Below are 144,179 nucleotides of genomic sequence, written 5' to 3'. Positions count from 1 at the left end.
CTACTGGCCCTTTTAACAGCATCTATGGACATATTGGGACTTTTGGGACTACTGTCCCTTTAAGATTGTGAAGCATATTCAAGTGTACTGCCTGTAATATTATATATGTATTTATAGATGTGTTAAGTTTATCCTGGGTGATTTGTATGCAGCATTCTGATTGTTCGGTAGAATCACTCCATTCAGTATATTGAGTGAAACTACCGAACAACCAGACCACCCAGGAATGAGTGTGCCTCCAATTACAGTTTGCAACAATGTTGCAAACAGGTAATTGGCAATCAGTGCAGTGTGGTCTTTGTCCTCTGGGTGGCCGCCATTCGGGAAACAAACACGTGGCGGCGGCCATCTTAAACTACCGAACAGCGGTGTTTTGCCGTCGAGTGTCTGGAACTAAAATCGGACACTTGACTAGGCAAACACCGCTGAGACCTCCATACTTCCAGAAATTCGTATGGAAACTACCGAATGACCCGCCGTTCGGTAGAAAGAGCCCCATAAACAAGGGAATTCATTCAAACCCTCTCCAGGCTCTATAACACAGGCAATTCGCCTGTTTTCATTCCCTTGTTTGTGACCGACCGCAGGGCCAAAATGCATGGAACTGTTTTCGGATACTTTACCCATGCGGTCGGTCAAATCTTTGGAACCCCATATCTCACGAACCATTCATCCGAATTACTTGAATTTTGAATATGTTGTCCCCCTGAATAAGGGCTATCCAGCGATGCTGGATTTAAAGGTGTACCCCCGGGTTTTGGGGTACATCCAGAACTTGGCTGAAAAAGTGTACCGGATAATTGAGTTTAATGTTATCTGAGGGGAGGGGATGTGTGGGCTGAACCATGTATGTGATTGGTTATTTTATGCCTCCCCCTGGGTGTGGCCTGTATGTGGATTAGTGTAATAAAAGCCAGGCTGGATGAGCCAGTCCAGAGTTCCTGTTTTAACCTCAAAGTGATGTGTCGTCTCATTATTGGGGGAAGGATTTATTGTATGCTGTTCCAGTTGACTGCTAGGGGTACAAGCCTATTCGTATGGTTCCTATTCAATGGTCTACAGCATTCATACGCTTGGGAGAATTTAAAGGTTTCTTGGATTCGGTGATTATGGGGTCTGCCGGAGTGCTTGGAGTCCTCAGGAAGCGCTAGGAGCATCCATTAACGGAGGTACCCAGTCGGGGTGCCAGGTGATCCGTTACATTGGTGGCAGCGGTGGGATGGCGTCCTAGTGCGAGGTAAAGCAGCTCGGAGACACAGTGCGTTTGGATTTACAATTGAGGGCAACGCTAGCAGTCGTGCAGCGCCCCTGGGAGCAGACAAGTATGGAAGGTTCTGGCTCTGGAGATGATTGGCTGGCCGAGGTGAGGCAGCGAGTGGCTGAGTATGGGGATGATATACCCATGGAGACACGCCGGGTGATCTGGAACCAGGTCATGGCCGAGCGAAACACAAGGCTGGACCGAGAATTCCGGTTGGCAAAAGAGAGGAAGTATGCTCAGCAGCAGGAGCGTTACAGCAGCCGGGTAGAGGCTGCATCCGAGGAGGTTAGCCGTCTTTCCCTGAGGCGGCGGGAGGAACCCGAAGTGGGGGTCCTCATAGACTGGTCCTGTGAGGAACCACAACAGGCAGGTAGAGATGGGACCAAGGTCACTCCACCGGGATGCTGGGCAGCCGGCCCAGATCCCCAGCAGCAACCAGAGTTGCCAGGTGGGGAAGCAGGTGGCCCTTACTCACAAATGTTGAGGGGCCTCACGGATTGGTCCTGGGAAGACCCACCAATGGCAGGTGGAGATGGGACTGCGGTCTCTCTACCGGCCCTACAGGGATGCTGGGCAGTCGGCCCAGATCCCCAGCGGCAGTGTGCGTTACAGGGAGCTGAAGGTGCCGTTCTGGCTCCCCAGCGGCAGTCTACGGTGCAGGGAGAGGAGCCTGTTATCCCCTCTCCCCAGCGGTTGAAGGTGTGTAAGGGAGAGGAGTTTGTTATTCCCTCTCCCCAGCGGCAGCACAGCTCACCAAGGGGAGACAGTAAGCCCCTCACCAGCGCAGATGGGACCGTGGTCTCTGCGCCCTGCCTACAGGGAGTACAGAGGGTCAGCCCTGCTCCCCAGCGGCTGAAAGTGTGTAAGGGAGAGGAGTTTGTTACCCCCTCTCCCCAGCAGCAGCTTAGCACACCAAGGGGAGACAGTAAGCCCCACACCAGCGCAGATGGGACCGTGGTCTCTGCGCCCAAGCTACAGGGAGCTGAAGGGGCCGTCCTCCCTCCCCAGCGGCAGTGTGATTTGTTGGGAATTGGGAGCCCAGTCTCCATTCCCCAGCGGCAGGCTGAGTTACAGGGGGCAGAGGTAGTTGGTCCTACCCCCCAGCAGCAGAGTGATATGCCGGGAAGGCAGTGTGAAGTGCAGGGAGAGGAGAGCAGCGTCCTCCCTCCCCAGCGGAAGGCTGAGTTACAGGGGGCAGAGGTAGTTGGTCCTACCCCCCAGCAGCAGCGTGATTTTTTGGGAATAGAGAGCCCAGTCTCTATTCCCCAGCAGCAGGACACTGAATTGGGAGGAGAGACAGTCGGTCTCCCTCCACAAAGACTGAAAGTAGGCATGGGAGAGGAGATTGTTACCTCCTCTCCCCAGCGGCAGATCATCAATGGGCAGAGTGTTCTAATGGGAGAGGAGATTGTTACCACCTCTCCCCAGCGGCAGATCATCAATGGGCAGAGTGTTCTAATGGGAGAGGAGCTGGTTACCACCTCTCCCCAGCGGCAGCTTAATGTACCAGGGGGAGACTGTAAGCCCCACACCTGTGCAGATGGGACCGTGGTCTCTGCACTTCCAGCACAGGGGGTAGGGACGGTCGGTCCTGCCCCCCCACAACAGGGCTGTTTAGCCAAAGGGGAGACAGTCGGTCTCCAGCAACCAGGCTCCAACCAGACTACTCCTGTAGTAGTGCTGGCACCAGGGCAGAGTACCGCTGGTCTCTGCCCACTCAGCAACCCACCAAAACAGCCTACCAGTCCCCCACACAGCCGGGGTGAGGCACCTGGACCTGGACAAGTTTTTCCATTACTCAGGTGTAGTAACCATTTATTGTGGGTGGGCTGTACTGCTGTTTCTGTTTTGTGGGTGGGCTGCTGGACTAACAAGGGCACTGACCGGCAAGAGGTCAGGTACCCTGTTAGTCTGTTTGGAAAAGGGGAGAAATGTGGCGAAACCAACCTCGCCACTGGGCCCTGGAGAAGCCTGTTTGCTAGCCTCCTACCTACTGACTATGGCCCCTGGGTTATTTGGGGCATATTGTACTGTATATTGCTGCTACTGGCCCTTTTAACAGCATCTATGGACATATTGGGACTTTTGGGACTACTGTCCCTTTAAGATTGTGAAGCATATTCAAGTGTACTGCCTGTAATATTATATATGTATTTATAGATGTGTTAAGTTTATCCTGGGTGACTGATTTGTATGCAGCATTCTGATTGTTCGGTAGAATCACTCCATTCAGTATATTGAGTGAAACTACCGAACAACCAGACCACCCAGGAATGAGTGTGCCTCCAATTACAGTTTGCAACAATGTTGCAAACAGGTAATTGGCAATCAGTGCAGTGTGGTCTTTGTCCTCTGGGTGGCCGCCATTCGGGAAACAAACACGTGGCGGCGGCCATCTTAAACTACCGAACAGCGGTGTTTTGCCGTCGAGTGTCTGGAACTAAAATCGGACACTTGACTAGGCAAACACCGCTGAGACCTCCATACTTCCAGAAATTCGTATGGAAACTACCGAATGACCCGCCGTTCGGTAGAAAGAGCCCCATAAACAAGGGAATTCATTCAAACCCTCTCCAGGCTCTATAACACAGGCAATTCGCCTGTTTTCATTCCCTTGTTTGTGACCGACCGCAGGGCCAAAATGCATGGAACTGTTTTCGGATACTTTACCCATGCGGTCGGTCAAATCTTTGGAACCCCATATCTCACGAACCATTCATCCGAATTACTTGAATTTTGAATATGTTGTCCCCCTGAATAAGGGCTATCCAGCGATGCTGGATTTAAAGGTGTACCCCCGGGTTTTGGGGTACATCCAGAACTTGGCTGAAAAAGTGTACCGGATAATTGAGTTTAATGTTATCTGAGGGGAGGGGATGTGTGGGCTGAACCATGTATGTGATTGGTTATTTTATGCCTCCCCCTGGGTGTGGCCTGTATGTGGATTAGTGTAATAAAAGCCAGGCTGGATGAGCCAGTCCAGAGTTCCTGTTTTAACCTCAAAGTGATGTGTCGTCTCATTATTGGGGGAAGGATTTATTGTATGCTGTTCCAGTTGACTGCTAGGGGTACAAGCCTATTCGTATGGTTCCTATTCAATGGTCTACAGCATTCATACGCTTGGGAGAATTTAAAGGTTTCTTGGATTCGGTGATTATGGTGTCTGGTGGAGTGCTTGGAGTCCTCTGGAAGCGCTAGGAGCATCTTTTAACGGAGGTACCAAGTCGGGGTGCCAGGTGATCCGTTACACACACTAACACTCACAGTAACACTAACACACACAGTAACACTAACACACACACTAACACTCACTGTAACACTAACACTCACAGTAACACACACTAACACTCACAGTAACACTAACACACACACTAACACTCACAGTAACACTCACAGTAACACTAACACACACACACTAACACTCACAGTAACACACACTAACACTCACAGTAACACTAAGGCACACACTAACACTCACAGTAACACTAACACACACACTAACACTCACAGTAACACACACTAACACACACACTAACACTCACAGTAACACTAACACACACACTAACACTCACAGTAACACACACTAACACTCACAGTAACACTAACACACACACTAACACTCACAGTAACACTAACACACACACTAACACTCACAGTAACACTAACATACACACTAACACACACACTAACATACACACTAACACACACACTAACACTCACAGTAACACTAACACACACACTAACACTCACAGTAACAGTAACACACTGACACTCACAGTAGCACTAACACACCCGCTAACACTCACAGTAACACACACACTAACACACACAGTAACACTAACACACACTAACACTCACAGTAACACTAACACACACAGTAACACTAACACACACACTAACACTCACAGTAACACTAACACTCACAGTAACACACACTAACACTCACAGTAACACTAACACAGGGAGGAGCCTTAATTCTTTGGAAAGCCTTAATTTTGTCATAAGTCATTTATCACATGAAGAAACTTTGTTGATTGATTTCAGGAGGCACATTCTTTAGGCTAATTCTGTAAATCATGCAAGAATTAAAGGGGAAGAAGTGCAATGAATGAATTAGTATGAAACCATGTTGAAATTGAATGAGGTGGGGTGGGGGGCAATACTAGGGGTATTCATTTATTTGCTTTTTCATTCCTATATCCTCTTACATTTATACACACACCTATATGTCACACAAGTTCCTAACATATATGTTTGTTATGTATGTGATATATCTGTAATGTTTATTAATGTATTTCTGTGTGATGTGTGTCATTGATGTGATGAAGTATGTGTGATCAGTTTATGTTTAGTGTGTGATGAAGGGGAAATAATATATATATAAATATATATATATATATATATATATATGTATCTATCCCTACTACTGTTTGTCTCCAAGATCCTTGAGAGAGTTGTGTACATGAGATTGACAGATTTCTTTTAATCCAACTCTCTGCTTGACCCACTTCAGTCTGGATTCCACACTCTGTCAAAACTCTGCCAAATTATCCAATGCTTTAATAGCTGCAAAATCGCGTCACTATTCTATTTTAACTCTCCTTGACCGGTCTGCTGCTTTTGACACTGTTGATCATCAACAGCTTCTTCTTATTATCTGTAATCTCAGTCTACGGGATACTGCTCTCTCCTGGTGCTCCTCCTACCTCTCCCAGCGCTTTTTCAGTTATTTTTTTTCTGGCTCTGCCTCTTCTTTCTAGCCCTTCTCTTTTGGTGTTCCCTAAGGTTTGGTCCTTGGCCCCCTACTATTCTCACTCTATACTTGGTAAAACCATCCGCTTGTTTGACTTCCATTATATTTTTTATGCGGATGACGTGCAAATCTGTCCTCTCTCAATCTGTCTAACTAGATGGCTGCCCACTTCTTTAAATGTAACCTGTCCAAAACAGAACTTCCAGTCTTTCCTCCCTCAAGTGTTGCAACAAATGTGCCTGTTTGCCTCCAAGTCAAAGGCATTACCATCAGCTCTACTCGCAGGATTGCTGTCTAGGTGTTCTCTTGGACGCAAACCTCTTCACTCATCCAGTCTAGTCTATTGCCAAATCCTGCCACTTTCATCTAAAAAACATAGCGAGCATCCACCCCTTATTAACGCTGGACACGGCTAAGGTCCTGGTCCATGCCGCTATCCTGTCTCACTTTGGCTACTGCAATCCATTTCTCTGTGGTCTTACATGTTCCCAACTTGCCTCGATACAGTCAATAATGAATGTGGCGGTGAGGCTCATCTTTCTGTCCCCCCACACCTCCCAAGCTCCCCCCCTCTGTCAGTTCTTACATTGGCTTCCCATGAAATATGCAGGAGATTTGTAAATTCTGGTACTTGCTTACAAATCTCGACATCATGCTGCTCCTACCTATCCTCCATAACACACAAGTGGCCTCCGCTAATTGCTGCTTCCTAGCTGCTGCCGAGTACCACAAGCACCGCACCAGACACCATCAGCACCGTAGTCTCCACTTCTAGCGTGACAGCTTGGCTGGGGTCTCGCCATCCTCCACTCCAGCTTCCAGTGAGCAGACCTCTCCTACTCCAGAGAGTATAGCAAGTATATACAAGAGCAAGTGATTATAATGCAGAGGAGTATAGTGATATAGCAATCCCCAGGGTAGATACAGCCGTTTCCCCCACCCTATGTTGAGGGTAAGCAGGAACTCATTTAATGGGAGCCACAACTGGCCTTATATGCAAGTCCCCATGCAAGGGGCACTCCCCTTTGACCTGAGAGTAAACCACAGTATAAACAATTACACAACCACATTGGCACTTAGATCCAGGACACTCCCATACATAATTAGATAATCCCTCCTCTGTACCTGGAAGATAATTGAGTCATGGACTCCCCTGATAGCCATGATCTGGGTGACCAACATATCCAAAAATCACCCAGATCAGTTCAGGGGTTCGGGAATTTCCTGTAAGTCTCATTTTTGACCGACCGCACGCATGGTCCCATGCCCAAATCAGTTTCAGAGAATCAGGGCTTGCAGTCAGTCTAGTTAGGTAGTTTGGAAAATGAACAAACTACCGAACATAGTCAATGTTCTTACCATGGAGCTTGTTCCCCTCATCCAGATGAACGATTTCACCGAACAGAGCCCTTCTAAACGCTGCCTGCGTTTATGCAAACAAGATGGCCGCCACCTCGTGGTTGTCCATAGGAATTGCGGCCACACAGACGAACAATTAGAACACTGTGGTGAGAACCGTTCCAAGTTGGTAATAGGTGTTAACAAGCTCCCAGGTGGCCCCTGGTTCGTGCGGTTGTTCGGTAGTCAAACGGGATAATGTTACAAATACTTGTCTGTTAGTCCACCCATTGTACAGCACTGCAGAATGTGTTGGCGCTTTTTATATATATATATATATATATATATATATATATATATATATATACATATATATACAGTGGCGGCTCTAGACTTGGTGAGGCCTTAGGCGAAACTCATCCATGAGGCCCCCACTAACACCATTATTGGAAAAAAATTGCAGTTAACTTGTGTGTGTATAAGAAGCTGTAGATATTTTGAAGGGAGAGCATGCAGCACTGGATATAGAGAACTAGTCTTTGTATACATCGTTGCATTGTCTACCAGTGTGTGTCTGGCAGTGAGTATCTTTGTACATGTATGTATGTTTCTCTGAGCATGTGTATGTTTGTGTACTGCCTGTGGCCTTTGGCATTAAGTTCATGGCGAAGCTGTGTTTTATGACAGTAAAGGAGTAACTGTGGCAGGGTGAGTGTAAAAGAGCAGGAGGGTGCCAGAGTGCGGAGAGTGGTGCCTGTTTGTTTAGAGGGAGAGATAGAGTGTATGGAGGTAGGTAACAGTGTGTGTGGAGAGAGGTGACAGAGTGTGTGGGGAAAATGACATAGTGTAGGGAGGTGGCATAGTGTGAGGGGGGGACAGAGTAAGAAGGGGGTGACATTAGTGTGAGAGGGTTACATTCGTGTAAGGGGTGTGACAGAGTAAGAGGGAAGAGACAGAGAGGGGTGACAGAGTGAGAGGGGGTGACAGAGTGAGAGGGGGTGACAGCGTGAGAGGGAGAGTGACAGCATGAGAGGGAGGGTGACAGAGAGAGGGGGGATGACAGAGTAAGAGGGGGCGACAGAGTAAGAGGGGGCAACAGGGTGAGAAGGGGGAGACCTAATGTGTGAGGGGGGAGACCTAGAGGGAGGGGAAAACCTTGTGTGAGGAGGGAGGGTGACATAGTGTGAGAGGGGGGGTGACAGGGTGGGAGGGGGTGACAGTGTGAGGTGGGGTGACAGTGTGAGGTGGGGTGACAGTATGAGGTGGGGTGACAGTGTGAGGTGGGGTGACAAGGTAAGTTGACAGAGTAGTGTGGGGGGTCACAGAGTAAGAGGTGGGGTAACAGGGTGAGAGGAGGTGACAGGTGAGGTGGCAGGGTGAGAGGGGGTGACAGGTGAGGTGGCAGGGTGAGAGGTGGGGTGACAGGGTCAGATGTGGTGTGAGAGGGGAGGCAGGGTGAGGGGGGTGACAGGTGGGGTGGCAGGGTGAGAGGGGGTGACAGTATTAGGGGGTGACAGGTGGGGTGGCAGGGTGACAGGTTGGGTGGCAAGGTGACAGGGTGAGAGGGGGGTGACAGGTGGGGTGGCAGGGTGAGATGGGGTGACGGGGTGATAGGTGGGGTAGCAGTGTGAGAGAGGGGTGACAGGTTGAAGTGGCAGGGTGAGGGGGGTGACAGGGTGAAGTGGCAGGGTGAGGGGGTGACAGGTGGGGTGGCAGGGTGAGATGGTGGTGACAAGTAGTACAATTGGCACAGGGTGAGGGGTGGTGACAGGTGGGGTGGCAGGGTGAGAGGGGGCGACAGGTGGGGTGGCAGAGTGAAAGGGGGTGACAGGTGGGGTGGCAGATTGAGAGGGGTTGACAGGGTGAGATAGGGTGAGGAGGGGGTGACAGGGTGAAGTGGCAGGAAGAGGGGGAGTAACCGGGTGAAGGGGGGTGACAGGGTGTGATAGGGGGAGGAGGGGGTGGCAGGGTGAGGGGGGTGAGGGGGGTGACAGGGTGAAGTGGCAGGGTGAGGGGGGTGACAGGGTAAGATAGGGTGAGGGGTGACAGGGTGAAGTGGCATGGTGGGGGGGGTGACAGGGTGAAGTGGCAGTGTGAGGGGGAGTGACAGGGTGAAGTGGCAGGGTGAGGGGGGGTGACAGGGTGAAGGGGGTGACAGGGTGAGGTAGGGTGAGGAGGGGGTGACAGGGTGAAGGGGGTGACAGGGTGAGGTAGGGTGATGAGGGGGTGACAGGGTGAAGTGGCAGGGTGAGGGGGGGTGACAGGGTGAAGTGGCAGGGTGAGGGGGTGACAGGGTGAAGGGGGTGAGATAGGGTGAGGAGGGGGTGACAGGGTGAAGTGGCATGGTGAGGGGGGGTGACAGGGTGAAGTGGCAGGGTGAGGGGGGTGACAGGGTGAAGTGGCAGGGTGAGGGGGGTGACAGGGTGAAGGGGGGTGACAGGGTGAAGGGGGTGACAGGGTGAGATAGGGTGAGGGGGTGACAGGGTGAGATATGGTGAGGGGGTGACAGGGTGAGATAGGGTGAAGGGGGTGACTGGGTGAGGTAGGGTGAAGGGGGTGAGATAGGGTGAAGGGGGTGACTGGGTGAGATAGGGTGAGGGGGTGACAGGGTGAGATAGGGTGAGGGGGTGACAGGGTGAGATAGGGTGAGGGGGTGACAGGGTGAAGTGGCAGAGGGTGAGGGGGTGACAGGGTGAGATAGGGTGAAGTGACAGGGGGTGACAGGGTGAAGTGGCAGGGGGTGACAGGGTGAGATAGGGTGAGGGGGTGACAGGGTGAGATAGGGTGAGGGGGTGACAGGGTGAGATAGGGTGAGGGGGTGACAGGGTGAAGTGGCAGGGGGTGACAGGGTGAGATAGGGTGAAGGGGGTGACTGGGTGAGATAGGGTGAGGGGGTGACAGGGTGAGATAGGGTGAGGGGGTGACAGGGGGAGATAGGATGAAGTGACAGGGGGTAACAGGGTGAAGTGACAGGGGGTGACAGCGTGAGGGGGTGACAGGGTGAAGTGGCAGGGGGTGACAGGGTGAGATAGGGTGAAGGGGGTGACTGGGTGAAGTGGCAGGGGGTTACAGGGTGAGGGGGTGACAGGGTGAGATAGGGTGAAGTGATAGGGTGAAGTGACAGGGGGTGACAGGGTGAAGTGGCAGGGGGTGACAGGTGGGGTGGCAGGGTGAGGGGGGTCAAAATGTACCTTTATCCCTGGTGGTCCAGTGGGGTCAATCTGTCCCTGGTGGTCCAGTGTCCTGGATGGCTCCCTGGTGGTCCAGTGGGCTTTCCGGTCTGCAGCTCCGCCGGATGCAGAGCTGCAGACCACATGGGCAAAGTCTCGCGATATCCATTCAGAGCGTTGCCGTGGTAACCCGCGGCAACGCTCTGATTGGCTGGAGATCGCGAGACCTCAGTCTGCAGCTCACACCCGGCGGAGCTGCAGACTGAGGCTGGCTCTCTCCCCGGGCGGACTGACAGGAGGGGCCTCGCACCCGGCGGCACAAAGGGCAAGCCGCCGGGCCCCCTCCTGTGTCGGGTCCTCGGTCATAGACCGAGAACCCGACATGTCAGTCTGCCCTCAGGCGATTTAGGCGGCCGCGAGGCCCCTGACTGCGCGAGGCCTTAGGCGGCCGCCTAAATCGCCTAATTAGAGAGCCGCCTCTGTATATATATATATATGTCAATGTGTATGTTTGTAAAATATATGGGGTCACGTGAAGTATGTTTGCTCTGAAGATTTGGCCTACAGTCAGGTAGAACTGAGAGTTGACACGATAACTGTTTTATCTCATTGAATTGATTATAGTGCCTGCAGTCCTCTCTGGTGCTGTTCCTCCATTCAGTGTCAAGCCACTTTAGAGTAGTTTAACACTGATGATTGTCCATGGTAAGCTACAGAGATTACACACTTCCTTCTGGCCATACCAATTCATTCTAGCAATGAGCACTGTGATAGACTGAATGCAGTCAGCTGACATTCTCTGTCAACCACAACCAAATCACTCTTACAAACCAAACATTCACTACATTTCCTTTATAGTGGCCATCTTGAAAGTGAAAACACTGAAGCAAAATAACAAGTTTTTTTACAATCATATTTGTATTGGACAATGAAAAATGCAGAGAACGGAAATAAATAATAAAAAAAAATATATATATACACATTGATTACTCGGAGTCCCAGTTGACCTTTGTAACAGTTGAGAGTGTTCAATTTTTAACAGAGAGTTTGTAGTTTAGAATAAATGTTCAGACTTTTAACTCATCCTTTGCAGTGCTTTAAAGAGTTGCAGCCATCATTGTTGCTGGCCTCTTCAACACTCAATGAGTTATTAAGGCACTCTGCACTGTGACAGATAGATGCAGTTCCCTGATGTGCTTCACCTGGAGCAGATACCTTTCTGATTCTTTACACAGTTATTTCCATTGCAAAGGCTAAATTAAAAAAAATTACACATTTTTGGTACACATTTTCCATGAAACAATTCCCATTTTTTTATGATCAGCCATTGAATATAAGTAATCATGTAGATCACTCACAGAAACATAAATGCAAGATATTTAAATTGTCATAATTGTTATTAGTTGATTCTCAGAATGCAAATACTCAAAGTAGTTTCATAACATATTGTTTATTCCAGAGTTCTAAACACTAGAGTTAACACAGACAAGACGCTAGCAGAACTATTCACCAGAGTATGAATCCAAAATGAATTTCAAATTTAAGGACAAAGTAGATGAACTGGAAGCACAGATAATTTAGATATTTTTTTGCAATTCGGCTATTGTGCCCTTAAAATTTAAATTAACTCAGTTTACTATAGTGTGTTTGTAATGTGTCTGTCTTCATTGTCTGCTGTAGAGAAGAGCTGAAGATCATATAAATTATACTATAGCTGGCTAAATTAGTGTTAATATGACCTTATAGGATGCATTTGTATTAATGACATAGTTACTCACTAAAGAGAGAATTGTTCTTAATTCAACGTGAATTCCATTTATTTTTATTATTGCATTGCTGTAAGACATTCTATAGATTTGAGAGATTCCCGCACCAGTTTACCAGAATGCCATTCTTCTGTCATGTTCTGCGTCAAGCATTTACATTATTTGTCTTATTCCATAATCAAATATTAATCCTCTTAATGCTAAACTTTGAATACAGATTAGAAAATGGAATGGACAGCCAAATGTGAGAGAATAATCTATAAACAGCTTTCAACCTTGAAAAATGTACACTAAAAAATGAAATGTGTTGTGATATCATTAAAGTAACTTGTCAGGGGTGATGTCAGCATTCGCCAATTGGGGGTTTCTATACTAGCTGTATGCGTAAGCCAGAGGTCGGAATTTGTACAAAAAGTACACATTTACTTCCTGATTTGGTTAGCTCAGTAGAGCTAAACTCAAGAGGCAGAACATTTCCCAGACCACGTGCCCTGCAATTCTTCTCATTGAGCTGCATTGGGAAGTCTGTGATTGGACAGCCACAGAAAGTCTGGGCTGGGTTAGAGGGGGACAGCTTGCAAAGGCTTCAGATCTGGTGCTGCTTTTGCAAGCTATTATTAGATATAACACCAATGAAAAATGCAAAAATAAATGCATGCATGTTTTCATTGGGAATATATATACACTACACACACACTTTTTATGGGTGTTTTTTTTTTACAGTGGAGTGTCCCTTTAAGAAATCTGTGTTTAGTAACAAGTTCAAACATTTGGTATTAAGGGTAGTTTTTTTCTATATATGTTCATGTAAGAGAAATGTGGCTTTAAAAAAAATCAGGCACTATGGTACTGGAGGAGCCCTGCACTTCATATAACTTAAATAAGAGGATGCAATATCTGATATCGCCATGGTTACACAAATTTAAGGAGTAGTGGGATCAGCATCTAGACTTGGGAAGATCTGTGACATCTGCACGTGGCCTACAGATAGCTATAAATGGTGCTTGAAGACTAAAGTTTGAACGCTCTAAATGAAATCAAACACATTCCACACATGACATACAGATAGCACAGTTTTATAAATACGGTAAGACTATTGACTGCCAACATGATATATTCAACCACATGCTTCACCACACAGAAATGTCAAAGTGTGCATTTGGACCTTTTATTATAATTCACTCGCAGGGTTATTCACTAAAGGGTAATCTCAAAGTGAATTTAAAATTTATGGTGAAACTACGAACTGGAAAAATTCTTAAAGTCAACTATGCTTCTCGTTTGGCTACTCTGGACTAAATATGTGAAATTCACGTTTAATTCACACTGTAGTAAAAAACCTTATCAATCTGCTTTGAAGAAGCAGTGAGTTATTTTTTCGTAAATAAAAAAAAATGAAAAGTCATGATGTGAAAAAAAAGATCTAGTTTAAAATCGTTATAGTAAATATAGTACTAATATAGGCCTCAATTTAATAAGCTTTCCAACTGATTCAATACTGTTAGAAAATCTTTTTAAATGATTTATCTACAAAATTTCCATATACTTATAGAATCATAGACTCATAGAATCTGGTAGGTTTTTTGATCAGTAATGAATAATTTGGAAAGCTTATTAAATTGAGGCCTTGGTATGGGATTAGATCTTTTCCATTGCCTTTTTCAATAGTGTTTATATATTAAATTACAACTGACCTCATTCAGCAATCAGTGAATTTAAAACCACTTTGCAGAATTCAGTCTGAAATAGTCAAGCTTTTACTACAGTGGAGTTAGACTTAGTTTCGCCACGTCAGCTATTTTGGGCTAAAATAGTACAATTTGGTTTTCCTTTCACTATAATTCACTAACACTGTGTTTTCTATGCAACCCAATATCATTTATTTTACATGGTAGGCATATTAATCTTTTGAGTCCACCCATTTGCACCTAGAGCTACTGTTCAAGTATTTGAATTTAAAATATTTTTGTATTTGGTTATTACAGTGCTATGCGTACGCAGAACTACATCTGGTGCAGCTGGTGAGGCTGCACCAGGGGCCCATCGGATAGCCCATAAATGTAGGACTAACCAGATAGGCAGGCAGTCTTTGGCAGCGTGACCGATCCCCTTTAATATCTGTAGATGATGCTGGGAGGAAGTAATTACCTGTCATTTTCTCCTAGCTTGCATACCATGCAGGCTGCAAGGATGGAAGGCGCAAAGAGGGGAGGAGGGAGCACTGCAGACATAGAGTCTGGACAACCTCAGACTCCCATCAGCATCAGCCATCCCAGGGAAGCCATCTCCTGCACCCAAAAGGTATGGAAGTGAGGGGGTGGTTAACAATATGTAAAGTGTGACGTGTGTGTATCTGTGTGTGTGTATTTGTAGGTTGAGTATATCTGTGTTTGCCAGTGTGTTCGTATGTGTCTGTGTATGTAAATGTTTGTATCTGTGTGTGCTTGTGTCTCTGTATGTTTATATGTGTATCTATGTGCGTCAGTGTGTGGGTATATGTTTGTATTTGTGTGTGTATCTGTGTTACTGTGTGTGGCTGCATACCTGTATATGTGCATATAGCCAAGCATTCAAACATCAACACTTACACACTACATACAAATACATCCTTACAATCAAATGCCAATACTACATGCAAACACATCCCTACTATCACACGCCAACATTACATGCAATTAAACACCAACACTACTTTCAAACACACCTCTGTATTAAAACACCAACATTATACACAAACACACCACTGCATTGTAAACACCAAAACTACACACCAATACATGCTGCATTTAAATGCCAACAAAACATACAAACACACCCCTGCAATCAGACTCCTGACACACAAGTGTGCCACTGCTTTCAAGTGGCAACAGTAAATTGCAAAGACACAAATTCAAATGCCAACACTACACACAAATAGACCCATATGTTCACACACACATATTCTATAAACACAAAAACTGCTCAAAAATAAAATCCTGCAAGGATGGGCAAATGGTAGATTCCCAACCTCGTGGTAGCGTGGCCCAAAAAAAACCTTTTCTATATTAGTTCTTCCACTAGTGCAATATGTTTGTGCCGCAAATGTATAAATATTAATGGCAAGACTTTAAGTGTATATGTGATACATGGGATAGTGTAAATTATAAGGTATTGGAAGTTGAATACAATTTTTTTTTTTCGAAAATAGTATATTCTTCAAGTCACTAATGTTTTTAATCCAGCTATTTAAGCTCCCTTTCAGGGTTATTTACTGAAGTAGGAATTGTCAGGAATTCCAAGTGAGTTTTACATTTCAGTAACGATTCATACTTTAGTGAATGATACTTTGAGTCTTCAAGCCTGAACAAATTACAGTGTAATTTCAAACACTTGAAATGTCATGATATGCTGGGTATATTGGCATTCAGTGAGTTGTAGTGAGTTCAAATTTATCTGGCAAAATATAGACAAAAAAAACACCCACATCCAATTGGCCAGAAATTGAGTTTCTCTTAAAGGGCCACTAAAGTCAACCAGACCACTTTATCTCGATGAAGTGGACTGAGTGCAGTGTCCCTGTCCTTTTAACCCAACAATGTAAAACACTGTAGTTCTATAGGCACTGCAATTTTTACATTACAGGGTTAGGTCTACCTCTAGACTCGCTTCTGCTGCAGCAACGATGTAAAGCATGGTTCGTCAACCTGGTCCCTACCGCCCACTAGTGGGCGTTTCAGGATTCCAGGTGGGCGGTAGGGATTTCCAGGTTGATCGGGCGGGTGCGAGCCGGCGGTACCCGTGCGACTGGGTACCGCCGTGACCATTTGCGGCTCCGGCCCGCCCGGTAAACCGCCGGGGCCGCCTTCCAAAGTGTCCATCGGGTGGCCCATGCTGTCAGGGCCACCCGATGGATGCGGATTGTAAGGGGGCCCGGTCAGCGCTGGGCGCTTTAACAGCGCGACCGGGCCCCCTGTGATGACATCAGAGCTGGGAGGAAGTGATTCCCCGGTCACTCCTCCCAACTAAAACTGAGAGCCGCGCGGGAGGATCACCAGGGAGTCAGAGTGGGAACTCTGACTCCCATCCACCTGAGCCACCACTGGACCCCAGGGAAAGTCACCCTCCTGCACCTTAAAGGTAGGAAACAGGAGGGTGACTTAAATATAATGTGTGTGTGTGTCTTTGTAGATATGTCTTGTGTGTGTCTGTCTGTATGTGTCTTTGTATGTATGTCTTGTGTGTGTATGTGTCTGTCTGTGTATATGTGTGTGTGTGTGTCTGTATGTGTCTTTGTATGTATGTCTTGTGTGTGTGTATGTGTATGTGTCTGTGTATATATGTGTGTGTGTGTGTCTCTGTATGTATGTGTGTCTTGTCTTTGTATGTATGTCTTGTGTGTGTGTCTGTCTGTGTATATATGTGTGTGTGTGTCTGTATGTGTCTTTGTATGTATGTCTTGTGTGTGTGTGTATGTGTCTGTCTGTGTATATATTTGTGTGTGTGTCTGTATGTATGTGTGTCTTGTCTTTGTATGTATGTGTCATTGTATGTGTGTCTTGTGTCTGCATGTGTGTGTGTCTATGTATGTCTGCATGTGTGTGTGCATGTCTGTGTGTCTGTTTGTATGTATGTGTCTTGTGTGTATGTGTGCCTGTCTGTGTCTTTGTGTGTGTATGTTTGTGTGTCTGTATGTATGTCTTGTGTGTGTCGTATGTGTGTCTGTATGTGTCTTGTGTGTGTGTATGTGTCTTGTGTGTGTGTATGTGTCTTGTGTGTGTGTGTATGTGTGTCTTGTCTTTGTATGTATGTGTCATTGTTTGTGTGTCTGCATGTGTGTGTGTCTATGTATGTCTTATGTGTGTGTGCATGTCTGTTTGTATGTGTGCCTGTTAGTTTGTATGTATATGCTGCGAGACTAAATATTTGATATCTGGTTCGATTTTCGTAAGGAACAAACGAAGGTCTCTTTCAGTGATATTCAGACGACTTCTCTGTTTGCGCATAATATGATTTCTCATTTGTGCGTCAGCTCATCTCCTCTCCCTCCTCAATTCCCCTCCCACCTTTTTTTCCCTTTTTTTCTATTTTTTAACCATCCTTATAGCAATGCCCAGTAGGAAGGCTGAGCTAGGTAGCCCACTTACTATAGTCCACTATAACATACAGACACACACATACAGACACACACACACAGGACACACACACACAGGACACACACACACAAGACACACACACAAGACACACACAAGACACACACACACAAGACACACACACACAGGACACACACACACAGGACACACACACACAGGACACACACACACAGGACACACACACACAGGACACACACACACAGGACACACACACAAAGACATAGACAGGCACACATACGTGTGTGTGTGTATGTGTGCCTGTCTGTGTCTTTGTATGTGTGCCTGTCTGTGTCTTTGTGTGTGTGTCCTGTGTGTGTGTCTGTATGTTATAGTGGACTATAGTAAGTGGGCTACCTAGCTCAGCCTTCCTACTGGGCATTGCTATAAGGACGGTTAAAAAATAGAAAAAAAGGGGAATAAAAGGTGGGGAGGGGAATTGAGGAGGGAGAGGAGATGAGCTGACGCACAAATGAGAAATCATATTATGCGCAAACAGAGAAGTCGTCTGAATATCACTGAAAGAGACCTTTGTTTGTTCCTTACGAAAATCGAACCAGATATCAAATATTTAGTCTCGCAGCATCAACCTCAAGGATCTCATTAATCACTAGTAAAGGTAATTTCAATTTACTTTATTGTTTTCTCATTAAACGTTATAAAGTTAAAAACCTTATAAACCTGCATTAAGTAGAAATAAAAAGATAAATGTACGTACATTTATTTTTTTTAAAAAACACCCCCCTTTCTTAAAAATATTCTGCATTTGCGCGAAAACTGGTGGGCGGTAAGGACATTTTTTCAACCAAAAAGATGCATTAGTGGGCGGTAGGTAGAAAAAGGTTGACTACCACTGATGTAAAGCTTGCTCACGTAACGTTGAAGGGCACAGCTTATAGTATAAAGTTAGGTTCAATGCTTTCGTATGAGAAGCATTAAATATGCATGGGATTCACAACACATCTGCATCAGGTCCCCAGTGCTTCTCTATGAGGAACCCGAGTTTGACCAGAAAAGGAGGAAGTGACTCCTTCTTGATGATGTGAGTGGCAAAGAGGCCAGTTTGAAAATGTAAGTAAAAACCCAAAACAACAGGTTGGGGGCCCTAAATATAAACAGAGACGGGGCATTATGGTGTTAGGCATACAGGTTTGTATCCCTAAAGCTATAGTGTTTCTTTAATTTTTTACCATTGCAGACAGAATTTTGCAAGCTTGTTTGTATCTCCTAGCAACTTGCCGTTAAGTAAATAAACCTTTATACGTGAGTATGTGTGCAGTATGTCACAGAATGCTGTCTCTGCTTACACAGTTACTTTTTTAACAAGAGTAACTGTATATCCCAGCATAATAATATTTCACTCCATCCTCAAACACATAAAAGCTCTACAACCATTATTTACAAAAGGTATCATATTCACAGCATTCTTTCATCATGTTACAAAGACAGTCAGACAACTGATAAATATATAAATTAATAAACATACAGTTACATATATCGGATCCATTCTTAGCATCAAAAAAAAGTGTACAAGTCAGTAAAACGATTCATAGCGAGTAATTGTATGGGTCTGTACAGCTTTTTCATGTTTATTTACTAAATTCAATTTTCAGCTTGCATCTAAAGACATTTCTAACATGATTTAGATACTTTTTAGGTATAATTACAGCTCTTAGCAGCTTAAGTGCCTTATTAAAGCCCTCTCTCCAGGGCAGCAATTCCATCTACAGTACTGTTAACCTCCCCTTAAACCCCTTTAAACTTATTTAATTGATAAACACGCAATTTTAACCCTTATGTCTTGACCCAAAGTAGAAAAAAAAGACAGAGGCCAAACGATGATTTTGAAAAATTAACTCAAATTTCTTTTGATCTCCATATTCAAGTAATGAAAGCATGCAATCACACACACAATTACAAGTAAATAATATTATAACGAGAAATTGTTTGATGTTTCGTACAGTGAAACATTTTCAGCACCATGAACAGTTCCATCATTTGCAAGTTAGCCTGTATGGGAATTATGTGTATTTAGGCAAATTAAAGATCTACATTACATCCCCTAAATGTTTATATACGGATAGCAGAGCGTAAAAAAAAATTGAGACAATAAATGGAAAATAAGTAAAGGGAAAACCACAGGTAAATTGTCAAAACGTTGTTAAACAGTTTGTCTATTTACTATCGGAAGGTTCCGGGGCCCTCTTGACACCATAACTATTACAGGGGGCGGTTATGTTGCCTGGGACATTCCTTTACTCCAAACATCATAACACCCTATGGATCATTCTTGGTACAGTACAGGGGTGCCAAAAAGTTAGATAACCAGATGTTGTACAGCTAGAACTCCCATGATGCTTTGCATGCCTTTGGAATGCCTTTAGAATGACAAAGCATCATGGAAGCTGTAGTTTTAAAACATCTGTGGATATTCCTGGTATAGTACAATGAAGCAGAGCACTCCCATCATGTAATTTTCTGATGTTTTTATTCTTTATTTTTAAGTACATTTCTCCATGCAAAATCCCCTTCCTTCCTACATCATATTAGAAATCCATAGCTTCTTATTCATCCATAGAAGTAGATTAACATGCCCTACTTGTGTGCAGGTCAATAATTAATCAGCGCAGTGTAGAAAATAGTAGCAAGCACTAGCCCAGGGGGGAGGAAGGGGAGACAATCAAATTCTGAAAACTGAAAAAATATGTCTGAGAGTGTGCTGGACTATGTTTTATTTTGAAGAATTAATCTGTGAATTAATCGGTATGCAATCAAAGGGGAATAAAATTAACTCAAATTTATCTTGAGTTGTCTCTAAACTCCAAGTTATTTTTGTTAAACACCTGTACTGCTAGCATAGGCTTTTACGGCAAACACTAATTATTTTAAATATCTGCTTTATCAAGCAAAAAAAAGAAGTGAGTTAAATGCTTATAAATTAAAGCCGAAACAAACTGATCATTCTCTTAAGTTTTGGTTTCCAAATCTTTGCTTGTTTTAAGCTTTATGAGATAAAATATTTTTTTCTTTGAAAGGGTTATGGGAATTCACTTTCTATACATGTATTGCTTTGCTAAAAGTCTAATATCATCGAATTCATGAATGTATGCAGTCAATGGGAGAGACAGAGAGCGAAATTGGGGCTATTGACTAATGTGAGAATTGTTAGGAATTCAAAGTGAACTTCTGAAATTGAAATAGCTGAAGTGAAAAAACATAGCTCATTTAGATTATATTTCCAGTTGGCGAGTTTGGCTTTAAATTTGAAATTAACTTTGTATTCCCAACAATTCTCACATTAGAAGTAAAGTGTTGATGACTGCATTCACAAATCGATATAATAGGATTCTTCCTAAGGTGTTTCGCAGGCTGGGGTAGCTAAATTCCCATCCACATTGTAGAAACACAAAGATGTCCGGGCACTCAAAATGTTTCTAAAAACAGACTTTTATTTAGAATAGAGAGGCAACGATACAACTAAAGCAGAACTGTGTAATTCTCACTATAGTGAATAACCGTGAATGTGTGTGGCTTAGAAAACACTAGATTGGAACATTGACCGTACACTGAATGGTAACATTAAATAGGCTTTTTTAGCCTATTTTTTCCATTCAGATTTTAATTTGCTAAAATTCTGATTTTAATCAAATACTCCAATGCACACACACAGACTTAACTCAAACTCCTACTACTCTTGGGCAGCAATTTATTACTGGAATAAAGAAAAATATGTAAAGTATTGCATTTGACCTTCGAAAAATGTAAATAGTATATTTGTAAAACATTTGTGACCATTATATTTCTACAGTATGTTTTACATTGTTTATTATGTCCTTATTGCATGGTGTAGACTTTAATGACTTTCAGGTGGTTGTAGGTTAAGGACAATAAATGTATAATTAACTAAACTGGGGACTGCAGCAATATAACAAGTTAACTACATATTTTAGGCCAATATATTGCTGAATTGGCCAAATTCTCCAATTCAGCTTGACTACTTCTTCAGCTGACTTTCTTGAGTTATTTGGAATAAACTCCCAGTTTAGTAAACAGACCATATCCCTTTTATAGCTTTCTGTTATAAGTTAACTGTGCGTGTCAGACAGAATTAACAAATACATAGGATTTGGTGAAGAATGGGGAAAAAAGGCTGAGTCTGGATTGCATATTACAAGGCTACAATAAATAGAATTACATTTTCTAGAATCCACTTAAAGAAATTCAAGTTCAAATTTTAGGTCAAAATAGTCTAACTTGAAGAATGCTGTTTGACCAAAAGTGTTTAAATTGGCATTGAATTCCCAGTTTAGTAAATAACTTTGTATGATTTTTTTCCCATGATTGATTGATTGCTGTGAAATCTGGATTTTAAAAGCTAGCTTTAAAGGGTTACTCAAATAATAGTTTTTACTACTTATTGTTTTTACAGTTAATACTAAAACACTTATTCAATAGCTTTATTTTGTCCCCTATCCCTTTTAAAATAGTATAAAAAAAAATAAAATAAATAAATAATAAAAAACTTACATCGAATCCTTCGCTGTGCCAAGTACTCCTTGATTGCTTCCACGGCTCTTGTTTTACAATGCTGTGTTATCTTCATCCTTGATGAGGTCCAATCAAATGCTTCTCATAAAGAAGCATTGATGGACTTTTGGTGCATGTGCCACAAACGCACCAATCAGCTTTTTCATAGAGAAAAAGCATTTAAAAGTTCAGTCCACAGTGCAAACGGACGCCAGATATTATTTTTTGCACATAACTCACATTATACAGCCTGGTACAGAGTATTGGGTTTCCTAAGTCATGTGTGCCAGGGTTGCAACTAGCCCACGGCAAAATACAATGTGAAGATATCTCTGTCCAAAAAAAGCAGAAAGTGGTTATGAAGGCTGGAGTTTATAATTTATAATGTAAGTAGTATATGTGTAATAAACAAAAATGTGTCAATTACTGTATTTGCACCTGTTTATTCCTTAATTTGCACCATAATATTCCAGTCTCTTCCATCACTTAATTTTCCTGTTCTCGGTTGTTTTTTTTAGGTTACTTAAAAAAAAAAAAAAAAAAAAATGTTAAGGTTCACAAATGTGTTCCTCCAAATACATAAAAAAAAAGGAGGTGCTAGGTAGACAACTTTCTCGCCTTCTGTGATCTTATTTAAGCAAATGCATCCTTTTTCCTAGAATGTTACTCTAAAAATTGACTTGACTAAAAAGGTGGAGTAACATTTTTATATTTGAGAAAATGGTGCATGCTCGCAAAACTGGCGCGAATTTGAATATGACGATTTTTAGATGTAACCCCAATAGTATTGCTATATATAGGGTTAAGAGATCCACCATGTTATTATTGACATATTTATGAAGAAATCATGAAAAGGGTTTCTCTGCAGTAAGTATGATACATATCCTGCAGGATTCCTTATTGCCTAATTAATTAATCTTATACACCTTCCTCTGAATTCTACATGCTACAGGGTAGCCCTTTTCATGTGCTGCCCATCAATATGTATAAGTGACATCAGTTCATTAAAACATGGTGGATCTAAAAACCATAGCTCTCTCTCTCTCTCTCTCTCTATATATATATATATAATCATGTGAATAACTTGGTGTTTATTTTCTCTAGTACTTAGAACTCATATGTGCATTTGAAGATTGTGTTTTTAACACTAGGGCGCTACCCTTTCCATTGAGCAGTAGAGATTTACAGTTGAAATGCATTGTAATTCTCTTGATGTTGTGGACATCTATAATCAAACGTCAGACCATTACAAGTAAATCATTTTGATTGTTACTTTTTTTTATAAAAATGCTTTTTGGCTCAAGCTTTGTATGCCTGTGGTTTACCCAGAATAGTTAAACAATTTGTGCTGGTCTACAAAGAAAATATTACATTTAGTAACAGTAAAGCTTTTTCAGATTGTATTTTATAAAAGGCTTGTGAAGCACTGATGCTAAAAACCTGAAACAACTCAATTCACAGTTTGCCAGCTGGCTCCATCGATAAAATTGTAAAACCTTGTATTTTTAATGGGAACTGTGGTGCCAGATACTCTAGAATGAATGTAAAAATACAAAACAAAATCCATTGAAATAACACTTTATACTCCCTCCTCTGAACTCTTGAAGCTCTCAATAAAAAATTATATGGAGCCTGGAAATAAAAAAGTTATCTGTATCTTAGGATGAGGTTTCAAGAATATTAATTTGGGAGTCTATTCACTAACAAGTGAATTTTGATGAGATGCCAAACATAGGCTAGAAATTCCTGACATAAAAAAAAAATTACAAATGGAGGCAAAATGTGTTTTTTCAAATAATTTTTTTTTCTGTAGATTTTGCAAGCCGTTTGCCCCCTCTCACAGTTCACTGTTGAGTGCTCTGAGAGGTGTAACAGTTTAAATGTATGTCATTGACTTTTGAAAACTGCTCTTACGCAATTAATTAATCTGGATTCTCAGCCAGTGTTCCCTCGAATAATCATGGTTGTATGTGACCTGTCACTGAGCCAGTTAACATTGTAATTTGAAATGAGTACATATTGCACACCGCTGGCTGGTTCACAGGTGTTTTTGACAAATGTTCTTTTTCTCTGAAAAGTGTTTGTTATTTGGTTTATCTAACAGAAATTTAAAACCAAGACAAGATATACATCGAGACCTGATCCAGCACATACAAAATGGAACCTCAAGCACTTGGTTTCTCAAGATAATACAGCCGAATTAACATTATTTATTCATTAACATGTTAGGAATTCAAATTGATTTCAAATGTCCAAGTCAAAATAGTCAAACTGGAAAAATTCTCCAAATCAGCTAGGATTTCAGCTTAGCTGTTTTAGCTGAACCTTTGAAATTAATTTAAAAGTCACATGTAAGTAAATAATTCAAAAATTGCTTTTATTCATCCACTATCAAGGGTTTGATAAAGACCTAAAGTGGTCAGCACCTTTAACGTTTTTTATTTTATTTTTCTGAATGGTTTTAAGTATGGATAGTTGCTTTGTGGTTTCAATTCATGATCATTTAAGAAACTGTTTTTTTTTTTGTTTATTGGAAAACATCTACAGGGATGTGCTTGTAGACTCAGCCCCCCTGTAGTCCCTGCTCCCCCCTCTCCCCCCCATTATGGTTTGGAGGTAACACAACGTACTCCCTCCACAAATAAAGAAAATATAACGTAAAAAAAATAATATATGTGTAATATGCATAAAATGCACCTTTGCAGTCTGGATATGTACCCCTTGCAGACAGACACTTGCTGTCTACTTAACATTTTTTCAAATCCAGCCCTGTTCATAAGACATTTCATTTGACAGTAGCAAAGCAGGGACATAAATCATAGCCTTATAGAAACATCTCTCTCCCAATGATTTCAGATAATCAAGGTGAGCTGTTAATTAATTAAACTGACCATTTCATGTCATTCTTCTCATAATTAAATATGAATGATCCTTTTTTTTTTTGCGTTACCTGTAACCCACACTGAAAAATGTCAGACAGTTATAGGGATTGATTTGTAAACTGCAGAAGGTTTATTTAATCTAAATTTTAGTATTCGTGCCAAGTTCATTTTTTGTTTTGTACAGGCACTAGTGGCGTTAAGTGTGTTTTTTTTTTTTTATCCATATCATATTTTCTTTACCAAGTCATACTGTCTCTTTAATTAAACATTTGTAGTGGTTATGGTGCCAGCTGCCAGGAGTATCTTGACACCCCCCCCTATTCTTACCTGGTGTTTGCTGGTTGCCTCTACCCACCTTCATTACCATCAGCTAAGGCTCTCACTTTTCAGAGCATAGCTCAGGAGAGAAAACATAAGTTCTCACTTAGATCTCGACTGATTGTAATGGAGGTGGGAAGCAGTGCCAGGTCCCAAGTAAGAACTTTTAAACTGACTCCCTACCATATCCACTACCGCATGCTGTAGTTGTTATGGTGCTTGGAGTGTTTCTTTAATAACAAAAGGTCTACAAAGTTTTGAAAAAAAGCTAGATATCGACCCTTTGAACTAGTACTTTTGGTCTTTGAACTAGTAATGGCAAGGAAGACGTATACATAAACTTTGATGTAAACAGTGTTACTGAATAAAGTCTGAATTGCCAGGAACACAGAGTAATATATAAAATGGTTGTCATGAATTCACACTTGAATCTGTAAACCTGTAGAACTCAACAGGTCAACTGTTACTTCTTATCGGTAATTCAAAGTTAATTTAGGTGAGTTTAAATAAAGGGCCAATAGAGCCAAACTGGAAGCATAGCTGACTTTGAGTCCATTATTCCAGTTGAGCTTTTTTTGCCTTAAATTTGAAATTCACTTTGAATTCTCGACAATTCTGAATAACCCTGCCATTGTTATACTGGGAAATTAGTCAACAACATACCAAGTAGGGTCTAATAGTACCATTAATCACAGATAAGTCAAGTACAAGTGCTGTGCCAGATATTATCTACAGTGGATCTATCCATACCCTGGATATCATTATTTAGAAACTTTGTTCAGAAGCAGCAGTTATTCTGTACTTAAAGGACTACTCGTAACGCCGAGAACAATAATTAAAGGGACACTATAGTCACCTGAACAACTTTAGCTTAATGAAGCAGTTTTGGTGTATAGAACATGCCCCTGCAGCCTCACTGCTCAATCCTCTGCAATTTAGGAGTTAAATCCCTTTGTTTATTTAAGCAAATGCATCCTTTTTCCTAGAATGTTACTCTAAAAATTGACTTGACTAAAAAGGTGGAGTAACATTTTTATATTTGAGAAAATGGTGCATGCTCGCAAAACTGGCGCGAATTTGAATATGACAATTTTTAGATGTAACCCCAATAGTATTGCTATTTATAGGGTTAAGAGATCCACCATGTTATTATTGACATATTTATGAAGAAATCATGAAAAGGGTTTCTCTGCAGTAAGTATGATACATATCCTGCAGGATTCCTTATTGCCTAATTAATTAATCTAGACCCTAGTCACACCTCCCTGCATGTGACTTGCACAGCCTTCCATAAACACTTCCTGTAAAGAGAGCCCTAGTTAGGCTTTCTTTATTGCAAGTTCTGTTTAATTAAGATTTTCTTATCCCCTGCTATGTTAATAGCTTGCTAGACCCTGCAAGAGCCTCCTGTATGTGATTAAAGTTCAATTTAGAGATTGATATACAATTATTTAAGGTAAATTACATCTGTTTGAAAGTGAAACCAGTTTTTTTTTTCATGCAGGCTCTGTCAATCACAGCCAGGGGAGGTGTGGCTAGGGCTGCATAAACAGAAACAAAGTGATTTAACCCCTTAACGCCGTTACGGCGTTCTATGCCGTCGCGGCTTTAAAGGGCTTTAAAGCCGTTGCGGCGGCATAGAACGCCGTAACGGCTTGCAGCCCCAGGAGCAGAGGTGTACTCACCTCCGCCGCGATCCTCTTCTGGGGGGCTGTCTGAGAGCCCAGGCAGCCCCCCTCCGGCAAATGAGGCCCCCGGGGGCCATGTGATCGCTCTCAAAGAGCGATCACATGGCCCCCTATAGCTGGCTATGGATCTGCCAGCAGGGGGACTGTCTAAAATATTAGACAGTCCCCCTGCTGGTAGGTAGTGTAAAAAAAAAATATTAAAATGTTATAAAATAAATTAAATGCCTTTTTATATATATAATATATGTATATATATTATATATATAATATATATACATATTATATATATGTAACGTCATACGTAATGTATTTTAATATTAATATTAGTATATATATTAATATTAAAATACACTTAGAATGACGTTACATATATATAATATGTATATATATTATATATATAATAGATCTACATATATATATTATATATATATACGCATAATTACAATAATAAATAAATAAATTAATTAAATAAATAAATAAAATATTGAAACAAAATATAAAATAAATTATATATTCATATGTAATTTCATTCTAACTGTATTTTGTTATTAATATATATATATTGGAAACAGAATACACTTAGAATGACATTCTATATATATCTATCTATATATAAAATACAAATAACCGCAAATATATATATAGAGATAAATACATATAATTACATAAAAGATTACATTAGTATACACGTAGAATTTATATACCTATAAATGCATATATATTAAAATTCTACGTGTATATTTAAGTAATTTTTTAACATAATTATGTCATTTGATTAATTAAAATTTGATTGACATGCCTGACAACACAGGGAGAAAGTGCAGAGAATTTAATTCGCAAGCACTATTTTAGACCCTGTAACTCTCCAAGACACCATAAAACCTGTACATAGGGGGTACTGTTTTACTCGGGAGACTTCGCTGAACTCAAATATTAGTGTTTAAAACTGGTAAATTGTGGGGGGGCGTGGTCTAACCCGCAACGAGGACGGTCGCATGTAGCCGGAGCTCCGCTCTCACAGACCCGAAATAAGCGTCTTTTAACAGCGAAATACAGGGTAAGAAGCCACCGGAGACCCTAAGAATGTCGCAAACAAAATGCAAGCCCAAAAACCCGGAAAAGGGGGACAGAAACACGTTCTTTGGAACGAGGCCGCAAACTCACAAACCGGCCGCAATGCGAGGAAGCGAGCAAGATGGCGACGACGGAGACGACACGCTGCCTTTGCAGCAAGACCCTACAGATAATTTGCCGATCACACAAGGAGTACTACAGAAATGCCTAGATTCAATGTCGGACAAAATCCTGACCAACATCAACAACACCTTGGCCGACATGAAAAAGGACATACAAGATCTAAGTGACCGCACAGCGAGAATGGAAAATAGAATGGGAGAATATGCGGAAGCCCATAATGACATGGCGGAACATGTACAAACCCTCGAGCACCAACAAGAACAGCTACAACTGAAAATAATGGATCTGGAAGACAGATCAAGACGCCAAAACATAAGATTTAGAAACATTTCTGAAGAGGTGAAACAACCGGACTTACAGGAATTCTTGACTGGAATGTTTAAGTCGCTGGCTCCAGATATACCCGTCGATATGCTGCTCATCGATAGAGCGCACAGAGTGGCCAAACCGAAGTTTTTACCAGCGGAGGCCTCACGGGATGTGCTGGCCAAACTCCATTACAACCACGTAAAGGACATCATCATGCAAGCATCAAGGACGAAGGACAACCTACCAGAAAAATACAGAAATATCCAGCTTTTCTCAGACTTATCTGCCCTTACTCTCCAGAAACGCAGAGAATTCCGAGGAATTACAGAGGCCTTGAGATCCCAGAAGCTCCCTTATCGATGGGGCCATCCAGTCCGTCTAACCATCCACAGAAACGGGACTCTAACCACCATATTGACACCAGAGGAAGGCAGGCGAATCCTGAAAACGTGGGGAATCAGCGTCCGACCGAGTCCAGAGGACTCAGGGCCCCCACGGGAAACTCGCGCGGACTGGAAAAAATCCCGCAAATGAATGATCTTCCCACAACCAGAATAACATCTAAGGGTTTGCATATCATTCAACAGCCAATCTAATATGTTAATGTTGTTATATAAGTTACCTTATGTTTGAATAGCAGTGAATTTGCAATGTGTTAATGTGACCTAAAGAATGAGGTCCAGGGTCATAGTAAAGTAAATTGTTGTGTTTAAAGCTACATAACATTCTAGATTCCATAAGCTATGCAATTAACTGTTATGTGTTTAGAAACAGTGAGACAATGTCATAATGTGATTATTTTACACACGCAAGAACACTTATCGAGAATGTACACATAGCAACCCATAAAACGGGTAGCGTCTCCCACTCAATCCTCTTCCTCCAACAATCATCAGGCTGATCCATAGCACACTATTTAGGAGCTTGATACGAAACCAGCCAGAGAGAGGAAAGGGTGACAGTAGACATAAGTAAAGGTCACTGCAAAAACCCTATAGAACTAAGAGCTTAGACCAATACTCCGAGGAGCTCAATCCCTACGCATTCAACTTAAATATCAACCCTGCCAGCTAAGGACGAGGGTCGAGCATTATTGTTACCACACCGTTAATTAACCCCACATCACGCTCTCCATTAGTGCTAACCTTTAGCACTCAAGCCCGCCCTTGGGCATTAATAGTCGAGACTACTAATTTGTTACCTCCTCCCATTCCCCATTACCTAACCCCATCCCAGTTCTACGGTAAACCCCATCCCGATTCAGTGAGTTCAGAACTACAAGATACAGCAAGGACTAGATTTAAACTAGACATACGATACATAAGTACCGCAGGCCACGACACAGAGCCGAGCGACACACAAGATAAAACCACTACAGCTGCCACATACGCCACCGCGCGCTTCCTATCACAGACAAACAATTGGGAAACAGGCAGGAACATAACATTAAATAATGAAAATATACTCTCACAATGTGAAAGGACTGAATACTCCTTACAAACGGTACTGTTTAAACCGCGACCTAAAACAAGAACAGGCTGACATCGCATGCCTGCAAGAAACTCATTTCAAAACGGCACCCGCTTTTAGACCAGACCTATACCCTCACCAATACCACTCTGTCACGGGACAAAAAACCAAAGGAGTGTCAATCCTCATCAAAAACACAGTAGCATTCACACACCATGAATCACACATAGATCCCGCAGGGAGGTATATTCTGTTGCTTTGTACGATTAACAACGTAGAGTACACAATAGTATCGATATATGCTCCAAACACTGACCAGCGGAATTTCCTCCACAAACTACTGGCGAAAATAACGAAAATCCAGAGAGGCATGCTAATTCTCTGTGGAGACTTCAATCACATTGTAGATCCCTCCTGGGACACCACAGCACGCCCGAACTCTAAACAAAAAGCAAAAACCCAATCCAATTGTTTAACTTACAAAAAGCTACTAGATGATTATCAACTATATGACGTATGGCGGGTGCTACACCCGAACCAAAAAGATTACACATACTACTCTGCACCTCATAAGACATACACCAGAATTGACAGGTTCCACATCCATAGGCAGCACTTAGATCAATTAGCAAACAGCAGTATACAGGTGATCAGTTGGTCGGACCATGCAGCAGTGACAATGACCATCAAAGATCAATACGAATACAAACATAAAAGCCCATGGAGACTTAACGAGTCGCTACTAACAGATGAAACATTTACATCTTCATTAGAAAAAGAAATTACACACTACTTCACCACCAACCAATCTCCACAGATGCCAATGAGCACGATTTGGCAGGCACACAAGGCGGTGATCAGAGGACTACTACTGCGAAGAGCTGCGCAGATGAAACATAGCACACAGGCGCAATGGGTAAGCTGGCACAGACAACTACAAGAAGCACTCGCGCTACATAAAACCGAACCAACCGCCAAAATACAAGCAACCATAAAAGACTTACAAGACAAACTTAAAGAACATACTCTTCAACGAGTGCACTACAACCTAAGAAGACTCAACATGCACCAATATACTCAAGGAAACAAAGCCGGCAAACTCTTGGCGTCTCGACTCAAACAAAGAGAAGCAAAGAACAAAATCGAATACCTCATAGACCAATCCAACAAGAAAGTAATCTCACCGGTAGAAATCAGCAAAACCTTTGCCACATATTACCAGGCCCTATACAACTTGAAACAGGCAGAAGACATAGTAGAACCAAAGAAGGAGGATATTCGAAGGTACCTGGAGGACCTCCAATTGCCTTCTCTAACGGATACACAAAGAACAGAATTAGTAGCACCTATCACAGAAGAAGAAGTAGAGAATACGATCAAACTATTACCAAAAAACAAAGCTCCAGGACCAGATGGTTTCTCTAACTCATACTATCAAACCTTCCGTAAATCTCTGGCACCGCACTTGGCACAATTGTTCAACCAGGCCACGCAATTAGGCACCTTACCCCAAGAACTACTAACAGCACATATCATCACACTCCCTAAACCCGGCAAATCTCCAACACAATGCCCTAACTTCCGTCCAATATCGCTACTGAATACTGACGCCAAACTTTTCGCCAAAATTCATGCACAAAGACTAAGCAAGATACTCCCATCACTAATCCACAATGACCAGGTGGGTTTTGTGGCAGGAAGGCAAGGATCTGACAACACACGTAAAGTGCTGAACCTCGTACACAGCATACGTAGAATGGGTAAAGAAAGTCTCCTAGTATCATTAGATGCAGAGAAGGCCTTCGACCGCCTCAGCTGGCCATTCCTTCAAGAGGTCCTCCACAAGTTCAATTTTCCCGAACAATTCCTAGGAACAATCAGCGCACTATATAATCATCCCACAGCTAGGGTAGTCAATGCGGGTTTTTGCTCGGAGGCCTTCGAAATAACAAACGGAACCAGACAAGGTTGCCCACTGTCGCCGCTATTATATGTACTAGCACTGGAACCGCTAGCAAGCAAGATTCGTAGTGAAACCTCGATCAAAGGTGTCAGATTGGGAGATGACGAATACAAGCTGAGTCTCTTCGCGGACGATGTTTTTCTCACACTAACAGAACCGCACATATCAATGCCTAACCTAATGAAACAGATCGAACAATATGGGAAACACTCATACTATAAGCTAAAAGTAAACAAAACACAAGCTTTGGGGATAAACATCCCCACGCAAAAACTGGAAAGATTACAAGACAGCTTTCCATTAGATTGGCGCTCAGACTATCTGACATTCCTGGGCCTAAAGATCACAAAAAACCCGACCAACCTGTTCAAAGCCAATTATAGACAAATCTTAGCCTCTATCAAAACGACCCTACAAGAATGGGAGGGGAAATTTCTATCATGGGTAGGCCGTATAGCAGCCATAAAGATGTCACTATTACCCAAACTACAATATTTGTTCAGAACCCTACAAATATCATTACCAAAGAGTTTCCTCATAGAAACCCAAAACATATTCCTAAAATTCGCCTGGCACAACAAGAAAACAAGAGTAGCTACCAAGATACTGCAGAAACCCATCAAGGAAGGCGGGCTAGGTTTCCCAGACGTCCAAGCATATTTCCAGGCAGCACTACTCAACACTATTGCACAAACAATGTCGAAAGCCAACACCCCCCAGTGGTCACACATAGAGACTCATTGGGCGAAACCTGTAGAGATAAGAACCATTCTATGGACCCCACCGAAGTGGAGACCGCAAACGTACCAACTACTACCCACGACGCAACTACTACTAGAAACCTGGGATTTACTCAAACACGACATGACAAATTACCAAACAATCCCGCTATCCACAAGCATAGAAGCACTTACGAAAATCATCCCTACATTGGACAAACAGCCGTGGCTGACACAAGGAGTGACACATGTAGTACAACTATTCGAAGCAGGGAAGTTGCTACCGTTTCCCGAGTTGCAATCTAAATATAACCTTCCAAGTCGGCTATTATTTCCATACCTACAAATCAAATCCTGCATGGCAAGCATAAATCCAACCGACAGCAAGACAGGTGCAACATCCATGCTGTCACACTTTGAGAAACTATGCCTAGATAGGATACCCCATAAGAAAACGATCTCGATATGCTATAGTCAAATACTATCCAACAAAACTGAAGGCAAAATTGGCTTCAAGCAAGCATGGCAAAAAGAACTTACATGCACTATAGAAGAAGATCAATGGAAAAAAGCGTATGTATCACACAAAGGCGTCACATCATGCACGAACCACCTGGAACTGCAAAGGAAACTGCTTTACCGCTGGTATCTAGTGCCAGACAAAATACATAGAATATGGCCTAAAACATCCACAAATTTATGCTGGAGATGCAATACACAAGTTGGAACAATGCTCCACATCTGGTGGTCATGCTCGATATTGCAACCCTTTTGGAAGAAGGTCCAAGAACTCATAGCACAGGCCTCACAAACAGACATAACACCTGACGCAAACACCTGCATCCTGTTCATACAGCCAGAACACATGAACAAGGTACAATGGGCAACTACGTACCACATACTCATTTCGGCGGCGACGGTGTTAGCCAGACTATGGAAGAAAACATCCCCACCCCGGATAGAACATCTAATAGACCAAGTAAACATCAACTGGAAATACGAATCTATGCATGGGCGTCAATATGGGGAAAAGAAAATCTTAGCTAAGGCCAGTCTCATGTGGAAGGAATACTGGACGAAACAGAACAATAGTGGACCTCCTCAAGATAGGGCAGCAAACAAAACATAATAGAAGGGGAACACAAACATAGCCCAAGAACTATCAGACACCAGGCGCAACTACAGAGGCCCTAAAGGGGTAGTCGGACCCGTCAACCCCAAGCATCACAACCTGCATAATCTCCCCTTCACCTTCACTACCCACAAAAAACAAACACACAGACCCCAGATACAAGAAGCCACCACTATGCACCCACCATTAGATGTCCAGTAAGAGACCCTGGTTATTAGAAAGTGCAACATCCACATGTAGCATGTAAAGTACAGATAAATAGACTTAGAGTTGACCTATGTACTTTGTATCTACGCCAAACAAGTGATAATATTATGTCTACTAAGTAGGTACTGATTGTATTGAAACTGATATGTCGCATCAAAACTTTATTGATCTTGCTGATGATATACCCCCCCCCACCCACCCTTTTCTTCTTTCTGTACCCACCTCCTGTTTACTCATGAAAATAAAAATTGTCAAATTGAAAAAAAAACTGGTAAATTGTATTACAACGATGATATTTTAAGTAAAAGTGACGTTTTTTGCATTTTTTACAAACAAACGGCACTTTTATGGACTATTATTGTTGTAATATGTTTTACTGTTTTAAAACACTAATATTTGTGTTTAGTGAAATCTCCCGAGAGTAACAGTACCCCCCATGTACAGGTTTTATGGTGTTTTGGAAAGTTAGAGAGTCACATATAAGGCTTGCATTTCATTTTTTTGACATTGAAATTTGCCAGATTAGTTATGTTGCCTTTGAGACCGTATGGTAGCCCAGGAATAAGAATTACCCCGATGATGGCATACCATTTGCAAAAGTAGACAACCCAAGGTATTGCAAATGGGGTATGTCCAGTCATTTTTAGTAGCCACTTAGTCACAAACACTGGCCAAATATTAGTTTTTTGCTTTTTTCACACAAAAACAAATATGAACGCTAACTTTGGCCAGTGTTTGTGACTAAGTGGCTACTAAAAAAAACTAAACATACCCCACGTTCAATACCTTGGGTTGTCTACTTTTTCAAATGGTATGCCATTATAGGGGTAATTCTCATTCCTGGGCTACCACACCGTCTCAAAGGCAACATTACTAATCTGGCAAATTTCAATTTGAAAATGGAACGTTCTATATTTGACCCTGTAACTTTCCAAAACACCATAAAACCTGTTAATGGGGGGTACTGTTGTACTCGTGAGACATCGCTGATTACAAATATGTGCATTTTGTTGCAGTAAAACCTAACAGTATTATGACATTTACAGCTAAAATGTGAGGCGGAACTACAAATTTAAAAAAAAAATTAAAATTTCTCACAGTTTTTTTTTATTTTATTCATAATAAATTGTTTCATATACAAATATTTTATATGAAATGAAAGCCCTGTTTCTCCTGAACAAAATGATATATAATAAGTGTGGGTGCATTTAATATGAAAGAGGGGAACTACGGGTGAACTGACATATAGCGCAAATTCCAGTTTTTGTTTACGTTTTGTTTTGATCAGAACGTGCACTATTGACTCCGTCCTGAAGGGGTTAACTCATAAATGACAGTGAATTGAGCAGTGAAATTGCAGGGGAATGATCTATACACTAAAACTGCTTTATTTAGCCAAAGTAATTTAGGTGACTATATTGTTCCTTTAATATGAAGGATTGCAAACATATGTCCTTGGTGATGAACCCTTTCTATCTGAAAGGGTTTACACCAGGGGTGTACAAAAGGTTGATCCCCAGATGTTTTAAAACTACAGCTTCCATGAAACTTTGCCATTCTAAAGGCATTTCAAAGGCATGCAAAGCAACATGGGAGTTGTAGTTCTACAACATCTGGGGATCAACCTTGTTTAACCCTTCAGAAGAAGGGGTTCTGTTATGAGGGTTTTGTACAATAAATGTTTGCCATATTCGCAGCAACTGCATGTAAGTATAAGTAAAGTTAAGAAAAAGTGATTTTTTTTTTTTATTACTATAATTTTAAGAGCACTGAGTATTCTTTCAAGTAGCCTATTTTCATAATAATGGGGGTCTATACACAAAACACAAAATTGTAGTAAACTGAAGTCCAGATTGAGTGACCGTAGAAGAACTGGAAATCTTTCAGAAAACAGCCATTTTCGCCTACGTTTTGCATTTCAGATTTTAACTCACTACAGTTCAGTGTTTACTGGAAAAAAAACAAACCCAAAACTTTATGATTTTCAGAATAATAAAAAACATTTTGTATGTTGTAAATACAGTTAAATAAATAAGACAGAATGATTTGGTTAAACTTAACACCGGTAGCAAATACGTATTTTTCCCTGATGAAGATTAATATATTTCTGTAAAGCCAGAATTATTGAAAACGTATTACATTGAACATAACTCTACTGCGTGGTTCACAGTAAAGAAAAACACATTTTATTTAAAACACTCCCATTATAAATTAACGATGCCCAAAAATAAGTTATGCATAATTCTCATAGTATGTCTGATACAAAAGCAAGATAGATGTTTAATGTAGACTAAAGTTTTGTTATTTAACATATAGTATCAGAAATCAAATAAAAAAAATTCTTGAAATTCTTAAAAAAAGAAAAGCTAAGGTTTGAAGTCACGTAGTCCACCCTTCTTTTATAATTTCCTTTTAATAGCTAATGCAGCGATAATAAACTTTTATCTGGTTTGTAGTTGCTTTTTGGGATCCAACTTTTAAACCCTCTAGAATTTCTTCAAATAAATAAAATTTTATTGAAATAGCTGTTATGAATCAAAGTTTTATAGACAACAAATAGAATTAGATTATGAGTCGATTAATTACAGTGAGTTATATTGAGATGGCAACGGACTTACAAAACGTATGGCAACTTAGCAAACTTGCAAACTCATCAGAGGTCTATTTACTAAACAGAAAAACACTTGCAAATTTAAAGCTGAAACATTGAGATTAACACATAACTGAAATTGAATTTTCTACCCCCCAACTTGAAGGTTTTGTAAATAAACCCAACCAAGGCTTCGGTTTAATGTTTTTGGCTAAACTTTTCAAAATGATTTGTCTACAAAAATTTCCATAAACTTTTAAGAGACACTCTGGACCCCTAAAGCACTTCAGCTTAAGTGCTTTATGTGTAAAGAGTGTGTCTCCTTTTTGTTTAAATGTACAAAAAGTGCAGTTTTCAATAGAAGTTGGCACTTTTGTATATTAACCTTGTCACGCCCCTTTGGCCGTCAATCAGACAACTAGTCATTTTACTTCCTGGTTTGCTTAGCTCTGTGGAGCTAAACTCAAGAGGCAGGAAATTGCAAAGATTTTTTATTGAGCTGCATTATGAAGTCTGTAATTGGACATCCACAAAAAGTCTGGGCTGGGTTAGAAGAGGAGGGCTTACAAAGTCTTCAGGCAAGAGATCTGCAGTGTTTGCAAGCTGTTTTAGATATACTGCCAACGGACAAAAAATGCATACATGCTTTCATTGGGGTACCTCTACGAAACAGTGATTTTTTTTTTCTATAATATTTTTTTGCAAGTCTCTCGTCAACTCAATATAATGTAGGTGTTGATTCACTAAACTACAAATTGCAGTGAATTGAAAACTGAAATTGACCCAAAAATAGCTGATTTGGAAACAAATGTTTTATTTAATCTATTATGAATACCTAAATTTCATACCTTTCATAATTTGGTTCTCAGTTCACTACAATTCAGTGTTTAATTAATAAACTCCTTGGTAATTAAAATGCACATATTGACTCGATCCAGCTATAAGTAAAATATTCAAATGTGTGTTGCTTTTAATAGCATAGGTCTGCATTATCGTTCTAGAAAAAGCAACTCATGTGCTTAGTCAGAGACCTTTTGGATATTTCTAAGAACCAGAATTTACAATGACATATTAAGTTAATTGGTGTTCCATTTGCTTGATACGATGAATACAATTCCATTGACTTTCATAAAGGATATTTTATGACGGTATCCTTGCTCTGTCTACTTTGTTAATGAAACCTGTTGGTAGCAAATACATTATTAAAATTAACATCACAGTTGCAATCTTGCATATGTAACATTGTAAATTTGAATCTCATATTTAATGAATTAATCGACGGAAAGTAATGCACTCAATAGAAGCTTAATTTTCCTAGATGCAGGTTTAAAAAAACCAAAACACAAAACCATAGATTTCCCAGATCTGCATGTAACTGATTCAGTGTCTAAGTAGGAGTCATTGTATTGTAGATCTTTGTGGAATTTAAACTTCTGTTTGGCCACAGGCACTAGGAAATATTAAGGGCAAAAAGCCTTTTTTTGTTTGTTGATTTAAATAAATATGTTCTATAAATCATCGATGCACCTTCCAAAGATGCGCATGGTACATAATAAATACTGCAATTAGTTTTTTTGATTTCAACTTTTATCCCTCATTGAGGTCCTTGCACACAGAAACCAATATGGGTATTTGTCAGTGTCCATTTGATGCTTAATACAAACCCCAGTAAATCCTATTTTGGAGGAATTACTACTACAGACTGTCCTCTTTTAGGTCTCCACATCAAGACCTGAGCATCATTAGCATTGGGCTTTACTAAAGCATTAGGTGGGATAGGCTCCATGCGGCTTAAAATCCTTGGCTGCTCCTGTTGAGTCCTCCCCACCAACCTGGCACGTTTACCCAACATCTGAGATGGATCCACCTCAATATCTACCCTCATTCTCCATTTTATCGTTTGCAGAATGATCTTCTCCTTGGTGGTGGCATTCATAGCTACCAACCACGTAGTAAAACTTTGGTCTCTCTTGATCCTGGTGAGCAAGGGAAGGTTACTTTCACTGACGGGTACAGCCCACGTCACGCTGGGGTAGAAGTTGTCATTCATACTGACCGAAAACCTGGATATTTTGTTGGTAGGCCCTATTAGAGTTACAGTTTCAGTGGTGTTTCCATACCAAGGGTAGCTTACGCCATCTGAATCACTGATTGCTTTTACTCTCCCTTCTCTCAAATCAGGAAGTTCCCAACTCGACCTAAAGAAGAAACAGAAAATAAGTAAATATGTGGCAATAAATAAAGGATCAGGCACGTTTTCAAATTTTATTTCTATTTTATTTTCTATAATAAAATGTGTCTTTAACCATTTTCTGATCTTGTCAACTACATGACTGGATTTTAAAAATTAATTTGTGAGTTTCCATGTAACATACTTGATTAATGTAATCTGCCAGAACTAATGCCTATGTTGATGTAGCACTGGACGTTTTTGTTATTTACATATCACTTTTAGGACTTGGCAGAATCCCAAGATCGTGTCACTCTTCCTGATGCATTAGGTCCCTCAAGTGTCCAGTTTTTATTTTGTGTAAATAAAAAGCGTACATGGCTGTCCACCATGAAAAAGAAACAAATTGTAAGCTCATACGTGTGCACACAAAGCGTGCCAGGTATGTCCACAAGCAGGATCAGCCCTGTACCCCATCTTTTACTTTTAACATGGTGCCATGCAATGTGATTGGCACCATATGTACTGCTTATGGTTGTGTGTGGCCCAAAGCCATACTCTGGCCCGCAAGACATTGATGCCTAACTTACTGTTGGTGGTAGAGTACAGTAGAAGCTGCAGGCGGTGTGTCTCCTTGATAATGCTCTCAATGCGCTATTTAATTTAGTGAGCAGAGCTTGTAACTGGGCTGGGGATGTAACATCACATTCCTTCAACTTCCCATCAGGCCCCGCTCACTAAAAGATACAGCACGGACAGCAGCAGCAAAACACAGCAAACACCTCTTCTTAACTACATATACCACCAATGATAGGCAACAATGGTTTAATTTAATATTAAAATATTGTCAGCCAGTCTGTGAGTGTATGTGTGTGTGTGTGTGTGTGTCTGTGAGTGTGTGTGTGTGTCTGTGTGTCTATAAGGGTCTGCGTGTATGTGTGTGCATCTGTGAGTGTATGTGTGTGCATCTGTGAGTGTATGTGTGTGCATCTGTGAGTGTATGTGTTTGTGTCTGTGAGTGTGTGTGTGTGAGTGAGTGTGTATGTGTGCACCTGTCAGTGTGTGTGTGCACGTGTTTATATATGCATACAAGTGTATATATTTTTTTTGGGGGGGGGGGGTTGGGTGGATCTTGGGTGAGTTCCCACACGTTTTTCCCCAGGACTTGACCCCTGCCCAAACATCACACATTACTAGTCACACATATATAGATACAACACTTACAGCCACCCACACCTACACAAAACACAGTAATCCTTGGCACAGAGTCTTCTCGTTATTACTCCAATGTATGCACCCTACTAAAAAGTGCTGTGCTAAGACTTATGGAAAAACGTTCAGCTTGTTCAGGCAAGTCTTCACAATATTCATTACAAAACCCAAGTCTATAAGAATTCATATGAGAAACAACCAGGCTGAGCTTTGCAGGTCCCAACCAGAATAAAATCGGAGGAATCACCAAGGCCGAACTTTGCGGGACCCTGATTCTGATTTCAGTCCACGTGCCTTGAACTGTACCTGAACTGCCCATTGCATTAAATATTGAATTATCAGAATATACATTTGTTTACAGTGTGGGCAGCCAGTAGATGTGTCAATGTTAATTATTCTAACTAACTATTACTATTCCTATTATGGTAATATAATGCTAGATTAAATTTACGTGTTTATAGATTGGGTATAGTTCTTGTTTTAAACACGTTTAATTATTACTTTTAAATGTTATTTCTTAAAACTCTGGCAATTCCTTCAGTTTCACTACCTCTTTCAAACCTCTATGTTAACTCACTTTTACTAGATATGATACATAAGTCAACATATTCAGTAAATGTAATAATACCCTTATATACGCTCTAAAACACAATTTAATCCTATATCCATCTCTTTTTCTCTCTTTCGAGGTTCACTTCTGCATTTAATCTTATACTTTTCTTTCTATCAATTCAGCCCCAGATGAAATATTATAAGCAACTCACTTTGTTTCCTCCCTTTTTTTCTCCATTTCCAACATTCCCTTCATCTTTCTTTTGAACCCCCAATTCTATGCCCCTCCAAGGCAAATTCCTCCCAAGCAGCCTGTCGATAAAAACCAAAACAAGAAAACTACAAATGTATATTTAGAGTATGCAATGTGTGAACCTTGTGGGTAACATGTGAAGGATCTAAACACAAAAGCAGTGTTGGGTTTGTATCAGTTCTCAAATTCACAGGGGGTGATTAATAAAAAGTGGCACAGCTGTTTTCATGCCAAAATGTTGTTGTGTTTTCTGTTCCGGAGCCACGTTTTTCTTGTTTGCTCCTTTTTCAACAGTTTCAACCTGCACCTATTTTTTGTCTTAAATAGTGGTGTGACTCATAAAAAAAATAAAAATAAAAAAATGCCCTTATTTCCTGACAAATTTGAACACCACTTCTGAAGCAGGTAAACAGCTCTTCCTTTAGATTGCAAATGCATATTTTTCCTGGTGATATATTACTAATCTGTCTCTATGTTGTGGATATAATTATAGTAAAAGGATTAGGGAAAGAAAAAAAAAAAAATAAGGACAAAATCCAAAAGAGGAACAAAAAGTGGATGAAAGATAGATTATTTTGGTGCGTTACAGAAAAAGCAAAAAAGTCACCTATATATAAACGATGTAGTAACACATCTACACATAAGTAAATGGCGCGTGTATACAAAACGAATACTAATGTAAACGTGAATGCGTACATTTTTATAAATCACTCCTCGAGTTTCTGTTTCTGTCTTAAAGGGACACTCTAGGCACCCAGACCACTTCTGCTCATTGGAGTGGTCTGGGTGCCAACTCCCACTACCCTTAACCCTGCAGCTGTAATTATTGCAGTTTTTTGTAAACTGCAATAATTACATTGCAGGGTTAACTCCACCTCTAGTGGCTGTCTACTAGACAGCCACTAGAGGTCACTTCCTGGGTTCTAGCACAGGAAACCTGTGCTAGAGCGTCGCTGGACGTCCTCACGCTGTGTGAGGACCTCCAGCGTCGCTCAAAACCCCATAGGAAAGCATTGAAATGATTTTTCAATGCTTTCCTATGGGGAGACGTAATGCGCATGCGCGGCATTTCCGCGCATGCGCATTACGTCTCCTCGGCCGGTGGGCGAGATCAGTTTCGCCCACCGTCCGACGCAATCACTGGGAGGAGCGTCGCGGAGGCGGAGACAGCGGCGAGGGACATCACCGCTGTCCCAAGTAAGTGACTGAAGGGGTTTTCACCCCTTCAGTAACCGGGGATTGGGGGGTGGGAGGGAGAGGGACCCTCCAGTGCCAGAAAAACGGATCGTTTTGATACCGGAGAAACTGACGGAAGCCAAGCACAGAGAGATGGACACAGGTTTCTTCAGGAAGGAAGAGATTCTTTATTCGATTCACCGACCGGGGCTCAGAGGGACTAATGTCACCAAAATACAGCAAGATCTGAGCCCAGAACTGACTGTGTAAATGCATGATATAGACATATAGCTCCTCCTATAGTTAACTCTACCCACATATACTCTTTACACAATCAGCTGAACAAAGCCTAACTTCCCTTACCTGTTAGACCACATGGCTCACCCAGAACAATGGAGGAGGGGAAGTGTTTTCAGTTTCTGCATTCCTGCATTTGCTCAATACAGTGTTGATTGTATCTTAGCTACGTGTAACTAACTAACTGATACAACATTTACACATATGCCACATGGCAATCTTGTCCTAGTAAATTTATTTTTTACTGAGATTCCACCACAGTTTTTCTGGCACTGGAGTTTCCCTTTAACAAACAATAGCTGTTTGTTGGTGTTCAGTTTTACCACAATGCATTTCATCTGTGTTTAAAGAGCTATAAGCTTACTGGAAGTGCTTCTCACACAGTATAGATAGCATTGATTTACAAGCTGCCACACCAGCACAAACATGATGGATAAAACTCCCAAATTAAGCACCTATGCATGGCTCGAGAGATGCATAAATATTTAATGAATATAGATTAACAATGTGATCCTATTTTAGACCTCGGGTTCTTGACTGTGCCAATGTGTATGTCTTCTGCATGACTGAAATATCATATTGCATTAATAATAATAACAAAAATCTCAAGTACACTACAAATAACCCACAGAGCACGCTTATTTTTGAACGGTTTGACATCTTACCTGAGGTCTTAAAAAAAAAAAAAAAAAAAAAAAATGCATACACTAAAAAAGGGCAATAATTCCTGCATGGTGCTCCAGAAAGGGAGGGTCAATCCCTGAAGACATCAAATGGTAGTGAATTAGCGATAACCAAACACGAGAAGGATTTGGGAATTGTTATAGACAACAGATTAGGCAGCATTATGCAATGTCAATCTGCAGTTGCTAAGGCCAGTTTCTCGGGATGAAAATATAATTTTACCTCTTTATAAATCGCTGGTAAGACCACACCTTGAATATGCTGTGCAATTTTAGGCACCTGTTCTAAAGAAGGATATCATGGTACTAGAAAAATTGCAGAAACGAGCTACAAAATTGATAAAAGGAATGGAGCATTTTAGTTATGAACAGTGGCGTACATACCGGGGTCGCAGGGGTCGCGGCTGCGACCGGGCCCGGCCCACCAGGGGGCCCGGCCGCCCTGCGACCCAGGTATGTACTCACTGGGCCAGCCTCTTCTCCTGGGGGGCCCAGGAGCCGGCCACCTCAGGGCCCCCCGAGGCTGGCCCTACTTACACCCGGCGGGCAGTCAGGCTGGCGGGCGCGCGAGGGAGCACTCTCCCCTGAGTGCTCCCTCTTCAGCTCCCTCGCGCACCGCACTGAAACCGGAGCCGGAAGATGACGTCATCTTCCGGCTCCGGCATCAGTACGCGGCGCGCGAGGGAGCTGAAGAGGGAGCACTCAGGGGAGAGTGCTCCCTCGCGCGCCTGCCAGCCTGACTGCCCGCCGGGTGACACCACTGGACCCCAGGGAATCCCCTCAGCTCTCCCACAGGTAAGGAGGCTGGGGGGATTAAATAGAAAAAAAAAAAAAAAACGTGTGTGTGTGAGAGTGTATGTTAGTGAGTGTATGTTAGTGAGTGTATGTTAGTGAGTGTATGTTAGTGAGTGTATGTTAGTGAGTGTTTGTGTGAGTGTGTTAGTGTATGTTAGTTAGTGTGTGTGTGTGTGTGTGTGTGTGAGTGTATGTTAGTGAGTGTATGTTAGTGAGTGTGTTAGTGTATGTTCGTTAGTGTGTGTGTGTGTGTGAGTGTGTGTGTGTTAGTGTGAGTGTATGTTAGTGTGAGTGTATGTTAGTGTGAGTGTGTGCTAGTGTGTGTGTGAGTGTGTTAGTGTATGTTAGTGAGTGTGTGCTAGTGAGTGTTTGTTAGTGAGTGTGTGTTTGTGTTAGTGTGTGTGTGAGCGTGTGTTAGAGTGTGTGTGTGTAAGTGTTAGAGTGTTTGTCTTAGTGTTAGAGTGTGTGTGTGTTAGTATTAGAGTGTGTGTGTGTGTTAGTGTGTGTGTTGGAGTGTGCGTGTTAGTGTTAGAGTGTGTGTGTGTTAGCATTAGAGTGTGTGTGTGTTAGTGTGTGTGTTGGAGTGTGCGTGTTAGTGTTAGAGTGTGTGTCTGTGTGCGTCTGTTAGTGAGTGTGTATGTATGTTTGTCACTGAGTGTGTGTCTGTCAGTTAATGTGTGCGTGTGTGTCTTAAGCACTTACCTTTCTCCAGCGCCGGACTCCCTTGGCGCTGGGGATCTCTCCGCCCCGATCCGCTTCTCAGCTCCGAATGCGCATGCGTGGCAAGAGCCACGCGCGCATTCAAACCGCCCATAGGAAAGCATTACTCAATGCTTTCCTATGGACGTTCAGCGTCTTCTCACTGTGATTTTCACAGTGAGAAACGCAGAAAATCCTCTAGCGGCTGTCAATGAGACAGCCTCTAGAGGCTGGATTAACCCTCAGTGAAACATATAGCAGTTTCTCTGAAACTGCTATGTTTTCAGCTGCAGGGTTAAAACTAGAGAGACCTGGCACCCAGACCACTTCATTGAGCTGATGTGATCTGGGTGTCTGTAGTCGTCCTTTAAGTGTATGTGTTTATGCATGCACTGGCGTACATAACGTGGTCGCAGCCCTGCAACCAGGTGCCCGCCGCCATGTGTTGCGGCCCCAGCCCGCGCAGAGTAAGCGCGCGCGCGGGGGGGGGCCCACGGATCAGTTTTCGCACCGGGGCCCCATGGGTTGTGTGTACGCCACTGGTTATGAAGAAAGGTTAAAAAAATGTAAATCTCTTTAGTTTGGAAAAACGGCGCCTCAGAGGGGATATGATAACGTTATACAAATATATTCGGGGCCAGTACAAACCATTATCTGGAAATCTATTCATAAACCGGGCTATACATAGGACACAAGGTCACACATTTAGGCTGGATGAAAGGAGATTTAAACTAAGGCAAAGAAAAGGGTTTTTTTTTTTCCATTAAGAGCAATAAGGATATGGAATTCTCTGCCTGAAGAGGTGGTTTTATCAGAGTCCATACAGATTTTTAAACTGAAATTGGATAAATACTTCCACAAACATAACATATAGGGATATAATTTCTAATTAGTGGGGTAATAGCTGCTTGATCCAAGGAGACATCTGACTGCTATTTTGGGGTAAAGAAGGAATTTTTTCCTAGTTTGTGGCAAAATTGGAAGCGCTTCAGACTGGGTTTTTTGCCTTCTTTTGGATCAACAGCAAAAACATATGTGAGGAAGGCCGAACTTGATGGACGCAAGTCTCTTTTCAGCTATGTAACTATGTAAATGGAAAAAAAGAAATATCCAGGCACACCCGAGGTTTCTTCTAAAAGGCAGTCTTTATTTCAAACAGGGAAATGGAGACAACGTTCCGGCTCCTCTCTGAGACTTGATAAAGGCTCAGAGAGGAGCTGAAACGTTGTCTCCACTTCCTTCTTTCAAATAAAGACTGCCCTTTTAGAAGAAAACTCAGATGTGCCTGGATATTTCTTTTTTCCATCTTACCTGAGGTCTGATGGGCACCCACCCCACCTCCACTACCAGCGCCAGAGAGAGCTGTATTGGTTATGCTGTTTGCAGTGTTCATTTAAAATGATATTTAAAAGGGAAACTGGTACTTCTCTAGAATTTACACCATTGAACAAAACATTGAATATCACCTATAACAAATTACATCATAATCCTGTTCAGAAAAGGTAAAACCAGGGTAAACATTTCAAATGAAAACAAGCAATAGAAACATGGTTTAACTTTTCTGTATGCCGATATGGATGCAACCAGAAGAAGGGTAAAAAGGTGTGGATTTATCCATTTAATTTTATTTTTACATCTCACAAATATTCTAGGAAGTTGGAGTTCCCCTTTAATTTTCTTCACAAATCTTGCTTCAAAGTTGAATGATATGCGTCTGTTCTGTTTGTTGCACAAGCTTTAACAAATTGCAGTTACCATACGAATGCCTAGCAACCGACTGCTAGACTATGAAGAAAACAAGGTAAGATTATCTATTTCAACATATAATATTGATCTATATATGCCTTTACATGCTATAGAATTCAATGTAGAAAACTTTGATCTAAAAAATTAGAAAGGAAAAAGGTATCAAAACTGTTAACCACTTAGAAGGGAAAATGTTACCATTTCAAGAGTTAACAAAAAAAGGTTGATTTACAAGAATTCTTCAACTTCATGAGAAAAAGACACGATATCAATAAAAATATTCTAATCAGAGATCATACTGAAACGGAGGACCTAAATAATATGTTACTTAATAAATGGAAAAACAAACAAGGAACAATCCTTTAACATAATTAAAAATAAAAGTACATTTAATTCTCAAATGCTCATTAAAAACGCGAGGAAGAGATTGACAATACTAAATTTGAACTAAATAGAACCATTATGGATTAAAATATTTGAGTTTATCTCTAAATTAATAGATAAAGCAATGCCTGATTCTGGTGTGATCTTTTTATTACATCTAGGCTTATTAGAACTCCCTAGGAACAAAAGATATCTTCTTATCCATATTGATCTAGCCTGTAATATTATAATAGTAAGGAACTGGAAAAAATTGAATAAATAATAGAATAAAAAAAAATATATGAACAGATTGATTTTCAAGCTGCTATGGAATATGTTTTTTTTTTCTTTCTAATAATGGCCACGTGTTAGGTTTTTATAATAAAATGTGTTCCTCCTGGTATGGAAAGAGGGACCAATTGGGTATTTAGAATTTGTTGAGAGAATTTTGGGGTATAGCTGTGGAATGTATGGATTGTCTATTTTTATTCTGTCACAAATGATTTGTAAGAGAATATTTATGAAATCTATTGAATACGTTTGTAATCTTGTAATAAAAGTAAAAAAACAAAAATAAAAAAACAAGGCAATATCATCTAAATGCATTAATGAAACCATATTAATAAATAGACTTGCAGGGACTAAAATTATATGTCTTATACCTATATGCTTTATGTTGGTTTTCATCTATGTTTGTTTTTTTCTATTCTCATTAATAAAATTTACCCTAAAATGGTTAAACGCCAATGTGTTTTCTTGGGTTTTATAATATTCTAAGAGCAGTGGCACATTGTCTTGAAGTTGTAGACATGATCAAGGTGGCAAATGCTTATTGCCTACATTGCTGTGTCTCTTGATGTTTAGATGTGCTCTGGCTAAAAAAAAAAAATTAGTAGCAACATGTATCTCTGGGTTACAAAGCGGATAGACTAAGTGGGGCCTTAATCTGGGAGATCTTTAGGTTTCAGGACAATCCTTTCATACTGGGTAATATTCTGTCTTAAATGCAATAGACCACAGGAGGCCCCTACGATAGAAGCCTCCCTGGGAAACGTCCTCTCTCTGGTAGACCGCTCTCTGCGATATATGATACCATGTCATTTAGTGTTCATCGGGTAATTTTAAAAAGCTTTCTGGTCACATTAGTGATGAAGGTTAATGGTGACCTAAGCACACAGTTATATAGGCAAAATACAAGCATTACTCACTGCAAAGATAATGTAATGGAACAATTATGGGGAAGAACAGTTTGGTGTTGTATAAGCACATTTAAATATTAAATGTTTAGCTGCCACTTATTGTTCAAGGTTTCTTGCCATTAAAACGTGTATTTTCTATTATTAGTTTCAGATAATTCCTAACAGCAGCGTGTCAACTGATATACGCGTTTTATATATACTCATATATTACACATTCTTCCAATTATTAAGAGACACATATCAGGTGGCCCCACATATACAGTTATTCCCAGGAGTCGCACATCTTTAAAGAAAAAGTATACTGTTAGGAATACAAAACTGTATTTCTAACACTATAGTGCTCTCTGGTGCCCCCCTCTGCAAGCCGCCCCCTCCCCGTGGCACATAAAAGGTTAAATAAACCTTTATTCACTTACCCGATTCCAGCGACAATGTCTCTTGGTGCTGGGTGTTGGTCCGCCTTCTCCAATGTCATCCGATTGGGGGGCCAAATGTACATGCATGGCAAATACCGCGCATGCATTAGGCTTTCCCCAGAGGAAAGCATTCTCTCCTTTCCTATGGGATTTTCTCTGACACTGGGTGGCCTCCAGGTAGATGTCCTTTGGTAGACAGCAGTCTTAGTAAACATTGCAGTTTCTCAAAAAAGCAATGTTTTATATTTTTTTTATGACTAAGATGGACAGTGACACTGCATCCAGACCACTTCAATGTAATAAAGTGGTCTGGGTGCTTACGGTGTCCCTTTACGCGGTGGCTGCGGGACTCTGGTGGTGGTGTATGAGAATGAGAGTCTACTGAAGAAAAAATAAACTCTAATGTGGGGGGAGGGGGCATGTCTTTTATTTGCACTAGCAGTGGTGGACCAAGATTTAGTGGATAGGTCCATGGTCTTGGTAATAGACATATGGGAATTGGTGGACTGAGATATTACTAAAGAGAAAATGGTAAAAGATATGGCACTATGGCAGATATATGATAACAGGCACAGGGGCGAGGAATATGCATATAGGATTAGATCAAGCAGGATGTGGAATATATGAGAGGATAAGGCAATTCAATGAAGTATATGCCTAGGGTCAATGAGACAAAAGTCTAATTGCTTTAAGACTAAACCCACCCATGAATAGAATATGATTATTTAGGAGATAGAAAAAGCACATCGATTTCTAGTCATTGGAAATTATCTGATCAAAGCAGCTTGCTTAGAAGTCAGATTGCATATCCTTCGGTACAAATTTGCCTTCTGTTATTTGACACATGTGACCATAGGGGATTCTGAGAGCTAGGTTCAGACTTATAAATCTGGCCACACAATACGTCTTTCCATCATTCATTTACAACTTCCTATCTTCTCTTACTGCTTGCTTTCACGCTGAGGATTATCAGTAAAGTTAAGGAGCCCTTGACATCACATTGCAAAATGAATTCTGCAGACAAGTGACAGCTCTATCCGTGAAGTATTAATAAATTAGTGGGAGTGTCAGAGGGGTTGTACATTGAGGAACCATTTTCCTTCCGAATATTTTTCTGTTGTGAACATCAACAGAGCTATGGCAGCTGCCATCGAATTAATGGAGAATTCGTGAACTGTTGCTGTAGATGTTGTACAGACTCAACACAATAAAGAAACTATGATAGCCATGTTTTCACCTCATTTAAATTCACATAAATGTAGCTATAGTGTATTTGAAGTCACAATGTGTAACCAGTCATTTTTACATTATTTCAATAGAACATACACTATTGTCTACGGTAAGCTCTCTTTCTAACCATACATGAAACAGAAAATATCAATTCAACTTGCCTGAGCATACTGTCGGAGTTGGGTGGTTAATTTACTGATAACGCTCATTTCAATTATATAGTTGATGTTGGCTTTTCTAGATATCCCAAACGCTCCTGAACAAAATCAAGATCCACGAGGGCCAAGTTTGGTCTTTCCATCTCAGATAATAAATATTTTCTCTGTTTTGAACTTACCCTAAAAACTTTATATTTCAAATTTATTTTGACACAGTTATCTGTTTTGTTTAAACATTGATGGTGACACTGCATAATTAATACTTACGGGGGTATGGTCATTTTCTATAATTTTTAATATTATATTAACTTATCGCTATGTTTAACAATTATGTATATGTGTGTTGTGAGTACTGATACATGGGGGACCATTCCATCTCCCACCCAGAAATGGATGGGGGGGGTCCAATATATCTGTAAAAAAATATGCTAAACATTAGACATCTTCCTTTTTCTTAAATCTTCTTTTTTCAGAGCAACAAAAGACCAAATAAAAAATCAATTATAAACAAGACAACAAACAAAACCCATCTGTTTAACCCTTGTGCCGCAGAGCTGTCCAGTTGAATCGTTTTTTTTTTGTGTTTTTTTCAAAAATATATCAAAGAAACACACCCCAAACATCAGAGCTATCAAAATAAAATGTAATCTTTATTTCAGAAAATTTTGCTTGGAAGAATCAAACTTTTTCGCTCTGCACAAACCTAACTTATACCAGTGCTAGCAATGTGTTTTATTTGCAAAAAATACCTAGTATACATATATACATTTTACAGTTTTCTTTTATTTACTATTTTTTTCTTATAAAGCTACACAAAAAAAAAAAAAAAAGATCTCTTATAAGCTTCCATCTATTACATGTCATATAATTAAATGGCAATCGTCACTTTTGGAAATTCCACCATTAAATAAAAAAATTGAAGATGGCTTCTAACTTAGTGTTAACTTTTTTCCATGTGATGCTCACAATGTAGATTAGTCCAGGCACAGCCAGGACATGCGGAGAAATAGAAAATATTGTTCAATTTCTCATATTTTCTGTATTATTTCTATATATTGATTGCCAAGTGCAAAGAATAGAGCTTATAACAATGATTGCCAGGAAGCATAGGTGGAAGTATAGGATAAAGAAGTATGCAATTCTACATAGAATTTCTCACAGCCCGCAAAAACAAACTTGTTACATATAGGGGATAATGGGTAAAAATATAAAAAATACTGGGAATACAGTCCCCTTTAAAATCCATCTCTAATAAGTCTTATATTAAAGGCTATATTTTGTCCTTTTCTAATAATATTTTTGCTGTGCTTAGGTATTGAGGTATTGCTTGTGGAGTATGGATCATTATTTAATGTGCGACATTGCTTGTTACAGTATAGAAGATTGATAAGGGCAGCTTCATAACTGCTGATTTTTATAGTTCCATATCTTTAATAAAATTGAATCTCTTGACCAAAACCACAAGCTAGAGAGCTTTGAAGAAATAACATTTGAACAAAATGAAATAAAACTGTGTGTAGATCGTCTGACGGAAAGGAAAATTATATTCTAACTTGGACTGGTTTTAAGGAAACCAACATTTTCTATCAGACTAACTTAATATAGATGACAGCTGTTATCCTTTAAGATACACAGAGTCAGTTGTTACATGAACGATATACTTTACAATAGACCTAATTCCGGTTTCGAGACATCTGTCATGTAAAGTAATACTAATTATATGCAATAATATTAGACTTGTGTGGGGAGGAAAAATTTCAGTTCTTCTCAAGCAAATACATTTTGGGCCAAGAAAATTTAATTCATGTCACTGTTTGTTTTGGCCAAATTTCAGCTAACTGCAAATATTCTTGAAATCCATTCGGGCAGCCAATAAAAGTAGGAAAAATGCCGTGTATGACTGTGCTGACATGCAACCCTGGCTACAATGTTGCCTGGACTATTGGCTACACAATATCAGGCATTTTTGCAATGACACGTCTGAATTTCAAAAATTACATTATACATGGTGGCCTAAATTCAGAGTAGAATTTGACAGGCAAGTAACTTATTTGTTAGTGGTTACGTAATTAAAAAAAAATAAAAATGTTTGCAGTTACATTTCATAATTCTTGGGAGATTCATCATGGATAATCTCATGAAGGAACAATGTTAAAAAACTGTGAAATTTTAGATTTCAAAACTGAGACGACTCGATTAATCGTCCGCCACCTTCACCCGCCCTTTTAGATCCAATTACTTCCTGTGGGGATATCTGAAGGAGTGGGTGTATGTGAACACAACTCGTACCCTTGAGCAGCTCAAGGAGAATATCTGAGAAATTTGAGTGCTAGAGCCTCAAACATTAACTAATGTTATGAACAATGGAATCCAAAGAGTCCAACTTTGTGAGCTCATTAAGCATTCATTGTATGGAATATCATTGAAATTGGTTCATTAATACAAAGTTATTGACTTTTCAAACCCTACTCTGAATGTTGAACCACCCTGTATATCCGGATTAAAAAAAATAAAATAAATAAGGAAGTAAGAGAACTTGTAGAAGGATTGTAATATTTTTTCCTTTTGCAATACAGGTACTGCATTGTAGGGTTAACCAACTCTAGAGGTGCTTCAGTGAAATAGTAGAGCAAAACCCCCATTATTTCTTTCAGATCTAATTGTCACAATGCAGAGTTTTGCCATGCATTTGCACAAGCTTTTCCATGCTTTCCTATGGAAAAGCATTGGATTGGCTGAGATCATCGTTTGCAATAATCTCAGCCAAGGAGGCAGAGCTTCACGGAGGAAAGCAGCGCTGTGAGGAAAAAAAGGTAAGTAAACTATATTTTGTAATCCTTGCAGTTGAGGCATTGTCACCTAAACGATGACGGACACTAAAATATTAGGAAAACATATTTGTTGATGGTCTGTCTCAAACTGGCATTACTGTGCCTTTCATGCCCCTAAATGGAGTAAGAACTGCCACTAGCTGCTCTATTATTGTCCATTCCTCATGCCCCACTGTGAAGTCTATGCCAATGGGGTATGGAGTGGTGGGAAGATAGGCTATAAATTGTCCTCTGCTGTTCTAGAATTATTTCCAGCATGTCTAAAGTGGAGTTCCACTGCGTACTGACATTCTGTCATAGATGGTGTACGGGAAGCCTTCATTTATCTTACTCCTGCCTCGATAGTTGGCTAGCTCTTACACTACAGTGGAAATGGCTGGAAAACCTTCTGCAATGCTCAAATATGGTTTGCAGATAGGGCCCTGGTGTAAACAATATATGTGGCCCCCCACTCTACCGCAAGGGTACCCAGAATAGATGATAGATTCCAATCTGACAGACAACTCCCACAATGCTTTGCCAGCTGGGGCACTACCATTTTCGATCAGGCTCACCGCTGGTCTGTCTATCTCAGTAGCTGCACTCAAAATGTCTAGATTAATCGTGCTTGGAAGTATAGATTTTTTTTATTGCTCCTCCATTATTCCCCTGTTTTGGTGACTTCACTTGATCTGTAAATACAATCTACATTTAGTGGCTATCCCCTGACCAATCATCGTTGTTTTGCTTCAGCTTGATCCATCAGGGGATACTAAGCAGAACCCCCCCCCCCAAAAAAAAAAAAAAACACGAAACTCCTCACTATTCCATCCCCTTATTTCCAGATGCCAATAGCAGAGCCACAAATCATGACTGAAAATTAATATTTGAGGAATCATTACTGAAAATATATATATTCGGGCTCACAAGAGTCGACCCACTGGGATTGTGCCACATGGCTGTTGAGAAAACAGGAATTGTTCCGATAACCCGATCGGCGTGATTTCTGTTAGAGATAACCATGTGCATAAATATGAAGTATGTAAAATGTATCAGCTTTAAGAGCCAGTGATAGGACCTGTGAACTGTTAATAACTGCCTTTTCTGCTATTTACTGTGTGTGCTGTCATCTCGTTCTCGCTCTATACCAGGTAAACAAGGCTCTCTCCCTGTCATCTAATCAAGTGTTGGGCCAACTTTGTATTCTACGCCGCTATTTATGTGAAGAGCATACCCACCTGCACATAATTGCAATCAATTAGCATTATAAAAGTGTTTCAAACACGCAGCATGAGCGGATATGAAGAGAATTTAAACGCCTAAGGAATAAGGTGAAGTCTGTGAAAGATGTACTGAAAATTCTAAATAGAAAATAATCGACCTGTTTTCCGCTGGCTACGATGTATGCAATGTAAAAAATGTACACGATGCATACCTCTCAACTCTGGCATCCAATGAATTCAGACGCAGGTGGGAGGGAGGTAAAAGGGGTGGTCCTATTTTACACTAGCAGGTGTAAGGCTATACAAGTGGCACTTCACCAGATATGAATCAATGTATCCACTATACCATGTACCCTTCAGCATTTTGATGCTGTTGAGGGCCGGTCTGAGCCAGTCTTGCAGGGACCAGTTGCCAATGAAGAAATGTATTCAGAATATATATATGTGAGCTAGAACTTGATTCTGTCTAGCTAGGAACCCTAATATAAATAGGGAAATAAGCAAAGCCAGAGATGGGAGACACTGGGTCCTCAGAAAAGTATAATTTTGGAAAAAGTACAACATTTTTAAGCATTTTTTTTTTTAAATCACCTTTCAGTTTCATTTAAGCTCCAGAAAAAAATGAAAAGTATTAATAGCAAAAATGGTTTCTCACAGAGGTCGTACTCAAAGGGTCAAATTGATTTCCCACTGGTTAAAGCAAAGAGTATTTAATATTTAAAGTTTTAAGCCACTCCAGTGGCACTAGACAACTTCTGCCGTGATGGTTGTCCATCCTGTTGACTGTCTAGTGCTAATTTGATTTGCATAGCTGTAAACAAATCTGAGTCAATCTATTGTGATATGCAATTGTAATCAAATATATTCAACTCCCATTGAAAATCAGGTTTATAGTCACAATGTACAGACTTTCACCTGTTGGCAATGAGCAAATCAAACAAAGCCAAAAGCCATTGAAATAGTTCCCCTCTCTCTCGAAACATGGCAAAGGCTTTTTGGTTGGAAAAGATTAACATTTCTAGTGAGCTGAATTAAATACTATAAATCTCTGCCCAGACAGCTGAGAAATGCCCCATAGGCCTCTATGACAAATACGGAGCACTTCCATATATCAGGAGTTAAAATTTATTTGAGCTTTAGTATTTAAAGGTTGCCTATGGCATGTTGGAAATGTTGGCATGTTGGAAAGAATATAACGAAAAACAGGTAACAGAATACTTGTAATGCCTATACATTCCTTGGAAAATATGAAAAAATATCATAGAGAACCAACAATCAAGGAAAAGAGGTGTTTTTTTTTTTAGTCGTTCACATTTTCGCAAAAGGGGAAAAAAAGTCATTAGAAGCATACATTTCCTTTTAGGATGTATTTACATGATCCCAGATTGCCTAATCAGGGGGTTTGGAATTTTGGAATTTCAACAGATGTCTGATAAAATCCTAAAATTCTCCTAATAAGTAGAAATCCATTAAGAGGAAGAGTATTGACTCAGGGGCCAGAAGATCAGTCTATCGCCAAATCCTGCTGCTTCCATCTCAAAAACATTGCGCGCATCCGCCCCTACTTAACGCCAGATGCAACTAAGGTGCTGATCCATTCCACTGTCCTTTCTCTCCTTGACTACTGTAATCCGCTTCTCAGTGGTCTTACTTGCTCCCAACTTGCGCCGTTACAGTCCATAATGAATGAATGCGGCGGTGAGGCTCATCTTCCTATCCGCCCGCACCACCAATGCCTCACCCTTTTGTCAGTCCCTACATTGGCTTACTGTAAGATATAGGGCTCAATTTAAAATTCTGGTTCTTGCTTTCAAATCTCCACATAATGCTGCTCCCATCTATCTATCCTCCCTAATACACAAGTATGTCCCGTCTAGGCCCTCACGCTCTGCTGAAGACTTACGTCTATCTTCTGTCCGTACTCCCACCTCTGATACTCGCCTTAAAGACTTCTCGAGGGCTGCACCGTTCCTGTGGAACTCACTTCCCTCCTCCGTTAGATGCTCACCCAGTCTCCACTCCTTCAAAAAATCATTAAAAACCCACTTCTTCATAAAAGCGTATCAATGAAACTGTTAATAGCTCCTGACTGATTCCTCTCTTGCAACTGTCATTAGTCTAATACTATCCTTACCTTTTGTGTCACTTTACCCCATTCCCTATAGCACGTAAACTCATTGAGCAGGGCACTCAACCCCTCTGTTCCTGTGTGTCCAACTTGTCTGGTTACAACTACATGTTTGTTCGCCCACCCACTGTAAAGGGCTGTAGAATTTCTTTAACAGTACAACAGTATATAAAGGTCCCTACTGGAGGTATGGCTAAACGTATATATAAAAAAAAAAAATAAGACTCGGTGAATAGAGGTACAATGTGGGTTTATTCAGCCGTCAAACAAATTAGGGAATGTGATGACACATTGTGTGCCTTTTCCAAGCCATGTAAATCTCTCTTCACTGAGTGCTCAAGTCTTATTACTTATTTTCTCTATACAGATGATTTTCCTTCTCCTAGAGCATGGATTTGGAACTTTGGCACAGGTGCTAAAATTTGGACTTTAAATAGTGCCCTTTTCTACACATTTACATCTACATGGAGGTATGGCTAAGGCAGAGATTACACACTTCGTTTTAGCCATACCAATTTATACCAGCAGTGGGCACGTGATAGGTTGAAAGCAATTAATAGAACTCCAATCACAGCTGCCCATTGATATTCGGACCAATACTTCCTCGTTAGCCCAAAAAGGCAGATGGGCTGCTACTTGCATTTAGGATTGAAACATTAAAATCAGTTTAACGCCGAATAAAAGGATGGCACCAGGGGACTCCAGACACTATAACCATTGAGTTAAGCTGTTATAATAACAACAGGGTCCCTTTAAATATAAGCACATTGTAGTGTCCTTCTAGGCCTCTTGTATGTAGCAAAGCATAAAAGAGGCTTGGTTGCACTCTAATTTATGATCAATCTGATGTTGGAGTGTCCTGATGAACAAATTCAAAGTACGCAGAATTCATAAAATATCACCCAGTACATGGATTCCTCCTTACAGCAACATATGTCTATATACCTATCTAAATTAATGGCAAAGACAAAAAAGCCCAGATGGGAATTATTTTGCATAGATATAGTATTAGAAGGTAAAAAAAAAAGAGTGTCAAAATAGACACACTTAAGGCAATTCACCAATTATCTCACAACAGAAAGGCCTGTTTTATAAATGAATAGAAGCAAACTGCTCGTTTCTAAAAAGCATGGCAAAGGGTGATTTCGGTGAGTCATTTCAATTATGATCGTAAAGGTTTTCACTTTAGATGACATTCTGACAAATAGCAATTAGCAAGAGGCTGTCAAAGTTGAAAGAACTTTTCTCCAAGGGTTTGATGCCGTAAGGTTTATTTCTTCTTGGAGAGAACTAGCTAAGTCACCGGAAAAACTAAACTACACTTCCCAGAAGCCCAAGTCATGACATCCTAACATGCTGTACAGCACTATTTTTGGACAAAGAAGGAAACACTGCAGTCTTTGAGGGAACGGCATAAAGGGTGGACTTGTGGAGTAAAAAAAAAATTTCTTTAAAATAACGAAGACCTTTTTTAAAATTACCTAAACATTTAACCTAACATGATGCACAGGTGACTGAAGAGCTTTTTCAATACCTTATGCCTCATGGTTACACATAAATATGACAGAAACTATTATTTTAAAATATATATATATATATATATATTATTAGGAAAATCTAAAATAGAAATAAGATGTATATATCATTGCAGGATGCAAGTTAATAATGATAAGTTAATGTGTGAATATCTGTTTATTTCGACAAGAGAACCCCCTGTCATTTTCTTGAAAAAATTTATTTTAAACATTTGTGTCGAATACAACATATAACAGAGTAGTACAAGACATGCAGGTCTGTATCAGTTAAGTGTGAAACCGTGGAACTCGCAGGTTCTGTGAACATCTAAGCAACATGTGAGACACGCAGGTCCCAATTTTTATGGAGTTAGTTACAAGCATCTTATTTATGTGACAGAGAAATATTGCAATTGCTGTATGACATCAGAAGTACAGCGCTTCATTAACAATGCTTGTGCTAGGTTGTTGCCCTGGTGATCCGTTGGACGATTGTCCGTGTGGTGTCGGCATTTGTGTCTCTCTCTACGTGATGGAGGGCACTGTCTTAGTCACCAGTGGCAGCAACAACGAAGCATGGGTCTCCCTGCACGGAGGTCTGAGAGGGTGTGGAGTATTCAAGTAACAGGGTAAAAGGGATGGGTGTCGAGATCATGCAAAGTAATTCGTCCAGGCCCCCGCACCGGGAGGATTCAAACTCCACATAGTTAAGTATATGCAGAGCCATCAAGTGTTGGGCAAGGTAACGGGTGTCGGAGGGGGTCTGGCTTGGTGTCCGCACCAGTTGGAAACCACAAGCCGCCCTTTCGCTAGATTGGCACCACAACCAATGGGGTACCGCGGCCAAAATGCGGTTACGTGTAAATTACAGAACTACAATGTATAATTGGAGAAGAACAACAAATACATTTAAATTTAAAAAACGTACATTTTGTCTAGCAATCCCAGCTCCCCTCATGCTTCTATTATCCTAAGCCAATTGAATATGTGCTAGTAGTGCATTCTGTATAACCATTGGTGAAGAACATAGGTATAAACATGCCAAAATTCCATAACCAGCTATATATGAACAGTAAATAGGCAACAGACATGTCTCCCGTGATTAGACCCCTCCCCGTCTGAAGTCAGTGCAGTCTACCAGTACTCAAGATTGTCCTTTTCGTCCTTAGGCCACCATGAGTCAGTTCCTCCCTGTAATATGAGAAAAGGTTAAGATTGTCCCGTCCTTCCCATCTGCATGAGCTGTGTGGGCACTAACTTCCCCTGTTTAACTATGAGGTCCCTAAGTTCTCATGTTGTCCCATGCCCTTAGTGATGTAGGCACGTATGTGATAAAGCTGTATGTATATTTAAATATTAACTTTTTTTAATCATAAATCTATTTATTTATTCTTTTTTAAAATTTAGTATTTTTAAAATAGGGTGTTGTGTGTTCAGGCAAACTGAAACCAAGGTCACGCGTCTGGTCAATATGGGGTTGCATATGTAGGAACTCTCTTTAGCAAATATTTAAAGTGACACATCTTCTATGAGTTTCCCATATTTTTTTATGTTGTGGTCATGAGGGGTATGTCTAAGAAGGGTCACCATTTATTTATTTATTTATTTACGTTGGGTGTCAGAAATACACAGTATGAGGTGTTTAGGCAGGGCACTGTTTGTAAGTGGGGGGAGACGTGATCTTAGGTCACGTCATATGGTAAGTCATAGTAAGAGTACAGGATATATATGGGAACCGGGACAAAATTCAATGATAGATCATATATACCCCACAGTTGATACATTCCCACCTCCCACTATGGTGTCAGGTATTATTCTACCATAATGCGTCAAGGCGGGGTTCCCATGCTGGAGATCATTGTCACTCTGGAGATCTGTGTCTGCTCCATTTGCGTGCACAGCGCGAGGTGACCTCTGGTCTTGTGGATTCTTGTCTGGATTGGTTCCTTCTTGGTGAGCATGCTGGGTCAATCAGAGTCGGTGTGAGGGGTTTGTAAAAGTCCAGTGGGTCAGGCCATCGCATGTTGTTTGGAGGTAGTTGCAACAGGTTAGAGACCTTTATGTTATCCCGATGTCCCTGTACCGGTCTAGGGCTCTCAGGTGTAAAGATGAGTATTCCAGATGGGAAGATCCATCTATACCATATTTTCTGCGAGATTAGGACTTGACATGTCAGCGGTTCTAGAGTTCTCCTGTACCCTAGTATGGCAGGGCTTAGGTTGGGAAACAGTTGTAGGGTATGTTGATGAAACCTAAAGTCCCCAGTCTCTCGCACTACTTGTAAAATTTTCTCTTTCAAGATGTAATGAGACAGCAGATAACATCTCTAGGAGGGCTTTCAGGAGGTCCTTTCGGCCAGAGAGCCCTGTGTGCCCGTACAAATTCAATTGCTGTATCAACTGCCCGCTTCAAGATGCCATTAAAGATCGTGGTAAGCACCTCATGAAGGTGGTCTTGAGAGTCTTCCTGCTCTGGCAGTCCACAAAAGGGGGAGGTTTTGGCGGCAGACTCTGTTATCAAGATCTTCCAGGTGTAAAGCTATCTTTCGTACTTTGATGCCGGGCAGTCTAGTGTTGGTGTCGTGGCTAGACATGTGCAATTCGTTTCGGTCCGAATATGAATTCGGACGTATTTCGGGCAATTCGGACATTCGGGTACTTCCGAATGCCCGAAGTGCCGAAGTTCAGAAATTACCGAATTTCCGAAGTGTCAAAGTGCCGAAGTTATGAAGTGTCAAAGTGCCGACGTTCCGAAGCACAGTATTGCCTAAGTACTAATATACTTACCCAGTGAAAGAAGAAGAATGTTACATTGTATACAATTTTAAATAAAAGTATACAAACATGGCCAGGATTCACCTGTAAGCATTTGCAACACTTACAACAATCTAGTAACATACATTCATATAAAATGTAAGTTACTTGACCAGTCAATGTAATGACAGGAATGAATAAGTAGATAACTCCCTAATTCCCACGGCATTAGGGAGCTATCTACTAAAAGGCTGAAAGACCAATTTAAAGATTACTTAGTATTAGTAAATTATGCCCCTATTCGCGATACCGTGAGTAGGGGCATGTCTTTAAACAGTGAGCAGCCTGTGGCTGCTCACTGTTGAAAAAAAAATAAAAAAGGCCCCCCTTCCCGAGCCCCCACCCGCGCTTTTAAACTAAAGGAGGGACCAATTCCCCCCCCCGCCCCCACCCCTGAAAGGCGGGTGGGGGCCCTAAATTATAATAAGGTGGGGGGACCTAATGTCCTCCCCCCTGGCCACCACCCCTGTGTGGTGGGTGGGGGCCCTAAATTATAATAAGGGGGGGGAACCTAATGTCCTCCCCTCTGGCCCCCACCCCTGAGCGGTCGGGGCCCTACAGTAAAATAAGGGTGGGGAACCTAACGTCCTCCCCCCTGGCCCCCACCCCTGAGTGGTGGGTGGGGGCCCTAAATACTAATAAGGGGGGGACCTAATGTCCTCCCCCCTGGCCCTAACCCCTGAGCGGTGGATGGGGGCCCTACAGTAAAATAAGAGGGGGACCTAATGTCCTCCCCCCTGGCCCCCACCCCTGAGCGGTGGGTGGGGACCCTAAATACTAATAAGGGGGGGACCTAATGTCCTCCCCCCTGTCCCCCACCCCTGAGCGGTGGGTGGGGGCCCTACAGTAAAATAAGGGGGGACCTAATGTCCTCCCCCCTGGCCCCCACCCCTGAGCGGCGGGCGGGGGCCCTAAATACTAAAAAGGGGGGGATCTAATGTCCTCCCCCCTGGCCCCCACCCCTGAGCGGTGGGTGGGGGCCCTAAATACTAATAAGGGGGGGACCTAATGTCCTCCCCCCTGGCCCCCACCCCTGAACGGTGGGTGGGGGCCCTAAATACTAATAAGGGGGGGGACCTAATGTCCTCCCCCTGGCCCCCACCCCTGAGCGGCGGGTCAGGGCCCTAAATACCAAAGGGGGGACCTATTGTCCTCCCCCCGGCCCCTACCCCTGAGCGGCGGGTGGGGGCCCTAAAAAAATGTCCCGTCCCGTCTCCAGGTGACTAGGGGTCCCCAAACCCCTAGTCACCCCCCCTCCCAAAAAAAATGATCCCCCTACCTACCCCCCTCACCCTAAAAATAATGAGGGGGGGGGGGCCTTTAACTAAGAACCTGTAAAAAAAAAAATACTAACTGATCATACGATGTTTTCTTTCTTCTAAAATCTTCTTTTTTCAGACCCAAAAAAGGCCAAATAAAAAACCATAATAACCAACGCAAAAAAAAACAAAAAAAACGAGCTCCAAAAAAAATAATCCTTCTTCACCTGGCGAGGGCTCCACGCAGACTGAGCTCTGCAGGGCAGGGGAAGGCTTATAAAACCTTGCCCGCCCTGCAATTAGGCTCAGAGCACTCTGATTGGTGGGTTTAAGCCATCCAATCAGAGTGCTCTGACAGGTAAATGAAGAGACTGACAGGTAAGTCTCTACATTTAGCTGTCACAGCACTCTGATTGTTTGGTTTGAAATCCACCAATCAGAGTGCTCTGTGTCATTTTACACAGCGTGGGAAAGTTCTTTGGAATTTTCCCACGCTGTGTAATTTGACTCATAACTCTCTGATTGGTTACTTTTGCGCTCGTTTTTTTTTTTTTTTTAATTGCGTCGGTTATTATGGTTTTTTATTTGGCCTTTTTTGGGGGCTGAAAAAAGAAGATTTTAGAAGAAAGAAAACATCGTATGGTCAGTTATTTTTTTAAATTTTTTTTTACAGGATCTTAGTTAAAGGTCCCCCCCCTCATTATTTTTAGGGTGAGGAGGGTAGGTAGGGGGATCTTTTTTTTTTGTGGGGGAGGGGGTGACTAGGGGTTTGGGGACCCCTAGTCACCTGGGGGTGACCTGGGGGTCACCTGGCTGCTCAGGGGTGGGGGCCTGGGGGAGGACAATAGGTCCCCCTATTGGTATTTAGGGCCCCCACCCGCCACTCAGAGGTGGGGGCCAGGGGGGAGGACATTAGGTCCCCCCCTTTTTAGTATTTAGGGCCCCCACTCGCCACTCAGGGGTGGGGGCCAGGGGGGAGGACCTTAGGTCCCCCCCTTTTTAGTATTTAGGGCCCCCACCCACCGTCCAAGGGTGGGGGCCAGGGGGGAGGACATTAGGTCCCCCCCTTATTTCAATTTAGGGCCCCCACCCACTGCTCAGGGGTGGGGGCCAGGGGGAGGACATTAGGTCCCCCCCTTTTTAGTATTTAGGGCCCCCACCCGCCGCTCAGGGGTGGGGGCCAGGGGGAGGACATTAGGCCCCCCTTATACCAATTTAGGGCCCCCACCCGCCGCTCAGGGGTGGGGGGCCAAGGGGGAGGACATTAGGTCCCCCCTTATTAGTATTTAGGGCCCCCACCCGCCGCTCAGGGGTGGGGGCCAGGGGGAGGACATTAGGCCCCCCTTATACCAATTTAGGGCCCCCACCCGCCGCTCAGGGGTGGGGGCCAGGGGGAGGACATTAGGTCCCCCCTATTAGTATTTAGGGCCCCACCCACCGCTCAGGGGTGGGGGCCGGGGGGGAGGACAATAGGTCCCCCCCATCATTTTACTTAAGGGCCCCCACCCGCCGGGGGAGGCCTATTTAATTTTTTCTTTAAAAACAGTGAGCAGCCACAGGCTGCTCACTGTTTACTAGACATGTACCTACTCGCGGTATAGCGAGTAGGGGAAACATTTACTAATACTAAGTTATTTTTACTTAGTATTAGTAAATTTGTCTGAAAGACCAATTCAGGTCTTTCAGCCTTTTGGTAGATAACTCCCTAATACCGTGGGAATTAGGGAATTATCTACTAAGCGGCTGCAATAGAAGTCCCGAAGTCCCGAAGTGGCGAAGTGGCGAAGTTGCCGAATTTCCGAAGTGTCGAACTGCCGAAGTGTTGAAGTGCCGAATTGCGAAAATTCTGAATTTCGGAATGCCGAATAGAAAATTTTCGCCATGCACATGCCTAGTCGTGGCCACTTGAGCTGTCATCAGATTGTCATGGTCAGCTTCCACCTGTGCCATGCGGTCTGTGAGGCGTTGTAGGTCCGCACTGAGGAGCTGTAGGTCTGCCTGAATGAAGGCCTGTAAGGCTATATGTGCGGTCTTCAGGTCCTCCTTGGTGGGCAAAGCTTTAATCAGGTGGTGATAGTGGGGGTTCGTCCCTGCTCGAGACCAGTGAGGTCAGGGTTATGGGGTCCGACGCTGTATAGGCCTCTTGGGCTGCGTGGGAGGCTAAGTCCGCCGGCGGCTCTAAGTACTGCCGCATGGAGGCACTTATGGTAGCTTGTCGCGTCCCCGATTGCTGGGGGTGCTTACCGCTCTTCACCATGGTGGGCTTCAGGTGCTCTCTGGAGTGCAGGGGATTCAGTGGGAGATCCAAATTATGCCACCGTTATGACTGGCAGCTCAGCCACGCCATCTGTAACATATTTAACCCTATTAGGGGGTATGTCCACAAACCGGGCAATTCCCTTGAATGATGCCTAGATGCTAGTTTTGTCATGAAATCAGTTACTTTGCACCAACATTCCTTTATCAATTGTGGTCTTTGCTGGCAATTGAATGACAAGGAGAATGATGATATTTTTTTAAAATGCATGCATTTGATAGGATTTAAGTATTTAAGTGCAGTGTATAGATTAACTTTAATGCTATCCTATGTGTACCATGACAGGTACATTTTTAAGACACTCTCTAAATATTCTCAATAATGTTTTTGTGTAGCATCTTTTTGAGCAATGTCGGCAGAAATAATTATAGTGATCAGTCGTTTCTCCCCCCCCCCCCCCCCGGCAGTTCTGAAATAACAGAAGATTTGGAGATTGTTTGAAGCAAGAACAAAAAACAAACCAGACAGGTATTTTTTTTCTTTTAGAATTCCTTTTCAATGAAGGTTTGGATGTACAATACTCATGTATTTGATAAAATATTGCAAAATCCATACTGAACAAACAATTTAAGACTACTAATTTTATGTCTCCATTTTAGTTTTATGGTGAATAAATAGACTGTTGAGAGTTGACAATTGTTAACATAGCAAAATATAAAATAAAAAAAAAAAAAAAAAAAGGCCAAAACAATTGGGCTGACGGTAGCTTAAAAGTGAATCTGCAGTGTAACGAAAGGCATACCTTTGAACAAATGTACATTTATATTTACACACATATTCGTATACACTACACACTGACCAATATAAGCAGATTGTAAATGAAAAAAAGCCATGAATTTCCCGTAACAGTCCTTCAGTTTGGGGTACTTTCCATTTAAGTATAGATCCCAGTGAAGATTTCAAAATGGAGGAGGGGACTGGGCACTATAACATTGCACAGAGCACTCCATGCATGGTCTACTTGAGGGAGCAGGCTGTCAGTCAGGCTGGCCACGCTATTAAGGGCATGGCAGCCACTTGCCAAGGCAGAACTGCATTATGTTCTCTTTTCTGCACACCTCTGTCCCAGGAAGATGGGCAGTGAATTCTGGCAGCTAAGACACACACACACACACACTTAATTTTTTGTTTTGATTAATTTATTAATTTTTACAGTGAGGTCCACCAAGCATCCCAAGTTTTACCTTGACGCTGGATTGAACATCATCCCTAGGGTCCAGTGGTTTGATGCTACACTGATAATTTAGCATGAGTATGCATTAGCATGTAAATGTTATGGTGCTTTTGGTGTACCATATCTGCTACTAGCCAAAAACTATTACAAAATCTGAATTTGTACTATATTTATCACCCACCTAGTGAGTCCTGGGCGGCTGAGGAACCTCACTCCTTACAGTGTGAAACCAATCGCAAGACGTTAAACAAATGATAGATGGATGAAGGGGATCCCAGGCACCTTATCCACTTTAATGTGATGAAGTGATTATGGTGTGTAAAATGGCCCTTTATAACCGGACTAGACAAAAGCAGCTGTTTCATGTTCCCACCCCTCCAAAATGAGTATTTCAAGATAGAATCTTTCTGAAATACTCACAGTGACTGTGTTAAAATTTCCAACCCAGCCAAAAGATATACTGAGATAAATTAGGGACTACTTTGTCTCAGTACTTTTTCTACACTTGATAAAACGAGGAGTTACATTTTGCCAAACCTTTCCTCAATACACAGGCTCCAATGGCTGTAGGGACACATGCTTTCTCTATGAAGGATTGAAATGGTTCTCCATAGACCTCAGTGCTGTACTCGCAGAGTACAGCACTGATGCTGACTCATAAAGAATTGAAGAAAATGAGGAGGATCAAGATGTTGGTGCTCACTTTTACTTGCACCCTCTAGCCACCAGACATCCAGCAGTGATGTTACTGTTAGGGGTCTTTGCAAATAATACAAAGACCCCAGACCATAACAGAGCCATTTTAATCATTAGGGAACATGGTTGCCATGACACTTTTACCTTTATAAATCACGTCAGAAATGTCTTCGACCCCCTCCACTTTCAGCGCTGCCAGTAGAGTGGTGTTTGGGCTGAGAAGGAAGACAAAACACTGCACTAAGCAATGACACCTCACACACTAGATGTACTATAGTAAGAGAGGTTGAATGAGAGATAATGTGGAGCTAGGCTAGGGAGACATAACTTGGGAGCAAAGGAGAGAAAACTGAATTTATAGAAATGTATATTACATACAATTCCCACGATGCTCAGCCAACCCGTAAGCTTGGCTGCATATCATGGGAATAGCACTTTACAAACATACAGCAGCAGTGTGCTTCCTACTACATATCCAATTCGGCCATCCAAGTACACAGCTTTAGACAGCTTTCTTTAAGAAACACTCTAACCGCCATAACCATGCTGCAGTGATTATGGTGCCATCCCCCCACCAGAAAAAGTGAAATTGTTTAAACTGTCTTTACTGGGGTCCACAGGGCATTTTCTACTTCTCCACTACATCAGCCAGAAAGTTAGAAAACTCCTATATAGAAGCTTTCATTAGCCATCTTGAGCATAGCTCTGCAGTGCTTGGAGTGCTCATTTACTTGCAGGTACATGCATGCGCAACCTTAGAATGCTCCCTGTCCAGCTCACAGTTAATTGCTCTTCTCCCAAGTGAACACAGTGCTGTGAGTCAGGCAGGTAAAAGTGCTGTGTACACACATACTCATAGATCAGCACCTGCAAGAGAAAGACTTGTATGGCAGGTTATGTGGTGAATAGGGAAGCTCCCAATCTCAACTAGCATCAGTAGGCAGACTTCAAGGTGACTTCAAGGTCAGTTAAGAGAGAGAGCTTTCTAACAGCTTATAAACCCCTAATAAGTTGTTTTGGTTATGCAAATACATTTTTGTACTAATGAAATTAGCTTTAGGAAATGTATACATCGTCCAAGACACTGGAAGCACAGTGAACTTTAAATGGGATATTAATGAGTATTAGATGGATATAAAATCTGTAGTAAATCAGTAATTTAAAAATAAATTACATAACAGTAAGAATTGCAGCAAAATGGGTTAATTACTCAGGAAGGTCTTTAGATGAGACTTCAGCTTTTAATTGTGTGATAGATAATAGCATTGATTTTAAAAGTTGAATGTAGGAAGTATAGTTTGGTACCAAATACTTGCATGTTAAAGTTGCAGCATATGTCCTAAATATTCCTTTTTACAAAGGAAAGTTCTTATTTTTGGATCAAAAATGTGTGCTCTTTTTTTTTTTTTTTTTTTTTTTTAAATGTTTGCAAATACCATAGATTTTTGGAGCAATAAAAATAAAACCTAGCAATAATTCTTTAAAGCACGATATATGTGTCTAGAAAAATGTTTGTGCAGGTTTTCCACTAAAGTGAGAATTGTTGGGATTTGAAAAGGAATTTAAAATTTAGGGCCAAAATAGATCAACTGGGAAAATTATCCATGTCAGCTATGCTTCCAGTTCCATTCTAGCCTTAAATGGGAAAATTACTTTTAATTGCTGACAGTTTAGTAAATAACCACGTTAGTTTAGCATGAGGATCTGCATGTCCACAATACCAAACCTGTCTCTGCTTACATCCTTAAAATCTTTTATGCTAAGCAGATCATTTTGTTTATCAAATTCAGTTTACACTATCATCTGTCTGCGTGGGCTCTTTTACACTGGCAAGACATCAAGACCTTTAAAAAAAACTGGGTTTATTGAACACTGCTCAAAAAAAAAAGAAAAAAGATTGATATAGGAATCTACAGATTTCGCACCACATTTCCAGGAACAGTGATGTCATTTCCATCTATTATATGTGTTTCTTATACACCCATAGCAAATTGAATAATTTAAAAAGTGCAATACTGGAAGCATGACTTATTTCACTACTAGAAGTGCCAAGCAATTAAAATAATCACTTCACTCAAAATGAGCCATTACGGTATAGTAGCGACTGGATCACTGAATCATCTCTTACTTACAGTATATTATGTAATGAGGTGTATCAACAAAATATATATCCTCTCTCTAATCTCATTAGACAATGTGTCATGTGTCTCCTGACTGTCCACGCACGATGTTGCATAGTTTTAGTATTTTTAAATTAAAAGTCAATAAATAGGATTAGGTATTTTTTTCATTAAAATTATATTATCTTTCCTTTTGCGTGTTTTACTATCCTGTTTATTCTTTAATTTCAAAAATTGCTTTCAACATTGTTGCTATATTTGAAAAATTTTAGGTGTTGGGAGGGGGTCAAAGAAAGAATTAGCCGCTGGTGCCAAATACTTTACGTACACTTCTGACATTCCATCTATTCAATCTGAAGAACACGCACGGCTTCTCATACTATTGACATTATTTTTATTAAATGGATGTGCACCACTTTGATACAACTGTCTCATTCAAAAGCTTTAGCTTGCACATTTACCTGCTTCTTTCTTGTGCTTTCCACACCTACTCCAAGGGGAGCACTGATTCATATCCCTAGGAATGTTGGAAAACTGCACTGAGTATGCCTGACAGATTTACACATTTACCTTGCCATCTTGACAGGGGAAGGAGAGAGGGAGTCTGATCAGTGTGATTCATGAAAAACTGTCTCTTTTCTCTCCCTGCTCTGTTAGTCATTGCAGTGAGAATGAGAAACTTGCTGCTTCAACCCATTTATGTACGGTTTCTTTTATTAGTGGACTGGTCTGGGTAAGTGGGTGGGTAAGAGGGAGGGTGGCAGCTGAAGAAACTCCCCTAGCTGAGAGGCGTGCCTATCAATGCAATCTGACAAAATTTAGGTAAAAAAATTTTTTTACATACTTTTTAAATTTGTCTTGCTTTATTTTGGTTAGCAATTCTGCTTAAAGTGTTTTCTTGCTGGTAAAAAAAAACAACAACTAAATGTCAAGTAATGCATGCCCCTTTAAAGGATATTTTATATATTCATGTTTTTCAGGCTCTCTAAATATCTGAGCACATATCCTTTGCACATGGTTGGAGACAGTAAAGTCAAATTTTATTTCTGGCCAAACATTACAAATGTGTGTTGTATTTTTTGAAGATAACATTATTTTAAGGCAATAAAATGGAAATCAAACAGGGCTAATTAATATTAATTTCAGTACAATCAGGATCAATGCAAATTTCCCTTTGATAATTCTCCAGTGGCATTTCTCTATGTTTTGGAAATCCTGATAAAAGTCACTTAGATATCTTTTTGAGAGTCTACATTTTAAAGAAAATAAACTACTGAAACTTCTTAGATGTTATTCTACATTTTCTTCTTTGTTTAAATCAAATTTAAACTGGAATATCTCTTTGATCTTCTTAATTTACTTGCTACACATTATATGGTAAATACATTCCAATTTTAATCGCACACTATGGCACGCTAAAGGGTAAGGAGCTACACAGGGTTATACAGCAAACCAGAAATTGTTCCCAATTTTCCAGGGAATTTAAGGCCAGCAATATTGAAATTCCCAAAATTATCCAACTGAACTTTAGCTGGGTTGGCTATTTTGGTCTAAAATTTGTGGAAAAAAATGAAAGAAATAGCTGGAATTATTATTTTATTATTATTATTATTATATTATTTATATAGCACCATCAGATTCCGTAGCGCTGTACAATGGGTGGACTAACAGACATGTAGTTGTAACCAGACAACTGGACGTACAGGAACAGAGAGGTGGAGGGCCCTGCTCAATGAGCTTACATTCGAGAGGGAATGGGGTATAGTGGAATGAACACGTTACTTTGCCCAAAGCAAAATTTCACTTGTTTTATAGAATGGACTATTGTGTACAGTCCTGTTAATGAAAAGGTCTCTAGAGAGTGGACTTATTGGCCATCAATATATTTTAATAATGGTATTCAAAGAATCCCTTGTTTTCAAAAGTAAATACAATTAACTTGCAGTGGTAAGAACTATCTAGCAATCTTTAGACCAAAATAGGTAATACAAATTAATTGATAAAGGCATTTTGGACTAGGAGAATATTTCTACTTGAGGAGTCTCTTCCCTCAACAAAGCAAGATCAGGAGTTAATGAAAAATGTTCATTTCAGCTCATGAAGTTCAAGGGACGCTAAATGCACCAAAACAACTTTAGCTTAATGGAGTGGTTTTGGTGCATAGATCATGGCCCTGCCTACTCACTGCTCAGTTGTTTGCCATTTAGGAGTTACATCACTTTGGTTATACAGTTCCAGCTTCCTGCATGTAAATTATTAAACATGTGCAATTCGTTTCGGTCCGAATTTAAATTCGGACATTCGGATGCTTCTGAATGTCCGAATTACCGAAGTGCTGAAGTTCTGAAGTGCCGAATTTCAGAAGTGCCGATCCGAACCGAATTGCCGAAGTGCCGAATTCCGGAAGTGCCGAAGTGCTTCAGATTTCTGAAAAGTGGCAAAACCGGAGAGGGAGGTAAAGTTAAGAGAATGATAGGAATCTAACCCTAACCCTACCCCTACCCCTTACCCCAACCTTCCTCTAACCCTAACCCTACAACCCCTAGGGGTAGTAGGGTTAGGGGTAGGCTTAGGGTAAGTGGTAGAGGTATGGTAAGGGGTAGGGTTAGGGCTAGGGTTATGGGGTAGAGTAAGGGTAAGGGTTAGGGGTATAGTTAGGGCTAGGGTTAGGAGTAGAGGTAGGGTTATGGAATTGCTGAAGTCCCGAGTTCCAAAGTGCCGAAGTCCCAAAGTGCCAAAGTCCCAAATTTAGTAAGTGCCGAATCGAACCGAAGTGCTGAATTGCAGAAGTCCCGAATTTCTGAAGTGCCGAACCGAAGTCCCGAATTGCCGAAGTCCCAAATTTCAGAAGTGCCGAACCAAACCACATTTTTTGCACATGCACCACCCTATAAATTATACAGTTCTAAACACATTTTCTTTTTCAACACCTTTATTGCAAAGTTTTTTCATTTAGAATTTCTTAGCTCACGCTCTCAATGTAGTCTTCTAGACAACACAGGGGCCTCCTGCGTGCGATTAACGTTCAATTTACAGAGCAGGAGATAAACATTTATAAAGTAAGTTAACATCTTTTTGAAAATATAACCATTTTATTCATGCAGACTGTGTCAGTCACTGCCAGGGAAAGTGTGGCTAGGGCTGCATAAACAGAAACAACAGTGATTTTACTCCTAAATGGCAGAGAATTGAGCAGTGAGATCGCAGGGGCATGATCTATGCACCATAACGGCTTCATTAAGCGAAAGTTGTTTTGATGCCTATAGTGTCCCTTTCATATTGCATTAGAAGCAGTAATAGATCCATTCAACTATATTATCTTAAAAATTAAAATTCCCCTTGGTGAAATTAACATAAAACGCTTGCCTGACTATTAGTGACTAATAACAAATGGATTAATGAAATAGTAGTAAAGAAAATCGTAGCACAATATATGTAGGTGGAGAGAGAAAAGAGGAAAAATAAGGGAAAGAAGATTAATAGCTTGCTGATTGAATGCTAAGATTTAATTTAAAAAAGTGCAGAATGGATTAAATATAATATAGTTTGGATGTAACTAATAATGCAGTCAGAGAAAATTAATATCAAGGACAAATCTCCTTCCATACTCCCACGGAATATTATATTTTATAGTGCCTGAAAAGGTTGCAACTAGAAATTCATGCTCATGCTACATTCATGCACAAATTCAGCCATATCTCCCTACAGTGACACTGGCTGAGTAATTACCACTAGAGGTGTTACTAGGTATCAATATAAACACCTACTATTTTATTCTGAAAAGGCAGCGTTTACATTAAAAATCACGCGGGGAGGCGGGGCCAGACCGCCATGCCAATGAGTTGCATGTCTGTTGGGCTCTTGAAGTCTATGGCTTTATGAATCGATTAATACCGGTTTCTACACATTTTTGACGCTAAAAGATGAACCATATAGTATAAAAGGCTGTTGGGAACACTGAATGGCCCAACTACAGAAGCTTTGAAGCTCCAACTTTGAGATAACTTGAGGTTAGCGGCCTAGTCGAGCGAGGGGTGAGGTGGATGGCCGCCTCCTTACCTTTCACCACTTGCTGATCTCAGGCACGTCGGAGGCGATAGCTGGGGGTCCCCTCCCCCTTTGGACCGGCGGGGGTTATCCCGGTCCCCACTGGAGCGGTACATCCAACTCCAAACGAAAGGCTGCTATCTGCGGCATGGAGACGGCTGAGGTTCCCAAGATGGCGTACGGACTCGCACCTGTAATGCGGAGCCTGAATCAAATCCATAGTGATATGCCACATCGCATAGACAGAACCCTGCTACACCCTGAGGAAATGTTTATAGTTTCTGGGCAGCAGTACCACCTGCCTTGAAAGAGGGGCCAAAATAGTAAAAAGCAGAGAGGGATCCCTCCGGGCAGAGCACCTAAACCTACACCTGTCACTCTCGCCTGAGGCCTGCCTGGGCCGAGGGCCACCCAGGGCTCAGCCCCGCCACACAACAGAAGCCTGCCAACCGAAAGAAGCAACAGACCATCAAAGCCTTCTGCTGTTCACCATTAAAGTGGGACTTGGATTCAGGGTGCTTCCGAATCCATGCTTTGGTGATAACGGCCCCAGAAGGGCCTAGGGTTGGAGGGGCGCCTTACCTCAGTGACTCTCCTGTAAGTGCCCTGACCTTACCAACTATGGGAGTTGGCTGACTTTCGCTGCCTCATTGAGTGATGGCCTGCTGCCTTACCACTACGTCCATGCAGATCTAGTAGACACTTTCCGGTTTTCTTTTGCTTTGACCTCTTTGATTGGAGTGCTAGCTTGCTTATGTGCTTTGTTTCAGTGGTTTTTACTTGGTTTCATAGCTTGATCCTAACATCAGAACATATTCAAAACTCACCATGTCTATATCATCTCTTCCTACCTACTTACATCTGCCTTGTTCAGTTTTTAGACATGAATATATAGCCTGACAAGAGTTAATTGTTTACTTTATTATGCATCAGTGTCAGTGGCGTACATACCAGGGTCGCAGGGGTCGCGGCTGCTACCGGGCCCGGCCCACCAGGGGGCCCGGCCGCCCTGCGACCCGGTATGTACCCACTGTGGCCAGCCTCTTCCCCTGGGGGGCCCAGGAGCCGGCCACCTCAGGGCCCCCAGAGGCTGGCCGTGGTATGTCCGGGCTGGCGGGTGCGCGAGGGAGCACTTTCCCCTGAGTGCTCCCTCTTCAGCGACCTCGCGCACCGCACTGATACCGGAGCCGGAAGGGACCTGGCACCCAGACCACTTCATTGAGCTGATGTGATCTGGGTGTCCGTAGTGGTCCTTTAAGTGTATGTCTATCTGCATGCACTGGTGTCCATACCGCAGTCGCAGGGGTCGCAGCCCTGTGACCCCTCTGACCAGGTGCCCACCACCAGTTCGCGCAGAGTAAGCGCGTGGGGGGGGGGGGGGAGGGGCCCACGGATCAGTTTTCGCACCGGGGCCCCATGGGTTGTGTGTGATCATAGCTCAAAGAATATGCTCCTTTTTTGTTTTTCATAGTGTGCCATCATCAATGCCGGTTTACACAACCTTTTACTACTAATCATACTTATTCATCTTCTGGCATGCATAGCATCTGCCATCATCCTGTTTGCTTATAAAAAAAAACCAAAAATGTGTTGTTCAATCCTATCACGATATTGTTTGCGTGAATATGCCTGTTACTGCTATCGTGACAATACAGGCTTGTTTGTAACATGTATTGCACAGCAAAAATAAAGAAAGAAAAAAAAACAGGCAATAGACACTAGAATAACTACATTAAGCTGTAGTGGTTCTGGTAACTATAGTGTCCCTTTAAATGCTTTATGCTAGACAAAGTCAATAGGAGCAGTTTGTTATTTGGCAAGAGAGGGAGTGTTAACTCTAAGCATGGAAGCCAGGCTGAGAGGAGATTCTTATTAGTGATTCATATTGCATCACTAACACACACCGTAACTGGGCCTCCTTCCTCCAGTTTCAAACATTCCAGTTTGGGTCATATAACACTAAGTCATGTCCCAAAAATAAATGTCTTTCTCTGGCCATTTGAAATACTGTTCTGATTCAACAAAGATTCAACAAAGATTAAGATTGCAGACGACATAAACCCAATGATGTATATCCTCATTCTACTTTTCAATAATTCCAATTATGTCACAATGTCTATTCATGGCTATCACTTCCATCTCCCGATTTCACAAAAATAACTTACATTCCAATCCTCTATCTACACTGTGGCTCCAAAACTGTTAACGACATTTTTGTCAAAATATTGTCAAAAATCTTAAACTCTGAAGTAAAACTATTTTTTTCCATTTACACGAAATCTGTCCTATTTTGAGAGCACCCAACTTAAACATCTTGACATCTGTAACCTTAAAACAAGTTTCTGTGCAATAATTTTACTTTCTTTTATTTTTAATTACTTTTCAAGTTACTCTATTAGTTTATCGTTAGTTAATTAAAATGCTGAGAAAATCAGTAAGGAATTGACCGTGGGTCTAATGATTAGAACAGTGCAAAATTAATGTTCTTTCATAATGTTAAACTTGTGCATTAATGTGTTTATGAATATATAATCTATAATTATGTGCACTGTGGTATTTAAGTATGCTTAGAAATAGAGGTTGTCCAAAAGGTTAACATCATAAGATTCTCAAAAATTGTTATATATCTTTGACATCAATTTGCAATGAACAAATGTACCTTCCTTTTAGTTCACCTAGATGGCACTATGTTGAGGAAATGTCTCTACCACACATACATTCTATCCCTCTGCATCTCTGCCCAGAGACTATAAGTGCTGGCTTCTACTTATCTTTTAAGAGTACAATTTACGATACAAGTACCTTTGTAGATCAAACTTAATGACTGGGGATACACACCCCTGGCTGGCAATCAGACAACCAGCTCTGTTCCTTCCTGGTTTGGTTAGCTCAGTGGAGCTAAACCCGAGAGGCAGCAATTACTCAGAGCACCTGCCTTGCAAACACTTCTCATTGAGCTGCATTGGGAAGTCTGTGATTGGACAGCCACAAAAAGTCTGGGCGGGGGAAAAGGGGGGGTTGCAAAAGTTGCATACAAGAGATCTCCAGCTTTTGCAAAATGTTTTAGAAAATTACCCCAATGAAAAAAATGCATGCATGTTTGCGTTTAAGGTTTATCTACAAATAGTGATATTTTTTTTTGAGTAAACAACCCTGCAAGTATATTGAAGGGATTCACTGCAGATTGCAATAGCTTATATCAGGTTTAGGCAACCTTTGGCACTCCAGATGTTGTCTACTAGATCTCCCACAATGCTTTGCCAGCATTATAGGCAATGTAGTCCACAACCAGTGTACTCACTAACAGACCTCATCTACACAAATAGACAAATACACAAATATTTACATAAATATACTCCATGTCACAGATACTACATACAAATAGAACTCTGCAAGGATGAGTAAATAGTAGATCCACAGCTGGCAAAGCAACATGGGATTTGCCCGGCAGCTGAGGGTCTACCTATTGGCCCCCATCTGATCCATAGCTGGGGGACTTAACAGATTCTTGCACCGGGGCCCTAAAGGTTTCTAGTTACGCCCCTGTCCACAACATCTGGCGTGTCGAAGGTTGCCTGCCCCTGGCTTATATGTTTATCTTGTGTTTGCATTCTAGACACCATTTCTCATTTTTTAAAGAACTATAAGAACAGAAAAAAAAGTCAAGTCAGACTAACCATAAGGTGACTTTAGGCAGCAGCCAAGGGCTTAAGGAGCAAACAGGAGCCCTGGAACAATGAATTTACTTTGTTCTATTCATCCTTCCTATGTGAAGAATTAAGGGTGGGCCCAAGCTGGTAACCTGCCTAGGGCTCTGTGATATCTCAATCCTTCTCTGCAGATGGGCCTAATTCTAGTAACTATTTGTCGAACCGAAACAGTATGCTATAGAGATCCTGTCTGCAAATGGTTCTCCTACAACCATATCTTCAAAACAGAGTCTCCAGGATTACTCTGATTACTTTACAATCCCAGTCCTGCTCTGGAAGGTTTAAAAAGTTGTAAATGAAGACTGGGTGACAACCCAAGGGGAAGGAGGACTGACACTTGTGTCCCTCTTGCAGTAACATTCACCATTTATTAATAAACGGAGCTCAACATGTCAATAGTTAGAAACAAATATCAAGAATACTGCTTATTTAAAAATCAACAAATCTCGCTGAGTAAATCGAATAAATGGAACAGTGTCATCCACCCCCCCCCCCAGCTGTGGTAAGTTACACCGTCTCCCTCTCTCTTCTCTCTCTTCTCTCCTAGCCCTCTACTATCCCCTCCCTACACTAATCATTGCCCCCCCCCCTCCACTTCCTTTACCCCCTTGCCCAATCCCCTCCCAAGGTTGGGAAACTGTGTTTTGTTCTAAAAATCTAATTCATGCATGGAGAGTACCTGAAAAGACTGTCAGTACAAACAAGTGAGCCAACAAATACCCAAAAATACAGGACACCCACAAGCTAGCAAACGAGTCTTGCGTGATCTTGTGTGCTTCGGTACTCGCATCCCGTAATTTACGACTAGTCTGGTTTACAAAAAAGTACCCACAAATGGGGAGCTCACCTGACAAAGGAAACCCTATAACACACCAGTGTCCTCCCCTGCTACTCTATACTGTATTTCTACACTGCGGTACAGCATGCCCTTTTAGCTAAAGATGATGCATGTATTCGCTAACTTTATAACAAAAACCCTTGACAAGTGGTACGAAGAATGTCACTCGTTTGAATGATACATGTGGTACAAGAATATCGATTATGTAACGTTGTTTATGCGTATTGCATACCATATGGCTTTTGCATAAGCCCAAATCTTCCTGTTATGTTGCCAACTTTGTCAAGATGAAAAAATAAAGAATTTAAAAATCAACAAATGTCTCTTATCAATTTCTTTTTTTTATGACGACATCTGATTTATTTGTTCACTCATGATACACACATAAACATATATCTAATTCCAGTACTGGAATGTTCAGATCCCTTTTTTTCCTCTTTCTGGCCTAGATAGATTGACAAGGTCTTGGAGCATGTAGCTGCTGAATGGACAGAGCTGCTTGCAGTGCTATATTTAACTCAGGCTTGTGATTCCCTGGCAGGGTATCCCCTTTAGGATATATAAAGCACTGCGAGGCATTACATTCATGTAAGAGAGAGTCTGGCTTTCCACAGGTGCAAAGTGCCTGGTAGGATTAAATTGATTTTGGAACAGTGGATTAAATATAAAGAACTTGGATTCTTGAAATTTTCTGCATTACATTTTTACAATGTTGTTTGGGAGGATAGATAGATAGATAGAGATAGATAGACTGAGAGATAGATAGATAGATAGATAGATAGATAGATAGATAGCTATAGATAGATAGATAGATAGCTATAGATAGATAGCTATAAATAGATAGATAGCTATAGATAGATAGATAGCTATAGATAGATAGATAGCTATAGATAGATACATAGATAGATTTTGCTTCTGTAATAGAAACACTGTTACAAATAACATATCACTAATGAGATTTTTTTTTCTGGGTTTGAAGGCTTATAGAGTAAAAGTGATGTATTTTTGAGACACTTGTCATTTATTCTACCCCAGGGAGCCGACATGCATTTTATGAGAAGCATACAGGCTGTTCCAGTTGCAGACAGTCACTGCTTATATCACTAAAACCTTAATTTTTATTTACAATCAGTACAATTACCATAACTAGTAAATAGCTTAAAAATAAGTCTCTCTCACTGTGGTAGCATTTCGATACATTATATATTTAGAGTACATATCAAGTATTTATCATTAGTTTCAAGTGAACTGGACAGAGCCAAATGATACCCTTTAAGCACCCCTTTGACAGTGACATACCTCCCAATATTGGGAAGCATGCAATTGGGACAGGGGGCCCTAAGAGTGTTATCACCAGTGTCGCGGCACTGATGTCACAAGCCACGGCTGGTATAGTTTAAAGATGTGGGACACTGCCCTCAACTTGTTGGGCTCTACCCATTTAACCCAATGAGATGTCATATACTGTTCATAACCAGTTGCATCTCCAGTCATAAATAAAGGGGAGAATGGTACATGTAGATACAATCATGTCTGACATATGTTTTTTCTAACAGGCTCATATGTAGGCCTTACAATTATAATAGATTTGCTTATTTATTTTTGCAACAAGAACTCAGGATAGCGTGTCTCCACCTGCCTCTGGACAGTCTACCAGATAGCCACTAGAGGGACTTCTGGGTGGTTAGGCGACCACAAGTCACCTAAATTATGATGGGCATCCTCACTCTGTGCACGAGGACATCCAGCTTCCATCAAATCCCCATAGGAAAGCATTGAAACCATTCTTTCATATAGGGAATCCTAATGCGAACGCGGCACTTTCCGCGCATGCGCATTAGGTCTCTCCTGCCGGCTGATGTCGGCGGGGGAGGAGCGTGGCAAAGCCTGACCCAGCGCCAAGGGACATCGGTTCTGGATTCAGGCAAGTGACTGAAGGGAGGAGGGGCAAGGAAGGATGGCACTGTAGGAACATATAGTGCCAGGAAAACAGCTTTGTTTTTAAGGATGACCAAGGCCCAAGGCAGTTTGACAGATAGGGGAGTCTCCCAGCTTGAGATCTGGGCTCTGTTTTGCAAGTCTCCCAGCTATCCAGTTTGGGTCCCTATCAAATAGGTTAGTAACCAAAGCCAAAAAAAAAAATCTATGTTTTTATAAAACATATAATGTTATACAAATAGTTAGTTTACTGGCTGGTTTTCTGCTTTATAACAATTTTCACTTGTTTTTATTTCAGCTAAACATGGATTTTGTCAGGTTGGGATTTTTCTTTTACTTACTGTATTAACCTCTTCAGGCAGAAGCTTTGCAACCCACAATTATTTCAGTTCGAAGAGATTATCACTTCAAGTATCACTTCATGCAGCCAATTTATAGACAAAACACATAATTACTATACCTGTCATTCAAAACAATGTTTAAAATACAGAGTCAAAAGATGCTATTGTACAATTAAGTATCCATAAGGAAATCGTTTAGCAGCGATGGCTAAAAGGTAGATCCTCAGCTGTACAATAACTTCAAACATTATCCTTTGCCAGCCCTAAGGCTAGCTAATCATCATAGGATTTTTAGTTATGAAACTAAACCTTTTCAAAAGTATCTTCAAAATGTGCCTTTTAGAACATCCACACTTACCAAATAAGCAAGCATCTATGCCTGTCCAGGTAACCTAGTTTGCTAGCAAAATGCACAATAATATGTTTGCAACTCAGGCACCCTTAAGATGCTGGGAGAATATACTTAAAAAAGTGGACTGCGCTTTCCATAAAATAAGGATACTTCCTGTAAATAAATATATGAACAACTGAGCTGCGTACCACAACCACCTACGAAAAATATTGAACTTTGTGTACAACAACCAACCAATAAAAGTTAAAAAATATAACTTATTGATCATTGTAAATATAAAATGCTATTATTTATAGCAATATTTGCAATTTATGTTAGTATCCTTTGAAAAACAAAAAAAAAACATTTCAAACAGAAAATAAATAAAGAAATAAATAAAAGGTTTTATAAATGCTCTCCATTGCTTAGTAATCAAGTGGTGGTGCCCACTGTCATCTTGCTTGTTCTCAGATACAGTTGCCATATGCGCTATCTTTTTCCTACAGCTGATGGGCATCACATGAATACTGTTGCCCTGAAGTATGTAGAATTCTGAAGGGAAAACAAATCATTGATGTCTGAGGAATCCTACAGCTGCGGCTTGTCAGCATATATATATCGCATTGGTTCAGGAAAAATATGGTGAGTCTAGCAACACTAGATGCAGACAAGGTTCTTCACTAAAGTGACAATTGTTGGCAATTCAAAGTGAATTTTAAATGTAAGGCCAAAGTAGCTGATTTGGAAGTGGAGCCGACTTGTTGAATTGTTTCCAGTTCTGCTATTTTGGTCTTAAAATTTAAATTCTCTATGAACGCCTTACAATTCTCACTTTCGGGAATAACCTGAGATACTTATGGTGTAATAATTGAAATTAATACATTTTGGCCTAATAAAAAAAATCAGTTCCCTGGTAAATTCCAAAACAATAGACTTTAAAGGCCCGAGTCAGATTAAGGCCAAAGTAGCCAAACTGAAAGAGTATATGGTTTAGAGAATCTTTCCAGTTTGTCTATTTTGACCTTAGAATTTGAATTCTCCCTTTAGAAAATAACACTGTATGTCATTTTTCAATTCCCTGCAATTTGCTGTTTAGTGAATTTACCCTGTAGTTGCACTTGAAAAAACAACATTTTAGGGGGAAAAAATATTTCCAGCTAAATTGCAATTACCTTGTCGAGTTAGTGAAGATATCCCTTGGTGTTTAATATCCTTCTAGTATATTGTAAGTCATTGCAATATTAAAATAAATAAGTACATTACAACATGATTTGGAGGAATTGGTTTGGAAAATCCACATTTTGCTAATCCTGGTTAAATAATTCTGGGTAGATTTCAGCAGATCTCACTCACCCTGAAGGCTGTTACAATGCCTGATTATAACAAATACAGGATTCCGTTGGCCAGTCAAAGCAGGCTTCCCTCCGAATTTGGCTCGGACACCCAGGGGGGACATAGCAATGACTGGGGAAACACAGCCCATCACACACGGATTGGTAATTACATTGAGTGCAGCTGAGGACATGTTGCTTAGCCTATATTCAGCTTCCCCCCCCCCCCCTTCTGTTTACAGTTCACATCACTATCCAGCATCTCGGTCCTCTCATAATATAGCTGCTTAGTATTAGCATCCAGCACTCGGGCCCTTTACTAGACATGGATACAACCCATTCTGCAAAAAGAAGAGGGTGGGGTATATTCACTAAACAGTGATGTGCGATTCATTGAAAACCAAATTGCCAAACTGGCTAGATTTCGTCAAGCTGTGACCATAGCTGGGTTGGAGATTAAATATATTGGCCTGTATTGTACAGCTTGTTATTTAATTCACTACCGTTTACCGTTAATCCGTTACCGAAGTGAATTGAAATTAGAAAGGCAAAAATTAGGCTAATATAGCTGATTTGAACAAAATTCTCCAACCCATCTACATTATATTTTTAGCCTACAATTTGTCATACCGGTTTAATTTTCTACTATCTGGTGTTTAGAGAGGAACCATGTATGTGTGAGAACTTTCTAAATGGTTTGCTGGCTTCTGGGTTCAGTGGCTTACATAATGCATACTTTCCAAGTGTCCCTATTTAGGACAGACATTCCTTATTTTAAGCTTAAATCCTTCAAGTTCTCTTTTTCATCCTAATGTCCATCTTTTCTGGGAGCTCTTTAATGCTTGCTGTGTATGAATGTATAACAAAGCATCACAGCAATAAAGATTATAATGTTATGAAATACCCCGAAGCGACACTGCCACTATAACATTTTACTTATATTTTTGAGAGAAATTATTATGGTTATTCAATAAATAAAAAAATAAAAACCTTGCAGACGCTCATAGTCAGTAGAACCATTACTGTTCTTGGAGTAGCTTGCCACCGACTCTGCTTATAGTGCGCATGCACTACTGCAGGAAATTTGAAATAAGATATATCCAGGTGTTTGTATTTCTTTCACTGATTTTATGATTGCATACTTTTTAAAGCAACACTGTAGTGTTAGGATTACAGCATTGCATTGCTAACATTATAGTGCCTTCTCTGACATCATCGCGAGGGATAACATAAAATGCACATCCTCAGCGATCGCACATTAGGCCTTACCCATAGGGAAGTAATAAATGATTGCTTTCCTATATGTGAAAAGGCAGGACGCGCAAACTGCAATGTTTTCAGCTGCAGGATTAAGGAGATGGGGACAGTGCACCCAGAAAACTTCAATCAAATGACGTGGTGTGGATGTCTATAATACATTATCTATACAATGTATTAAAACAAGAGGGTCACTTCCAGCATATAAACTGGGTTCTGAGAGGCTGTTATCCAACGTACACTTTAAGCACTACAAAAGCACAACTATAACTGTGAAAACACACTGTGTTTCACAACCATGATACTTGGCCACTCTAAAGGCTGGCAAAGCATCATGGAAGTTGTAGGACTACAACATTTAGGAATCTACCATTAGACAGAGCGTAGATTGGAACTTTGGCACTCCAGATGTTGTGGACTACGTATCGTCTAAAGCTTTAGTGCATTATGCCGTAAAAGCATTATGGAAGATATCTGGAGTCCCAAAGTGACATCTGGAGTCCCAAAGGTTGTCTACTCCTGCTTTTGGGCATACGTTTAGGTAAGAAAATCTATATTTAGGGCACTAAATAGCGAGTTGCTGAATAACTACATCACACAGTACAATATACAGATCTTTAAAAGTAATTTCTCTTGGGGGGCGGAGCCAAGCTGTAGAGCGGAGAAGTCGCACGGCACTATAGCTCCTGCGATATACTGCAAAAAACGACATCAAACAAACGGAAAAACCAACCAAAACAACCACAAATACTAGGCAATAACAGTGGAGTTGATATGGGATGGAAGACCAAAAAACAAAAGCCCGACCAACCCAGACTTGGCCTCGACATCGGAGCCATGTGGCGACAGGCCCACGGAGCGGATAGGCCCAAGATGGCCGAATACCCAGAGACTTACTCCGACATGTCGGACGACTCCACTCAAGGTGAGGGCACACATCACCCTCCCAGCCCACTGGTAATGAAAGCCACACCACCAGACCCCGAGAATGCGCCAGTCACTACAGCGGTGCTCAAGACGTTGCTGGCAGGTCTGCAGACCACGATCCAAACAGACATGGCAGGTCTCCGCGCAGATCTCCGGGGAATAACCGGCAGACTTTGCACCCTGGAGGACACCTCCGCTACCACAGCTACTCACATCGCCTCTATGCAATTGGAGATTGGGGGTCTGAAGAACAAAATGGAAGCTTTTGAACGGAGGTTCGCCACACTGGAAGACACACGCCGATCGACCAACATAAAAGTACGGGGAGTACCTGATGACATGCCGGCGGAGGAACTGCCACACTTCGCGCGGAGGCTCCTGGCAGCGCTGCTCCCACCACGGCAAGCAAAAGCAATAAGCCTGGACGGAGTCCACAGAGTCCCCAAACCGACCAAGGCTCCACCAGCGGCCTCAAGGGACACCATACTCCGCTTCCAGCGCAAGGAGGACAGGGCCGCGACTATGGCAGCGGTTAAAAATCTTCCCCAGTACTCCTTCGAAGCCATGTCCCTCTCCTTCTTCACAGATTTGTCAGGCAGCACCTTGGCCTGGAGACGGTCATTTAAGCCACTTACCACACTGCTTCAGCAACAAGGCATAACATACTGTTGGCGCCTCAACCGTTCCCTGCAGGTGACACACGGCGGAAACACCCACGCAATCTACAACCTGCAGGGAGCGCAGGACTTGCTTCCCACACTGAACTTACCCATAGACACCATACGGCTCACGACAACCCGCGAAGCTACCAAGCCACGGCACAGGTGGGACCCGGAGAGGTCGAAAACTTTTGTTCCGCAACGGGCCGGACACAGCATCCATGTTGACAACCCGACATGATAGCTCTAAGGGCTGCGTAAACCGCAACAAGAGTTTGGCCGGGACTGTTTGATCTCACCACTACGGAACTGCCTCCTTACGATTCTCCTGTTTATTCGACTGTTTTGCTCAATTTGCCTACTATTACTTCAGTTCACTTAATTTTGTGTTTCAAAATGTCTATAAACCAGTACATGATAATAGCAGTACACCAGTCGGGCACACAAGAAAGCTGCACATCAGGCTACCCACCTCACTTCCCCACCCCACCCCCGTCTGCCCCAAACGGAAACAAAACGGCACTTCACCCTAAATGGCTAACAGACGGGGTGTCACATACCCGGTACCTAGATACCTCCCAACATACACTTATCTGTAATGTCAATGGAGGGAAGAGAGCATTGCGGCACACTACATTGCATCACTCAGCTCAACACCTCCCAGACTAGCTCACGAAACCACAGGCGGGTTAATCCCATAGCCCACATGCTCGCAGAGCAGATAGCGCCAACGAACTTGACACATGCCAGGTACCACAAAGCTACTCCAAAGCCCCTGTCAGGAACATACCTTTAGTACACATTAGTCACAGTACAGCTAACAGTCATATCCTACTGCAACATGTGTACTTACTTTACATAGGAAACTTAACGATTGTTAGCCTGTTACATCTAAAAAATATTAAATGTGCAATCTTTCAGCTATGCCACTGATTGTTATGGAACTGCTCATGGTCGCTGTCGTGGCACTGTGAGTAAGTATGTATGTAATCAAATGCACAATAAAAATAAAGAATTTAAAAAAAAAAAAAAGAAGTAATTTCTCTTTATGAAAACAGGACATGATGGATTCAAAGTCAATTTCAAATTTAAGGCCAAAGTAGTCAGATTTTTTGCAGTTTAGCTATTTTCCCCTTAAATTTGAGATTCACTTTTAATTCACTTTGAATTACTCACCATTCTTACTTTAGTGAATAATCCTGAGTAAAACACACAGCCCACTTGGCCATCATGACCCTTTTCAACCCTAACAAACTACAGTAGCTATTGCTTTAAAATTGACAAATGATTTTTATATAGGCTAAAGCTCCGTTGTTTTTTAAACTTGATCATGAAACAAAACAACAAAAAAACAGCAAAAAAAAATGAAAACTATTGTATCTATTAACTCTAGGAAATAATTATTTTTGAATACTGAATTTAATGACTAATTTGTATTTATATTCTGTAACTTTCTTCTGTTGCTTCACTTTACAGTTTAAAGGAACACTATAGAGCCAGTAATACGAACATTTATTCCTGATACTATGGTTTTAAATGAAATAGTTAGGTTACCGGCCCCCCTTGCATTACTTTGAAAAGGGGATTTGTCTTCACATGCTGCACTGGTCTTGTTGTGGCTGGCTCTACTTCTGTGGCTAAGATCATCCATTTTGATTATCTCAGCCAATCCAATACTTTCCCATAGGAAAGCATAGAGAGGTTATTGCACATGTGTGGCAAAACTGTGTGCTGACCAATCAGCATGTCCTCATGGCGATGCAGTGAATAAATGCATCACTATGGAGAACGTTCAGCACCTACATGCAGACGTGAAGATGTTAATACTGTGGGGCACAGGACTAGGAAGCACCTCTTATGGCCGTCTGTGTAACTGACACTAGAGGTGTTACAAGGCACCAATCTCTGAAAATGCAGTGTTTACACTGAAAAGCCTGCAGGGACAGGCTATAGACACTAGAGCCACTACATTAAGCTGTAGTTTTTCTGGTGACTATAGTGTCCCTTTAATTAAATTATTATATATTTAGAATCTTTTATCTCATTGTTACAGTTTCCTCTCATGAACACGCAAGCCGTAAATAATTCCCTGTGTTGTACTTTGACATTTAAAAAAAAAAAGGAAGGTCTATTCATTGGAAGTCGCCCAAAGAATGAATAAATATGATGATGTAATTTGTACTCTGCAGCAGTGGATGCTAAAATATTAACATGCGTATGTAATTAAAGGGTTACTCAAATCATCATAACTACTACAGCCTGCTGTTGGGGTTATAATGTGAGGAGTACACTAACCCAGTTCCCTGGTAATGGGGCAAAGCAGATGTCGTGGACTACCTATCCTCTGATGCAAAGGTTTGCCCACATTACCAGATGGTCTGGTGACACACAGCTGTCTTCACAGAGCTGCAAAAGACAAGTTAATGTTGTTGCCAATGATTGATTGAGAGCATCAGCTGACCACTCTCAGCCAATGACTGACATTCTATGCAATCAAATTTGCATAGAATTGAAATTAACCAGCCCGGAACGCTGACATCCCAATGACACTTCCGGAGGTGGAGTGATATCTCTGGCAGCAGAACGGCTAATACAGACTCCAGGCACCATGACAACTTCAAATCACAGAAATGGTCATGTTGCTCAGAGTAACCCTTTAATGTAACGCTTGAATCCTAAGTATGAATTCCATAAAATCGCAGAGTTACTCACTAAAGTGTTAACTGTCCTGAATGTAAAATCTTTAAGTTGGGTATATTTCTAGTTTATTTGGCCAATAAATCACAATGGAAAGGGTTTATTCATTAAACATTGAATTGTAGTGAATTAAATATTAAATGGCAAAATTTAGTCTAAAAAAGTCATGGTGTTTCTATAGTTAAACTGGAGGATATTTTCAGATGAGCTATTTTTGCCTTCATTTTACATTAGCTTCAGATTTCAATTTGTTACAATTCCTAGATTTTACTAGTAACATGACGTAAAGTCATGATTTTATTAAAGACACGGAGGCGAGTATTATGCATATCTCTTTCTTTATTTCCTCAGCAGCAAAGATAGAGGAATATAAATATTATCAAAAATGAAAGAAAAAACTGTACAGGCATAACGAGTAGCCAATCACATAACAGAGGAAGTAGCTATATAAGTCCTGTGTCTCCCACAATCCCCCTCTTTCTTGCGCAACCGAAGACCAGGTAAGATAAACGATGTCCCACTTGATCCAAACAGGAAACGGGAAACAAAACGAGAACTTCAAGCTAAAAAAGATAGAAAAACATGGTAATTTCCAAACTCAAACTGTAGACTTACCAAACATAAACGTGAGGGATCTACATGAAACATGATGCTGAAATAGAATATATATACATGATTAGGAATCAATATAAAATTGTCAAATCATCCAAGCATGATAAAAACCACACAGTACAAAAAACATGAACTCAATACAGACCCAATTGCCCACGTACTCGTATTGCACCGAAGCATCTCCAATCCCAAATCCACACCGGGAGGGTGGGAGGGAATAATACTCGCCTCCGTGTCTTTAATAAAATCATGACTTTACGTCATGTTACTAGTAAAATCTAGGAATTTTATTAAAGACACGGAGGCTCCTATTATGCAAGTTTAAAGCTGTGCTATCACCTGAGATGCGACGTGTTCAATTGGTCTGAAATAGAAGTCTCTGAAGGTCGACTCTCGGGACCAGTCCGCTGCGCGCATGATGTCCTCTAGACGGCAACCAACTGTGGATGCCTTCGAGGCCATAGCGCCCCTTACAGAATGAGGCGTAAAAACAGATGTGTCTATACCCGCTAGGGATAAAAGCCAACGAATCCAACGCGCCAGCGTCGGAGTCGATACTGGGCGATGCGGAGCCTTAAACGAAATGAATAGGGGATGGCGTTCAGATGAGCGCACCGCACGTGTAGCCTCTAGATAGGCCTTCAAACAATCCACCGGGCAGAGCGCCGGGCACAACGGGAATCTAGGATATACGAAGGATTTGGACGCCGATTTAGTTCTCCTAGATATGGTGAAAGTAACGCCATCCGGCGTAAACACAAAGGCACCCCAGTCAAGAGCCCTAACATCGGAGACTCTCTTACAAGAGACCAGGCAAAACAGCATAACCATCTTGGAGGATAGTTGTTTAAGAGTCAAGTCCTGGTTAGGGTACCAATCCGACAGAAAACGCAACACAATGTTGACGTCCCAAAATGTCGAAAACCGCGACCTAGGCGGACGGACGAAGCGAATACCCTTGAGAAGACGGCATACAAAAGGATGTTTGCCGATGGGTACACCTTCCAACCCACCATGACCGGCCGATATGGCCGATCGAAAAACATTGATAGTCCTGTACGCCTTGCCTGAGTCGAACAGGGCTGTAAGAAACCCCAGTATCAAATGGAGAGGGGCAGATATGGGATCCACTGCCCGTTCCATGCACCAATCAGACCAAGACTTCCATGCAGCTCGGTAAGCTGATCGTGTGCCCGGAGCCCAGGCGTTATCGAGGAGCAAGAGAGTCGACTGTGGAACGTCAGGGACAAGCCAGCGTCCCCTGAAAGGAACCAAGCTACCAGGGGCAATTGGTGCTGGAGCACCAATTCGTGCGAGTTCCCATCCGGATCCAGAAGGAGGTCCTGGAAGTTCGGCAACAGACGAGGGAAGTCTATGGACAACTCCATCAGACGAGGGAACCACGGTCGTGATCTCCACAGAGGGGTGATCAGGGTCAGACAACAGTCGTGACGAACCAGCTTCGAGATCGTACGAGCGATCATGTTGAATGGGGGAAAGGCATACAGGTGGCCTGGAGGCCATTCTTGAAGAAAGGCATCCGTCGCCACTGCCGCCGGGTCCGGTCTCCAACTGAAGAACCTCGGTAACTGAGTGTTCAGTCGAGATGCGAACAGATCCATCTCGAACCGACCCCACAGCCTGTTTAGGCTTTGGAAGACCGAGGCATGCAAATGCCAGTCTCCCGAGTCTCTCAAATGTCTGGAGTTCCAATCCGCACCTGAATTGTCCAGACCCGGAATATGTTCCGCCGTCACCGAGACGTTGTTTAGGAGGCAGAACTGCCAAAAGTCCTTTGCCAGCAGAGCCAACATTTTGGACTTGGTTCCGCCCAAGTGATTTATGTATCGGACTGCCGATACGTTGTCCAATTTGAGGAGAACACAACAGTTCGCCTTTCCAGGGGTAAGGCTGCGAATCGCAAAGGCCCCCGCCAGGAGTTCCAGGCAGTTGATGTGTAACGACTTCTCTGCGTCGGACCATCTGCCCCCCGTGGAGATGTCGCCACAACGAGCCCCCCAGCCGTGCAAGCTGGCATCTGACTCTATGACCACGTCCGGAACGGAACCGAAAATTGCTTTTCCGTTCCAGGCTTCCATGTGTGCCAACCACCATACCAGCTCGTCTCTGGACTCCTCGTCCAGACAAAGTCGGGATTCGTATGATCGACCCGAACGTAGGTGTGACCCCTTGAGCCGTTGGAGAGCCCGGTAATGTAAGGGGCCTGGGAATATCGCCTGAATGGAGGAGGCCAGTAGGCCGATGATCCTCGCCAACTGCCGGACTGACAAGTCCGAAGCGCGAAGAGCTCGACGGAGCTCCTTTTGGATGGCTTTTATCTTGGATTCTGGCAAGTACAGGAACTGCCGCACGGAATCCACTTGGAACCCCAGGAATTCCATAGACTGGGCGGGTGTCAGGACCGACTTGTCCCAGTTTATCAGAAAACCTAGGTTCTGTAAGAGGTTGATCGTCCAGTTTAAATGCAACTTCAGGCATTCCAACGACTGTGACATGATCAGGATGTCGTCCAGGTAAATAATTAGTCGAACCCCTCGGGTACGGAGGAACGACACCACCGGCTTCATAACCTTGGTGAAACACCAAGGAGCCGAGGAGAGGCCGAACGGAAGGCATGTAAAACGCCAACGCCGTCCGTGCCAGGTGAAGTGCAAGTAGTCCCTGGATTCTAGCGCTATTGGGACCGTGAAGTATGCATCCTTCAGGTCCAATTTGGCCATCCAATCCGACTGTCTCAGGAGGTCTCTGAGACAATGGATGCCTTCCATCTGGAAATGTTGGTAGCGTAGGAAGGCGTTGAGAGGGCGAAGGTTTATCACTGGGCGGACACCGCCCCCTTTCTTGGGTACAAGGAAGAGATTGCTCGTAAAGCCTGGAGTGGCGAACGGCAATTCTTCGATGGCGCCCTTTGAGAACATCTCCGCGACTTCCGCGGAGATCATCGCGTCCTGCTCTCGTGGGAGGGACAACTCCCTGGGGGTATACGTTTGGACAGGCAGGGAAACAAAATCTAGTTGGTAACCCTTTACGCATTGCAGAACCCAAGCATCTGAGGTAATAACTGCCCACCTTGGGTAAAATAAGGCTAGCCTCCCCGCCACCCGAACCTGATCGAGAAGGGAAGAAGGGGTACTCACCATAAGGGCGTCTGCCCGACGACCCACCACGGGGGTATCTAGAGCCCCACGATCTCCCTCTGGCCGGGAAGAAAGGAGGCGTTTTCGGGTCCTGGAGCCCACGAGAGGGGAAAAAGGAACCTCTGTTGGCCCTGAATGAGCCACGGAAACCACGGCCGGGAGGACGGTTCCTGCTACGCCCGGCCCCACCGAAAACCTTGGGCGCGAAGACGCGCTTCATATTAGCTTGCGCCTTGTCAATAGCCGTAAAGGTTTTTACATAGGACCCCATGTCCTTCACAAAGGATGTGCCGAACAGCATCCCCTCATCGGCTGAGTCAGGTTCAGCTACGGTCATAGCAGCCAGTTTAGGGTCTATTTTCAAGAGAATAGCCTTGCGTCTCTCGGAAGACATAGCCGTGTTGGCATTCCCCACAAGGCATATAGCTCGCTGGACCCACCCGATGGCCACGTCCATATCTAGAACTGAGTCGCCATTACGGGCTGCCTCGAGGAGCTCGTACAGTTTAGACAGGGGGCCCAGCGTATCCAGAATTTTATCCTGGCACCCTTTTAGTGAGTGATCAAGACCCTTTTTAGGCTTCCACCCAGATTTATTAAGAAATTGGGCAATTTGAGGGTCCACTTCAGGGGTCTTACAGGCAGCGCCAGGGAGGGAGGGTCGTGGGCATTCGGCACGCAATTTATTGCGGCCTTCCTTTGACAGAGGTGTGCGAATCCTCTTAGCCACATACTGGGCGATATGGTCCGGAGGGACCCATTCGGCAGACCGTGGGTGACGCAGGTCGTCCGGGTCAAACAGGGGGTTCCCCTGTGGGTCTAAAAGCCCTTTATCATTATCCCCAGCGGGGTCAGGCACTTTTCTACGGGGGACGGTAGAGGACCCCGAAGGGGTGACACCCGTAAGGGGTTGATCCTCGCCAGACTCGTCCTCCCCATAGGAGTCATATTCCATAACCTCGGAATCATTGTCCACACTCCGGTCGGTATCCGACCCATCATCCAGGGCTCTAGCCCGTTTCCATAATCTAGCCTTTTTAGCCCGGCCAGGGGCTCTTGTGCGCGTGGGATGCGCGCTATCTGCGACCGCCAAAGGCGTGTCAGTCATGACAGGCAAAGCCTGCATCGAGGAGTGGGACCCGAGATGTCTAGCCTTTGCCTTCGCCTTACGGGCACCCGGCACAGTCAGGGCAGGGGAAGGGGACCCCGCACCCAGGGGGTTAGGGGCAGCCATAGAAGGCAAGAGCACAGACTGAAGGGACTGGGCAAAAGAGGATGAGACAGTCCCCATAGCGGAGGCAATAGCCTTTTCAAGGGATGAAGCCATGGTAGCTTCCAACAAGGCCTGGAGTTCCTGAGAGGCCATAGCGCCCTCGGGATTATCTATCGTAAAATCCCCAGAGGGGACGGTAGGCCCATCTTTGCAATCCTGCATAGTGAGGTACAACAGAAGCAAAATTGAATACTGGAAAAAATGGGTTGATTAACCCAGTAGAACAGAAAAATGGCTAAACCTGATCGTTGGTGTAGCAAGGGGACCCGTAGGAAGGGACCGACCGCCCGGCACAGCAGGGTGAAACGAATGATCGCCCAAAATGGCCGCCGCACGTGTCAGGGTGTGCCCGTGGACCGGCTCCAGGCGGGGGAAGGGGCGCGTGCACCCACCCGCGTGGGCAGCCCGCGAGAGTGGAAAACGAGCACACTCAGTCGCGTCCACAGAGAAAAGGGGCACGTGGCTGAGATAGCGCCGAGAAGCGGCAACAGGGCGGTATGAGGGAAAACAGCCCGCGGCGGCGGGCAAAGCCCCTAGGGGAAAACCCCCAATACACCAACGATGTAGGTACTAGATAGTAATCAACAATAAATAAAAACGACAATAATGAAACGAGCATAAGCAAAACATGAATCACAAGTAAACAAAATGCAATGAGTAGGAGAGCTCAAGTAAAATACTTAGCTGTCTGAGGAAGCAGCAAAGAAAGAGGGGGATTGTGGGAGACACAGGACTTATATAGCTACTTCCTCTGTTATGTGATTGGCTACTCGTTATGCCTGTACAGTTTTTTCTTTCATTTTTGATAATATTTATATTCCTCTATCTTTGCTGCTGAGGAAATAAAGAAAGAGATATGCATAATAGGAGCCTCCGTGTCTTTAATAAAATTCACACCGTTTAGTGAATAGACCTGTCAGGTTTCCACAGATAGGGCCATTACCAAGATTTTTAACTAAAATAAGAATTGTAGATTTAAAGTGACTTTTTAATTTAAGGCCAAAGTAGTCAAACTGGAATTATTCTTCAAGTCAGCTATGATTCCAATTCGTCTAACTGACAAAATTAAATTTTAATACATTGTCTCTTGTATTCCAAAACTTCTGATGACCCATCTGAATAAAATGATAAAATATGGAATGGAAGGGCTCATTGCCCATATTCTATCTAGATTATTTGTGGTCTAGTCTAACATGGGGGGATTATTTGTGGTCTAGTCTAACTGGAGGGATTACGTGCCACCAATCTAAGAAATACATGTCACTATGGTACATGCATTTGCATTCTGACAATACATTGGGGATTATTCACTAAAGCAAAGTGAATCTTCAATTTAACCCCTTAAGGACCAAGCTTCTGGAATAAAATGGAATCATGACATGCCACACATGTCATGTGTCCTTAAGGGGTTAAGGGAAAAATAGCCAAAATGAAAACAAATCTCCAATCTTCCAGTTTGACTTTTTTGGCCTTAAATTTGAAAATCACTCTGAATCCATCCCGCCCTGTTTGTACAAAGCGAAACTCTGAGTACTTTGTTATACTGTTTAATGTAGTCATTCAGCAACCGTTTAGTGCCCTAAGGATAGATTCTCTTCCATAAAGGTATGCTCTAATGCAGGGGTAGGCAACCCTTGGCACTCCAGATGTGGTGAACTACATCTCCCATAATGCTCTTACAGCAGGTAGATCCCCAGATGTTGTAGAACTACAACTCCCATTATGCTTTGCATGCCGCTAGAATGACAAGGCATCATGGAAGTTGTAGTTTTAAAACATCTGGGGATCAACCTTTTATGCACCCCTGTCTTACAGCCACAATGCTGGCAAAGCATTAGGGGAGATGTAGTCCACAACATCTGGATTTAATTTCAGTTTTAAGGAGAACTAAAGTTGAAAAAGTCACATTCAAATCAGGTACTCCGGCATTAACTTTGAAATCCACTTTGACATCTCACTTTAGTAAGTAACACAGATTGATTAACATAATAGAATACAGTTAAATCCATTGGTAATTTAAATGCTTAAAAAGAATTGAGTGTAAAAGACCCGAGCAAGCACTGAAAGAGTTACTAATTATCTGTGGTTTCTCATGTGTTGCCACACTCCCCTTCCAGAGTCAGCTGGTGGTTTCAGCACAGGAGCTGGCCAAATGCTGAAAATGCTTTGAATTCTTGTTGCTGCCAAATATCCCACTATTAGCTGTTTTATATCACAGCATAAATGAATTCTTACTACGGATCTCATTGGTAGAGGTACGAACAAGCAGATAAAGGCATGGTCAGCAAGACACATTACGAGACATGTGAACAAAAGAAAATTGCGTGGAGAAAAGGCAGACAAAAATAAAAAAAATATATATTTATACAGAACACAAAGAGCGCTGTCAAATAATGTATGCATTTGGGTATTTCAAGTAACAACTATATGCAGTCAGGGTAGCAAGAGGCCACTATCAATGCAATTTTATGTGCACTTCTGCAAATGTCTTGCTGTTTGTAATGTTCACATAATAGTTGGTTTTGATGATTGTGGAATATATTTTTTATGACCTTTCCACGGAAAAGAATCCCAGTTGAACATCATCAGTGGAACAAGTAGAGTGTGCTCTTTATATTTTATTGCAGTATTTTATTTTTTTTTTAATGCTGAAGCTGTGAGCACATTTGTTGCCAAAGATTCCTTACAATGGGAAAAAAACAAAGCAAAACAGTCATGTCCTCCAAGATTCTTTGAATCCAAAATGGTTAAAGGGAAGTCATAACATTGGGGTTTATACCATCGAATAAAACACAAAAAATCACCTAATCACCTGAGATATACTTTTTTTAAAAGTATATTAAAGGGGACACTATAGTCACCAGAACAACTAGAGCTTATTGAATTTGTTCTGGTGAGTAGAATCATTACCTTCAGGCTTTTTGCTGTAAACACTCTTTTCAGAGAAAATGCAGTGTTTACATTACAAGCTAGTGATAACTCCACTGGCTACTCCTCAGATGGCTGCTAGAGGTGCTTCCTGTGGCATCACTGCCATTCAGTGCCTCCACCCTTTGCATGAAGACACTGAACTTTCCTCATAGATATGCATTGATTCAATGTTACTCTATGAGGAGATGCTGATTGGCCAGGGCTGTGTTTGGCTTGTGCTGGCTCAGCCCCTGATCTGCCTCATTGACAGTCTTAGCCAATCCTATGGTAAAGCATTGAGATTGGTTCAGAGAATAACTTTTGATGATGTCAGCCAAGCAAGCAGATCAGAGGCAGCAGCTGCAGACTTGAATAGAAGTAAGATTTGACTATATTTAGGGAGGCAGGGGGTATAAATGGTGGTTTTAACACTAAAGGGTCCATTCAGAGTTTTAGACAGTAACTTCACAATCCAGTTCAAATCCTTGCGCAGACAGGGCACACATTGCATTAGAGGTGGAAAAAAAGGAACAATAGAAGAGGTTTATCAAACATTTCGGAAAAGTGTATTTTATTTTTGGTTTCTTATGTGTTTGCATTTATTGATATCTTTCTAAAAATAGTTCAAAGCATGTTCGCTTTTCCCTACCTACATTACGCCATTTTTAGTAGAAATATATTTTTCAGAAAAGACCACCAAATTTAGAGTGACAGAAAAAAAGCAAAATAAAACAACACTTTTCTAGCATAAAAAAATGGTAAAGAGAAAAATCTGTTACATCACTGAAAAAATAAGTACATGAAGAAATGGCATATAATGAATAACGAATAAACTGAGCTCAGGAAAAAACATAAAAAAGCACACAACACTATCTGTGACACTTAGATAAATCTCCCTCATAACTTTGATCCCTTCCCATTCTCCCCCCCACCACCACCATGTATGCTATCTATGCAGATTGTCAGACGCAAATGGCTGAGTTTATAACAACAATTGACAGGGAATCAAGATGGAGGCTCACAGTTCCAAGATATTGGTAAATACAGAAGTGTAGATTCCTGTATTTCAGTGTGAGAGCCAGAGGGCAGCAATATGATGAAATCCCATATTCCTGCTCCCTTCACAAACTGCTCTGCCTGTGAGCCCTCCGCTGTGAGAGTTAGAGCACAATCAATGCCAGTATAAAGTGACATATTTAATATGGCAACCTACAGAGCTGCTGCCTGTGAGGGTGCAATGATACATGATGAAGGGCCCACTCTAATATCAATGGTCGATGTGGCCGAGTTAGGGGAGATATATCCACCTCCATTACTGGACAACTAAACTCTACAGTGGACTTCTGAGCTGGACGAGGCCTTTTAGACTAAAAAAAAGACTCAAGTCCTTTAAGCTCAGCCTTTTGCACAACTGTTTCATATGAATGTTTTAAAAACCAAACAACGAAACACTCATAGAAATTTCCAATTTTCCCACAGAAAAATCCTTGTTCAGAGTAAAATGAAAGTCAGATTTAAGTTGGATAAATAAGCTGTTACTTCACGTTTTAACTTTAGAATCTTTGAATATTCTGTTAAAAAGAAAAGAATCTAAAAACACAACCATTTCAGGCAGATATTTTGTAGATGATATTGGTAATGTTCAAATATTAGAAAAATGCCAACATTATATTATAATGCATTAAATTCTCATACATAATAGTGTAAAGATGATTTCTAAATGTTTCTATACTATCTTTTCGTCTTATGTACTTTTGTGAAACAGAAATATTTACAAAGCTTACACTGCAGAACCCTCAGAGCTGTCAACGCACATCACCCGATCAGGATTAGCCTCCCGAAACGCCATGCCAAGGCATTAACCATTGAACCTTGTGAACCTTCGCTAAATTATCTTTGGAGTAGAAAAGAAATGTGGAATTATCCAAGTAATGATACAGTAATTGCCTTTCTGTGCAGCATGAAAATAAGGGTGTATAAAGGAAACTGCACCTCCTGCTTCTTAATTTATAGTGATAATTACACAGTAAACAAGTTGGCATGACAGGCAGCTGCTGGGGGGTGTATAACAGAGCAAAGTGTTAAGCAGCCATTTTGATTGTTTATGCTACGATAGTGAGACCAGACTTGAACAAAAATGTTCTCCAGAAAATGTCATACTGCTCACAGCTCATGTGGCACATGATTCACCGCGCAATAATTGAAAACAAACACTGGTAGAATTTTTTTAAGGGAAGGTGTTTGACATTAGCTTCAGAGCCTAACTGGCTGATATTTCAAGTGTACATAACCCATTATGGGTAGAATACCATGTAAAGCATCACAGAGCCCATAAGACTGGTATTCAAATGATTAGAAACAGGACAAGAAGATTTTTTACACTCTATTCCTGTTTTCACCTCACACCAAATCTTATTAAGGGTCGTGCCTACTTTGAGTCAACATTGCAATGCAACCAGGTGTGAGAGGTCCCACAGGTAAGTGCACTTTTGCAGCAAGAATCAAAATGTCTCAAAAAGTAAGAGCCAGAAAATGTTGGAGGGAAATATTGACTCGATCAAATAATCTGACTTAAGTTACAGATGAATTGGTTTAATGTTCTGCTTAGTTTTAACAGGCAGCCCAAAAACACTGTGCTATATTTAAAGGGATATTGTCACTTCTATGATAATTATACCATTGAATAAAATGTTGAAATTCATCTATAAATTTTTGTATTTTTCAAGGGATGGTAGATATATATATGTTGCACGTGTCACTGCTTGTCTTTCTTCCATCTTTGACTGGATGTCCTACCGCTTTCTGAAACTCAATCTTTCTGACACGTGTTCGCTCACACGAACGACGACCACCCAGCCAATCCCCCATTAAGTTGTGGTTTAGAGGTGGTAATAGGGGTAATGAGCTGCACACTCTACTTACGGGTGGCCCAACTGTTCAGTAACTGAACAGAATACGTACAATTCGTTTGGTAAGCCCCATATACCGAACCAGATAGGGGAAAAGGCGCGAACAAAGCCTTTCCACAATCCTGAACTAAGGTTTAATACATGGAACTTTAGTCCTGGGGCAAGAGGCTGGCAAGCAGGCCCCTCCAAGAACCAGAGGTGAGGTTACTTTCTCCACACTGCTCTATCCATGTATACATTCTTCTTGTATGTTCTGATCCATTGTTTGCTAGTTGGCACAGTAGAACATAGTAGGACAATACCCTGCCCACTTACTTATATAACCAATTAAGTAAAGTAGTTTAGCAATAGCAAATAGGACTCTTAAAGTTCCGAAAACAAAGGATATGAGAACTCTGAGAATGGACAAAAACTCTGTAGCTTGCCCTTCGGTAAATCCCCGCTCAGGTCTCAAAATAGTTTTTGCTCACTTGTTCCATTATAAATAGAATATATTCAGAAGGATATCAGACTGATCGCACCTGTAAGGGCAGTCCAGAACCGAAATGCCAGCAATTTCTCTCTACACGTGAGATGCAGCCAGGGCCGGTGGAAGCATTTTTGGCTACACAGGCAAAGAAGCATTTTGCCGCCCCCCCTTAAATAAAAATGTGTCTTCACCTGTGTGTCTTGTAACCTGCCCTTTTGATTTTCTTACCCTCTTTAGTGTATTTTATCCCCCCTTTACTATAATCCTCTTGTGTGTCTCTTATAACCCCCCTTGTGTATCTTTATTTCCTCAGCCCCTTTGGGTGTCATCCCCTACCCCCCCCCCCCCCATTCTTTTTGCGTGTCTTTCTCCATGCGATATAGACATAGATATATAACAACACACAACTATACAGGCACTCAGTCACAGAGATATGCAGGCATACAATCAAACAAATACAGGCACACAGTCATACAATCTTCACATATAGGTACAATGTCATACAAACACAGACACTGTCATACAGGCACCGGCATACAAAGACATACATACACAGGCTTATAGTCTTACAGATGCAGGCATCCAGAGCCTAATCTCAGGAATGGCACTGGTAGTGGGTTGTAGTGGCTGTAATTGAAAAATTAGGGAATGTAGTAGGGGGCTAAGGGCTAGGGGCTGTAGTGGGTGGACAGGGGATGTAGTAATGGGTATGGGCTGTAATTGGGGGGGATAGGAAATGTAGTGGGGGACAAGGGCTGAAGTAGGTTGATGTCTATTATTTGGGAAAGAAGCTGTGGTGTGGGTGATAAGGGTGCAATTGGGGAAGAGGGGCTGTATTGGGGATGTTATGGGGCTGTAGTGAGGGTATGGGGGCTGTGGTGGGAAGGGCATGGGGCAGAGGGAGGGGAACAGGGGCAGAGGGAGTGTGAAAGGGGCTGGGTAAGAGGGACAGGGGCTGAGTAAGAGGGATGGGTGCTGAGGAAGAGGGACAGGGGCTGAAGAGGGGGAACAGGGACCGAGGAGGGGGATAAAAAAAAAAAACTAAAGTGCATTTTCCTCCCTCCCTGAGGCTTACCTTGGGTGGGACAAAGTCTAGAGTCTGGGAGTCTGCAGTCAGCGAAGTCAGCCTCTCCTGATGATGTCAGGAGGAGGGGGCATGACTTCCTCTGCTCTTCTCCCAGACTCGCCAGCGGCCGGCCGACTCCAATGGCTGCAGGAAGACAGGTGAGTTTAAAAATCTGAGTCCCCAGCCAGAGGCAGGGGATTCAGAGTTTTGCGCCCCTCCCCCCCCACCCTTCTCAGGCGGCCGCTTGGGCTGGCTTATGGACGCACCAGCACTGGATGCAGCAACCTCAGATGAACGTTTCGTCCTTCTTTGAAGTTCTGTCTGTCATTACCTGTGGCTCTCTATTTTCCTATGGCTTTAACTTTAAAATAATGAATATCAATCTAAATTGTGCTCAGATTCATATATCCATGATGTTTTTACTGTTCCCCTAGTCTGTTCCCTATCACGTATTTGCCAAGTGGCAACAATTGGTCTCTTATCTCACAAACTACATCTAATCATTTCAATCACGAATAGATTGCAGTTTTCCTCCTATGTGATTAGAAATGGGCAACACTTTGTCATTTTTGGCCTTGGTGCTGTGTTTGCTGCATTAATTAGTGAAGACTATCTTGTATTATTCAATTTGTTGCCACTTCATTCTCTGCAATGTATCTGTAATACGACCCAAGACACTTTTATCTGAGCCTGTGCTAGGATATCGGAGTAATCAACAAGTGCACATGTAGACGTTCTAGATAAGGACAGGTCAGTCTTTAACATGTTGATGCTAACCGTAACTTAGAACAACAGCAAACATAGATCTACTATAAAGAGGGCAGACTTGTTTTCCTGTTTTGTGCTTTTTGTCTCTGTAGCAAAAAGCCGTGTCAAGGAAATAATTTAGACAGTGATCTCTTACAAAGCAATACAGCGGCAGAGAGGAAATGATTTCAAATTGATCTCTGAATAAACAAGAACTCCTTACAGATAGCGAATCTGTCCCCTGTACGGTTTGATTCTACAACATATTGCTTTAGATATACTAAAGTGTGAATACATTAAATTTAAACATTTATACCAAAATAGCTGACCTGGACAAAAAAAAATCAAACTAATTGTTCAGGTCGGCTATTTTGGCTGAAAATTAGAAAGTCACAGAAATTCATACGTTGGTGAATAACTCAGAGACTCTAACTGTGGGGCTTAAAATCTGAGAAGTGGGTTATATATTTTTACAGAACCACAACATTTCTTCTATTTTTCCATAATACACTCTTATAGTTATGTATATTTTATCGTTTACATTATATGTTTATGCCATGGTTAATTTTAGGGTTAGTGGAAGTGTGTCAGGATAGGGTAAGGGTTAAGTGTAGTAGTTTACTGTTAGGACTGCACTGTGCACTCCAATGCTGCCTGAGGTTAGTGGGAGTTACAATCCTGGCAACTATTTCCGCCACTATACGATACACATGCAGTGTGTTTCATTCAGTGATAAAAGTAAAATCAGGAATGAATGCTGCATAACGATCTAAATAATAATAATAATCCTAAAATGGGTACTCACAACTCCAGCATCCAATGGCAGATCACTCCTGATATATTCAAAAACAAGAAAAGATCCGGACGTCCATGAAGTGTAAAATCACACGAAAATAAACTCACAGTACCACGTATGGGAAAGCCACCATAATGTAGAGTAAAAAAAGGATCAGCAATAATCACAGCCCACCTACGCATTTCATACCAAGACCTTTTTGTGTGAGCCAGGCAGATTAAAGGGACACTATAGGCACATGTAGTGGTCTGGGTGCAGTGTCCCTGTTAGTTTCACCCTGCAATGGTAATTATTGCAGTTATTGATAATTACAAGGGCTAACTACACCTCTACTGGCAGTCTACCAGTGACATTTGGTCGCCTAACTGACACTGGATGTGCATCAGCTAAATCCCCATAGGAAAGCAAATTCGCTGCACATTGGGTCCCCGACGTCGGGGCAGGAGGAGCTGAGGCGTAATCTGACCTATTGATAGAGACATTGGCGCTGGATTCAGGTAAGTAACAGGAAGGTTTTTAACTCTTTCTGCGCTTTGGGTTATTCCAAGCCTACAGTTTCCCTTTAAATAACCCTATGCACCTAACAATATACACCCACTTGAAGTTATCCATCCAAGTGGGCAGATACATTTCGCAAATCAAACACAAGAATAGCAAACTGAAAACAATACACAGCCTCTCATCTACAAAACTGTTTGTTGCACGATTGTTGTAAAGAAAATCGCTACAATGAATGTAACAATAGGAAGGGAAATAGCTAGTGCAGCACATAAATTGCTGCATACTGTAACACAGAAAAATTACAACACAATCAAAAGACAATCACATATACTGCTAAAACCAAAGAGCTAAAAAGTAAAAAATACAATTGAGGCGAATGCAAGTACATAAATAATGTAACTAATGGCAGAAAAGAGAGACATCCATGCAGTGCTTTCTCAATTAAAGAGACAAAAAAGAATATATGTATATATACAGTACCTCACGTTTTTGTAAATATTTTATTATATCTTTAGAATAATACATAAGTACACTGCTTTACATTGCAGCAGAGTGTCATTTCTTCAGTGTTGTCACATGAAAAGATATAATAAAATATTTACAAAAATGTGAGGGGTGTACTCACTTTTGTGAGATACTGTGTGTGTGTATATATAATACATAAGTACCAGCGCACTCACTCATCCACTAAACAGCAACTTCAAAGCTCACAGATTTTATTTCTTTTTCTTTTTTTCTAAACACCTAATCACGGCAAAAATAATGGGGGCTTAGTTACAGAATAGGATCATATATTGCATAAGCCTGCCACAACGTCAATGTACCCCATCTTTGGCAGGTCCTACTCTAACTGCCCAATATCTGCTCTTATGAGATCCACTTACTTGGGGGAAAAAAAAATTCCATCTGGGGCTCTCTGCAGTACAAGGCTAAATAGGGCCCTGGGATGAGGCACCTGTGACAGGGAGGGAGGGGTGCAAAACCCAGGGGTTGGCCTAAACTCCTAAATATATATAGATATAGATATATATGAAACCAGGGGGCTGCACTCACCTGAACATGCATAAATGGGATGCTGCTGGCACACAACACACAAACACGTATTTGTAACTATGTCAGCCACTGCCATTCATTTAGTTTGGGAACAAGATGAATTAATATGGCAGCTGCTACCACCCAAAATTGTATTTCCTACTAATTCCAAGCAGAACAGAACATGTACGATCATTCTGCTAGTACCCTAGAACTTCATAGAGGTGAACCACATGTTATTCTTATTGCTTGGTAATCACTACGCATGCTCTATGGCAAGGGTAGGCAACCTTTGGCCCTCCAAATGTTGTGGACTACATCTACCATAATGCTTTTACAGCCATAGTGCTGGCAATCAGGGGAGATGTAGTCCACAACTCTTGGAGTTGCCCAACCCTGCTCTATGGTGTTCCATATATTTACCTTGCATTTTACCTATAAACATACAGACTTATTTACTAAAAAGAGAATTCAAGTTGCATCCAAAGTCAATTTAAAATTTAAAGTCAAAATAGTCAAACTGGAAAAATTCAAAAGTCAGATATGCTCTCCACTCAGCTAATCGGGCCTTCAATTTCAAATTCACTTTGAATTCAGATTGAATGCTCACATTTGTAAATATCATTGTAAAAGTCATCTCTATATCGATTTGACCCAAAACGCTGAGCTGACAGACTGCCTACAGCTGAGGTAGGCAACTTTCAGCACTCCAAATATGACGGACTACATCTCCCTTGATGCTTTGCCAGCATTATGGCTGTATGAGCATTGTAAGAGATGTAGTCCACAACATCTGGAGTGCCAAAGGTTGCTTACCTCAGGCTTAGGGCATGTAGATTTAAATCCATGCTTTGGTCCAAATGTTATGTAAAACTTCTCATTGCTAGTAAGGCCACAATAAGACGTAAATCTTTATGTTGTGTGTATGTCTGTTGAATGGCTTTGCTAAGAAATATTAAATTCTCTAAAGTTCTGTATTTAATATTTTGTAACCCACCTGTTGATGCTGCAAGCAATTAATTTTGATCATATACGTGTGTTTCATATTGAGGTGTTTATCGAGAAAGAGTGTTTATGTTTTTATTTTCAGGTCTAGTTACACTAATCCATTCTGCCCTTGGAGATTATTTTAATGAGACATATTTCCAGCAGGGAAGGTTAAATTATCCATATAACCTATAACTGATGAGTTTTCTCTCTCCAATCAAGTTGTTGATTTCTAAATATACAGTCAGTTATATAAAACACCCATGCATACTTAATTAACAGCTGCCAATTAGTCTAAAAGCTTGGATCCCTGTGACAGAAACAATATGTCGTGTCCCTATTAACAATATATGTCTACTAATGGAAATAGAAAAGTCATCCATAAATTGTTAAAATTTTTGGTCACCCTGCAGCGCTGGTCATTAAAGTGGAGGCTGACCTTTAGCTCTCTGTAGTCCCCAAGAGCACAGTCATTTTCAAGTTTTCGCTTAGTTTAAAAATGACAAGAATTAACTGTAAGTGATACACGTTCCAAAGGAATAAAACGGGTTTGGATGTAAACCTGCTGTCTTCTGTAGCATAGCAACTAGTCAACATAGGAATACAGGTCCGTAACGTAGCAACAATGTGTTTTAATAGAGCCAGGTAGTAATACACTGATATGATTCTGTAGTAGTCCTAATAACTAATTTATTCTATTTTGATCTTATGAATACACACACATTGATGGATTTGTCATATAACCCTAAATCCCAACATTTCTTTTTAATAGTACATTTCAAAGGAATGTTTCCAGATTGGCACGTGAAGGGTGTTAATTAGGTGCAGCACTGCTATTTATGTGGCTTGTAATATCTTAGTGCCCCCATAGATATTCGGGGCACTATCAGTTGGCTCACTCTTTCTACACCTTGATCTGACATAGTCACAATTGCCCAAGACATGTTTGCAGTTTATTTTCCATATCAGGGGCTGCTGATCCCAGGGCTATGACTATCAGGCAAGTCTGTGCTTAAGAAAATAAATTTGTGTGATTTGTTCAATTAATGATGATAGCTCCATTTACCATTGTAATATATATATTTAAAAAAAATAGATTGTGTATTAAGACATTTTGTATTAAATACATGTATCTAACTATAGTAGAAAAGAGTCACATTGATTTGAATTACTAAGGGTCTTTTATTATTATTATTATTTATTATTGCTATTTATAAAGCGCCAACAGATTCCGCAGCGCTGTACAATTAGTGGAGAAACATACAATATACACAGACAAATACAAGAGGTAAGAGAACCCTGCCCGTAAGCTGATATCTAGCCATTGGAGCTCTTTTATACAAAGTGCTTGGCTAGATGGCCCGTGAGCTTACAATCTAAAGGAAACCATGGGGATTTTGAAAATAGTCAGCTTAATTTCTTCTGTAGATATGGTTGGATAGCTATCCTGCTAACTTTATACAAAATATAAATAATTTAGTTAGTGTTCCCATAATCCAGCAGTTTATTAGCAATATGACTAACCAATATTTGTTACCGCAACCTAGGCAAGGCTTCTTCTAGATTTAATGAGGGCACTAGTGAATAATGCATAAATCATGCTTATAATATCAAACATGTGATTGAACAATTTATGGAAATTCTCAATATAAAGTCAAATTATTTGTTCTAAACATTTAGGCTTTAGAAATCATTTAAATGAGATGTTACACAGTAAATTAGCAACCTGAACATTATTATCTTGAGTGACTTAATCTCTTTGTGCCATAACAATGGTTTTAAAGTGTAGTATAAGGCTCTAAGCAATTTCACGATTTTATGATTCCGTTTTCGCAACACTAAATGTACTGCATTTTACATTTTTATTTCAGAAAAACAAAAAAAGTGCAGATTTTACCACCAGCATTTCAAATGGCTGAAATTAGTCAGGAGTAAAAAAAAAAAACTAAGTAACTTTTCAATACTCAGAATAGAGGGATCTAAATTAAAAACATTACAATCTTGCAGTATTAACATAAAGATATGTGCTTATGAGTTCTGTTGCATTGCGTGGTAGTACGTAATAAGAAAAATATACAAGCTACTTCATTTTAATATTTATACTGTTGCTAAACAAGATCACAGAGCACCCACACATGTGCGTAATAAGCCCTAGCCAAAGACAACGATGGTGTGAGATTACATTTTATTTGGTTTTGAAAGCTTTACATTCTCTGAGCAGCTTAATAGTGAAATGAATTGGGTTTATTTACTTAACATTGCATTATAGTGAATTGTAAACAGAACTGCAAAAATCAGGCTAAGACAAAGATTTCGAGGATATAGTTGGAGAATTTATGGTTAGTTAATTTGCCTAAATTGTGCAATTTGGTTTTCAATTCACTGCAATTTGGTGTTAGTGATGTAACCTTTTATGCATGTGTTCAAAGAATATATAGAACGTTTAGGTTCTTTACACTTGTTTTATTGATTAATCCTATAAGGGTGGAGGCAATTGTACAAGTTCTAATCCAACCAAAACCTGGAATGTAACTATTTGTCTGTTCAACCATAATTTACCTCTTTCATATTAAGTACACCCACACTTATTATTATATATATAATAATATAGCTATATATAATAACATGACCCACCACAGTAACATGCTAAAGGAACTAAACTGGCTGTTGCTGGAATCCAGACGCAACCTTCATATTTCCAGCCTTGTGTTTAAGAGCTTTTCTGGGAAGCTCCCACCCTACCTGAGCAGAATGCTCTCCCCGGCTGTTCCCACCTCCTATAACCTCCGATCCAGTAGCAGCCCTTTATTTAGTCTACCTCAATACAAGAAAAAAGTGTATCGATCCTCCTTTTCCTACAGAGCACCGCAATTAGGGAATGACCTCCCGCACACTTTCAAATCTTCGTCAGGCCTAAAATCCTTTAAGATATCCCTCTCTACATATCTCAAAACAGAATGCACCTGTCATGGTTGATTATATGTTTCTTACCTGTTCTGTGTTAAATGTTGTATTTGTTGTGTATTAATATTGTTTTTGTATTTTATTGTACCGTATCGTATCAATGCAATGTTTTGTGGACCCAGGACATACTTGAAAACGAGAGAAATCTCAATGTATCCTTCCTGGTAAAATATTTTATAAATAAATATATATATATTTCAAACAATATAGAAGACTTATCCCCCTTCCCTCACTGCCCCCCTCCCCCTGCACTATAAAGGGTAAACAACCCTTTAAAAACTTACCTAATGTCCCTCACCACTGGGTCGGGCTCCTCCTTTGCAGATGTCAGCCGATTGAGGGGGCCTAATGCGTATGGGCGCACTCAATGTTTTCCTATGGGGATTTTAAAACTGCTGGATGTCCTCATGCAAAGCGGCATTAAAGAAGCAGGGACACAGCACCCTGACCCCTCTGATGAGATGAAGTGGAATGACTGCCTATAGTGCTCCTTTTAAATAAACGCTCTTACATTTTTGTAAAGTGGGTGAGTATTTTTCTGGAGTAGAAACTAAAGCAAAACACTCATCTATAGCGAAAAAGAAATCCATAGAAAACCTAATTTATTTCACAATAATATCTCTCCTTGATTTGTGGAAATTCACAAAGTTTATATCCAATGTTAAAACATGTGTATTATAAAAGAAGATACTATAAATTATTTGTAGACTTTATTTTGAAAGATTTGTCTTGGCCCATGCTCTACATCACTCAGGAAGGGGGCACAGGGACCAGATGGAAGCTGCACCCAGTGCAATCTGTCTGTCTCCCCATCCATAATTAGTATTCCAGAAGAACTGTATGGGCAATGTGCGTACCATATGTATGTATTACATGTGTAGTGGAGCTTTACAAATAACAATTGACTTCAGTACAGAAACATGTTGTCCTCAATGTTTTTATTCAAACAAAGGATAGTCCCTAAATTTTTCATTTTGTCAGCTTAACCATTGAGCAAGTATCAACAGATGATAATAATTGTTAATTAATGTTTCATCACATACACTTATTCAGAAGCAACCAATGAAAGACAACAAAAAAGTATTTTTATATTATATTGCCATTATTTTTGTCTAGATTGTTAAATCTAGAGATCATTGATCGGTCCATTCCACACTTGTTATTTTAATTAATTCTCTAATTGTATGACTGGATGCATATCCAGAGCCTGCATTGTAAATAAATAATTATGTTTAATTGGAAGGAACATCCAAGCTCTAGCTAAATCAGTCTTGACAATTATAGATAAACAACTTGTTAATACATATAAATATGGTTGTAAAAATGCTTGGGTATGAAGATAGGCAAAGTACTTTTCCGATTCACTAGTCTTTAATCTGCTAGAATTGGAGTCTACAAAGTGGCAGGATAGTAATATCGTGATTGTAAAGAAAAACTCAAAGCATCATAGACGCTAAGGTTTGCTGTAGTTTTAACCGTTTTAACACAGGCTGACATTTTACCTTTGGTCCGTTTGTGAAACAAATTGTGGGAAAATTAGTGAACTCCAACATACATACATAAGAATTATATTATATGTTGCAATTTTCTGATTGGCCCATTTTTGTGTCCTTTTGGTTTGTCTGATTCGTTTTCCTGAATCTTTTTCAGTGGACCAAAATTCTAACGAAACCGAACCACCAGATACACAAGTTTAGTATCTGGTAACAAGACAAAACAAAAAATACAACATCACCCCGTCCCTTTCGTGCATCTAGTGTCTCCAGAAAAGATTTGGTCAAGTAATATGTATGAATAAAATAACAATTTAAAAAAGAACAATCAGAGCAGCAACCTCGATTCAAATTGTCATATGTTATATTACAATCTTTATCACTGGTGTAATAGCAAACATGCTGGTTTAGTAATTGATCAAACGGATCTGCGGGATGACCTATATTTTATGTAAATTGGAGTTATACAGACCTAAGTATGAAATATAATTATTTTGTATTATAATGTATGGATGATACAAGTGGATAGATAGAAACAAAGGCATTTAGTCGCATTGGAAGAACTGCTTTCCATGGTGGGTAAGGCTCTTAAAACAGATTAATAATGTTGAATAGGTAATTTGGAGACTGTTTCATTCGGTGACAGACACAAACATTAACTGTCAACAAAGTCAAGCCTTCGTGTTAATGATTAAATTCCATTATTTCTGCAAATATGTATGGTTGAGTAATGCTAAGTACTCCTCTAAATATATGTCTCCTGGCTGCCCACTTGCCCTTTTTAAACAAACACTGCTTTTACAACATAGCTACAACTTTATTTTACACATTGTGATATGCCTAATATGGTATAATTCCCTTAGCTACTTTACAGATACCCAACATACATTTAATAAGAATATTCATAATATAGTCCGTGTCAAGCTGGGGAATAATTGTCCCACAGGGAAAAACAGATGCTGTTGAAATTTATATGTAATACATTCACAAACAAATGTGTTTTATTACAATTTAATAATGCAATATTAAACAGGTGGCATGCTTGCAGAAAAAAATATTCATTAGATAACCAGGAGCCTTTTTAGTCTTTCTTGATCTAAGCACTAAACTGACAACTACTATGAATTCGGTCTGCTGAAACCTTGCCTTCTAGGAAAGTGATTCCTCATTAGCCAGACTAGGATTTTCCCTAGGGGCATACATTTGTGCATGGAATCTACTTACATCACTCTGCGTGTAAACTAATAACCCTGCAGTGGTAAGGTTAACCCTTTAAGAAGCAATGTCAATCCACGCCACTGTGAAAATTTAGCTATTTGTCAACCAGATCTATTTTGTATCAGCATCTCGGTAGATACTTAAAATTGCGAAACGAGTAGGACGTTCCATGTTGGCACAGAATCTTCAATGATCGGATTGCTAGGATGACATTATAGACCATCGGTGGTCCTTACAAATGAAAGATATCAAAAACATGTTATAGCCAGAAAAGGTAGAGGATTGTTAGACTCTGACAAAGTTAACAAACCTTTTTTTTAACCTAAATTGTGATAGTATTATAATATAACAGTGTCTAGGCCATGGCACTCTTCACAGATATGTAATCTATTTAACATATCTGGAGGATTGGTACATGCAACAGTCAACCACTGAAATTAACCAACATGGTCTGAAAATGTTTGCCTTAATGATAAGTAATAAGTAATTCAGTCAATCATGGATAAAAGGGAACAGGATCTGCAAAATAAAAGACAACAAATACAGGGTGCGCTGGATGAAATAAACGAAAATGAAAACACGAAAAGGAAAGTCTCTATAGGTACAGTGTAGACCTTGAGTAACTGTTCTTCTGTTCTCGCTTTGGAATCGCAGTGGTTGGATATGAAACACAAAAGCAGAGAAGGGGGGGACAGAACAGAAGAACAGTTACTCAAGGTCTACACTGTACCTATAGAGACTTTCCTTTTCGTGTTTTCATTTTCGTTTATTTCATCCAGCGCACCCTGTATTTGTTGTCTTTTGTTTTCTCCATTTTCTGAAGGGTTTGAGGGTAGCCCTTCCTCTCAGGTGTGCAGCTTTTTTCCCCCTTGTGATCAGTACTGTAGCGCTGTTCCCTTCCCACCTTTTCTCACTACAGGATCTGCAAAATGCCTGCTCAGATAGTTTGTGAATCAATTAATAAAAAAAAAAAAAATCAACTGATCAAGATTTAAAAAAATGTGATGCAACTTAAAAATCTCCAAAATCAAGAAAATTATGATCATTAAATTGGACAAACAACGCATCAAGACCACAGGATAAAATTAATGAAATATATGTCCCTGGCTTATTATTGTTAATGGTAGTGATATTGATAATTCAGAGTAAAGATGAAATAGTATCAAAATGCAACTAATATGATTTCCTGGCTATGCCCCTCTTTCAACTTTTTTTTATCAGAACACACACATTTGGGATTTTTGGGGTACTTGACTTAAAAAAAGATTCAGAAATACTGATATATAAACTATTGGCATATATAGTACATATACTAATACATCCTGACGATCTTTATTGTCAACAAGTACAGCACTAGTTATAATAAGTTGAATACATTATCCCAAATAGGCAACTTATCTAGATAAACTGGTGAATGTTATGAGATAAGGAAAGAACAAAGTAGGGACTACTTTGTCTTAGATATTTTAAAAATATTTTTACTATATGGCCCATTTTAAGTCATAGTCACATCTTGTCACACAAATGTTACGACCAAGGATATCGGCCCTCTTGATTCAGAGTACCTGGCTTTTCATATGCAAATTAGTTAAACTAAGTCAAAAACTCTAGTGAGGTCACAGGATAGACATTAAATATACCTGCACACTGCCTCTTTCTCTCTCTTCCTGTGTGTCATCATGGAAAGACGTATAATGGAGTCTTGCTGTGGGTGAGATCTAATGGAGTTTTGTATGTTTAGTTGTAACTAGTGGGGGTATGGCTTTAGTTAGTGTATGTTGCATTTGTGGGTATGTTTCTGTGTGTTATCTACTTAGTGGTTGGTTGCGGGTTTGGTGCTCTAGTTAGTTTGTATGTCATATTTTGTATGTTACTGATTGTTTGTCTCTGAATAAATATTTGTTAAAGTAGACAGACCAGAGTGACCGTATTTTACTATTAATGGTATTTTAACATAAAGAGATGCTCTAACTTACCTAGTTACTTGCATCCATCAAGTTCTGCCTTTCTCACATTTATTTTTGCTGTTGATCCAAAAGAAGGCAAAAACCCAGTTTGAAGTGCTTTCCAAACAAATGTAGTCCAAGAATCAGAATGCTGGTGGAAAGGAAGTAAAGATCAATTGCTACACCCAAAGGAGAGGACCTGCACAGAAAGGTGCGGATCCATCCAGAAATGGGGCGTTTCTGCCCAAATTACTGGCAGGTCATCCAGTCCTATGATTGTTGAGGACAGTTCCCTGGTGTTCACAAAAGTGGGACACCAGAAGACTAAGGCGGGATGATGGGAGAGGACCAGGGACTGTCCTTCTGAAATCAGGACAGTTGGAAGGCATGTAAGGAGAGTGGTTTTGGGTATGGCCACGGTGGATCTATTCTGGAAAAACTATAGGTGATTCAATCTTAATCCATATTGTCTAATCCGATACGGATTAAGATTGAATTCACCTATAGTTTTTTCAGAATAGAACCACCATGGCCATACCCAAAACCATTTAGCTCTCACAACAAGTCAAGGTTCCCCAAATTCCAGGCTGGTTCCAGGGAAGATAATATTTAAACTTGGCCTCGTTAGCTTACACAAATCTACCTCATCCTTATTTTGTAGTTATAACTGTGCATATGTTATGTGGACCATACCATTTTACCAGTCCTCACGTATAGTTAGCGTACGTTACTAAAATAACACAAGATGAAAACTTTAACAGAGCAAACTATGAAAGCAATAAAAATAAAATAAAAAAATCATGGTGTCTAATCAATCAGTTATTTAATTTTGTGTGTTTTATTTCTTTCCTGCATTTTGTAATTTTTATTTATTTGTATACTTTTTTCAAGATTTGAGTGTGAACAATATTAGAGTCATGCTCTTCTAATATTTTATAAACACTAATTGCCTTCCAGGTTCATACTTCTGTGCCTAATTAATCTGCAAACCTTATTAAGTAGCAATGAAAATTGTGCGCATTAATTATGAACAAGTCCTTAATATACCGTTAATGTGTGCAGAACACATGGTAGAAAAAAAATCAAAACTTATTTTATAACAATTATATAAAACAAATTGACTAATTTTCCATTATTGTCCGATATTTTCTTTCGCGTAAGACAGTTCCCAAAATGCCAAGTGCTACACAGCTGGATAGGCCTAAAAGTTACTCGCCACTGCATGCATAAAGAGTTCATGGCACACTCAACTGGGGAAATGGAAATTTTGGAACATAAATCGATCAGTGGTTTTAATAGGGATTTATCCAGGGGAGCTATAGCGCTGGAAGATGCCTGTATGCACATATGTGCCAGGTTCTAGTTGTGATTATTCATCAAAACTACATTGGCGGTTCATGGATTCTACATACTGCTGGGAAGCACTTTCAAACACTGTCTGTGAAAAGGCAGAATTCATGAGTCAAATAATAAAAACATAGTGATCTGGTATCTATACTTTGTGCACACCAACTTACCGGCTTACAGGCCTGCTTGACAAAACCAGTGATTTTAGTAGCGTACCGAAAGTAACACACCCATGGGAACGGCAGTCACCAGTATATATATTTTTTTCAGGTACAGTAATGGACATAACATAAACATTCCAAATAAGGTGAACAAGATTCTTAACATCTAACACGTTTAAATTAAAATGTGACTGCCGTAGTGCAAATAAATAAATAAATAAATAAAATAGACATTTGCCTGATGTTATATAATTAAATTTCATTATGCCCTCTCAGATAACCATTAACCATTTAAAGACAAGTAATTATACAAATCCAATTAGATCATAACAGCCTTTTTATATTAGCTATCAACAAAAGGTCACTCTGCAAACGTCTTGCGACAAAACAAAAAAATCTAAATATTAGAAATACGCAGATAGCATTCTGAATATATAATTTCGCTGTCTTAAATATCACACACATACATGCTACTATATTTGGACATTTCTTTGATCCAATCAGCATAGTTTAATCTTGGATAAAATGTAATATTGCAAACAGTTCATCATTAATTTATAGCAGCGAGCTGCAATCCAGCTTACAATGAAATACAGAAAGATATTGTTCTATATATTGCAGTTTATGTATACTGACCATTTATTCACAAATTTGCTGTTACTGTACACGGCCATTAAAAAAACAACAACAAAAAAACGAGGTTGGCTTGTACGTGACTCGTGAGAACCAGATGTGTCATTAGCTGTTGATTATGGGCTGATATTAGTGAACACATGGGGAAAGCTGAATTATTGGATGTTGCAATATGTTATAATACCTCTGTGGCCAGCTCATAAAGCAGACAGATTTTGTTTCAGTGACAGCACTAAAATAGCGCATGTCAGAATCAACGGATGAGCAAACCTTACACTTGCCAGTTGCACTAATTTGCTGTTATTAGCATTTCTTGTCGGTGAGACTGATGCCGTAGATATTCGTAACTTAACCTCATGACCCAGAGTCATTTTAGTCTTTTTGGACGTTCAATTAATTTATAGCTAAACTCTATAACCGGTTTGTGTTTCACTTGGATATCTTGTCATTGGCTTGGTGATTTTAGAAGCGGTATGCAAACCATTCTAATTATCTATTAATTACTGAAGGTCGGTCAATCTTCCTCTATTAAAAGTGAGTTGAATTTCTCATAGTAAAATAGATCTTCTATGCATGTCTACAGGTTATATTGAAGTTTTGCTTCCAAGAGCAAATTTTGATTTATACGGTGATTAATAAAATCAAATACTTCTTAGTTAGAGTTATTACGCTTTAATTTATGATTGAAAAATATGTGTTCAGGCTTGTACAGAACCCATTCAATTTACAATGTTTATTGATTTGTTTTTCATGTCACAAATTGATATTGATATTTAATTGATATGAAATATTTAGAAATCAAATTGCCATTGTGTAATGCCATCTAACTTAATTTGTTAGAGCAACTGCAGCAAGGTTTATTAAAGGATAGTCGAATATAAAATAAATCTTTATCTAGGTAATAAAATATTCTTTTATCTTTGTAACAAAATAATACTTTTATCTACCAGTCCCAAAGCAATTACACTGTAGTCAATGTGGACACAATATTTTAAGTGTGTAATGGGCGATACAATGTATCAAGGCAATAATTAATTGTTCTGTAATCAGGATTAACCAATAGATAATGGCCAGGAAATTAACTTATTATAGTCACAGCCCTAATGTTTCACAAAGTAATTGGTGGCTACACCTGCCCACTGGATATCAGAATAAATTGTGCAGTTCTCATTATCGTATTATTGAAAAATGGCTAATTTAGCTCGTGAAGACTTATTGACCATCAACACAAACATCCAGTTACAGCCGAGAAGAGCCATCTTCTGACCTTGATCAAGTAGAAGTTACAGTAACCAACTTGTAAGAGTATATAAGCAACACAGAACGAGATGTGTGCTAGCCAGCTGCGATTACATTTTTTTTTTTAATTAACTGTGCATGAAAAAAAAAAATTGCCGTAGTGATTACTATTTTATCAAAATAGTAAATATTAACGGGGTTACCATGAAATTTAGGGAATGCAAAGTGTGCACAGAAAATGTAACACAAAATGTTCTCACACTATCACATACAAAGAACTAGAAAAAATACCAGATCATAAGTGAAAAAGGGCACTCTGGAATTACTAAACAGACTAACATTTTACACACTGCATATATAAGAAGGTGTCGGTTGGTGAAGTTATAAAGATTCTTTAGTTTAATTGGTCAAAGGGTTTTTAATCTCTCCTTTAAAAGAGCAGTCTGGACACCATAACTACTTCATCTCAATCTCATGGTGCCTCACTCTTACCTTCTAGTGTTAAACCAAATGATTTAACACAGAAGCAGCGACCCCAGTAGCCTATCACACTACCTCTCCTTTGGTGCTTGGGCTAATGCAGATGCATTTGTTGTGCACCGATGGTAGGCAATGAGTTAGAACAGGACTTTGAGATTGAGTGGTTATGGTGCCCGGAGTGTTCCTTTATTTTCTCTTGATGGCATCACTGAAAATAAAGTACCTCCCTGGAAATCTTAAGGAAGGGAGGACATGACTGCTGGCAGGGATAAGGGGTTGGGTCATGGGGGATACATTGTGGCACATGGGGGGCGAATTTCACCTGGAGCACAGCTCAGGTCCTGCTGCAGATGTCCCTAGGAGGTCTTGGTCGGATTCTGCTTCTGAAGAAGAGGAGGTTTCGGTGCCAGCAGTTCCCCAGCGGTCCGGTGAGTGGTTGCATTGCGCTGGCGTGCCAGGGACTGGGGCCCAAGATCAGTCTAGTGAGTGTTTGCGCCTGCTTAGAACCCTAGTGGCCAGTTTCCCTTCACATCTTACTGGACAGGTTAATAGGGAGTTTCAGGTACAGGGATTCCCAGGGCAGGCTGAGGTACAGGTGCAGGGATGTTCCCAAACCCCTAGGGGTCAGTCTGCTGGGGCTTTCCGTGTGGGTTCGGTGGGATGTGATCTTGCACCGTTAGGTTTGCATGTCCCTATGGACATGCAAGAGAAAATATGGAGAAGTGAGTATGTGGATCTGCTGTCCTTGGTCTCTCCTGACAAGGATTCCGTGGACAGACCGCGCCGTGGGGAGGTTCCCGAGGCGGAAAAAGGTAAGCAGATACCCAGAACCTTTGGCAATTGGTTAAAAGGGTTTAACATATTTGCCAGTATCCTAGTGCGCCGTTTCCCAGATAAGGCTTCTGCCCTGTTTGGGTACTTAGACCTAATTTGTGGAGCCTATAAAATCTATGGCGGGCAATGCTGGTATCGCTATGACCAGCAATTCCAACAAAAGTTGGCGGTGTGCCCGGGTATGGATTTCGGCGTTCAGGATGGCAGTCTCTGGCTGTTAATTATGACTCCCAGTAGACCATCCCCCTTTCCCGGGCCTGCCGGAGGGACCTCCGGCTCCTCTGCGGGGCAAAGAAAAGGTGTGTGTTGGCTCTTTAACGAGAGCCACTGCCGCTGGTACAGCTCCTGTAGGTTCCGCCATGAATGTGCACACTGCGGGGGAGCTACGACATGTGTTTACCCATGGGTTGTTCTATTTCTTGTTTTTATTTTGAAATGTTTTCCTGTTTTCTGGATTGGGTAACGAGACAGGAGGCGGGTTTGGAATCGGCTACTCATTACTTGGATGATTTTCTTTTCGTTGGCCCTCCGGGTTCGGGTGAGTGTGAGCGGCTTTTAAAAACATTTAGGGCAGTTATGGGATATTTCGGGGTCCCCGTCGCGGAGGCTAAGACGGTGGGCCCGGTTCAGGTTCTGTCGTTTTTAGGGATTGAGATCGACTCTGTCGGTATGGTTTTCCGGCTGCCGGATGAAAAGTTGTCGGTCCTCTTGAGGCTGATTGACCTGGTTCGTGGGGCGAGGAAGGTTCAGTTGCGACAAATGCAGGTGCTTCTGGGGCACTTGGCCTTCGCGTGCCGAGTTCTTCCCATGGGACGTGCGTTCTGCAGGCACCTTTCTCTGTCCATGGTAGGGGTTCGGGAGCCTTTTCATTTTATCCGAGTCACGAGGCGTCTGCGCGCGGACCTCCAGGTGTGGAGCTCCTTTTTGGAGCGATACAACAGGCGCTCCTGTTGGTTGCTGGAGGCGGCGTCTAACGCAGAGTTGAACCTTTTCACGGAACCTTTTCAGCTCCGTGGGGTTTGGGGCATACTTTCAGGGTAAGTGGTGCGCAGAGGCACACTGGCTGGGCTTGGATGTTATGCGCAACCTGAAGTTTTTAGAGCTGTTTCCCATCGTGGTCTCTTTGGAGCTCTGGGGGGAGGATCAAGGCAACAGGACAGTGGTTTTTCACACAGACAACATGAGTGATGTCCATGTGATAAACCGTTCAACCGCCAGTTCCCCTCCAGTTCTTGCGCTACTGCGACGGTTGGTACTTCTTTCCTTAAAGTTTAATGTTTGGATTAAAGCTTGTCATGTTCCAGGCGTTCATAACGTGGTAGCTGACTCTCTTTCTCGGTTTCAGTGGGACCGTTTTCGGGAGTCGGCTCCAGCCGCGGAGGCAGTGGGTATCCGATGTCCGGTTTCCTTATGGGAGATCGATTTGGAGGATTGAGAGGCTTGGTGTCGGACTCCTTAGCTGACTCTTCCTGGAAGGCATATCAAGCCGTCTGGCGGACATGGCTGTCCTCGTTTTCGCAGAGCCTGGTGCTGGGGTCAGAGTCCGGGCGATTGGAGGCGACTCTGATAATGTTGGAGTCGATGTTTGCGCAGGGTAAGTCTTGTTCTGCGGCCGAGAAGGCATTAACCGCCCTGTCCTTTCTGTGCCGGTTTATGGGTTGGCAAGACGTTTCTCGGTGGTTCGGAATTCAGCGAGTTATCCGGGGTTGGAGACTTAGGAGGGTCCCAGACCGCCGCCGCCCGGTGTCTGCCGACTTGCTGGGACGGATTCATGCGGCTCTGGGGCCAGTTTGTTTCTCAGACTACGAAGCCTCATTATTTCGGGTTGCATTTTCATTTTGGAGCTTTTAGGGTGGGCGAGTTGGTTGCTCGCAACCGTAGGTCGGTTGGGCCTCTGCTGCTGGCGGATATCCGGTGGTCCGAGGACTAGGTAGATGCTTTCATAAGGCGTTCCAAGACGGACCAGGTAGGTAGGGGTTCATGGGTACGTATCGGGGCCACGGGCGGCAGGTTCTGTCCAGTCCGTCTTTTCTCAGACTATTTGCAGATTAGGCCGATGTGGTGTCTCTCCTTTTTGGTTCATAGGGATGGGTCCCCCCTCACACGTTATCAGTTCTCAGCCAGGTTCCGTGCTGCCTTGGTTGCATGCGGGGTGGATCCTCGTCATTACTCTGCTCATTCTTTCCGGATAGGGGCGGCCACCCAGGCTAGTTTGTGGGGTTTTCTCGGATGCAGCGATCCAGCCCTATGTCAGACCTCATTTACTATAATGCATTTTCGCCGTAGGTCCTCGGCCCCGCTGCATTTGGATACTGGGACATTCATACGTGTATTGCGCAGCGCGGCGAGCTGAGGAGCGGCCCTATGGGAGAAATTTGGGTGTTTCCTATGAGATGGCCAGGGTAAGGTGGAGGGGTATTAGGGGTATGTTGTGGCAGCAGCTGTATGCCGAATGCGTATCCCTTCGGAGGTACATGTCGGGGCCAGTGACTCTGGTGATTCATGCAGGGGGAAATGACCTAGGGCGCAGTAGGTCAGTGGACCTCCTGCATGCAATTAGACACGATCTGGCTAGGTGTATGGCTCTTTTCCCCGAGTTGACCCTTATTTGGTCGGACATAGTGTCCAGGCCGTGTTGGTGTTCGCTGCCTCATGCCAAGGGTGTGGAGCGTAGTAGGCGCAAGCTAAACGTGGCCATTGGTAAATTTGTCCGCCGGATGGGTGGTTTTGTCATTAGGCACAGGGAGCTGGAAGGGGACAATTCTAACTTGATGCGGAAGGATGGGGTACACCTCTCCCTCATAGGGTTGGATATCCTGAATGCGGGTCTTCAGGCGGGTATTGAGGAGGCGCTGGCTGCGGGGGGCGCGGTTCCTTCCAGGGGAGTAGGTAGGGAGGAACCGCGGTGGCGGTAGTCCTGGCCGGCGAAGAGGTTCGGAAGAAAGTGCCCAAGCGGCTTGGGGAGTCGCAGCCTGCTGAGAGCTGATGGCGGGGGCAGGCTGCATCGGACTCATGGGATTCATTTGATAGAGCTGTCTGTTGGTAATCCCCCAACAGCTGACAGGTTGTGGACGCTGGTGATTTATGTGAATTCTGTTAATAAAGCTGTGGCCGTTGCCCTTACCCATACAAAAGGTGTTGTGTATTTATTGGGCAACGGGTGGTGGGAGTCTTGGTCCGGGGTCAGCAGTCAAGTACCTCCCTGGAAATCTTAAGGAAGGGAGGACATGACTGCTGGCAGGGATAAGGGGTTGGGTCATAGGGGATACATTGTGGCACATGGGGGGCATTAAGATGGGGAAAAATGGGAGGGTACTAACCAGTTCCCCGGGCAGAGGTGTAGTGTTGCTAGCTTCCCGCCCGCCCGCCCACCCAAAAAAGTGTTTATGATGGTGTTGTTTTGGTTGTGTCCTGTTGTTTCTTTGCTTTGTCACAGCTCGCGGTAGTCCTGGCCAGCGAAGAGGTTCGGAAGAAATTGCCCAAGCGGCTTGGGGAGTCGCAGCCTGCTGAGAGCTGATGGCGGGGGCAGGCTGCATTGGACTCGTGGGATTCATTTGATAGAGCTGTCTGTTGGTAATCCCCCAACAGCTGACAGGTTGTGGACGCTGGTGATTTATGTGAATTCTGTTAATAAAGCTGTGGCCGTTGCCCTTACCCATACAAAAGGTGTTGTGTATTTATTGGGCAAAGGGTGGTGGGAGTCTTGGTCCGGGGTCAGCAGTCATGCACACTACACAGGTTTTAGTCCTCCCCACTCTCTAAACAGTGTGTATCAGGCGGTTGCCAATGTTCTAAACATTAGACAAGCCAACTGCTGTCTATCTGTAGAATACTCAGGGATGCTTACACTGGAAGGAGGAGAATGGCCAGTTACCATTAGAAGTGAACGAGTTGCATATATCAATACATGCTACATCATATAAAAAAATATAATTTTTACTGACAGTTCATATTTAAAGTGGCCCTGGCAGTATCACAAGGGTATCACTTCCTACTCTTTAGATGCATTAATGCCTGACAGGTCCTAAGGGTAACCCATTTGTGAAACAGTACTCGGTTGCCACTAGAACCAAACTCTATGGAATATAAACATGATAACACAGACTATAGTTGAGATGGCATTAGAATGTCAGACTGTTAGGACTCCAAGCATCAACGCAATCATGAGCAGACAACGCCATTCAAATACAAATAAGAAAGAATCTTAGAATAGGCATTCATCTAAAGAGTATAAATGTATTTCACTTAGGTATTTCTTTAATTAACTTGTTTGTTTGTTTTTTGAGATTTTCCCATTCGTCTGTTTTATACTTTAGACTACATTTTGCAAGGCTTTTGTTAATTCATACCAAGTGCCTTGGCACTGTGTGCAGATATATCATGGAGCTAACCGTCCCCAAAAAATCAGCTCGTTCCCTGCATCACACTCTTCATTCTCCTGCTTCTCAATCAATTTGGGAAGAGATTAAAAACAGCCTAGCTCGATCATTGCAACTGAAATAGCCCAGCAGAAAATAACAGGAATGCCGGCCAGTTGGCAGTCAAAGCTTGTGTGACTGCAACGAAAGACGGTGAGCATGTGAAATGATAAATTAATGCTTCACAAACAGGCTTCTCTACCAAAATCATAGGCTTCAAATTCCCACTCTGTTAAGATCCAACAGTGTAAGTAATCATATCATTTTTTTTAATAGAGATTTACATTTTTTTTAGTTTAATAAAACGTTTTAATTAAAATTTAACTTTTTTAACGTTTTTTCCCTCATAATGTGTATTGTTTTAAAATTGTTCTTGTGTAAATATAGGGACTGTATTTTTTTCATTGCAGTTTGCTGATTACCTCTTCTAGAAGGCAGTGTCAGCATGTTAATTGGCTATCCCTGTAGTGTAACTATTGACAAGGGATAGCAGCCTCAGGTCAGCCAACTGTAAAGTTACATAAAGTGAGCTGTGAGGATAGGGATAGGGTATTAAGCTTTGGGTGACTCATTTATTCTGAGCGTTAATTCTTATGAGAAAATACTCACTTAATTAAAAGTATTCGCCAACCCTTTTTTCCCCTCTACAATAGAATAATATTAGCATTATTCTATATGTTCATCCCAAAAGAAATGATTAAATAAGATTTTAGTTACCTTTATCAAGGGCAGGGCGAAGCTCCCATCACTGCTCGAAGCACCACCATCTGATGCAATGGGAGCAACGCTGAGGTCCAATCAAAGGCTTCTTAAAGCGAAGCCTTTTATTGATGGCTTTAACCAGCTCAGAGTGCATGTGCGCGCTCTGAGACGGCAAAGGAAAAGAAGAGGGAGGACAGGGAATAAGAAAAATATCAACGGAGGGGATAGATAGGGTTGGGGCGGAGACAAGAGCATCTCCCTTTCAGGCTCTGCCTGGAGACAAAAAATATGCACAGAACTAACATTAGATCAGAGTTCCGTGCTGCCTAAGTCACATGATCCAGAGGTGCAAGTAACCCCCAGCACAAAACTAACAATAACTTTGGATGTGCAGTGTTTCACGCTTAAACACTGCAAATCCAGACTCCTATCACCACGACCACTTTGAAAAGCAGAAGTGGTCATTGTAGTTGAAGTAACCTTTAACCCCTTAAGGACCAAACTTCTGGAATAAAAGGGAATCATGACATGTCACACATGTCATGTGTCCTTAATGGGTAAAACTTATCTTTGAAATAGGACACATGCTGAAACAACATAAAGAGACACTTTAAGCATTATAACCATTTTAGCTCATTGAAGTAGTTATGGTGCCTGGAGTCCCAAGGTGCTGTCCCTCTATTCTGCATAGGGATCCATGGCCGCCTACATTCCCAGCCCGTTGAAGGTATGGCTAAGGCAGAAATTACACTCTTCTTTAGCCATACCAATTTATACCAGCAAAAGGTGATTGTGATATGCTGAGAGCAGCCAAAGTAGTCTAACTTTGACTTTATCACTGATATTTTTGTTGTTTGCTTATTTCAGCCCTTTTATTCAATTTGTTTGCCAGTTTATTACAACTAAACAGTTTAACAGTGCAGTTGTATACGGTCTTAAAATAAAACATTTAATTATTAGGATGCACAGTGATAGCTTATGTAGCCATTCGATGGCTCTGTGCTGCTTTAGGGGAGTTGGAGATATTGCAAAGTCCTCATATTTTGTGCCCAGATATCATAATCAGAAATACACTATTGAATTATAATACACTTATACATTACAAAGGTATTAAAAGAGAGACCAAGTAAATCTACCAGCACATTTATGGTCCTATAGTATTAACTTTTAAATATAAACCTTGTGCGTTTATTTATTTTTTTAAGTGCTTTACAGAGTTTCCCTATTTTTAGCTTAGTGCTCCAATTTTAGAAACAATATCTAGAGAATGTCAGAGGGTGGTTCGAAAAAAGTCTAGTGGGTATTAGTGTATATAACAATCAGCTGCTCCTATGCTCATTTGAAATAACATTCTAGAGGTAACTGCAGATTCCAGAAGTGCCTTCCAGATTCCTAAAATGTCTGTGGGCTCCCTAAACACTGTTATTCTCACATTTGCTCTCTTATCTTGTCACTCCAAGAGCTGATTTTCACATTTTAGAGGTGGGTGGTTCGATGTACCTTAGCTGTGAATCCAGTATTTCACATACCACTTAGAAAATGTACTGCCCTATTCTTCAGACTCTCTATTATAAAGGTGATGGCTTTCTAAATGATTCATTGTTTAACCCTCTGACTTGCATTTTTACAGTCGCATGTCCTTGAAATTCTAGGTTTGAGCTACATTTTACCATATCTTACAGCGGCCTACTAGTTTTGAGAGACTGTTGCAGTTTTAAAGCAGGGGTACCCAAAAGGTAGATCCCCAAAAGTTTGAAAACGACAGTTTCCATGATGCTTTGTTATTCTAAAGACATTTTAAAAGCATGTAAAGCATAATGGGTGTAGTTCTAGAACATCTTGGGACCTACCTTTTGAGCACCCCTGTTTTAAAAAAAATCTTTACACCAGTAATTAAAGGGACACTATATTGACCAGGACCAATATAGCTTAATGTAGTGGTTCTAGTGTGTACTGCCTGTGCCTGCAGTCTGTGCACTGTAAACGCTACCTTTTAATGAATAACCTTAGGAAATTGTAGTGAATTCAAATTTGAATGCAACACATGGGCAACATCAGGTACAGTCACAGCTCGGTTAGTTTTGGCTGCATTTTGCAATTCCAGTTTTTGGCTCAGTACAATTTGGAGTGTAGTGAATAACCCTGAGTGTGTACAGAGTTTATTTGCGAATCAGAAAGTAGTGGTGACTTGAGAACCAACCTTAAAATTCAGGCAAAAGTAACAGAAGAAAAATGTACAGAAAACTATTCACTAAACACTGTGGCTTTGTAAATTTAGCCCGAATGGCTAAATTACAGCTCAATTAGCTAAGCTGGCTGTGACTATAGTTGAATTGGATATTTTTTTTCCAAATCAGCTACTTTAGCCTCAATGTTGTCAATCAGATTTAATTTGTAAAAAAAAAAAAAAAAAAAAAAAAAAAAATCAGTGTTTATTGAATAACCCACTATGTCTCCAATTCAGCGTTCAGAGTTAAAGAATTATTTATTTTTTTATTTTTGGTCTCGATTTAATAAGCTTTACGAATTATTCCGTTCTGTTAGAAAAACATTTCCAAATTATTTATCTACAAAAATCATCAAAGATTTTGATGGTGACTTCTGTACATAAATCATTTGAATTCTTTTTTTTTTTTTTTTCTTCTAACAGTACTGAATCGTTTGGAAAGCTTATTAAACCAAGGCCTATTTTATTTTGTCACAAGTCTTGCAAGTTGATCCCCCTTAGCACACCACAGCTTGCTGTTTGGAGAACAGACCCAATATGTTTTCTGTTTAAATAATCTAGGCCAACAGGATTGATGGCAGATGACATTTTTTTGTAATCAAAGCCTGTAATTCTTCTTATGTTAAAAATAAAAAAAGATACAAGTGCTTTCAGGTAAGATATTTTATTACACTAATATTTAATTTGATTAAGGCACTAAAGTTTATATCTGTTTGGAAAATGTAATTTTATAACATATCATCATTCATTTTTCTTTAATTCATGTACAATAAATCAATTACCTACATTTCCCACTTCCCCTGACAGCCATCATTATCCACCTAGGTTCACACTGTAAGCTAGCCGACCAAATCCTCACTATTTTGCAACTAGGGTCAATACAACCATATGGTGGCACAGGCATCCGCCTAGGGCACACAAGCCTGGCAGGCATAATCTCCAGATGACACAGCACTCCCCCTCTTGCCAGTCACTTAAAATAGAGTGGCCGAGCGGATCGTGGTAGAGGATCTTTTGTATCCATACCCAGTCTCACAGAAAGCTAGTAAGTCTTTAGTAACCACTGAGAGCAACGAGTAGCCACCTATCAGACTGGGCAGAGGATACAGAAGCTCCACGACTTCAGACCATGTGGCCATGCTACATGCGGGTTAACAGTAGGGAAGGGGGAAGAGACCACAAAAAGGAGTAGAAGAGACCACAACGGCATGGGGATGCTATGGAAGAGAACCATACAAAAGGGATGTGGATAAGAGATACACAGATGGACTGGGGGGGAGAAAGAGACACACAGAGGGGCTGGGGGTGAGAGTCATACAGAGATGCTGGGGGGAAGAGACACACACAGGGGTTGAGGGGAGAACAGGACAAACAGAGAGGCTGGGTGGCGGGGGAGAAAGACATACAAAGAAGGGCTGGGTGGAGAAAGAGATGCCCAAAGGTGATTATGGGGAGGAAGAGACACAGAGCAGCCTGGGGAAGAAAGAGACAGACAAAAGGGAAAGAGATATACAGAGGGCTGAAGAAGGAGAAAAAGATAAACACACTGGGGGTTGTAAGAGACTTGTACGGGGGTGAAAGACACACAAATGAGAAAAACAGGGTATATGATACAGTAAGTCAATCAAAAGAGGTGATAAGAAACACAAAAAGGGGCCAGAAAGTCACAAAGGGCATTAAGAGACAAACACAAGTAAAGAGGCATTTTTTTTATTGTGGGGGTGGCAAAATACATCTTTGTCAATGTAGACGGCCCTGTTTGCAAAAACTTCTGTTGCTTTTCATAATGATGTGTTTTCTCCCTGTGGGCAGCATTTACTCTTAGGCAAATTTGAAAAGTAAAGGACAGTTAAAGAATGGTGAGTGTTGGGTCAGACAATCTGACCAAAAAAGTTCACAGTGCATAATGATCACTATGAGGAAGGAGGATTGGGAAACGTGGGCAAGAGTATGGTATATACAGCGTTAGTACAAACTACTATGAGCTAATCTGTTCATTAGCAGGTATATACAACAGACAAGTGGTCACCCATTGGGACTGGAAGAAAGGCGTTTTTACTTACAGCATAGGGAAGGGTTCTTTACAGTCACAACCATAAAAACTTGGAATTCTCTGCTTAGAGACGTTGTCTTATCAGATAATAAAGGCTTGGATGTTTTTGTTTTTTTCAAAAACAGAATATTTAAGGATATAATTGATATGTATGTGAACAGGTTGTTGAACGAAGGAGAAATCTGATTGCCATTATGGAGTCAAGAAGATTTTTTTTCTCTTTTTGTGGCACAATTGGAAATTGCTATAATTGGATTTTATGCCTTATACTGGGTCAACAGCATTATAGAATGGATTTTAAGGTTGAACTTGATAGCCTTTAGTCTTTTTTTCAACCTAGATAGCTATGTATCTATGTAAGTACATAAAGGATTTCTTCAAAAGTTTCAAAAGTTCAATAGACGATTAACTTAAACAAATTATCTGTTATGTGTAAAAAATAAAGATTATAGTAAGGGATTAAAAAGTTTTGATGACAGTGTTCCATTAACACTGACAAAACATCATATTAGTGGCAGTTTGAAGGCAGATGTGATTCTATTTATGCTTTAAAAGAACGCTCTATAAAAACGAAACAAACAAAAAGAAAATAAAACCATGGGGGAGATTTTTCCCCTCAATAAAACATGAATTTAATATTTTTTGGCATATTTTTCCAGGGAAGGGACTGTGAGAGTAGGGAAACTAAAAAGCTTGCTTATGTTATCTGTAGAATTAGTTTCTTGAGCTACTGAATGTTCTCCTCTTTTTTTTTGAGCACAGACGTTCCTGTCTCAGCGGGATATTGTCTTATCAGGGGCTTCCCATTGAAAAGCTTTGCGGAAAAATTGCTAATTCTTGGGACAGGCTAATCACACACTTCTTAATGAGCTATACTACAGCTCATTCAGATATGACTGAGGGCAAGGACACGGTTCTCGTGTCTATAGCCCTGCAGGCTTTTAAATGTAAACACTGCCTTTTAAGAGTATAGTAACACCTAGTCACTCAGACAGCCAGCCACTAGAGGTGTTTCCTATGCCAAGGCTGCACAGCCCGGAGGCGCTGAACGTTACCCATAGAAATACATGATTCAATGCATCTCTATGAGGAAATGCTGATTGGCGCAGCAATATGACATGCATGTGCAAAAACCTCCCAATGATTTCCTATAGGAAGTCATTGGATTGGCTGAGATCATCAAGATCGATGATTTCAGCCATCAAGACTTGACCAGGAGGGTCCAGCCATGGCAAGACCAGCGTTGCATGGGTGAAAAGGTAAGTTTAAACCCTTTCATCTCAACATAGAGGGGAGCTGGGACCCTACACTGTGATTCATACACTATAGTGTCAGTAATACAAACATGTATTCCTGCACTATAGTTTTCCTTAAAGGGACACTATAGTCACCAGAACAAATACAGCTTAATGAAGTTGTTCTGGTGAGTATAGCTCCCTTCAGGCATTTTCATGTAAACACTGCCGTTTCAGTGATAAGGCAGTGTTTACATTGCCCATAGGGACACCTCCAAGTGGCCACTCCTTAGATGGCCACTGAAAGGGCTTCCTGGCTCAGGGCTGCACAATAAGCAGCCCTGCCGTTCAGCGTCCCCACGCTCTGCATGGAGACGCAGAATTTTCCTCATAGAGATGTATTGAGTAGGAAAGGGTGACACAATATAAACGGCGATGAACAAAGACTATGAGAAAGGGGAAACCCATGTACCTTAATCGTATAAGACCCCAAAATTACTTGATGGAATAGGCAGGTTTTAAAACAGGCGATCATACAATATAATCCACAGTTTAAATGACTTATTCAGTTAAAATGTATTGTTGTGTTAAAATTCTCTACAAACAAGACAGAAAGGTAAGGTACAGTCCAGAAACCATGCTATTTTAGAATGTATATGTCCTGCTAAAATCAGGAGCTATCAGCAAATCCAGAACCTCAGTACCTAATGCACAAGATGCTGATAATGCTAATATTCATGTGAGGCATAGGAAACATCTGGCATTCAAGCTGTTGTGGTGTGTCACTTACATCGCCCTGGCTAAAGGCCACAGTTCACAAAAAAAAAAAAAAAAAAAAAATACAGGAGATTCAGAGCTTCATACACAGACCTGATTACCTGTATTTGTCAGTTAGAAATTTAATGGGAATTCACCAAACTAACTAGTATATATTTGTAAATGCACAGGAAAAAAAATAGTACACCGGGTCAGTTATATCAATATTTTTGACACATTGAGAAAAAAAAAAAGAAATGCAAAAAATATATATTCTGCTTTTTAAAAAGATTGGTAGTTTTACACAAGAGTGTTTCTGTTATGTCCTAAGCAGAGACTACAAAGCTTTGATTACCTACTTATAGGGTTGTATATGTATTTACATATTGCAAATACACACACACACACAGAAACAAAATATATCTCTCTTTATTTTAAATACCGGGTTTATGATACATTGCATTTCTAAAAATATATTGCTTTACATAGAGCATCTCCCCTGAAATTCGCAGAATGCATTTCAGAATAGTCATCCCCCTTTGCTGCCCACATTTCTGTGCATTCCTTAGCAATGGCCTGCTATTTTAAACATAGCTTTTGAACCAAAAAATGTTTAAATATCTAGAATGTTGACATGTCCGGCAGTAGACAGTATGCTAAATGGAAATCTTTTGAAGGTCATCAACCCAGACATTAATTAAATAGTGGTTTTAATAAAAGAGACAAAACCTCTCCAGTGATTTAAGTAACTTCCTAAATATATAATTGTGCAAAGCCTATGTGTTGTAAAGGAGTGGTAACATTTAATTAAAAATGAAAACTTTGCCCCTATATTTACAAACCAGGCTAACTTGTCATCAACTCTTTTTGCCATTTAATTCAATAAAATAAATGTGCTAATAGCGGTTTTGAACTTTAAAATAGAGACATTTCCTCTTCTTCATTAGAGGTGACAATATTTTATCCAAAAGTAGACAGATGGAAAGCTATTTCTATACCCATTACCTGTGAATATATACTTTAGCGAACACGTTTAACTTCTCAAAGCTTCAAACTGGTAAAGCAAATGACTCAATATAGAGATATATATCATTTATACTATCTGGGTCCTTGAAAGTGAGTCACTGTCCAATTTCCATTACCAATATTAGTCACTGCAGTAACTTGTCAATTTGTAATTAAGAAGCAATGTTTCTGCTTATGCCATGTAAATCTCTGAACTTTGAAAGCAGAAACATTTTCTTTACCGAAACCTGGCATAGTGTTGTTTTACTGATCGGTGCTGGTTTCCAAACACTCAAATTCTGGTAATGCTCACATTAACACCATGACATTTCCATTAAGCTCTGTGGTTTATACGGTATTCATTTACAAGTAAGCAACTGGCTAATAATGTCAGTTAGAAATATATATATAATTAAAGAAAACATCTCATTTTAGTTTGCCCTTGACATGTATGAAGCTCAGATAATGATATCAACTTTGTAGATTAATGACTAGTGAATCTCTGAATAATTTATTTGGGGAGTTTGATCACACATCCTTAATCTGCTACTGGGAACGTGGGGGATTGTAATAAATGACATCATTCCATAAAATCCACAACACTGATCACAGAAAATAAGAAATGTACAAGTCACAAAAAAAAAAATGCAATTTGTGCTTAGAATGCTAATACAGAGTTTAGGAAATTAACCATTTCAGTACCTCTGGCACACAAATGACTAGAAACACTTGCCTAAAACCTACAGTTTTTGGGTGGAGTATGGGGACATTATGATATTGGCTATTTAACTTTATGTATAGTCTATATACAAATTGATATTACATTTAACCCCTCCACCTCCCTCCCTTGGTGATACTGCCCCTGGAGGTCATAGTTGGCACTACAATGTCCCTATGTTGGCACCAGAGGCAGCTTACTTACATTCCCAGGTCGCTGTAGATGTTGAAGAATTCCATCTGATTGCAAGCTTGTATCCATCCAACCACCCAGGTCTCGTTCCTGGGCAAGGGTGGCATGACCACCCTGGCAGAGGCTTTAAAGTAAGGGGTCTTGTACCTTAAGACAATGGGCGAGTTCTCCTCTATGGAGGTAGGGCACTGGTCTATGGTGGCACACACATCATACACCGTGATGTTCTCCCTCTTGATGCGGGACTTGCAGGTGAGGCTTTGGAGGCAGCCCATAGTCGGTGCTTGGGTCGGGGGCAGGAAGGCAGAGGCATCAATGAGACCGACCAGGGCAATTGCAGTGGCAAAACTGGTGTGTGGGTATGGCAGCCTGTCTCCTGGTGAAGGCTGCCCTGTCTATTTGTGCTGTGTATTGCATTGGGTGTTGCAGCAGGTCTGCTAAATCCAGCAGTGATGGTGGTTGCTGCTTCGCCTGCTCCCTCTACACTTGTTCTTAGCCAGATGGTAATATTATACTGCACACTAATGGATGGATACCCCCCTCCCTGTTCCTCCTCCTCCTCTTCATCTTGATCTCACAACCATGCTGTCTTCCAGTGCCACCTGCCCCCTCCCCACCACTGCCCCCCACCCCAGGCTAGTTCTAGCCTCTCCTCCTGTGCCCTGCTGGGGTAGCCAGGGCTTGTCATGTCCCAGGTGGGCTGGAAGCTGATGTTCTCCTTGCTGCTGGCTGGATCCCACTCTCCTCCGTCTCAGCCTCTTTGTGTCGGGGAGGGAGAGAAGATGGGAGAGGGGTGGGGGGTGTCTAATCAGTCTGATCCACCCACCCACAGTGCTGTCATAAAGCCAGGCAAATGGCTTGGGGAGACCCCGAATAACACACAGCACACAGGCTGTGGCTCCCAAGGCGCTGCATGACCCCCAGCATTTACTAGCTGCATGCACCTCTCTGTGTCACAGCCTGGGAAGGAGGAGAGGGGGGAGGCAGAGGCTGTGTGTGAACTCCCTCTCCATCCTATACACACCCAGTCTTTGTCATACCTTTATCCCCATCACTGGCACCAGCATGTGCCGACTCCTAAACACAGCCTGTACCACAACCATTCCCTAAAATGACAGCGCGTTTCCTCCTGCAGGCAGGGACGGAAAGGTTTGTCCCTTCCCGGCCACACTAAGATTAGAAGGTTTAAATCCCCCGATGCACTCACAGACACACTATAAGACCCAGGATCATATAATGATTAAAACACAGCTCTCCAGTGCCTGCTGAGTCTGCTGTTAGCTGCTTGATATAAAGATACATGTAAAAAAATAAAAAATATGTATGTAGTGTGTGTGTAAGTATATATCTCTATCTATCTTTTTTTCTATCTACCTATCTAATAAATATATATATATATATCTTATATATTTTCACCAGCACATTTTACCTTTTCTGTTGTGTGAGTGTCCAACAAGTAAAAAAGAAAAAAAAAAAAAAAAAAAAATAATATATATATATATATATATATATATATATATATATATATATATATATATAAACCGAGATGCTTGCACTCCTGGATTAGAGAATAATTGCCCGGTGCTGGTCAGGCACAAGATACAAAAAAATGATTGGAAATGACTGCACTCCAAGGACTTTAAAAATATCGACGTTTCAGTCCCAATACATGGGATGGCAATGCCATCCTGATGAAAGCCCATGTATTGGGGCTGAAACGTCGATATTTTTAAATGATATAGAATAAAAGTTATATTTTATTTTTACTATCAACAAGTCCTTGGAGTGCGGTCATTTCCAATCATTTTATATATATATATATATATATATATATATATATATATATATTTTTTTTTTTTTTTTTACTTGTTGGACACTCACACAACATAAAAGGTAAAATGTGCTAATGAAAATATATAACAGCATAACTGCATACATCATTATATACTACACCCACACACTGTGCACTCACATCTGCATATATTACATATGGCATAATACTATATGGCTTGCCAACATAAATTAGCAATTTTGAAAGATAAAATATAAAACTGTAGAATTATAGTGATTATATAGTGTACATGGAATAAAATAGTTATTTCTGGGGATGATAACCAAATGAGTAATAATGAGTACGCAAAATAGACGTTTGTTTATATTTTTATATCATATAGCATATTATATACAAGTATTCATCATCCACAAACAAACCGGTTATTAAATGAGAATTTTTGAGAATTGAAAGTGAGTTTAAAGGAGAACTGGATACTTTGTAGAATGAAACTTTCATCACTATCGGTAAGGTTTTTCTTGAGAGTTGGGGCGGTTATAATAGCAAGGTTTACATTTTAAATTGAACTTGAAATCTTATAGTGAGCCAGTTTACAGCCTGTCATAAGGTTGAGGTGTGGGAGCTCATCAAGACGAGCCTGGAAGCGAAAACTATTTTGGACTGTAAAAGGGGCGATCTGGGCATGAACGAGAAAGAAAAGAACAATGCTGTTGTGAATCAGATTTTTTGGATTAGACTAATTATTATGACTAATATAATGAGATAGTGATCAGCATTATAGGAAGAAATCTTTATTCAGAATAATGGGGGGGGGGGGGGGAGGGGGTGCATTGCAAACATAACAAGAAAAGATCTAAAGGCTATCAGCAGTAGTCCTGTAGGTCAGAACTGAATCCCCCCAGTGTCAGTAGACACTGATTAAAAATAGGCATGGAATGTGCTCAACTACATTGGATACCTTAACTCTCTGTGTACCGTAGAGCAGTGCAATATAGAAAACTTACATGAAAAGTTGACTATTGATTTTTGAAGGGGAAAAAAAAACCATACATTGATGGATATTATCATAGAATATTCAATCCTAAAAGGAACACTTTACTGTTACTGATTACTGCAATGTCACCACATAGGGGGGACCTATTGCGTGTGACGAGCACCGCGTGTTAATGTATTAATATATGTAAACTCCACACACATGAAATTTTACCATAAGATGGATAAAACCTAAAAATACAAAAAGTGAAAGACCATAGAGAAATATATATATTAGTAAGCTAAAGAAATTAACACAAATTGACCCCACTCACATATTGCTGAGCCACTTAATAGTAGGCTCAGACTTTCAGTGCCTTTTGATATGAACATTGCTTAGTTTAGGTAAGTTGAATTTTCCACTGGATCCTGAACCCTTTATGATTCGATTGCCATAACATAAAAGACGTAACCAGAAAAAAAAATTCTTAGAACATAATATAGATAAAAAAGAAGAAAACTTTTTTTTCAGGTAAGGAAGAAATTACTGAAGATAATTTTAAACATACAGATTTGAAGCAAAAATAACATTTTTACCCACATAATTTGAAATCTGATGCTATGAGAGTATTTGAGAAACTATGTTGTAAAGATTTTTAAAAAAAATAAACCATTATGGTAAAATTGCATGTGTGTGTAATTTACATACATTAACCTCTTAACCCCTTAAGGACCAAACTTCTGGAATAAAAGGGAATCATGACATGTCAGACATGTCATGTGTCCTTAAGGGTTAAAGGGACACTAGAACAACTACAGCTTATTGCATTTGTTCTGGTGAGTAGAATCATTACCTTCTGGCTTTTTGCTGTAAACACTGTCTTTTCAGAGAAAATGCAGTGTTTACATTACAGCCTAGTGATAACTTCACTGGCCCCTCCTCAGATGGCTGTTAGAGATCCTTCCTGGATCATGGCTGCCTAAAATGCATCCAAACATTCATTCAGTGTCTCCACCCTCTGCATGCAGACACGGAACTTTCCTCATAGAGATTCATTGATTCAATTAATCTCTATGAGGAGATGCTGATTGGCCAGGGCTGTGTTAGAATCATTCTGGCTTTGCCCCAGATCTGCCTCCTTGTCAGTCTCAGCCAATGCTATGGGGAAGCATTGTGATTGGATCAGGCTACCACTTCTGAGGCAGACAGGGTAGAGCCAGCAGCTTCAGGCTTGAATACAGTAAGATTTTTACTATATTTATGGAGGCATGAGGGGCCCAGGGGGGCTAGATGGTGGATTTAATAATATAGGATAAGGAATACATGTTTGTGTTCCTGACCTTATAGTGATCCTTCAATAAATTTTTTTTTTTGTATTTTATTGAAAGTTTTCCTTCAGCATACAAGTGTTCAATAGTATAATAGATACATGTATATTAGGTTGTCGCTTGTTGCTACAATCTCATAGCTTAGCATATAGTCTCGGTATGTAGGGTATTTAATATAATGTAAAAGAAAGAAAGAAAGTACACGAGAGATACAGCAACCCCAGACGATCGTTTCAGCCTTGTTAGGCATCATCAGTGAGGCATAGCTGATATCTCTCTCGGCACCTCTAGGCACCTTTTTCTCTCCATAAGTTTAAAGGGTAATCCAGACGTGGACCCCTTGCTCACGGTGCCTAGAGAGATATCAGCTATGCCTCACTGATGATGCCTAACAAGGCTGAAACGATTGTCTGGGGTTGCTGTATCTCTCGTGCAGAGAGAACTTGCTGGCATTTCGGATCTGGACTGCCCGTATGGGTGGGACCAGTCTGATATGTTTCAGATATGTTCTCTCTGTAATGGCACAAGATGAGCTAAAACCAGCTTGAGTTCTGAGCGGGGACCCACCGAAGGGCAGGCTATTTCAGCTGCTGTCCATTCTCAGAATACTCTTGCGACCCGTTTTTTCTCTCCATAAGTTTAAAGGGTAATCCAGACGTGGACCCCTTGCTCACGGTGCCTAGAGAGATATCAGCTATGCCTCACTGATGATGCCTAACAAGGCTGAAACGATTGTCTGGGGTTGCTGTATCTCTCGTGCAGAGAGAACTTGCTGGCATTTCGGATCTGGACTGCCCGTATGGGTGGGACCAGTCTGATATGTTTCAGATATGTTCTCTCTGTAATGGCACAAGATGAGCTAAAACCAGCTTGAGTTCTGAGCGGGGACCCACCGAAGGGCAGGCTATTTCAGCTGCTGTCCATTCTCAGAATACTCTTGCGACCCGTTTTTTCTCTCCATAAGTTTAAAGGGTAATCCAGACGTGGACCCCTTGCTCACGGTGCCTAGAGAGATATCAGCTATGCCTCACTGATGATGCCTAACAAGGCTGAAACGATCGTCTGGGGTTGCTGTATCTCTCGTGCAGAGAGAACTTGCGGGCATTTCGGATCTGGACTGCCCGTATGGGTGGGACCAGTCTGATATGCTTCAGATATGTCCTCTCTGTAATGGCACAAGATGAGCTAAAACCAGCTTGAGTTCTGAGCGGGGACCCACCGAAGGGCAGGCTATTTCAGCTGCTGTCCGTTCTCAGAATACTCTTGCGACCCGTTTTTTCTCTCCATAAGTTTAAAGGGTAATCCAGACGTGGACCCCTTGCTCACGGTGCCTAGAGAGATATCAGCTATGCCTCACTGATGATGCCTAACAAGGCTGAAACGATCGTCTGGGGTTGCTGTATCTCTCGTGCAGAGAGAACTTGCTGGCATTTCGGATCTGGACTGCCCGTATGGGTGGGACCAGTCTGATATGCTTCAGATATGTTCTCTCTGTAATGGCACAAGATGAGCTAAAACCAGCTTGAGTTCTGAGCGGGGACCCACCGAAGGGCAGGCTATTTCAGCTGCTGTCCGTTCTCAGAATACTCTTGCGACCCGTTTTTTCTCTCCATAAGTTTAAAGGGTAATCCAGATGTGGACCCCTTGCTCACGGTGCCTAGAGAGATATCAGCTATGCCTCACTGATGTTGCCTAACAAGGCTGAAACGATCGTCTGGGGTTGCTGTATCTCTCGTGCAGAGAGAACTTGCTGGCATTTCGGATCTGGACTGCCCGTATGGGTGGGACCAGTCTGATATGCTTCAGATATGTTCTCTCTGTAATGGCACAAGATGAGCTAAAACCAGCTTGAGTTCTGAGCGGGGACCCACCGAAGGGCAGGCTATTTCAGCTGCTGTCCGTTCTCAGAATACTCTTGCGACCCGTTTTTTCTCTCCATAAGTTTAAAGGGTAATCCAGACGTGGACCCCTTGCTCACGGTGCCTAGAGAGATATCAGCTATGCCTCACTGATGATGCCTAACAAGGCTGAAACGATCGTCTGGGGTTGCTGTATCTCTCGTGCAGAGAGAACTTGCTGGCATTTCGCATCTGGACTGCCCGTATGGGTGGGACCAGTCTGATATGCTTCAGATATGTCCTCTCTGTAATGGCACAAGATGAGCTAAAACCAGCTTGAGTTCTGAGCGGGGACCCACCGAAGGGCAGGCTATTTCAGCTGCTGTCCGTTCTCAGAATACTCTTGCGACCCGTTTTTTCTCTCCATAAGTTTAAAGGGTAATCCAGACGTGGACCCCTTGCTCACGGTGCCTAGAGAGATATCAGCTATGCCTCACTGATGATGCCTAACAAGGCTGAAACGATCGTCTGGGGTTGCTGTATCTCTCGTGCAGAGAGAACTTGCTGGCATTTCGGATCTGGACTGCCCGTATGGGTGGGACCAGTCTGATATGCTTCAGATATGTTCTCTCTGTAATGGCACAAGATGAGCTAAAACCAGCTTGAGTTCTGAGCGGGGACCCACCGAAGGGCAGGCTATTTCAGCTGCTGTCCGTTCTCAGAATACTCTTGCGACCCGTTTTTTCTCTCCATAAGTTTAAAGGGTAATCCAGACGTGGACCCCTTGCTCACGGTGCCTAGAGAGATATCAGCTATGCCTCACTGATGATGCCTAACAAGGCTGAAACGATCGTCTGGGGTTGCTGTATCTCTCGTGCAGAGAGAACTTGCTGGCATTTCGGATCTGGACTGCCCGTATGGGTGGGACCAGTCTGATATGCTTCAGATATGTTCTCTCTGTAATGGCACAAGATGAGCTAAAACCAGCTTGAGTTCTGAGCGGGGACCCACCGAAGGGCAGGCTATTTCAGCTGCTGTCCGTTCTCAGAATACTCTTGCGACCCGTTTTTTCTCTCCATAAATATATAATATAGAGTTATATAAATATAGATTACGTTTACTGCTTCTTATTTTCTCTCTACTGGTCATTTGATCTGTGAATAAAATGAACATTTAGTTACTTTCCCCTAAGGACATACTTATGACAAAACAATTCAATGAATCTACCAACATTTTTCAGGACAGTTCAATTTCAGCCATATGTCAGTTTGGCAAGGAAACATTTCTGTACCTACGTCATTGTTTCTTAAACTTTTTTTTGACTGGGACCAAAATTATGTACATTTCATTTGCTGGGAGACTCATTCGTCCACTGTAAAATTACCTCAATGACACATTCTTCAACTGTCTGAATGACAGCCACTAGCGATATGGGGATTGCAAAATGTAAACAGTGACATTTTTCAAATCATTGTCAAGATTTTTGAGCTTAGAATGTCGTTTTAAAGTGGAATTTTTAATATTATGTTTACGGCAAACATATAGTTACATGGTGTGAAAAATAAAATTAAATGCAGAATTCAACACTTCTTTATCCTGCAACTTTTTAACTGCCTAATCTCTGTCCTTTGTACCTGGTAAACAGCACAGATAAATCATACAGAGAAAAGGATAAATGAGACAGTAGTTCTATTACTCCTCATCATTTGCAATGTCTGCCCTAGCTGTACCCAAACTAAACTGGATGTCGGTATCAATTGCTAAAGCTTTAATAATTAAAAGAAAACAGATCATTATAGGTGATTTTCAAAGTTTCATTCAATTGCATAATTTAAAGGCCAAATAGCAAAGTTATCAAATAGTCACAACTTCAGAGTAATGTTAACCAGGAATTTTAATCCACCAATATGTGGATCCAGCAATGTTTTGACCCTCTAACAGGTTTTTGTTAGGTTTGACAAAGACCACTTAGATCAAGGGTAGGCCACGTTTGGCACTCCAGATGTTGTGGCCTACATCTCTTCTGATGCTTAGCCAGCAGTATGGCTGTAAGAGCATTATGGGAGATGTAGTCTACAACATTTGGAGTTCCTTAGAGGGTCGAACTGTTGGCAAATTAAAATTCCTGCTTAACACTATTGTCACGATTCTATTATTTATTTGTACTCGTAAATGATCTGACTGAGTCTTTGGAGGATGCACCCAAATACCATTATTTAGTGCGCAAGTTTTCTTAACACACTTCCAAATAGTCGTTATTATTGATCTCTAGCTTGATTAAGTTGGATTTTTTTCCAACGCAGCTTTTTTGTTTAAAGGGACACTATAGTCACCAGAACAACTACAGCTTATTGAATCATTACCTTCAGGCTTTTTGCTGTAAACACTGTCTTTTCAGAGAAAATGCAGTGTTTACATTACAGCCTAGTGATAACTTCACTGACCACTCCTCAGATAGCTGTTAGAGATCCTTTCTGGGTCATGGCTGTGATTGGATCAGGCTACCACTTCTGATGATGTCAGCAGACTGCTTGTTTTTCTGAGGCAAACAGCATGCAGATCTACAGCTTCAGGCTTGAATACATTAAGATGTTGCTATATTTATGGAGGCAAGAGGGGCCATGGGGGGCTAGATGGTGGTTTCAACACTATAGGGTTAGGAATATATGTTTGTGTTCCTGACTAGAGATGTCCCGAATAGTTCGCTAGCGAATAGTTCCTGGCGAACATAGCTTGTTCGCGTTCGCCACGGCGGGCGAACATATGCGATGTTCGGTCCGCCCCCTATTCGTCATCATTGAGTAAACTTTGACCCTGTACCTCACAGTCAGCAGACACATTCCAGCCAATCAGCAGCAGACCCTCCCTCCCAGACCCTCCCACCTCCTGGACAGCATCCATTTTAGATTCATTCGGAAGCTGCATTCTTAGTGAGAGGAGGGACAGTGTAGCTGCTGCTGATTTAATAGGGAAATCAATAGCTAGGCTAGTGTTTTCAGTGTCCACTACAGTCCTGAAGGACTCATCTGATCTCTGCTGTAAGGACAGCACCCCAAAAAGCCCTTTTTAGGGCTAGAACATCAGTCTGCTTTTTCTTTTTTTCCTGTGTAATCTAATTGCAGTTGCCTGCCTGCCAGCGTGTGTGTCAGGCTCACAGCGTATACTGTGCCCACTTGCCCAGTGCCACCACTCATATCTGGTGTCATAATAGCTTGCATTTAAAAAAAAAAAAAGCACTTTTTTGACTAATATAATAGCAGTCAGTTTCCTTCACACGTGTGCGTTTCAGGGCCTGCCAGGGCACAGTGTCACACCAGTGCAACTCATATCTGGTGTAACAGTAGTGTACATTAAAAAAAAATAGAAATTTGACTGTGAAATAATAGCAGTCAGTTTCCTTCACACGTGTGCGTTTCAGGGCCTGCCAGGGCACAGTGTCACACCAGTGCAACTCATATCTGGTGTAACAGTAGTGTACATTTAAAAAAAAAATACTATTTTGACTGTAATAGATTGAATAGCAGTTAGTTGTCTGCAAGCTTGTGTGTCAGGCCTACAGCGTCTACTCTGCCAACTTCTGCCAGTGCACAGTGCCACTCATATCTGTTGTCACAGTAGCTTGCACGCATAGTACCACTAATCGAAAAAAAATGACAGGCAGAGGCAGGCCACCCAACAGGGGCCGTCATGGTCGTGGTGCTGTGATTCCCTTTGGCCCTAGAATAATGCCCAGTGTTCAGAAGCCATGTACCCTGAACTTCGAAAAGTTCTGAGGACATAGTTGACTGGCTAACACAGGACACCCAATCTTCTACAGCTTCCGCTCAGTTACCACTCGCCCGCCTGCCGCCACCACCAACACTAGCACCACAGCCGCTTCACTTGATCTGTCAGAGGAGTTATTTACACATCAGTTGGAAGAAATGAGTGATGCGCAACCATTATTGCCAGAGGATGTAGATAACAGGGATATGTCTCAGTCAGGCAGCATTACACACATGGACATACGGTGTGATGATGATGATGTTGTACCCGCTGCTGCTTCCTTTGCTGAGTTGTCAGATACAAGTGAAGCGGTTGATGATGACGATGCGTCCGTGGATGTCACGTGGGTGCCCACTAGAAGAGAAGAAGAACAGGGGGAAGTTCAGATGGGGAGACAGAGAGGAGGAGGAGACGAGTTGGAAGCAGGGGGAGGTCGTCGCAAGGAACTAGTGGCACAGTCAGACAGCATGCATCGGCACCCGGGGTCAGCCAGACAGCACGCCAATCAACGCATGCTGTTGCCACCACCAGAATGCCGTCATTGCAGAGCTCAGCAGTGTGGCATTTTTTTGGTGTGTCTGCCTCTGACAACAACAATGCCATTTACAACCTGTTCCAAAAGAAACTGAGTCGTGGGAAGTCCAACACCCACCTAGGTACAACTGCTTTGCGAAGGCACATGATCGCACATCACAAACACCTATGGGATCAACACATGAGTACAAGCAGCACACAAACTCAAAGCTGGCATCCTCCTCCTGCTCCAGCATCTTCAGCCACGTAAACCACTGCTGTCCTCCTTGCCCCCTCTCAACCATCCGCCACTACGTCTCCCGCCTTGAGCAGTTCCTGCTCATCTGCCCACAGTCAGGTGTCTGTCAAGGACATGTTTGAGCGTAAGAAGCCAATGTCACAAAGTCACCCCCTTGCCCGGCATCTGACAGCTGGCTTGTCTGAACTCTTAGCCCGTCAGTTTTTACCATACAAGCTGGTGGAGTCTGAGGCGTTCCAAAAATTTGTAGCTATTGGGACACCACAGTGGAAGGTACCCGGCCGAAATTTCTTTGCACAAAAGGCAATCCCCAATCTGTACTCGATTGTGCAAAAGGAAGTAATGGCATGTCTGGCACAGAGTGTTGGGGCAAGGGTCCATCTTACCACGGATACCTGGTCTGCAAAGCATGGTCAGGGCAGGTATATCACCTATATTGATAACGCCGATTGGTGAAACGCGTTTATGGTTTTTATATTGTATAAATTTTAATATTAAAGTATATTTGGTAACTTTTTATTGTACCATCTATCTTTTTATACACATATACTTATTATTGCTACCTGGCATTATTCCCGTTTACCCGTTGGACTCCAAAGTATCCTAGGTGGGGACTATACCACCAACGCGAATTATCAGGAGCAGTTGATCTGCTCCTGTCTTGTGAGTATCCACTTTTATCATATATTTTATTTGAAGTTCTATGCAGAGAACACTATTGGTTGTCCTTTTCTATTTGAGTGCCTCTCGTATTACGGAAGGAGGAAGGACGTGAAGGAAAGTCACTCTATATCCTACAAGCGGGGATCCAAACCGCTGTACGCCCGTCATACTTGAGCTGGTTCTAGCTCTTTTAAATGTGAGTTTGCATTCAAGTTTTACATTTTGAATTCCCTAATTTCCGAACATACTACACTATTGTGGCTTTGTATTTGTTCTTATCTCTTGTATATGAGATGTCCTATAAGGAAGATAGCAAGAAATACTGCTGTTCCAGATCAAGCATCATTATACAATCCGATTCTAAAGGACATTGTCAGATAAGACTTTTTCTTTTTATCCATTGATTTTATTCGGACTTTCTGTATTATTTAAAGCTTTATCTAAGCGCAGCCCTTCTTTGTATTTTTTATTATCTTGTGTTTTTTTTCTAAGGGTTCTTGAGGGATTCCCTTATAGGGTTGCTGCTAACTTGTGTTATCTAGCGCTTACTCATTGCTCTGTTTCTACACTGCGCATTGGGTAAACCTGCTGTCGGCTGCCAAGCATGGAATGCGTGGTTTTGCAGAGGAGTTGGTGACACCGCCACGACTTGCAGGCAGGCCTGCTGCCACCTCCTCTACTCCTCCTACTCTATCCTCTTCCATAACCTCCTCAGCTGAGTCCTCTTCTGCTGCTGCATCTTGCTACACATCAATGGCACCCCCCAGCTCCCCAGGTACTATTCCACATCCCGGATACGGCAGTGTCACGCCGTCTTGGGGTTGACTTGCCTGAAAGCAGAGAGTCACACCGGACTAGCACTTCTGTCCGCCATGAATGCACAGGTGGATGAGTGGCTGACTCCGCACCAACTAGAGATCGGCAAAGTGGTTTGTGACAACGGAAGAAATTTGTTGGCGGCATTGAATTTGGGCAAGTTGACACATGTGCCGTGCATGGCACATGTGTGTAATCTGATCGTACAACGCTTTGTGCATAAGTACACAGGCTTACAGGACGTCCTGAAGCAGGCCAGGAAGGTGTGTGACCATTTCAGGCGTTCCTACACGGCCATGGCGCACTTTTCAGATATCCAGCGGCGAAACAACATGCCAGTGAGGCGCTTGATTTGCGACTGCCTGACACGTTGGAATTCAACACTCCTAATGTTCGACCGCCTGCTCCAACAAGAAAAAGCCGTTAACGACTATTTGTATGATCGGGGTGCTAGGACAGCCTCTGCGGAGCTGGGAACATCATACCATTTGTTTTCTTCCTGGAGCGTGCCCTGCGAAGAGTGCTGGATCAGGCCGTAGATGAGCATGAAGAGGAAGAAGAAGAGTTGTGGTCACCATCAGCACCAGAAACAGCCTTATCAGCATCGCTTGCTGGACCTGCGGCAATGCTGGAAGAGGATTGTGAGGAAGAGGAGTCAGAGGAGGAATGTGGCTTTGAGGAGGAAGACCAACCACAACAGGCATCCCAGGGTGCTTGTTGTCACCTATCTGGTACCCGTGGTGTGGTACGTGGCTGGGGGAAGAACATACCTTCAGTGAGATCACTAAGGACGAGGAACGGGACATGAGTAGCTCGGCATCCAACCTTGTGCAAATGGGGTCTTTCATGCTGTCGTGCCTGTTGAGGGACCCTCGTATAAAAAGGCTGAAGGAGAATGACCTGTACTGGGTGTCCACGCTACTAGACCCCCGGTATAAGCAGAAAGTGCCTGAAATGTTACCGAATTACCGCAAGTCGGAAAGGATGCAGCAGTTCCAAAATAAATAAAAAAGTATGCTTTACACAGCGTATAAGGGTGATGTCACAGCACAACGGGAATCTAACAGGGGAAGAGGTGAAAGTAATCCTCCTCCTCCCATGACCACGCCGGCAAGGACAGGACGCTTTACAGATGTGTTGTTGATGGAGGACATACAGAGCTTTTTAAGTCCTACGCATCGCCACAGCCCTTCGGGGTCCACCCTCAGAGAACGACTCGACCGACAGGTAGCAGACTACCTCGCCTTAACTGCAGATATCGACACTCTGAGGAGCGATGAACCCCTTGACTACTGGGTGTGCAGGCTTGACCTGTGGCCTGAGCTATCCCAATTTGTGATAGAACTTCTGGCCTGCCCCGCTTCAAGTGTCCTGTCAGGAAGGACCTTCAGTGCAGCAGGAGGTATTGTCACTGAGAAGAGAAGTCGCTTAGGTCAAAAAAGTCTAGATTACCTCACCTTTATTAAGATGAATGAGGGATGGATCCTGAAGGGACTGACAGTGGGCGATACATTCGACTAAAAAAGGCCTGATGAGGGGGACGTAACAGGGATTAAACTGATAAGAATAGTACTACTTAACACACCACTCCTATCTGGTGGCACATTAGATTGCACGCGCAGTGCCCCAAATTTGAAGTAGGAGGACCGACCAAGCATCTTTTTCCATCTGCCGGTTCCTAAAATCGATGCCATATACATGTCCCCTTATAGGGGACGTAACAGGGATTAAACTGATAAGAATAGTACTACTTAACACACCACTCCTATCTGGTGGCACATTAGATTACATGCGCAGTGCCCCAAATTTGAAGTAGGAGGACCAACCAAGCATCTTTTCCCATCTCCCGCTTCCTAAAATCGATGCCATATACACGTCCCCTGATAGGGGACGTAACAGGGATTAAACTGATAAGAATAGTACTACTTAACACACCACTCCTATCTGGTGGCACATTAGATTGCACGCGCAGTGCCCCAAATTTAAAGTAGGAGGACCAACAAAGCATCTTTTCACATCTCCCGGTTCCTAAAATCGATGCCATATACACGTCCCCTGATAGGGGACGTAACAGGGATTAAACTGATAGGAATAGTACTACTTAACACGCCTTATAATAACGCAGAGAGAGGCAACGCAGAGAGAGGAGTCTGAAGAAGAGGAGTCAGAGGAGGAAGGTGGTTTTGAGGAGGTGGAAGACCAAACACAGCAGGTGTCCCAGGGGGCTTGTTGTCACCTTTCAGGGACCCTTGGTGTTGTACGTGGCTGGGTGGAGGAAGAGACCTTCAATGACATCAGTGAGGAAAAGGAACGGGTCATGGCTAGCTTGGTATCCAACCTTGTGCAAATGGGGAGTTTGCGGTTGTGCAAATGGACTGTTTGCGGTTGTTTGCGGTGCGTTAAACGGGGAGTTTGGTCTTTCACTGTGAAGCGGGCGTAACCCTTACACTACCTGATCGATACAACATCATATCTGATGTTTTAAAGCACGTTATTCTAAACATTTTAGGAATGTTAGGTGATTTATGCCCTTTATGGATTAAAACCAGACTCTGCATCAACTATGTAATTTTACATGGGAGTTTTGCCATGGATCCCCCTCCGGCATGCCACAGTCCAGGTGTTAGTCCCCTTGAAACAACTTTTCCATCACTATTGTGGCCAGAAAGAGTCCCTGTGGGTTTTAAACTTCGCCTGCCTATTGAAGTCTATGGCGGTTCGCCCGGTTCGCACGTTCGCGAACATTTGCGGAAATTCGCGTTCGCCGTTCGCGAACGGAAAATTTTATGTTCACGACATCTCTATTCCTGACCCTATAGTGATCCTTTAAAAAATAAACCCATTGCTGTGCCAAACCAGTTCAGTCTAACAGGAGGCGCCACCCTTGGTGCCTATTTGTGTCCCTCATCATTAAAAAATATATTTTAATATTAAATTGTTGGTGTCATCTGTGTATTTGCAGGCGCATGGAGGCACAAAAGCAAAACTCCCCCTTACACAAAACCACAATATACTTTTGGCGAAGTTGCCACCTCCACCTCACGTTTTCTTACCCCACCAGCAGTCAATGAATGAGCTCTTGCTGGAGAAATAATTTTACCCATTGTACAGCACCACGGAATTTGCTGGCACTATATAAATAATAAAATAATAATATCTTTTCACCTTCTAACACAAACACTTTTTGCTCGCTTTTGCACATGACACCTATTCAGCACTCTCATAGAGGGATTTTGATATACTGCATACTACGTACACTATTTTTTTCTGTTCTATTTAATTTTAAGGATAAAAAAAACCTTGGGTTAGTGTGTTTTAAAATGTTCTCTTGAAATACAGCATTGAGTAAATCCCCAATACATTTGTTAGCTCAAATTATCATCTCCATGCCTCACAGTTAATTTGAGAGGCAAATTAGTAAAGCAATTGTATCAGCTGATCATTAAAAATGTAATGTGTTTCTCTGGTTTGGTTTGTTGGATGTGTGATAGGAAAGTCTAAAATGGTAAACAAACATTGAAACAGTCACATGCATTCTTAATTAAACATAAACTCATCAAATATCCTGCTTATACGCCTTATGTCATGTCATATGACACGCTGTTTTTCTTTTCCGTTAAAAGGAAAAAGTATACAACATATTATTTCTAATAGAAATAACAAAGGTTAGTAGTAAAATAATAAAAAAAAGCGATAAAATGCTGTGATGTCTTAGTGTATATTACAGGAGCCACACATTTTGATCCTTCAGTAAAAAACATAAAAATAAAAATCAGACAGTTCTTCTGTTTCAGGAAGTTGTTAAGTTATCACCTTCAGCTGTTGCCTTTTTGCACTCTGACACATAATGATTCATTTATATGCATTTAATGACTGATTGCTCTTTGAGTCTTAATGTTACAGGCAAACTGCATGTTATGCATCAGGAAAATTATATATATACATATTCATTTCATTCATATTTAAAATTGACAGATGTGACTAACGGTATATCCCAGATGTTGTAGAACTACATTATTATTTATTATTATTATTGCAATTGATATAGCGCCAACAGATTCCGTAGCGCTTTACAATATTATGAGAGGGGATTTAACTATAAATAGGACAATTACAAATAAACTTACAGGAACAATAGGTTGAAGAGGACCCTGCTCAATCGAGCTTACATTCTATAGGAGGTGGGGTGTAAAAGACACTAGGACAGGAATTTGCAATCAAATAAGGTGGACTGCCCTTTAGGAGAGGGCAAGAGACAGGTATGTGAGGTATTGGTTAGTCTTGAAGGCCATAAGCTTTCCTAAAGAGATGGGTTTTAAGGCATTTCTTAAAAGATGCAAGACTAGGGGAGAGTCTGATGGCGGTAGGCAGGCTATTCCATAGGAAGGGAGCCGCCCGCGAGAAGTCCTGCAAGCGCCAGTTGGCCGTACGAGTGCGGACAACGGACAGGAGGTGGTCACGGGCAGAGCGGAGAGACCGAGAAGGGACATACCTATGGATCTGTGAGGAGATGTAAGAGGGGCTAAAGTTGTTCAGTGCTTTATAGGTGTGAGTTAGTACCTTGAATTGACTCCTATAGCATACAGGAAGCCAATGTAAGGACTGGCAGAGGGGTGAGGTGTGAGAGAAACGACTAGAGAGGAAAATCAGTCTAGC

The 144,179-nt window shown here is 41.5% G+C and overlaps 1 protein-coding gene across 2 annotated transcripts; it reads right to left on the bottom strand.

The window, feature by feature from the left end:
* Window positions 1-36,715: 36,715 nt before the first annotated feature.
* FAM78B (family with sequence similarity 78 member B) lies at window positions 36,716-128,164 on the bottom strand. Of its 2 annotated transcripts, none has more exons than XM_063426693.1 (2): window positions 127,589-128,164; window positions 36,716-38,614 (listed from the first exon to the last, which is right to left on the bottom strand). In XM_063426693.1, exons 1-2 carry the CDS (start codon window positions 127,849-127,851, stop codon window positions 38,092-38,094), a joined length of 786 nt encoding a protein of 261 aa, XP_063282763.1. In that variant the 5' UTR covers window positions 127,852-128,164; the 3' UTR covers window positions 36,716-38,091. The 2 variants fall into 2 exon arrangements, with proteins under 2 accessions (XP_063282763.1, XP_063282764.1); XM_063426694.1 differs by lacking the exon at window positions 127,589-128,164 and adding an exon at window positions 79,978-80,045.
* Between the last annotated feature and the right edge of the window lie 16,015 nt (window positions 128,165-144,179).

This window comes from Pelobates fuscus, chromosome 7, assembly GCF_036172605.1.
Source record: "Pelobates fuscus isolate aPelFus1 chromosome 7, aPelFus1.pri, whole genome shotgun sequence".
NCBI lineage: Eukaryota > Metazoa > Chordata > Amphibia > Anura > Pelobatidae > Pelobates > Pelobates fuscus.
The sequence above is the reverse complement of the archived record's forward strand: the minus strand, read 5'-3'. Positions and strand labels throughout refer to the sequence as shown.

Coding starts and splice junctions, on each gene's coding strand:
- FAM78B (XM_063426693.1), bottom strand. CDS start 127,851: ATGGGCTGCCTCCAAAGCCTCACCTGCAAGTCCCGCATCAAGAGGGAG. Junction 38,615..127,588: donor ATCTACAGCGACCTGGGAAT/GTAAGTAAGCTG, acceptor TTTCTTCTTTAG/GTCGAGTTGGGAACTTCCTG.